Source organism: Varroa destructor, unplaced genomic scaffold (assembly GCF_002443255.2).
Source record: "Varroa destructor unplaced genomic scaffold, Vdes_3.0 BEIS01000002.1, whole genome shotgun sequence".
NCBI lineage: Eukaryota > Metazoa > Arthropoda > Arachnida > Mesostigmata > Varroidae > Varroa > Varroa destructor.
This window is the reverse complement of record NW_019211455.1, coordinates 17,811,290-17,955,468: the sequence shown is the minus strand read 5'-3', so window position 1 is coordinate 17,955,468 and position 144,179 is coordinate 17,811,290. Positions and strand designations below refer to the sequence as shown.

General features: G+C 39.3%; 4 protein-coding genes and 2 long non-coding RNA genes across 25 annotated transcripts in view; 2 read left to right on the top strand and 4 right to left on the bottom strand.

Moving 5' to 3' along the window:
• Nucleotides 1-12,125: 12,125 nt before the first annotated feature.
• LOC147757462 (uncharacterized) lies at nucleotides 12,126-16,112 on the bottom strand. 2 transcript variants are annotated; one of them, XR_015321691.1, is made up of 4 exons: nucleotides 15,993-16,112; nucleotides 15,235-15,288; nucleotides 14,023-14,108; nucleotides 12,126-12,893 (listed from the first exon to the last, which is right to left on the bottom strand). It is a non-coding gene; the product is annotated as an uncharacterized LOC147757462 (long non-coding RNA). The 2 variants fall into 2 exon arrangements; XR_015321692.1 differs by having other exon boundaries at nucleotides 12,127-12,880.
• A 23,164-nt stretch (nucleotides 16,113-39,276) lies between these two features.
• Nucleotides 39,277-88,171, bottom strand: LOC111244804 (uncharacterized). 14 transcript variants are annotated; one of them, XM_086979207.1, is made up of 11 exons: nucleotides 84,382-86,783; nucleotides 69,928-70,151; nucleotides 59,830-59,927; nucleotides 59,277-59,409; nucleotides 52,451-52,580; nucleotides 48,344-48,462; nucleotides 43,339-43,386; nucleotides 42,899-43,142; nucleotides 42,352-42,478; nucleotides 41,021-41,130; nucleotides 39,277-40,942 (listed from the first exon to the last, which is right to left on the bottom strand). In XM_086979207.1, the coding sequence occupies exons 5-11, from the start codon at nucleotides 52,465-52,467 to the stop codon at nucleotides 40,936-40,938; spliced, it is 672 nt and encodes a 223-aa protein (XP_086835333.1). In that variant the 5' UTR covers nucleotides 52,468-52,580; nucleotides 59,277-59,409; nucleotides 59,830-59,927; nucleotides 69,928-70,151; nucleotides 84,382-86,783; the 3' UTR covers nucleotides 39,277-40,935. The 14 variants fall into 14 exon arrangements, with proteins under 14 accessions (XP_086835333.1, XP_086835325.1, XP_086835332.1 ...); XM_086979199.1 differs by lacking the exons at nucleotides 59,277-59,409; nucleotides 59,830-59,927 and adding an exon at nucleotides 75,621-75,877; XM_086979206.1 differs by lacking the exon at nucleotides 59,830-59,927.
• A 10,231-nt stretch (nucleotides 88,172-98,402) lies between these two features.
• Nucleotides 98,403-113,166, bottom strand: LOC111245000 (ankyrin repeat domain-containing protein 13C-B). 4 transcript variants are annotated; one of them, XM_022792678.2, is made up of 9 exons: nucleotides 113,033-113,166; nucleotides 112,207-112,348; nucleotides 104,172-104,254; nucleotides 103,739-103,934; nucleotides 103,304-103,515; nucleotides 102,823-102,960; nucleotides 102,410-102,533; nucleotides 101,792-102,045; nucleotides 98,403-101,487 (listed from the first exon to the last, which is right to left on the bottom strand). In XM_022792678.2, exons 2-9 carry the CDS (start codon nucleotides 112,316-112,318, stop codon nucleotides 101,290-101,292), a joined length of 1,317 nt encoding a protein of 438 aa, XP_022648413.1. In that variant the 5' UTR covers nucleotides 112,319-112,348; nucleotides 113,033-113,166; the 3' UTR covers nucleotides 98,403-101,289. The 4 variants fall into 4 exon arrangements, with proteins under 4 accessions (XP_022648413.1, XP_022648412.1, XP_022648414.1 ...); XM_022792677.2 differs by having other exon boundaries at nucleotides 112,654-113,116; XM_022792679.2 differs by lacking the exons at nucleotides 112,207-112,348; nucleotides 113,033-113,166 and adding an exon at nucleotides 111,987-112,199.
• A 5,927-nt stretch (nucleotides 113,167-119,093) lies between these two features.
• On the top strand, nucleotides 119,094-137,819 carry LOC111244865 (aromatic-L-amino-acid decarboxylase-like). 2 transcript variants are annotated; one of them, XM_022792358.2, is made up of 14 exons: nucleotides 119,094-119,409; nucleotides 125,477-125,887; nucleotides 126,696-126,851; nucleotides 127,190-127,272; nucleotides 127,472-127,585; nucleotides 131,087-131,138; nucleotides 132,361-132,431; nucleotides 132,696-132,830; nucleotides 133,035-133,178; nucleotides 133,425-133,654; nucleotides 134,169-134,259; nucleotides 134,662-134,862; nucleotides 135,156-135,341; nucleotides 135,673-137,819. In XM_022792358.2, exons 2-14 carry the CDS (start codon nucleotides 125,737-125,739, stop codon nucleotides 135,925-135,927), a joined length of 1,869 nt encoding a protein of 622 aa, XP_022648093.1. In that variant the 5' UTR covers nucleotides 119,094-119,409; nucleotides 125,477-125,736; the 3' UTR covers nucleotides 135,928-137,819. The 2 variants fall into 2 exon arrangements, with proteins under 2 accessions (XP_022648093.1, XP_022648094.1); XM_022792359.2 differs by having other exon boundaries at nucleotides 119,094-119,715.
• On the bottom strand, nucleotides 132,317-134,793 carry LOC147757461 (uncharacterized). Its single transcript, XR_015321459.1, has 2 exons — nucleotides 134,656-134,793; nucleotides 132,317-133,605 (listed from the first exon to the last, which is right to left on the bottom strand). It is a non-coding gene; the product is annotated as an uncharacterized LOC147757461 (long non-coding RNA).
• A 4,454-nt stretch (nucleotides 137,820-142,273) lies between the features above and the next one.
• The window catches only part of LOC111245980 (uncharacterized), a 4,892-nt gene continuing 2,986 nt past the window's right edge, over nucleotides 142,274-144,179 (top strand). Inside the window, exon 1 of one of the 2 annotated variants that reach the window (XM_086980934.1) lies at nucleotides 142,274-142,497. The gene's annotated coding sequence lies outside the window, so the exon portion shown is untranslated. Of the gene's footprint in view, nucleotides 142,498-143,046; nucleotides 143,187-144,179 lie in introns of those variants that run through there. The other variant, XM_086980933.1, reaches the window with a different exon arrangement.

Sequence of the window (144,179 nt, the reverse complement as noted above, 5' to 3'; positions counted from 1 at the left end):
TGTCTCTAGCTAAAAGCGAATTAAAGGCGGGAGAATCCTGTTTACATTTTAATATATTGGTTTGTTATTCTGTTTTTGTTCTATAGCCTTCTAAAAATGCTTAAAATAAAGCTTTCTTTGAAAACATTATAGGACATCCGCTCAAGAAATCGATAAAAAGCGTTAAATATCGTTTAGCGTATCGCTATGACTGAACTGAATAGATTCGCTGAACGTTAACTGCAAGCCAACTCTGAAGAACTTGTAAATTTTTAAAAATCATTTACTGATTGTACTATCGATAGATATAACATTTTGCATTCCATATATTAACATTTCTTAAAGTTCCATTTCATTATCTGCATACAACGCATTCATTGTAAAAAAAATATTTGGAATCCTGAGTGAAGAAGGCTTGATGAGACTGTAAACGTTAAATACCAATGTGTACAATAAGAAATTAATCATGGTTGCCCCCACGAGAACAAGCGTTTCCCGTGTAGACAGTCGTAGAGCTTAAGATACAGGTGTTACCCGAATGGTGTCCTTTTATCTAGTTCCGTAAACGAATTACTTTTATCGACAAGGAAACGCATGTATTAGCATGTCTTCGTAACATAAAGTGGAGAAAGTTTCCATGAGTTTCCGTAATTCATGTTACCTTTGATTCAACGCTTTTTTGAAAGAGAATAGCTAGCCTATTGTATTCGAACCGTAGTCATTTTCGTACTAAGCAGCATGGCCCCCTTCCTAGCGAAGTTTCTTCTTTTTGACACTCGACTTAATGATGCTCAGTCCCCCCGAGGGGGACCGTTGGGCGTATTCTGGTCCTTTTCCTGCCAACTCTTCTATCACTAATTTACATTCATCCTCCATTTCTCTCTTTTCTAGATTCTAGTGCTGCTGGACAAAGCACCACCATATTTTCAGCGCCATCGCCCCTGCAGAGGCCGCACATCGATAAATAAACATTTATTCGTATCCAGGAAGCTAGCGGGCCTTCTCCTTTCGTCCTTGAACCAGCGTAAGTATTCAGACTTCCTGGTATCGTATAGCTACACCCTAGATGGCCAGATGCCACCTCCTGGCATATAAGGAAGCAGCTGTTCGGCTATAGCTACAATTACTTTCCATACCCTTTATGTTCCTCCGATTTTTACGTCGGGCATCGCCGTTAGGCACTCCAACATACGGCTGGCTCTCATCACCAAACGATGACTATACGCGCGGGTTCGGATCTAGCTCACAACGTGTCCTTAAGCATGCAGACACGCTACCCACTAGGCTATCATGCCTTTCGCACCGCATGCTACATATAACCGTCCCTTCTCTACTTAACCGCCTAAATTTTGTAAACGACATACACTTCCACGAATATGTAACGTCTGAACGGGAGTTGCGCGGCAGTGAGAAATGGTCGCTGTTTGCTCGTTGCCCATTATCGCGCTTTTGGGGAGTGCCCATCTCTCGGTCTGCTTCTAGCGCTGTTCAACGGAATTCTACACACGTACCTACTCGTTGGGGTACATGAGTGATGATCGAATTATTATATTGGTTATTGTACTACGATACTATAATAATAATATAACATAGCGATCTGTATGGAAGCAGAGCGAGTGGGAATTTGGCCGGTCATTGCCGTTACTGGTAATTTCCATACATTTCTAGCTTTCCTACTAGGTGATGCTGGGTCCTCAACGATTTCCTCTGTTTCCTAAAACATGACTGGTCGTCAGTCATTCGGTTAAGTGAACGCAATAGCACAAAGGACACGCAGTATCAAGCAGACTATTGTCCTACTGCTAATATGGGTGATGAGATCATTTTAGTTGCACGAATAAGCGACTAACCTTGGTAGATATTTGGAACGGAATTTTTGATCCTACCAGACACGTTAGTCTCATACGTTAGGGAGCTGCCATATAATGGTGCGATATGTTGCGACATTTTTTTCTTTTTGAGATAGACTCCTGCATTTTGGAGTCTGATGGCCTTCCCTCAGGCTGTCGGTAGACGAATTGCTCCAAGTTATCAAAAATCGCAGCGGCAGAAGCGCAGAAGTCACAATTAGAACTCTCTGTTATCCATTATAGTCCTCCTACATATGAATATTTTTTTCCTTGCTATTTCAGCGGTTACCTAGGAGAATTGTTCAAACCTCAACATGCTGTCGGTATTGCCTTTCAATACTTTATAAACTTCAGAGATTTTTGCAGCAACGGAAAAGAAGAACACTTATCGTTTTCTTTTGAATTGATAGTTAAATTCTACGATATCAGAATTTGACATAAACATTGTTCAATTGAAGAGTTAAAACTTGATAACCTTGAATGTCTAAAGTTTTTGTAATTACAGAACATTCGCCTGAAAATTCAGCCGTTCCCATCTTTAAAGTAGCACCTTCCAAGTATAACCCTTACAATCCTGCCTTGCTGCTATTGCACATGCGACAACAATTTGGATTTGCAACTGATCATCTGTAGCAATAGTACAGTTCACGAAAAAAAAAAAAAAAGAAGTATCAATCGTTCTTAAGTCAAAATTGAAGCTAATATTCTTTATAATTAAGAATATCATTACTGAATTAAATGTGCACCACTTCAATCGATGATTTTTCTGGTATTTCGGTAGTTTAGAAATGAAAAATTCTAACAAATGATCTTTGCTTCGCCCTACAAAATTGAATTCTGCAGAGACTAGAACGTAGTCTCCGTAGAACTCCGTGAACGTAGAAGATGTAAGATCCGAGCCAAACGACGGATACATTAAAATTTTCTGTTTATGTTCTGTTAATTTGTTTTGATTAACTAACAATGTATATAGCCTGACATAGCTGTTGACACTGGAAGTGTGAACCACTCGCTTCGCTGGGCGGCAGCAACTCATAATCCGATCGAACACATTGCATAAGTAAATCTGGGCTTTACCACAAACTATGGACAACATGGCGCGATCTCGTTACGTTTCGCTGCTGGAAGCACCATCGAGTATATTCTTTTTTTTTTTCAGTTTTCTGTCACTGCAACATGTAAACATTTGGCTTTTTGTCCCAGTTTCTCTTGAATGGTTTAAAGCATGCATGTTTCATTTCTGAGCGACGTCATGGTTACTCACTCATGCAAACATTTTATCAGGTTTTTTCCGTAGTTGATTGACCACTACGACGAGCATCTTCGGTAGAAAAACTTTCAAAACGAAAGTGACGGAACAACTTTTGGATCGTTACTGGGATACCGCCTCCTGACCAAAGACAGCAGTCCTTTTTACCGGTCTCAGCAGCCCTTGTACCTTTACTTTTTCAAAAATTCCACTTATTTTCAAGGTGCTTTATTTGAGATTTGAATAAAAACATTTTGACTATTTCAGCAACTACTGCCAATACGAGTTTCCATTGATAGCAACGCCATTCTGGGTCGACCTGTATTATCTGAGATATGAGCCTTTGAAGTCGTCTGGCGCAGTTCACTATGTTATAGATAGATGCATGCTAGCGACAGGCGGTTGTTGATGCGAACACATGTCCATATTAAGTTTAAATCGTCGAAGTCCTAATCAATTTTGACCGGAAGGCAATATGTTGAAATCTGGTTGAAATATGTAAGAAGGCTCTGCCATGAGTCCTGTACGTTACACATAGCTAGAGTAACTAAAGAAAAAATATTAATAATAAGAAATAAAATAAGTTATTTATATCGCGCGTTCTTAGAAGTGACGCGGATTACAATTTACAAGAGGGTATCTCAGATGACCTCTCTCTTCTTCCTTTGACCCGCAGTTACAAAGAACGTGTACTAGACTTGCAAACTTGCAACAGCGGCAGGATCTGAAGATCTAAAATGTTCTACTGTTTGTTCTACATTGAAAAACTGTGGAAAGCGATCTAGATTGCGCACAACTACGTCTAGCCTTACCCAAAAGCCCATAAAATTATAGACATGAGAAATGACAGACTCAAAGGAGGCTTGGTCGGCCTGACAAGTCGTCTTCAGATTGCAACTGGTCCTGCAAGAGGTACGCGGCTATGGCAAGTATAGACATACGGGACACCTTTGCGCCCACGTACATTTTGTCATAGTCATAATGATCCAAAAATTCATGTTCGTCACCTCTAGGGTTTGAGAAAGCAGTCCATGAAGGGTCTGGAGACAGATGCACATATCAAGCACTGAGCTATCCATATAAATGTTATTCCCTAATTCAAAATGTCGTTCAGTGGTTTACCTCTGGAGAAATAGGTTAAAGATAGAAAGCAGGTTTCTAAGCAATGTCCTGAGTCAACAATGTATAGAAGTATATCAGTTTAATGTAGTTGCACTTGGCAATGTTATGCTGGTAATTTGCAACATATTAGTTATTATATTTCTTATGCAGTCCCCTGGGGGCAAGTGTATTCGGGAGACATTTTTCATACCATGAAGTACGAATTCCCAGTCGAAAATCCCTCTTAAGCGCGAATGCAATTTTTGCATTAAAGTTCTTATGGGAACTTTTGCTTAAAATAAAGCAATACTGCGTAATGTACAAAATGAAACCCTTGGGCTAGAATGCCCCCAAGTACCGTTTCATGTCATCTTACCTTCGGGGAAGCGATAATACGATTTTTTGCGAACTGCATTGCTGCTCTTACTATCAACAGAACGATTATTCGTAAATTTAACAAAAGTGCAACTTTAGTTAAGGACGGAATCAACGAAGCGCAACGTAGCGTACCACATTGCTATCTGAGCGTATCAGGACCGGTTTTATGGCTGCACTCGTTAGCAAACAGTATGCTAGAACGGGCATAACTGAGAGGGCATTATTACTTTTGATTAAAAACGGCAATTTTAGTAAAGGCAACAAAGGTTTGATAGAGACAGGAAGCTGATATGTCTGAACGAACTACGTATTTTCATTTCTACCATCGCGTTACAACGGCGCGCTAGAATGAGATCTCACTGTACGTAGCTCATATATATATATCAGTTACGTCTATGCCATCTAGCCAGCCACGCAAGGTGGGGTTATATGGGTCACTAATTATTTTGTGTGACGAAGTCATTCATTTAACAGTCAAAGGAGAAATGTTTTTTTTTCTTTTTTTTTTTTCTAGAATATGCTATTATTAGGTTCACAATAGATGTGTTATAATAATTTTCTGCCAAGTTAGACAAGTCCAAGATTAGCATTCATAGGTCCACATGAAGTTCTAAAACGGGTTTTTCATCGGTTTATGTACAGGAACGTCCACGACTTACGCTTTGCCCAAGAAGCTAGAAGGAACAGCCAAAAAGGTGCGTATGAGGCTTCTGCTAAAACAACCTTACGACATTGGGGTCTGTGTTACTATCATGGTTATGCATGATTCAATTTATCATTCATGAGGAATGTTGAATTATAATTGTGCTTATTCGAAATGCGGCACATATCACCGCTAATTTATATCAATAAAGAAGCCAAGGTTTCTTTTAAAAATAACAGGTGGTAAAGCAATTGTAGGTGTACCTAAACTTTGCTTAATTCAACAGAGACGCATTTCTACTAAGGTAAGTTATACTCGGAGTTCAATGTAAGGTCGACGGTAGTTTGTTTGTTGTGTGCCCCAGATGCGGTAGCTTAGATGGTCGACATTTTATGATTGGCACCTAAAGACTACCCGGGTTTGATGTTCGCCTAAATCAACATTCCCCTGCGAAACGTGAACGGAATATTATGATTATTTGACAGGGTTTGAAGATGATTTTTCTACAAGGGTGCGGTGGCCATACATAAAAAGTCTGAACTATCTTGAGGGTCTACTAAGATGTTCCCTGACCTAGCCCACGATCCATTCTAGATCTTCTAATATAATTGATTATCATCTAGCAACGTCGCCTCTGATGGTAGCCATATTCGGCTGGCACGTTTGGCCAGTAAAGGCCTCGATCAATAATATACATATCGTAAATTATGCATGTAAAATATATTATTGTAAAGAGGAAAACAACTTGTTAGTTAAAAACGAGTTAAGACCTATCTCACCTTTAATATCAAGAGCTGATGACAACGCCATCTGACGTCATGTTAGATAATAGTTCACGTGTTTAAATATGATTTTAAGAGTATTAGAGTTTCAGGGGGGCAGTTGCACGATTAGCGGGCAGGTCTAAAAAAATTATCTGATCACGTTAGCCACTTCGACCCGCATTTGAAGCGAAGTATGATATTTTTATTCTTGAGGCGTGAAAACTTGCCGTACTTCACTAGTAATACGTGTCGAACGATGGTTAACGTTACTGGGCCGTTAAGCTGCATGGTACAGATATGTCAGCATGACTTCTCTGCACACGTGAAAGCAGACAGCATCCAGCGAGCAATTTTCGAGGTACCGACAGCCTGTCTTTCGCTTTTCGCTAGTTACAGCGGCCTCTTTCGACAATGAAAATATTCTATTAGAATAAGGAAGTCGTATAATAGAAAAACGTCGTTCGTCGCTGTACTATAACGGAATAATATACCACACCCAACGTTAACCTTGGCATCATTTGGCTAGCAGAAGGGAGAAGTTTCACGTATGGTCGTTTATAGTCTATCGGTATTTCTATATCTACTTGAGCAGGCTAGTAAATAGCTCTGGAAAAATCTTTGGATTATCTCAGGTTGAAGTACTGGCGTAGAGATATGCAGCAATAGTTTCTCTAGAGTTATGCAACTAAAATACCGATGACGATCATAGTGCTGTTGATGACTGGCAAACGTTTATTGGGGGTCCTGTGGACTGCTTTTGTCTAACGAAGGTGTCGCGATATTTTCAGAGTCTTGATATGACACTTGGTATTGCGCCTGTATAGGCATATGGATCGAAGTAGTACTTGTCCGTGGCGATCGACGTCGCCCTCGTCCTTTCATGGCTATTCTGCCAACCGAAGTCGACCGCGAATCGTTTATGGGCCTCACCACGTCTTCAACCAATCAACGCCTGGCTGAAAATTTCTAGTTCAAGAAAAACAGATTCAAATTTCGGGAAGTTGTTTCGTGTATATTTGAGCGTGCGTAGGGGCCACGTTTCTCACGGCGATCGCCCAATCAATTTTCAGTCTTCTATATTAACGAAGTACATAGGGGTCGACGGAGCGAGTACGTTAGCAGTCGAGTAGCTTGGTCATTGGTGTCTGTTTTAAACACAAGGCATCCTGGTTTTTTAGTTGACTATTATCTATTCAACTATCTTGAGAGTTAGCCAAAGGCAGCTAAATAGAGAAACAGACAATTAATGTCTCGAATATAATAGATTCTATGAGAGGAAGATCAATGTACAGAGAGTTGACATAAATATGGAATTCAGTGCAGCTTTTTCTCCTGATTTTCTATCTATTTACTTGGTGACTTATCCACGACCTTGGTGAGCGAACGCCTTAAAACTTCCTTATTTACCTACATAGGCAAGAGAAGAAGTGGCTAAACTCTCTGAATGCTCGCAATATTTTACCATCATATCGTGAATAGCGTATGCCAGAGTTTCACTATCCGCTCTCCACCCTGTCAAATAAACTAGGTATGTGTTGCATCGATTTGTAAATTACACAAAGCATGTTTAAACATAGATAACAACAATCGTTTGTTGTTAGGTTTTCACGAGACTCCTCGTACGGCTTCAGGCGCTTGATCACCAATGGCAAGGTTGATTTCAAAAGCAGATCGTCCGTCGATAGCGATTAGCAGTGTTCTGAGTTTGTCCTAATCACGCTGGTCGACGAAAAAACGCTCGAATATATTGCACCTTTAAGCATCTTTTGACACCTCGAAGTGTCAAAAGAGACACACTCCAATGGTATAATGCGGAAACCTTCATAACTACTAATTGGTACTGTAATACTGACTAGTACGCTAATTCGGTAAGTTAGAATTTTCTTCAATTCAGATTTATTTTAAGAGATAGTGGTGACTATGATTGTAAATAGAACAGATTTTTAAAGAGGTACCCAAAGATAACGCGGCGTATCGAGTGTGCTTTAGTAATCCGTTGAATGAAATAATTTTTTTTCTTTTTTTTTGCCGCTATTATACTTTGTAGCCTTTTAATTAAAGCGATTCATCCATGATAAACATTCTTGTATAGTACTAATCTACTATACCATACGATATCTTGATTGATATGCAAAGTAACTATGAAATGGTATTTTTATGCGCTTTATCTTACGCAGGCGTCGATCAATTGGGCGTCGTCGTGGATCGTAAGCTTTGATCCAAGCTACATTGCACCGAAGATCACTCTCGATCCGAGTTCCAATCAATTCGATACGTTCAAAATATCCGTCTTTGTAGTAATGCATACTGATTGCGGGTCTAATAACACTTTGTGATTAAAATCAGAATTTCTGTTTTTCGATAGGTTACTTGCGAACTACTTACTGGGTCATTATGCCACCCTTACGGCCAAAAACTAAAAGCAGGCCAACTCCTTCAGTCGGGAGCACGTGGCCTTTACTGACGAGTATCGCAGAGATCTATTTATTCTCCAATAATTTCAAACCTTCCGCTCTAGTTACTAATGAATTATAAATTTAATTATAAATACAATATACTGCGAATCATTGCTCACTGCTATCTAATGCGGCAATGCGAAGATTATTAATATCTCTAGGACCATCTCGAACGATTTTCGATTACTCCATAAATCTGTATAGTTTGTGCTCTTACTCTAAAGGCAAGGTAAACGGTAGCTAGACTACTCTGCAACTAAAACGAAACAATCCTGCGAACAACGAGTCGCCGGTTAATGCTGTCTCAAACTGCAGGAGAAAGATCCAAGTGAGTCTCTAGGGCACTTTCCATGGCTTCGTTATGACTCAAGGGACGATTACAAATATTCTAAGCGCCCCAACAAACCTCGTTCATCTACCTTAGGCTGGAAAAAGATTAAGGGCTTCTTGTAGAAGGGTCCACGAGGTCTTACAGCGTACTGCCCATAACAATACACCGTCACGTTTTTCGGCATTAATAAGACATCAAATCGACGAATGAACGAATGAAGCCTTTGATTCGATACCCGCAATGATCTGCGGCGTCGATGTTTTCAAAGTATGATAATTTATCTATTCCACAGATTTCAATCCTTGCCTCTAAGGCGTATATTAAGCGTGCTGAACGAAAAAGTGTTAAGCGTATTCAGATTTCTTTGGCAGTCCATTATGATGCTGTTTATTTCTTGAAGCAAACAGATAATATGGTGGGCGTTTTTCAGTGATAAGTTGAAATGCCCCTACGGAGGGCCGCTCTTGACCAATCATATACCGATCGTCTACACTACATCATCACTGAAACCTACTCATTCGGAACCAAAGAAAACAACTTCGGGTAGGGGGCTAGTGTTATCAGAAAGTTAGTAATCTGTTTCCTACGAAGGGTAGCGCGCCTTGTTCCCCGTCAGTGCCAAGAACAAAGGCGAAACTTTTCTCATCGAGTGCATTTCCGTCTCGTTTATCCACCGCTTCTATCTTACTCTCCACTGGCAAATGTACGAACTCCAATTTACGTAATGGTTTGGCTCTCGAACATGTCAAGATAGGCAGGTACCTATTCGTGCTAATGCATGTTTATATTTTTTGACGTCCTTCCTCAGTGTGTAGCTATCTGCGGAGGTTCAATCTAGAAGGTACCACACGCCAACCTTAGCATAACTAACGTACAGTCGCGAAGGTCTCTAAAGGAACGAGGGAATAATTTAGACCAAATCGAGACTTACTTATAAAGACAGCGTTCATGCTTAATAGGGACGGTTGTTGCATTGCGGAACGCCAACTAATTGTTTGTCGAAACATAAGGTATGAACGCTGGATAGATAATAACTTATCAGTATTGCGATGAAGTAGATCATTATATTTTGTTATTGACTCGCCAGCAATTACGTGACGGAAGTGGTCCAACACGTAGTAATTTAATCTCGATCGATGAATAAGACCAGGTGTTTACCTGTATCTTGCTATTATGGTAAACGAAGGTCTTCAGATTCAGTATCTGGCAAGCACCATACTAGATGTAAGTACTTCACGAGTTAAGAGTATCGTGCTCAGTTTACCATAACTCCTTAAAATATAGCTATTCTACCTGGATTTTATTTAGGGGCCCAAACACTTTAATCCGTGTACATTCGCGGGTGCGGGGTGCAATACATGCTTCATTGAACTGTAACTAAAGGAATAGGTACCTGGACGTCTGTATTTATATTTAGGACACTTCAAGCACCTTATGCCATTATATATCGATTAAAGATCATGAACGATACAACCCAAGCGCAGTGTCTAAGTGTAACAGCAGTTATTGAGCTTTGAAAAGAAAAGCACATATGTTGTGAATTCTATTATTCCGCATCTTTAACACAGTATAAATTAATAGACACTTGTAGATTTGGAGTCTATGCCATGGGCAATTTTGTCGTGCAGAACAGACTGGTACCATTTTATGGAACTTTTATTAGAACTAAACTGCCACCATTGAATGATGACTGTATGCTTAAAAAGCTGGCAAGAGGCCTTATTTGTCCTGCATACTTAAGATAAGTGAAAACTAATTGCAGTACAAAAATCCGGGTTAGACTAAAGCCTCTTCACAATTATGCCTAGAACTTAGTTTGAGCATTAAGTTTGGAGCATCAAGTTGCTGAAAGAAGGCAACTGAAGGCAGTAAAAAAAAGCAGGTGCTTATTGTGTTCATAAGACAGTAGCAGCGTTTGAAAAATGGTAGATAACTTACTGACATAAAAAGTATTACATTATCTACTTACCAAATGTGCATCCTATTATAAAGGCTATGCTGAGTGTCGATTTTATTATTTTACTCGGGGAATTTTTCCAAGAAACTTAATGGTCTGCGTACGGTGCCTTTTTCTCAACGCATCCGCCGTGCAGTCCTAGAACACACTACTCTCAATACACGAAAGATATTTTTAACTATGAAAAAAGAAAAAGAAAAATCAATTGCGGTCTTCTGAGTGAAAATAAGCTGGCTCACACGCCGCAGTAATAGCAACATGCTTTCTGACCGGCTCACCAGGCTGAACGGAAACAACGTAGATTTAAGCCTTTGAATCTGTTTTCTTTGTATATCTACAATTACATACTACTAACTTAATCAAATTGCTAACAGCTTTTAGAGTGGAACATTGCGATTTTAAACGGAAAAGTCTACGGTAGGGTCGGGTTAGGCATTGTGACTTCGAACCTGCTGGGAGAAATTTCAGTTTCACAGTAAACCGTTGCTTTTCTCAAGATTGCTCTCGCAACACAAGAATGCTAGCAATCTACAGTCTAACCAGTGGCTGAGAAATAGAGTTACTTCAATATAATAATCAATCAATCAATTAATTTGTTCAAAATGTACCTTTCTGTTTAATTGTGTGCAGGCACACCACCAACAGCTAGCGCCTAGCTAACGCTAAATGAGGTTCATTATAATGTGATTCAACCAGCAGTCTTTTAACCGTAATCGACTAGATCAAATAGAGTATTACTAAACTGGTCTTAGACAAAAAGACCATTTAGGCTCCTTTTTCTGGGTCCCAGAGACGTCTCATACCTCTAGATTACAGTAACAAGCACATGGACACATAGAATTCCCCTTGTAATTGGAACTTCCCTGTGTGTAAGGAATATAGACTATTCATCAGTATAGCAGAAATTTAAAAAAATCACCCAGAAGACCTCAAGGTAGCATAACCTTGTATTGGTTGTGGTCTTTCCTATTATCCGTGAAAAGTCCCTAGGCACGCTGCTTGGTTCAAACCAAGCACCTAAACATAATGCTTGAATAGTCTGCATCTTATATATTGATTATGTTACGTCAAGCCTAATCACCGCGTATTACTGTCTTCTAAGCCGAGAGCTCCATCATTGATGAGACGTTTGCGAAATCCTCGTTCTTCGTTACCCTCCAGGCTTGTTAATTATGAGAATACTGAGAAAAAAAAAAGGAAAATAAATAATAATATAACCAAGAGGGTAAGCATTTCGGCGCGTCTGTCGCCTTTGCCAACATCTAAAATGTCACGTTGCCCTATCACTAGTCGCTGCCATTGTCGATATAAATTATGTACAAAGCAGGTCTCGTGTTTGAATATTCTATTATTCCTATTGCACGACTTCGACATTACGTATCAATCAGACAATGCAGTCTTTTAAGGCCGATTCCTATCACATTGTCAAGCCCAATCACCACAGAAAGCTCTGATCCGAGCTAATCTGAGATAGCGTCGCTTCATGACGATTCAAAGTTTTATACACTGGCTATTATCGGTATAGTCTATTACAGCCGAAAAGCAATTGGATAAATTAAAAAAAAAACTACGTTCTTCGACAATTTTCACATATTGATATATTTCGGTGTATTGATAGTTCAGTCAACGAACTTATAAAGTAATACCTGGGTTTTGTCTTGATTCTTTTCTATTCGTTGTTTATTAATCTAAACGCATTGTTCCATTACGTTCTATCTTGAAGAGTTCATCTTAATCTTATCCCTTGCCTGAAGCAACCTTTGTTCATACACATCTCGACATCACGAGGAAGAACTTCTTTCAGCAAACAGGCCTTCTGATCCGGACCAACTCTCCTTTTGAAAGATTGCTACGTTGCTCTTGCGCGGTTCGACGCTAGCCGGCGAGGGCACGCCCCTATTTTCCGCCGTTCACCGTGCTTACAAACGTTCAAGCCTCTATAACTATTACCTTGCACGGGTGTATTAGCGAGTTGTTCCTGACACAACTACAGCTGGTAGTGACGTCCAGGGGAGGGCTATAGAATGCGTTTTTGCCCCGCGGGAACAACTACCCTTGCAAAAACTGCGAATATTTTAGTTGCAGTAGAAGCAACAGCAGGTCTCGCAGATTCGCGGTTGGATACGATGGTATAGCACCTATTTCACTGGGTCGCTTGCAGTAGATTTTCACCTGTGAAGCCGGCCTCATTAACGACATGCAGTTTACATAAATATTATTTTCATCATGTTGCCTTAGTTAGTCTAGATAGTTCTTTGTTGGGAGGAATTATTGGTCAGGGCCTACTTTTGCCTGTTGGACAATATGTGTCTATTCAATGCGATTCATTTATTAATACTGAATCCATGGAACTAAAGCTCGGTGAAAGCTTCTTCATCCGGAAGGATGAAGACCTCCTCCAGAGGACTAGCCAAGTTCTAATATAATAATAACAAACTTTATTCCTTAATACAGGGCTACTATTACTCGCAAAATATTATTAGTAAGGACTATTGAGTAACTAAAGTGATTCTTTGTTTTTGTTTGTAAAATTTACGCTTATTCCTCCTTGTTGTAAGAGTTCTCTAATTTGAAAAATTTCATACGTCAAAATCTACGATGGATAACATTTCTGATCTAGCGCACAGACATAAGAGACAATGCAGTCGTTGATGTGAAGAGTACTTGCGTATTCAGAGCACCAGATCGTTCTCGATGAGAGCAATCCTTAGCATCTTAGCCGATTAGAGATATATACATAATGAAAACAACATTATAATTGCCATATATGTGCGGATTACATTAGACATGTTAAAGAAATATGGATGTGACTCTTGGCCAACATCAGTCCGTTCTAGTAAGTACTCACGCTACACGGGATACACTGGGCTGAAGTTATTAATTAATAATAAATTGTAGCATTCTAACTATTTAAGTTCTTTAGAGACCAAGGTCTCCTTCGTGTCAATATCGGACCGATGTATAGGGAACATCTGATACGGCCTTTATAATTATTAGTAATATTATTATTAATTTTCAATCAGAAATCAACAACGTTTTCGTGGTAGGAGTGCAGAGGTATGGATAATTAAGACTTGCTTATTATCTATTTCTGCGCTGACCTACCCAAGGAAACCACCACGGCTACGGGAAATGCATACTTCTAGACTATCAACATGTGTTATAGTAGATATATCAATATAGAGCTAACGAAAGATTAGCGTTCAGTCCAATGGAGATTAAAAACAAAAAATAGCACTGATATATATATTTATATAGTTGCACAGTATAAGAGCAGAGGCTTATTTATTAAGGTCCCTAGACCATAAATCTACCTTTTCGAACAGGTTATTATTATCCAGGTGTATCAATCAGCATTGTGTGAGAAGGACATTGTTGTGGTTTTCGTACATGGCCATTTCTTTGCGTTCGCCGGCAGAAGGTCCCAACAAAAGAACACAAATAAGGCAAAAAAGATGTCGAATCGAAGAGTGAAATAATATCGATTCCTATATGCGTTACATTGATTTGTATATATTTTCCAAATGCGGCTCAATTATTCTATTTCTAAACCGAATGGGCCGCCTCCTTACTTCTGCTAGCTAACCTAGTTACGTTGACGTCATAATATGGCGATATATATAGATATATAGATGTGTGCATGTGTATATATGTATACATATATATATAGAGTTCGTATACTATTAGGGGAGCCGCACTAGCACTGAAATTGTGGGCGAAACCCTCGTACTAATCTCTCTAGGGAAATATTTCATTCGATATCGTTTCTCTCCTGCCTTAGTAGCCTTTAACTTCGGACTGCTGAATGGAGGGGCTAATACTACTCACCGAATTGAGTATTTAATCATAGAATCCTAACAGAACATTCCTGTGAGTATATCGATGATTAAATCATTTCCAAGGGCGAAAAGTAACTCTACGCATGCACACAGTTCAACACATGTGGCCTACTAAAGGACATTAATGTAACTGATTTAATCGGTTGCATCTGTTTTTCGAAGCCGTTGGCAAAATGTCTAGCTTGTCGTGTATACGGGCGCAGCCATTAACTAAGTTTGATTGTCTGGCTTTATACAATACACCAGAAGCTTTCAAGTAGGTCTAACTAGAGACAGTTAATTGCCGAAATCCATTTCGGAGAAATCTATCCTGAGAGTTGTTATAGCTTGTTTCGTGCCATCAACGTCGCAAGAGCTTTCTGCAAAACATTTTTATTATTATAAAACACTACGTAATTTTCTTCCTCGCCGCAGAACTTCGAGTTACGATATCCGTCGTAGTATACCTCGACATACAAAATACTCAATTCGATGAGCAGCGTACTTGGCCATTTCCAAGTTACTTCGAGTCGGAGGACACGATTAGAAGTCGAAAAATGAATGTAAATGATAGCAAGATGAAATTACTTAGAAAAAAAAATAAAGGGTCTATAAAGCAAACAAAAAGTCCTCATAGTAAGCAACCTTGCCGAGTTTACAAGAGACATGGTTCCTCTGGGAAGAACGATGGGCCGGACCTCTACTTACCTGATAAACATGTGGCGAGTCTTGGAAAATCTTCAAAAGTCCTCTTCTATACCGCTTCGTAATTACAATACAGACACATGTAAACAGAAAGCAACCCTTGATAATATCACCATTCAGCACGGGTATTTTATAGAAGATGCCTTAAAACAGCAGATATCTACGTGTAAAGGACAAACATGAGCTGGCTATTAAGTAAACAACCAGCTATTTGGTCCGGGGAAATTAGCTGTATGTAGGCTGATCCATAGAAAAGTTCTTATAGCCGGAGAAGACTGACAATTATCTAATACATCATTTAGGAATTGCTGAAGGAGCTAATAAGAAGGCAAGCACATTACGAAATGCGCCATGTCGATCCGTTCACTGGGTTCATTGCCTTAAATGTCTGTTTGTAAATACCTTAAAAATGTCACAGTATATTATCTTTACTTTGGGTATGATCGCCAGCTGGGACTCTGAAACTGCTATTTCTATAATTAATAGAATTCTTGTTTGCCGATACGTATATTTTAAATGGGGTAATTTTGAATAGATGAAACAAAAACGGATTCTCGGTTCGATAAGCGTTTACTGGAGACCTGACTTAGCTTTTACTATTAGTGTCGATTCCACAAGGGTCTTGTCTTACGTCGGAAATCGGTACGTGACATTACTTCGCGTGCGTTTAAACAGCTTTATGAAGAAAGAATTGTCTAGTTTGTAAAGATAGAGATCATTTGGTATTAACTCATAGGCCAGTGGAACAACTCAATACTAACAGATGTAAAATATTTCACACAGCATTGTCAAGACGCTGGCGCTTTATCGTGACTTATTCTCAAGTCGTTTGTGACGACGACACGCTACGGGGGCTATTTCAGCCTTAACCGGCGTCGCCTGTCCGAGCGTACGAGCGATGAAAGGAAACTTTCGACGGCGGTGAACTCATAGGTAGTACGAATCTGGACAAATAAAAGTAATGTGTCACAGTATCTCTATAGCACCGGTTGAATGTATTCAGTGGAGACATTAGAAACGCAGGCGGTTGTTTAGGCTGTGACATCGTAATGATAAAGGCATCACTGCGAAGAGTACCATGCATTGTGATTGCGTCTATCGTAAGTACTAAAAGCGGAGTGTTGACCCGTTTGTTGAAAATAGATATGACACATCCGGTCGGCCGCACCAGAACAAAGTGTTACCAATAATTTGTTAACTAACTAGTTGTTATCACATGAGAAGATGTAACGTGAATGATGTTTTATTGTACCGCTATAAAAAGAATTCGTGCAGAGACGCAACGATCACGCGACGTGACTTTTAGCGAATAGATTCCATCTAGACTCAGAAGAGTCTAGATAGAATCTAGAACACTGGCTTCCGGTGAGGCTAACGATTTTCCAAGATAAGCTCCAGCTCCGCGGTGCGTGCGTGCGTGCGTGCGTGCCTGCAATGATATACTTCAGAACCCTGACCTCCTTGTTGCAGCGACGACTCACAACTATAATCTAAGCGTGGCTTTTGACGAACGAAATCGATTCTGGACGTAATTGTTCTCCTGCGGAATAAATCACAACTGAGAGAGAAATCCTATTGCGACAATTATCAGCAGCCAGCTTCTCTCGTAAATAAAAGAAACATGTCGAAAAGGCAAGCGATATGTCCAACATATATGAGATCCATACGTCTGTGTAAATAGAGCTAAACTGATTAAATTTTAGCTCGCTCCAAGTGTTGCTACTATCGATAACAGCGTATGTTTCATTAATGAAAACTCATAACTGTCTACGTATGAACTCGTGAAGTCAAACATGAACCTATTCAAGGTTTATTATCGGCTTTACGTATTCATGCATAGATTATACCAAGATGACATATCGATGTAGATGGTGTTTTTTTTTTTTTTTTTTTTTTATCTGCTGATAAAAAACAAATGCACCTGAGGCCTGGCAGTTAGCGACATCGGTTTTTCCCCACTGGTCGTCACCGTTCGTTACGCGATCAGTAAAAATCAATATCGATCGAGCACGGTACAGGCAGCGGATGTGACTACATTCACGCTAGGTAACCATAGCTAAACGTTGAATATATTTTAGGAAATCAAAAAAGTTTCGGGGATCTTATCCGCTAGTGTACCTGACTGAACGTAAAGGTAGGTGTTGCGCCGAGTCTCGCTATAAAACTAGCCGAGTGGATGATATCCGTATCGTGTCTCAATCGCCGCTGTGAGCAGAGAAAATGATACGCCGATATAGTTTTACTGCGTTCGTACAAATCTCTCCATGAAACTGGATTTAATGATTTTAGGTATCGCAAAGAACTGTCACGTGCTAAAATCATCATGTATTTCCCGTATGTTGAAAGGTCCAAATCATCAGCGGCGGCATCCTAAACGCCAACGAGTCTTGTAAAAGTTCAGCGGCAGTCGGCACTCGCGAAGATATATTGACACCATAAAATTGTTTTTTTTAAAAGAAAAATTGTTTTTTTTTTCTTTTAAATTACATATAAATCATTCTATATCAATACGAACTGTAGCACCCAATACGAACGCCGGTCACAAGCATAAAATGTCCCATTACTCACGATTTTCCCTTATACATATTTCAGAGTTTCTAATAATTTTAAGTTAACTATGAAAAACAGCTACAAGGTGTAATAGTTCAAGGAGATTCATATATCAAACACACGATTGAATGGTGTAAACAGACGGAGAAAGACGGCCTTTAGTCTTATCTACGCGAGCACAGATGCCAGTCTCTAGTTCGGACTATGTCTTATGAGTTATTTTTACGATTTCCTGCCTCGCGCGTATTCAACGGTAACGTTTTCGACACCGTCGCGTGACGCCTGACGTTCCAGCTAAGTGAGCTCAAAACTATTTACGTGCGTACCGTTTGGTTTCAGCCAATTTTGCCGTCATGGCCAATCTCATAATATCTCTACTGGTAAACTTTGCCGCTGAAGTTAGCTTTCTTAAACGACACAAGCTTCAACCACTCTCTTGATGTTTTTCTTCTATCACACAAAACTCATTCTCACTTCTTGTCAAAGTACGTGAGCGTACCCCCCTGTCCGTCACCTGCGGCTACACAGAACGGTCAAAACTAGAGCCTACGCTTGGTTAAGCGGTAAGGAAATCTCTGTCTGTGATATGTCGGAGACCACTAAAACCCCCAAACTAAAAGGGGTATAGACTATTTCGGTAAAATTAGCCCTCATGAGAAATGTAACTTTGATATAGCTATTATAGTACCTCTAACTAACAATACGTCTAGAATGGGGTTTTAACAGGCTAGAACTAATTTGATACATCGTCTAACGAAGCATTGCTTATTTGAGATTTGTTCTTTTTTTTGATAATGTTTTTGTTTTTTAGGGAATAGATCCGTGATGGCAACCTCACACCTCGGCGCACGTTTTGGATTTGATTAGTACTGAGAATCTCATTTAAATCATTTCGAAATGTTCTTTCCTTCAGTTATTTTATATGTATATGTAAATATTTAACTGAATTTAATAGTTTCTTTTCTTAATGGGAGACAGGGGACTTAGTACCAGTTTCAGCTGGGTTCGTATCCTAATATAATAGTATTTAAGGGTCCCATTGATCGCTGTCACAAGTGAAGATCGTTGGAAAGAATCTTCTGCGGGAGAGTCGTATATGCTATCAGAGTCTAGTGCCGAATCTAACCCAGTTGTGACTCCAAAATGGATACCGGAAGCTTGAGAAAATCTAGAAAAGCGAGCAGGCCGCTTGCTCATTAGGTGCCTGTTTTGCAAAGGGACATTTTTAGGCGCAATATATATATATAGTTGGAAAAGTATTCAATTTGTATCTGTTAAGGTAACTGATCATTACAAAAAGATATTGTTTCTATTTCGACTATATTATGTTGTAAGCAGTATCGAGTTCTGGCTATTTTTTGGCGAAATACATTATTAAATAAACACCTGTTTTCTTCTGCGTCGCCTCTAGTTCCGACAGTATGTAGCATGGGACAAAAAAAAATTCTTCATAGTTTGAATAAATAACTATTCTGGTCGCTGACTAGCTTTATCCACTAATGCTAGTATAGAAGTTATCCCAGGGTGCACAGAGTTAAACTCCCATCCTGTAATGATTTGCTACTTTAACATATATAAATTAAAGATTTTCCAACTGTCAGAGGTATATATATTGGCTATAAATATGGTAAAGTTGCCCGCAGCACGCACGTAGCAAATAGACATACGCAGAATTAAAATATTCGATTAGTAGATTTTCTCTTCGTTTAGTCTGTGTATTACATCCTCAAGTTGATCCCCGTTGTGTAGCGGTAAAAAACGTCCATCCTATGTGACAATATATTTGCCAAAAACTTCTTTCAGCTGGCAGGGAAGTTCGCCAAGGTTGACCCTCAGACGGCAGTGGTTTAGACATCCGCGTAGGTGGCCTAAGGGCAGCAGGGCCAAGACAGGCGGACCTGATATCTAAGCTAAGCAAGGCTTCTTTTCTTGTGCACCGAGCATGTTATTAAGGAAGCTCTTGCTCACACACTTACTTTCACACGCCTAGACGCACCTACACTCTGAGAATTGTCAGATACTATTCTTATTGCTAATAGAAGTCGCAATATCGACATGTTAGTAGCCAGAAACAATACAACTGACGACGATCGTCCGAGTTACTTACTACCAGGAGTCTTCGCGGCGTTGCAATCCTAGTAGAGGATGTTTCAGCCAGGGTGTGTCCTAGGCCTGACTAGCACCACGAAGGGAGTAATACTAAATAGCTGAAACCTAATGATGCGAATGTGTTCGTCAGTGTATTTCTTTTTTTTTTTTTGTTTTATTAAAAAGACGTATCTGAGTAGCGTTGTTTACAGTCGATTGACCACCATCAGAGCACAGTATATCTAATGCACATTAATGGATGCTCCGAGTAAACGACACTGTTTGTAAATGACCTAGAAAGCTAATCCAAATCGTTTGGTGGCAAACTATAGCTATGGAGAAAGTCCTAAAATCAGTCGCCGAACTACCTCAAAGAGTTATAGAACAAAAACAGAGTCAACGAGCTGAACATTCGAGCCTATAGCGCCTTTCGTATGGGTAAGTTATCGCTGAAGTCCCGCTATAGACACTCAGCAAAACAATACGAGATTATTATAATAGAACGGACCATTGATTTCAGGTATATTAAATAAATATTTAAAGTTTTATCTTTGCTACTGTCGTTAAGCATTACCTATCGTTGATCGACGAATGATTTAGTTAACAGCTGAAATCAACATGGATGGATAATATGTTGATAGACGATTATTTAGCGAGCTAGTTTTTACAAAACGGGTTCAACTGAGTCTACATAACCATATCTAGCTAGATATATGTTGTACACCCTTGATAAATCTATAAAAGGATTTAGGTTTTAATTTAAGATGAGGGCTGATTACTATTCGGTGAGAAATTACGCAATTAGATTTTCTTCTGCCTAAAATTAACAAGCTGAATCTGCGTCCCTGGATTTCTAGAGGTATCTATCTGTGTCAAGAACAACGTTTTGTTGAGAATAGTCAAACAGTTTTACAAATTAGTCCTCTGTTAGCAAACCTAATTTAGGTTGCACGCTTGTTCCTAGTTCGTAGAAAAAGCCCGTTAGAGGTTTTCCAATAGGTAATACGCGCAAGATTGAAACGGTCAATTGACCTGTTCTTGTGGTATTACCTAGTCACAATTAGGTTATGAGAAATCGTCCTTTTCGCGCATGTGCCATTTTTCCACTCTCTATTATTATTATGAAAAAAGGAGGAGGACTAGGAAAAAAAAAAACGTTGAAACAGAATTTCTGTAAAATGCTTCGTTCAAGTTACTTGAGACGGCACTACGCTATTCCACTTTTTATGTGCGTAGACTATTTCTAATTGTTTTCGAATTAGAGTTGAATGCTGCTTATTATTTTTTAAAGGATGTTAACTTGAGCTTAATAACACTAGAAAATTATGAATAAGACTCGATCGTTTACGTTGCTAGCTCACAGTGAGTGAAGGTAGTTCGTATAGACCAATGCTTGACACCTCCTTATTAAGAGGAAACAGTATATATCAAATAATTAGGTACTCGTAGGATAAAAAATTAGAAAAAAAAAATTCCGGTCAGTTCAAATATACAACGGTAAGAATAATAGTAAGTGAGCACTAATTCATTCATGCATGTACGTAAATGTAAAATCCCATAGTAATATTAAATGAAGTCAAAATTTGATAGCCATCCCTGAGCAGCGCGCTTAATGCAATTAACTTAGAAGTTCGTTTCGACACGTAACTGCAGTTAAACGAACAGTGAAATAATAGCATTTAATAGACATGCGACCAGCCCGCCTTTCGTTTGACTTATGACGTTGGCTTATATTCTTCAAGAGAGTAGGAACTTTTAATATTTAGCGATATTTTTTCTATAAATTTTTCTGATAAACTGCCCATGCTATTATTTATCTAGTAATCCATGAACTGGAGTTAAATCACAGCACGCGGCTCTGCATATCAAGCGCCATCAATGATCGTACCGTCACTGCTTTTAGAAAAGATGTATAAGGCACCTCATACGGGCTGTACATTGTTACTCTTGCGTATAAACAAACATAAAGCCGTTTAAAACGTTGTTTTCTCGATTGTCCATGAAGGTTTGGGTGGCGCGAATACAGTCAAGCGATTCGGAACTCGAGCGAAAGATGAGCGTGTTAGCGCTTCAAACTAACAATACAGTTATGACTGGCACTTATCCTTGTTATGCCTGCGACACCTTTGCAACTGCAAGTTACTTCGCCTCTAGTTATTAACTATGAGCACACTGTACTCCATAGGATTTTGAAATTATGACTAACTTTTGAACTGCGCACTGCTAGCAGACGAATTTCGGCTATATTCTAATCCTCTAAAAACTTCTCAGTAATAATTGGTTGAGTTTACTGCTGGAAAGATAAGTTCACAAAAAAAAATATCTTTTAGCTTCTAAAATCAACACTCAGTGGTAAAGTTTTTATTCTTCGAAGGGTAAAAAAGCGCTGAGAAAATTCATCGAAGGTTGTTGAAGACATTAAGAGAGGAGCGTTTAAACGGAAACACAGTATGTAAACGTTTGAAGCGCAAAAATTAAAGTAGTAAAGGTTAGCAAGGAGGTGACCAGGTATCGAAAACAGAAGAGCTACAACGCATCGCCGCAGTCCAAGGTTGATTTTTCACGAAAGCAGACCTTTCGCCTAAAACCGGCATTCTATATGTAACGCGTTACAAAATTACAACCCAAACACTGAAAATGTGAAAACTGAGTAAAAATGTTCCTGGCCAATTGGAAATGCATACGGTGTGTTTTACGTGTAATTTGCGAAGCTTTAGTCCCGCTTGGGCTAAATGGTCATCATAGACGAGGCGTACTTTAATCTCTACTGCCAGCTGAAGGGGTACTAGGCAAAACAATGCATCGTTTCGAGGAAAAGTCGTGTTCGGTGGCAATATTCACTAAATTTGGACATAAAGTGATGATGCTATTTGCAATAGACATCAGGAACATTTATTAGTACGGGACAGTCGCCGCATATAAGACAGTTCGCTATACGGAGTTCCTCAAAAGATTCATGGACCGCTAGAACGGCAATTGACAACATTATTCTTATCGTCGTGCCCTATTCACTTGTTGGACTAAGTAGAGAAGTGTCCAAGGCGGGCCTCAAGGCTTATTTTCGCGATCTAAGTGTCGACCTTCTTAGCCTGGGAACTGCAACTGGCGGGCAAGCACATACCTCTAACGGTTTACTTTAAAAAGCCATGAATAGAGAAATTACATACGGGAACGCGAACAGCCGGTACATGGCTGTTCGGAAACTGCTAGCGTACTGGAACAGGTACGTAAAAGGATGGTACCTCTAGCACATATTAAAAATAATCATCTCACACTAACTTTTTCAAAAGTCATTCAATTTCAAGCCTTTCGCCTATAACAGCTTAATAATAGTGCATACATTTTAGACTATTTAAAGTTATATTGTTTTACATGATACATATTATGTAGCTGCTTATGTTTTACGTTAAAAATGAATGTTATGTATCTAAGGATTTATTTTATGGACAGAACTTTTCGAGCAGATATAATATTTTTTTCTCTGGACATTTTTTAAGTTTAAGAGGTAGGCAACATCCTACCACCGTAATGTGTTCTGCTATTTTTTTTTCCCCTCCACTTAATTTCTTAGTGATCAAATCAGATATAGCGCGGCAAGAGTTATCCAAAACGAAACGTCTTTAAAAGAGGGCTTACCTATATGTAGCTTTCTTTTAATCTTGAAATCACCACGAAACTCGTCTACCCATAAGACTGGTAGTACTTGTCGACCGAAACAGTGAAACATATCAGTAGGCAAAATTGCCGATTGTCGTGCAAAAAAAGCAAGACCGATTCCTGTTTCGTACTAGACATGGGCTTTTGCTGCAGAACGCAATTTGTCGAGCCCCCTTTGTTCGGCTAGCTCAACATGTTCAATAAATTCAACGGATACTTCGGACCTTCCGCTTTTCAAATTAACGGTCCGTGACGGTTGTACAGCAAGTAGTACGACAAAAGTCAAACAGGCTGAAAGAGAATATACATATTTGCGTAAACATGGGAAAAGTCAACTTGTTCGGTGGCCATGGAACGCTGATAGAAGGATCGTCCAAAAGAAACCAAGAGCAGCTATATTTAAGTTGAGCAAAGCTGATCTGAAAGCTAACAAGCCAACGGGTAAAAGCTGTTGAAGCCGTGACCTTGGCTCTAATAGACCAACTTGATAGACGTTTCAAACTGAAGGTAGTCGAGTGTTTGACGCATGTGCGGGAGAGGTTCTTCATTCCTTCGAAATGGGAACACAACGTTTACAAAAACACAGAGTTGAAATAACAAGTGGGCTAGAGGTAGAAATATGTGTTAAATATTCTTTGGAACAACTCGGCAGATCTAGGAGATGCAATGTTTACGGCGTCAATACGCTTCGACGGCTACTGAAATGTTAACGTCTAAGTGACAAGAGCCTGTTATATTATAATCCGGTATGAAGAGGTATGAAAGAGTGTACAGGTAATTCGTACACTTTTATAGACGTGGAAAATATCCTTTACCTGTATGTACATTGTGTGCCAACAAACAACGAGCACCGTAGTTGAAAACGTATCGTAGTGTCATCAGCCTTGTTGCTAATTCATGAGTTTACAAAGCGTATTTTCATTATCGTGTTTTTGACTGGCCTCCACGAATGCTCCACAGCTAAAAGCCATGGAATAAAGACGTAAAGGTTTAATCAATGTTATTATGTACATCGCTTGAATGGCTCAAAATGAACTCGAGGTTACCTTGCAAGTATCTTTTTCATAGTATAAACTGCCAACATTTATAATATTAGATATATATATATTAAGTAGCGGGTTGCGTCTTGCAATTGGTAAGTACTTCACGAAATAGGCGGGCATCCTCTGTGCCGGCCATAGGTAATTTCATGCAGCAACACAGAGTGCGTTTACCAGGCTGAGGTCAGTTGTGAGCTGTATCAACTTCAGGAGCTAGACATTGAAAAAGCGATTAAACATCGAATTTACGTAAACGTCTAATAACTTGGCTTTAATAACGTTCATAATTTGCGCAGAGTGTTCTTGAAGACTTATTCAAGTTTATTGCTTGCATGTCAAATAAGGCACAAATGGTCCAGTTGAAACTTGAGAACTTAGGACAAACTTTCAGGGATCATTTTCTGCAGTTATTCTTTTCGACGAGGACAGCTCTGTAAGCAACGGATCAATAGTTTCATCAAATCACTATCGGTGCAAAGGCATAGGGTACACGTCTGGATAAGAAAAACGGTTCAAACCCCGGCATATTTGGACATATACAATATAACAGATTTGATTAAAAAGAGTAAAGTGTATATGTATGTATACATATGTGCAAATCTGATGGAAAGATTTCATGAAGCGCCCACCGATCCGTGGCTCTACCGTAGTTCAGAGATGTGTATTGTGAAAATTCCCACGAACTTTATGTAGGATATGCACACGTATTTGTCGTCTATAAGGCTTGGTATTAAAAGTTAAGTCTCATATCAGAAGATTTCATATGTTAAGGCTCCTAATTACAGGCACCTGATAAAGAAATGAACTAAATCAGGCCTCGGTAGGAGTAACGAAAAAGGTTTTTTACTAGCAAGCGTGATTAAGCTATGAATATTGTATTGGCAGCTCGATTTAAAATAATTTTTTATCTAACGAATTTAAGATAACAGTCACTGCCCACTTTTTATGTGAGATGGCATTATTAGAGGAAGTACAAGTTCCTCTTGGCAATTGATTAGTCGCGAGTCTAATCTTCTCGACGCAAACTTCTTTGGCCTCGTTAATGATTACTAAACCTCTGAATGTTCGTGTCGTTATCATAGACTAGTGCTTAATACAATCGATTAGGTATTTTACTTGAACCTAAAATTGAACCAAAAAAAAAAAGGAAAAATTCACAAAATATCCTCTACGTTAATGAGTTTCGTATACTTAGAAACGTTGGCAAGAAAGCTCAATGATGCAATAAAGATCAGGAACTTTGCTAGATGTTTATTACTCTAAAATTGAGCTCAAATTTCCTAGCAGTTACGATAATATTCTGTTCTTTTGATTTGTCTTTCATACTTAATTTGGTCACATTGTGACTTTTAAAAGGGGCTGCCTTATGCCTCATGCCTTACACACATATGTATATATATACTATCAACCTCTAAACTACCCTCATACGAACACATTCTATAATTTTCAAACTTAAATCAATCGTTCATCAAACCTGCCGTGAGTGAAACTCGACAGAGGTAATTTTTAACAGTCCGTTGAAAGCTGTATAGCTCTGTTCTTCATTTAGTTCGTAGGCGTTTTACGTTCCCCGCGACCTGCACAGAGACTAGTGATTTTCTTAGGAAACATAGGGTTTGCCTCTACGCTAGTTCCTTCATCGCCTGAGAGTCCTTCTACTCAGCATATACTCTGCTGTGGCGCCATCAAAATATAGCACCGCTCAACCGCACTGACTTGGAACCGTCTGCTGAGTGTACATTGGCACTTCGAGTGCTTTCCAAATACTTGCTGAACTTATAGACCGGTGAGCCTCCTCTGAACATGAACCGTTTCCGACTCTTTTTTGGTAGCCAAATGTTAATAGGAACTGGGACTAGACGTCTTGTTTGCCTATGCGATATTATGTGTGCAGTGCATGTGCAGGAGGCTCGACGTAGTACGGCAGGGCCCATTGGGCCGTTCGAACATCGTGATGCACGGAGGAAATATTGCTATCAGGGAGACGATGCATTTTTTTTTTTTCTATTCATGCGTCTATTAGTATATAATTAAATCATTGTTGATGTGTGCACATTGGTTTCGATTCATTTAACGGATAAAATGACGGTTTTTGTTAAGCTCAAGTGCTCGTGACCTAGACTTCTCTTAGTGGCCCAATTTATTTTAGATAACCCGTAATACGTTTTGTATCGTTGCGATGAATCTCTCTCTTGAAATCGTTATGTTTAAATGACAACTTTTTTCTACACATATAGACCAGGTTAGTTCATATTTTTTAGGCGATCATTATATTGGAATAAATACTCTCGAAGGCCTAATATTTGCATTGTACCCATGGCTGCCCTCAACCGAGATTATCTTCCAGGCCAGTTTTTTTTTTCCCATATTGCCCACACTCTCTACCCCTTTCTCTCTCAAGTTTTACCTCGAGAGTCCTTGAATGTGGTGTGAGCGATGTTCAGAAACTGCTCCCATTGTTTTTTTCTTCAATGACATCGATGGCATGTAACAGTCACCAGCCCAAGCTGGTTGAATAAAGCGCTTTGGGGCTGTGCTCATACACTGCAGCCAGGAAGCCCACTTTAGTGGACTTGAGAAATAATTTCTTTTAATTAGTCTATCAGGTATCGAATATAGATTTTATCTAGAGACGTTATTAATAGGGTACTATGGATGTTTTCATACTTTCATATAACTGGGTTTGCGATAACATTCGTGATTGTAGCAAATCGTTAAGAGCATAGCGAAATTAGTTACCTGCAAGTTCCACAGCTAAGCCTGTGACTTGATATATCGAATATTCCAAACGTAAAACGTATTCAGAAGGGCATAACGCTAAATGTCTATCGGAAATGTTTGGTCGAGGTTGAAAAATCGATGAAAGACTCTGGAACTTTGACCTCTTAAAAATGCGACGGAAATTTAACACCTATCTAAAATTTGTCACAGTCTACATCTGCGACACTGCCAGTACAAATAACCGGCTATTCTGACAACGGTAATCTTAATTCACTGCCACGTAAACCGTCATAGAATATTGTTATTACTATTCTATGCCCAATGATTTACCACTTGGGCAGGAAGACGGGTGCTGACACTACGTGGGACCAGACTACGAGCTAATAGTGTAGAAACAATGGGTGTGCTGATCTCTGACCAAGATTTCAGGTTCGGACCCCGATCGGGTGGAGAGCTCGGAACACTCTTCGCGAGAAACTGCTCATACGATTCCGCACAGACGCACACCTACTGTTCGTTTCAGATTGACGGAAATGGGATGTATCATTCTGATAACCAAGATGGCGTCCTTAGGCTTCAGTTAGACAATGATTTGATTTGAAACAAACAAAAAGGCAACCGCGTCATTAGACATACGTCGCGTACACGTCAAAGATTAGGACACTTCCACACCAACAAAATTCCAACTTGAACCTGGTTCGACCTTAAATAGAGAAAAAAAAAACTATCATCGCTATAAAATAATGGAGGCTTTCTACGAAAGGCAATAATAGTATTTCAATGTTCCGTTAAATATCTTTGGTCTATTTTGTTCTTTAGATAGATTAGACGAAAATACTTTAAATGGACCTTTTTGCAGGTTTATCTCCATTTTCCGATAGGGATGTCAGATTTCGGAAAGCAAGTTACTTATGTCTTGTATGACAGCTTCGATAGGTGATGCGGCGGCAGACGAATTTTACAAAGTGGTGGCATTTCTATAATTCTTATTGAATTTAGCCTGAGAGTAGCATCTTAGACTGTTAAGCTTCAAAGGGGCAAGTATACATCATCTGACATAAGTTCACTTTATAATGGCAGCAATCAACAATGCTAAGATAAAGATAAAGAGGCCATATCAAATAAAACACGTATGCGCCGGGTCTATATGCTTGTAACTCCTTCGATGAGATTGATTTTGGGTTAATACCATACAGCTTGAATATGCTGCTCTCTTAGATCCTTGATGACTAGGACCATCTCCGTTCCATCCAAGTAGACCTAAAAGCGGTTGTTTATAGCGAGATGTCAGTTGATGTATAGTATATTCGTGAAGCCCGTTATTTCGTCATGGTATCATTGCCTCCGTTTTGGGAATTAATCTAAAGCTGCCGTAAAAAAAATTCAACACCACTAATTGTTGCCGCAGCCATCGCTGCATATAACCCGCAACGATAAGGTGAAAGTTGATATAATTGCAGTTTCTAACTTAGGGATGGCCGTTCAGTTGTTGACCGAAGTACGTTTGGGGGAGAGAGTTCCGTGCTAACCCGGTTTTGTCGGAACCATCGAAATCAATCTCAGCAATACGTACATGACAATTTACGACATGACAAGACGAAACACTAAAGCATCCATACTATTAATATCACGTCTACCTTCGATCTGGTTAGAAAAAAGCGTTACAAAGCGCACTATCTTTACAAAACTGCTCCGCCATACGTGCAAAGCTGATTCCATGCTTTCCAAGATGTCGCTCTGCAATAATGTGCATAGAGGCTGTATTCTTTTTGAACGCATAAGTTAAACTAAATCCAGTGTTTTTAACTAAACAGTCGCGATCTCATAAATGTGCTATATTTCTCGTACCCATGTGACTACGTAAACCAGGCTTCTCTATAACACAACGATTCTATCAATACGCCTGAGATAAAACTTCAAAAATATTGCATTGCACTCCACATTATTATGCAGAGTCCGGGAGAAATAGCTTATACTTTCCGATAGCTATTGCTAAATTCTGCTTCATTGTGTCTACAAATATGGTCAGGACAAGATGCAACATTCTCCCAGAGATGTCTCCTTTTCATTTTACGCTCGCACAGACCCTGCTGTTGCAAAGCAAGGGGGCTTTGGAGGAGTTAAACAGCTAACGCACCATAGAGCCAGCTGAGTTTTATAGTGGAGTTTGACTTTCACCTCCTTGTTTCAAAAGTTCAGCATGTAGTAAGAAAGTCGATATCGGACTCTGTAATTCTCAGCACGTTTACTCCCCCAGCGCATCAACTGCCGCTGCAGACGCTGCCTCACTCGTCGGGATTTTTCTCCGCTCTCATTTATAGAATTTACTGTCAGACTGTACTGAAAAAATGAGAAGGGTCGGTATACTTGGATTGCACAAAAGGTACTTTGCCGTAAGGTAGACGCCTTTAAAATGTCCTCTGGCGTATCCTGTGCCTGCATACCTATAGCAGCTCTGTGATCGCCTGGAGGGTTTGCTGTTTTATGATATGGAAACGTACGTGTTTGTTGCCGTGAACGCACAGAAATGACGCAAAGTTTCCTGGAACTAATAAGTGTCTCTACTCGAGTATATATTGTGGTTTATTGGTCGCCATGTCTGGATAAATACGTATTTACGTGGTGCTTTTTTACGCTAGAGAGAAACATCAATAAAAACTTTAAAATATTTCATTTTTGCGCTTCGATTCAGTCTGGTTTTAGTTGTAACCGCCGCACTTGCTCGAATGCGACCCGTTTTTCATCCTTACACTTCTACTGATTATTGTAGTTCAATCTCAAATGGATGGGGTAGAGTGGCGCAAAGCCTTAGTACAGTATCTTGACGGAAGTAGGCATGTACGGTTTTCTTTTCAAGGGATCGGCATGTTCGATGTCACACATAATTGATGATATAGATGTCCTTTTTCATTAAATAGAATATATATGGTGATCAAAATGATAATTGCAAGTGTAACGTAGTTTCATAAGGTAATAATAATAATAATAATAGTTAAATAGAAATATACTTATTATCTAGTCGCCGAAACATTACATTGAGTACTGCCGTGTAAAAAATGTTATTGAAAAATCACTGCGAAGAACACGTAACCTAATGCAGAATATAATTTTTTTTTTAATTTCTACAACAAAACATAAATTGAGCTTGGAAAAATTGGCTTAAGAAACCCGTCCCTATTGCAAAGGCAGTCGTGCAGCCGGAGAGAAAATCGCCTTGCGTTTGATGCTACTATTATTGGGGGACGCGGCATGCATCATTGTAGGATACAAAGTACACAACTTTGATCATTTGAAACAGTGGTCAGCTTTGTTCCTCGATAGTGATAAAAAGCTCTGACATCTGATCGATTGACACTAATAAGGTACTGCAACAGGCTTTGGGCCTTTTTCTTGGACGCAGTCATTATTATTAGCTGTCATAATTTGGAGATTATTTAACTGCAGAGAGATAATGCACGCAATATCGTTGAAATAGCCGAGTTTAGCATAGCTTAATTGAGTTGCGTTACACAAGAGCTCTAACCCATCTTCGCGTAGACATTCTGCCTTAGTAAACAACTATGACCTATCTTTCTCCATATAGCCTTTTCTCTTTTTAGTACCCTGTATAGCTGAAGCTCCTGACACCTCGTAATTAAGTTTTTGGTTTCTATGAACAGCTAGGACTTTTTTTTGTCTATACATATTACCCTCAAAAGGCACTACTCAGGTAGTGCCGCAAAAGAGTCACCGATATTTGTTAAGGAGTTCAAACCTGAAAATCATGTCTAGACGTGGGTTCGGTCAGACGGTATTTTTTCTCAGTACGGAATTACCACTCCCATGGGCTCTTTCCGGCAGTCAAAAGCTGCAGGTAATACAAAGATTTCTTTTACCATTAGACAAACATTTTTAAAACGACATTTACAGCTGCAAAGCTTTTCAGTCCTATTTAATTGTCCTTCTCCTGCTAAAACTCCTGCCTTTTTTTTGTGCAAAACACATTTGTGTATTGCGGTAAGCAGGAGTGAGAGAACAACCAGTTTATGGCATCAATGAATTAAACCTTCAAGGTTGACCAACTATCCTGTACTCCCTGTGAATTTTAATAATTCAATCTAACGATCAGGTAAATAGATACTAACGTTTTTTTTAAATTTTATATAGACTAAGAATGAGTATGTACAGTACATGTACGTATGATTTACTAGAGAAAAAGGAGAACGTATCGGTGAACGATACAAAGGTTTAAATGTGATCAAAGTGAGCCTTTTTGGATGATTTTTAGTTATCCTTCTATCTTACAGCTCTTCGCAATCTCCTTATGGCGACTAGTTTATAGCCCGTTGCGAAGACCAACCTCATACAGAGAATAAGTTCACGTCTGAACTAATTTAGTAGAGCTTATAGAGAGAGCTTAAATTTATCTGAAAACCCTAAACTGCACGTTTGAAAATTAAGGGGTTAGCGTTATCCGCCTTGTGAAATTACTATATATGAAACAATTTAAGGTGTTTTATATCATAATTAAATTGGATTCTTGATTAAATTAAATAATAGATAGATTTTTTGGAACTGATTGCTACCTAAATTTTAGTAGGCTGGTACTCTCAGAATGGCCTATTAATTACTCAGTATGTATAGTCAAGTATCTTATATAACATACGATAGAAAAATATGGTGGAGGCTATCTACATCGCTTAAACGAAAACATCAAAGCTTACACAAAATGGCGTAATCGAATTAAAAAAAGAGAAAACTTTGCCTGGTTACTTATCTAAGCGTGCATTGGTGTGCCTCGCGTAAAGCGACAAGTTTATCATAGCAAAGAAACAGAGCGTCTTTTTCGAAATTTCAGCGAAGATCAGCTATTACCCGAACTTACCGCGCATTAAGGCCAAAAGCTTCTTTTTTGCAAGAAATTTACGGTTTTTATTATTGCCATTTTTTAAGGAATTCAAGAACGAGGCAAACCGGACAACTCTCAATAGAGTTTGGAATCAAAGGGTCTAGAGAAAATTCATCAAGATGATTTCATTAGTAAGTAATTTATTAAATACATACATTTCTGATATAGAGTTTAACGGCCTTTCCAAATAGATGACTATCAATTTTTTATTAGGTCCTTTAGATAAACTACAACTGTTAATCTTTTCGCGAATAATTTGCGTCCTCTTACACTTTTTGGCCATTTAGGCCCTTGCATTTTTGGTCTTTTTTTGGCTACTAACTAAATTCTATTGGATTCTTTGTATTGAGCGACACTTTAACAAGTTTACGGCTACCAATATCGCTTGATCATTAAAGAAGTTTTTGCGGACTAAGGAAGTCTTGCATGTTTGAAAATAGCTAGTTAGTGGTTAAAGTCTCGTATAGAAGCAGTACATAATGGTTGTATCAAAAAGAAATGAGTATCAGAAATGACACTTTTAGCACATGCAAAATATGTTGTTGAAATACCTGATTCTATTCAAATACTTATTACGTCATCGGGAGAAAAACACTGACCAGTCCAAAGTGAAATTATAGAAAGTATGTTTTATATTTTAAAAAGAAGATTACCATTTTCTGTCCTTCTATGGCTAAGGAACTTCCGTGGCCTCTGGGCAAAAGACTAGGACAAGTGACCTTTGCATACCTTTATTGAAACTAAATGAACACTATTAAGAAAATCCTACATAGACCAGAACTAATGATAATCTATTGCTGATGCAAAATCCGTTCTATGTGACAAATGCATGAAAGCTCAATTTTTGCTAAGCAGCTATCGAAAAGTGGCTATATGGTCTGGCGCTGCCATGGCAGAAGATAACGTTTTTTTTTTTCTATCCATTAGTTTTGGTCGATCTTTTTAATGGTTTGTTGTAGTCTTGTTGGCAGTAAGTTGATGGTAGTAAGTTGAGTCATTCGACCAAATACATGAAGTCGCCTGTCAGTCTGTTCCGCTACAGATTATATTGTATTGTTGCGTGCTATCTATTTCTCATCAGCCGTGATGAATCGCTTTAGCAACGGTTTGATATTGTTCCCTGTACAGTTGCACAAACGGCAGTACGATAGAATAACTTTTTCTTGCATCGAACGTACCGCCTCTTTTTGTAGTTAGCTTCTTTCAAATGGTTTAAAAAAAAGAGCGTTTGATGGTAGATGTTGTATTTTTTTTTTGCAATGCTATTGTTACTCAGATGTTCATTGCTTAACTTTTCTCCATAATTAGTCGACCAGCAGAGCGAGCATCTTTTATATTGGAATTTTCAGAGCGAACATAACAAAACCATTTTCAAGCCATTTCGCATGTTGACTATAAACAGCGCAATATTTTTATGGGCATGGGCAGCATTTTTACTTTGACTGTAGTAAAATTGTAGAATATAGTGGGTTTTTGTGTAAGTTCCACTGACTTATAAAACCGAGGTAAAGCATTGTCACAAGGTTAGCATACTTGCTACCTTACCTATCAACGCCACCAACGCGAACCGCAAGCGATTCACGCTGCCTGAGGTACGGGACCGTGGAGCTGCTAATTACACAAACGATTTTGACAGCCTTAATGTGTTATACGTTTTGCTTCAACTGCTGCCTAAATCGGCGAGTTCAGTTAATTATCTGTTGTTCTAAGAGCACATGAGGCGTAGGCTTTGCTATTCTGCTCAATAAAGACGTTCCCTAATGGGGTAGAACAAAATCTACCATTCTACTAACCCCTGTCACATGCATCGACGAAAGAGAGGAAAATAATTTATTCAGCTCCTTTTATCACAGGTTCAAAATCGCCTCTCTGGTAAGTGAAACACAGCTCTCCGCACAGCGCGAAATGATGCTGAGATTAGGGCGGGCTGAAAGATAAAAACCGCATATCAGCGTAATTAGTACTCGGAAAAATTCGATTCGGATGTGGCCTGTTCTTGAAGGACAAGTTAGGTGCAAATGAATGAGAAAGATTTTGTCCTTTTCGCCCCGCCTATGCTAACAGGCCGATCCAAGGCAGCGAATAATCGAAACAGCGATGTTTATTCAGTCTAGAACATGTTCGATCAGGGATGGGTAGAGCTCGCGTGAAGGCGCCATCGTTTAAAAGTGGATCGATTTGGCAGAAACCCAAATCCGCTGAGAACAAATAAGGAATCTGGAGGAAATTGGCTCCATATCGTTTAAACGCATTTATAAAATTGTATTTTTTTCTGCTGCGCTATACTTGTTTCAGTGCCAACATAGGAACAACTCCATATTCTGTCATAATAGGTTGTCCGATTAAACTTTCAAAATGTTGTTACGCTTAAGAAGGTACGTAATGAACAACTGTAGGTTCAAATATGGATAAGGTAAAAACCTATTCCTGTGCTAGTGGGGTACGTAGTGGGTAACGTATTTTCCTGCTAAACGTGGACACATGTTATGACCTAGCTTGGCGTCCGGGAATAGACACACTGTTTCGTACTGATTTAGCCGTTATTTACCTATAAACTCTGTTAGTCATATGCGACTATATTAGGATTCATTCCCAGACTATCAAGAGATAGCGTATCGTCTGTGAATAGGTAGCGCCTTTATGCCGTCGATTTCCGTGAATGCAGCCTAAGTAAACGCATCTTCATGCCTAAGCTAGTTAAATCGTCGATCGTGTGCCTAGTGGTTGGTTGACAATTACTCTCTAAAGTAATGTCACGCTAAAATACTTCTTCAACACGTAAACGTGCTAGATGTGCTGGTAGCGAGGTGTGCTATTAAGGTACACAACTTTTTGCATCGTACTTCTGATTTGTATATTAACAGCGCTCATCAAAGAACTACCATTAATCAGGCCTCCCGCAATAGATTTAGATGCTTCGCAATAAAGCACCTCTACTAACTTAACTGAAGCACTAGTTGAGCGTGTATCAAACTTTTAGAATCGATTGAAAAAGGCTAGAATATAACCTCAATATGCCGGCCTGTAAGGTGACATCCGGACAGTTTCGGCTAAACGAATTGCTTAGATCGAGCGATGGTTTCCACGGAATATGCCTTTCACATATCTTGTTTTGGATATGACTAGATACCTCGATCACGGAAAATAACAACGATACGGAAGGGACAGTCGTTCGTTTTCGTTACCGTTGTCAAGAGCTCGTCGCATCTTGTGACATGCGACAGATATAATATGCCTATTTGCATGTACGAGCCATAAACGTGCACATACAACGTCGGTCATACTTTGCTTATTATTGCGTTAAATTGGACCGCACGCATCAGATATAAACGAATTTCGTTAATATTGCGATTCGCAATGGTTTAAATAAGACGCTCGTTCAATTCGAAGGAAGACTTATGGGCAGATTAGTAATACTGCAGGAGCGTCATGATACATGTAGCAATCAGCGTGAAGAAACCGAAATAGCTTCAAGCTAAGAACCCCGCAACCTTGAAAAACAACCAGCCCAGGCACCGATGGTAGCATAAACCTTTGAAGCGCTCGGCGGATTCTGCCAAGTTTAGGATCGTCTAACATCTGAAGAAAACGCTGGGGATTTGGATTGGATTTCGATGGACGAAATTTGTAAGATTTCTTGTTGTTTTTTAGTATTATGCAAATGTGCCTCGAATAAAGAAATGTTTGTAATGGCCAATAGTGAAGACGCGACCTGTAGAATAGGCTTCAAAGAGAGCTACGTTTAGCTATGGTCACGTTTGACGGTGAGCCTAAAAAAGGTTTTACTGTTCCAAGCTCTCACCGGCAAAAATCCAGCTGCCGTTGGCAAATTAAAAGGACAAGCAACTCTAAAAGCCTTGATGTATTATTGAATAAAAAAGTGTTTTTTATTCGTAGACCCTAGCGACTATCGGTAGGTAGAATACTGGTGGGGTTTACAAATTGAGCACAGAGCTAGGTCAAACCACTGCTAGCGGATGCGTGACCATGTGTAGATCTCATAGTAAATATAAGTTGATCCGGTAAGTATTAGATAAATGTCTTCCAATGCGCTGCTTTCTTTCCTAGATGTCGTATATATGAAAATCATAGATGAGATACGAAAATCTTGCAAAGTAAGCATATATCGATTACCAAGCATGTTCCTTTCATGAGACACCCTCAATCGGTTTTTTACTTTGACTTTAGTAACCGCACATAATTATTCGTTCTTCATGTTCAACGCATCCCGCCTGTCAACGCCTCTACTTACCTTTCCAAAATAATTAGACCGTGCTCGATACTTACCGTTGCATCTAACTTTCTGCAATGATATCTGCTAGTTACTCGCTGTTTACTGCTCTTCCGTTCTTGAAACCTATGCCTGATATTCAGAAACTGTTTCCTGTAACAACAATTGCATAACAAAATGTCGGCCACGTGGTCAGTGATCTGGAGATGATATCGTTTGAAGATCCTTTAACACTCCAGTCAGGTAGTTTGTACTGAAAGCAGACACCTGGACGAAAGGTTCTTTATCCGTCCCATTTCGTCCGATTGTCAGATCTGTCTGATTGTTCTGACCGTTTAAGAACTGATGCTGTAACAACTGCATATTTACAGAAGTTTTCGCTCTGTTGCACGCAGACTTATGCACACAAAATTATGGAGATGCACAATACATTGGTAAAGATGGTATAAATTAAAACCTATTTCTCGAAACTTAATTTATACTATACTCCGAGTTACGATAAAAATAAAAATTATCACTTCACTAAAAGGTATTTTCAAGGCTTAAAGGCTTCCTTGAGACTAGTCCTTAAGCACATTTAACGATAGCTAAAACTGAAATAACGTACTTGAAAAACAGTAAGGTCTATGTTCTTTGTGTAGAAAAGATGATGAGATACGTCCCGAAAATATTTCCAAGTTAATTTCCCTCCAGCATGAATCCTCTCCAGCGTATGCATCTCCAGTTACAATGAATAGTATGTTTTATCTCTTATAATTAGTTCCTAAGCTACATAGAGTAAAGGTTCTGCGTTGCTTACTAGAACACTGAGTACCCAGGTACGTTCTTTTTTAATCCTAATCTAACACACGAAGGCCCTTCAGGCGAAGTCATACATTTTTGCTAAACATGGACAACATGTCATTAATTTTATACGTCCAATCCTCAACTAAAAAAAAAATAGCGTTCATATTGTGCATATTTTTTTTTTAAAGAATACCAACAATAAGAGCGGACCTCTTCAATATGTAATGCAACAGTTGAAGCACAACGTCTTGCTAAAGGTAGATAAAAACAAACATTGACCTGCTAGACATTAAGTAGTATGTACATGCGAGAAATAACAGTGATTGATCATACCCTTAGAAAATGGCCAAGTAAGTTTCAAAAGTTCAAGTTGACGATCGCGAAACTGTTGTTCCTATCGCGCTCCGATCTCTATTATTTTGTCATAGCTGAGGAAACAGCTCATCGAAGTTCTTGTGTTTCGTGGTTTATACTGCGAGCCAAAGGAATGCGCTTTGATCAAGATTTGCCACAACAAAATGGAATCGGTGGAGCAATCACTCTAATGAAAGAGCTGACCCATAATAGTAAACGTACCCTTGGTGAATAACCCGCTTCACAGGACTTTTCTGGGTCTTATATCATATCGTATACGGATCAAATGAATCACGTTTTAGGACCGACTCTTAGCTGATATAGGATGCAACTTCCGCCCTGATGCATTAGCAACAACGCAGTCGTTACGCCAAGGTCGATTTGCGACGTCAGAGTGGCGACCTGAAATGAAGGAACTTGCATTTACCTTTATTCATTTATTTTACTCTCAGCATTGCCAAGGGCCATGTTATGCGTAGTATAATTCGTTGTTGCAGACAAAGAAACCTTCTTCGTTTGTAATCAGAATTTCTTAAAGCAACAATATCCAATATACGCGAACTTTAGGAAGTTCCAAAGCGAAGCCAAAAAAACGTCATTTCAGCTTCAAAGCCTGGCGTACACCTGTCCCAAATTTCAAATATACTTAATTTACATAGGCGATAACACGTTTCACTGCGATGATAACTTCGATAATTTATACGGGTGTCGGTAGTGAAAATGCGGCTATACTCCGGGTCGTAAGAACTCGTTGGTATCACTGCATTTGTGAGCTGGAGTAAATACCTTTATCCTATTTAATGGATGGACGAACGCGTCTTTGCGTATGTGAACATGCCTCCGTTGAGTGTACGATGATACGCATACGCGCGGGAATGACGGCACTCTGAACCATAATAGTTTGCTTAAAACGTTTGAAATCCGTTGCAGCGATCCAATTTTCGGTGGTCCCGTTCACACCGGAGTGATCGGACGAACAGTTCGAAATAGCCCGCCATACAAACGTCGTGCTATTATAATCGTAACACCCTTTAGAAGGCGTTAGGCTTTTTCGTTGAGTATTTGACATTGGATTATTGTTTCACTTCTTTTTTAATGTCTTTTATCGTTTTGCCATGAGGAAAGCATCTGCGGTGCTTTCAAGCAAAAGGAATATGGAATCTCCGTAGAGTTTTTTTTTTTAACAGGAATCCTTAAAATTTTACCACAGCCTGCAAAACAGCTTGTTGTTGTAGCGAGCGTAGATCAACCATGTCGATCTTGGTAACTAAACATAAATTAATCATAGTTTCTCTGTGGTGCCGCCTTTGTTGCTAACCCGTGTGAAGATTATTGCCGTCAATACAAATCTTGCCTTAAGTTGAAAATATGGTTTTGTTCGGAAAAAAAGTTGATCGTTTCCGTTAATGCTGCATCGCAAATCTTTGGTAATGTTGATCCTTTTATATCACTCCTGTTATCTGGATGGTTAGATTTCTGTTTTGCTCGCCCGACTCAGTCTCCAATAAACGGAATACATACACGTTCACCGCCGCTCACTGGAAGAATTCGAAACGGATGTCCTTGCAGACATTTACTATTCACTAGCTCGGCCTCTCCGTTTGAGCGGTACACATAACAACCTGGGCAAATTTTGCTTTCAAAAGCGTGTTGTTGCCGAAGTTGTATATTATCTAAATGTACAACCTTGCCCCAAGTCCTCTTACACTAGTCAAATTAGAAATCCGCCGACATTTGAAACACACTATATAACATATATTTATTTCACCTATTTTAATTACAACTATTACAATATAAGTTAATCTAGCTGAACTTTAAACTCAGAATCATGTAGCTGAACAGGACTTCTTCCAGATGTTATGGCCTCGTTGTGTTCGGTAACACACGCATTGTTGAATAGGACCGCGCAACGACTGGGGTTATTGTTACTACTGTTGGCATTGTCACAGCTGACACGCATTTCTAGTGAACGGAGTACGCGCAAGGAAGACGCAAAGGCTCTGCATCATTTCATTGATAGAAAAATAACTAAGGAGAAAGAAATTGTTCTTTCTCGTACGTGTCTCAGCGAGAACGCATTATACTTCGATGCATCCTTCACGAGCATGTAGCCAACAAAAGCGTATCAACAAGCGTGTGCTACGCAAAACCGCTACTATACTATACTATACTATATATAATGGTAATTACCACTTAGGATTATGATTATTATCGAGCTCGATTTGGTTTATAATTTGAGTTTGCTTTATGTATATTGCATGTTCTATTTACACGGTTACGTGACTAACTGTTTTTATTTTTGATTTATATATATATATATATATATATAGTACAACTTACGATCAAGCGGCATCATAATGTTCATGGTACACACTTTACTACTGAATCGCATTTAGCATCTAACCTAACATTTGCAGATATATTTTCTTGAAAAAAAAACCAGTAAAACGATTGTAATTTGAAATAATAATGCGGTAATTACAGGTTACCATGGTCAGTCATACGGTACACCTTGTTACTGGCTAACTTTGGGTAGTTCTCTTTAATACACAGCACTGAACTTCGTCCGTTAATACACATCAGTTCCGCGGCGGCTCAAGCGATAATCTATCACATCTTGCTTACTCGGTTACCCTCTTTTAATTTATCTAAGATTAACGTTTTTTCATTTACGTCCCGTACGAGCACAGTTAAGCACTGCTTCGGACGCCGGGCTCCAACCAACACTAACTCATTCCATTTGTGGGTGGGTGATCGATTGATTGATGAGTCAGCCTTCGATGCATAGTATACGTTCACAAAACGTTTAAATGAACCCTTTAACCGTTTAAATGAACGTTTAAATGAAGTTTTTCGGCCGAAAAAAGGACAAAGGCTTCGAGGTATACCGATCACTACAGCGCTTAATTTGGCGTCTAAAGTTCCTGATTTAACATACAGGATCCGATCTAGGTGAACTGTCTTTTCTTCTAGATTAGCAGATATCTAAGATACGGCACTATAACTTCGTATAACAAACAATCACAGCTGTGTTCAGAAAGGGGATTGAGTACATCCTGGGGACACTACTATAGAATCATTGTAGAATGCTACACAAAGAACATTGCAGCATAGCTCTAGTACATGTTAGAAAAATAAGGGGAAAATATAACCTAAGCATATTACGATAATTAGACGCCCACTGGATCTGAAGTTCAAGGGACTGAAAAATAATGACGGCTTTATTTCAACGCTCACCAACCCTTCTGGACTTCGAACAGAAGCTTTTGTCGCTCGAATTCCAACAAAGATTACGTTGCGTCATGTGAATTTAGCACACGAAACTTAGAGCATTATCGACGTTGCAGCTGTGAGCAGGCTTCACTCAGTTCGTTCCATAACGCAGACCGTTACCACCTGAAAAGAGCTCATATTAGCCTTCTAGCAGACCCTTACACCTCTCGATAATTATACGTACATTTCTATTTATCTTACAAAATGGTAGGAAGTTGAGACAGAAGATTGTAGATAGTCTTCAAAATGTTTTGGCCACCCGATCCTGAGGCTGAAGAGCTGACGACATGACCTGCACAATGTCGTTTGACCTGCAATAACAATAGCGACAATAAAAAGAAAAGTCGCTAAATATCATTTGAATTTCCATGATGTTATACGATAAATTGTACAACGTAGAAGCAACGGTCTTAAACGGTCTAATATGCGTTACTCTGCGGATTTAATCTTCTACCAAAATACGGTACCTTTCTCTCCACGCAGTCCTAATTCGATGACTCTCAAGGGCAATATCTGAGATAAGTGTATGTATATGTTCGCTTACTAATGACTTCAGTTTAGATAGATTGTCCTCAGAAATATCTGGTACGATCCTTTTTTTCTTTGAAAAGGAAAAAGTGTCAAAATCGCTCTCTTGTAGATTGATAGTTGAGTTTTTATAGGTCGGTGTGTTATTCAGCCGAGTGGCCAGAAAAGTATTACCGCAGTGATAGAGAAGCGGCAGTAAATCAGCCAAGCATTCAATGAAAACTGAATAGTTCAAGAACTTCGCTCAACGAGGAACGTTCAGCCCGATAAAACGTCGCCCCAGCTACGAGTTATAAATGCAAAATGGTAAACCAATGGATACTCGACGGGACAATTGTTATTGTTATTAATGTTTTATATGGGTGATATTTAATGCTGTTGCATTGTAGTGGAGGTCTTTCCGAAAAATTCAACCCCATCGTTCTGCACAACGGTTCTGAATTTATGATTTTCATTAATATTTGTCCGAAACCTGAAAAAAACGTTCTACCAAGGTTAGCCCTTACGCGAAGCCCATGCTATTGGACATTATTTACAAACAAAATTCGGTTTTCGGCAGGCTCGAGCCAAAAGCTGACCTTCACAAACGATATCTATAAAAATACTGGAAAACATATCCAGAGACGAATTAAGATTTAAATAATATTTGCTGTCGGCCTTAGCATTTTCACGGTTTACACTCGAAGCCATAATAAACTGAGACTCTTTGATCAGGAAAATGCTAGTCACCAAAATAAATCACAATTATTTTCTATATGCATCCGCATGCAGATCAGATTCGTTTGAAGAATGACTTCACACACTTCTCGATACGTTGTATACGTTTTGAAAGCCATAGCAGTAATTGGGTCCTATAATCGAAGAAGGACTCTGTCAAAAGCCCACATTTATTTTATGTTTCAGTCAAAACTAACGACGCAAATTGGCTCAGCGAAAGGTCCACTGTAAAATAAACATCTGATCCATGTTATATACTAAGAAAATATGTTTATGTTCATACGTACCTTAGCGCAGCTATCCTGCATTCCTCCGTTGAGCTTGTTGAGCGACTGTAGAGAGACTTCTAAAGCTTTAGCTCCGCATGCTACCTCGGTATTTGCCATATAACACGCGTGTAGTGCATGATATTCACTTGATCAATCAAAGAGAAGGGCCAAAATCAGTCAAAACGGTCATAGAGAAATAGATCCAGAGTTGTCATGCTCGTGTTGATTTCCCCATTTGTATGGCTGCACGCCATACAAAAGTCGAAGTTGACACCAACTGCTATTACTACAGTTAAAAGTCGACATTTTCCAGTAATTAGCCTTACTGGACATACATAGCCGGTTATTACTTGTAAATTAACAAATATGATCCTCATTTTCGTTCAGCCCAATGTCGATTCAGTTGTGTATAGTATCAATTAAGAATAACTATGTATAGCCGGAAATTCATCCTTGTAAGTTTGCCTTGGACCCACAGAGTCAAGTTATGATCGTCGGCTGATACCTACCTAAAGAAATCCTCCTTTTCATTGCACGTTGTGGTGCACTTATCTATAATACTAACCAACACATGTCAGCGATAATCTGATTAGTAATCAGGTAGTGTTTTTGTCCGACGTTGGCAGGTCCCTGACGTTTAGCAGAATTCTTGCCGTCACTGTACGGCGCCGTTGACTCATCCTGTTGTTGGCGATGTCCAGATGGGGGGTCCAGGGCGACTGTGACAGCTTTTAACCGAGCGTACGGGTCGTGACAGGCTCCACCTTCGAGAAGCATCGCTTTGAAGCACGGCGCATGTTGCAGATACTCTAAATTTCCAGAAGATAAAGAACAGAACGCAAACGAGGGTTGAGAAGATGCTGGGTAATACGTGGCTATGTTAGAGTAGTGCCAAACGAATTGGATAGTTCGGCACAAAATTGATCCAATTCGTTGTCTAAACCAGACTAGATTTTAAACTTATTAATTCCTCTAACAAAAATTACTTCTCATTGTAGGACTTACGACGCGGCAGGCTGTTGTAGTCATCAGAGATATGGATGTACAGATCCTCTATGGCAGACACAGCCGAAACCAACGAGGCACACATGAAAGTAGATTCTATAATACAGAAATACTGCTTTCTTTTTTTAGCAATCGTTTGGCTTTCGCCTCTGAACCATCAAATGATCAGCACCAGGTTTATTTTTCATGTTAAGGTAGCTAGCAACCTTCTTATGGGGATTTGCGAAGCGCTTTCAGCGGCACCTTACATCTGCTATGCTGCTTAGTTTCAAACTGCCTTTTTCTATCTTCTATACTTTGCATAGTAAGAACCAAAGATTGGATCGAATCGAGAAACCAAACGAGAGCGCTGAATCGTTCTGACACCTTTCGGATGGTTGGCGGTAGATCCGACGCCACTTCAGAGGCAGCGACCTCTCACAAGGTTCCCAGGGTAATAAATTACAGCTGGTTGTTTATCTGCTTGTCTTTTTGCTTGTAGGTTGCGAATAACAGACAACCTATGACATCAAATGACAACGACGTCGAAAATGGGTTGTTACCAACACAGCTGATCCCTATTAAAATGTGTTACAGATTCACAGATTTATATAAAATTTCAACGGAAGGTCATACGCCGGTTTCGTGTAACACGACAGCTATTAAGCACACACTGAGTAACCTCTTGCCAGTTTTTCTTTTTTTGACTCAGCAGTTTTACTAACATCATTAACGAAACGGAAAAAAAAAATGCCTGTGATACAAAGGTCTCTCCAAGGTACATACAAAGTTCGACGAACGCTCTAGTCGCCGATACGCATCGTTAGTGAGAGATTCTAGCAAAAACTGATCGGTTCCCGCTATGATTAAGGAGCTGCAAGAGAAACTCTGTCAATTGCACCTGCTCGATCAGTGTCATCGTTTTCAATGTCGGAGTTACCTATCGAACGTCTGCGCCCAACGTCCAACATTAAAAAAAAAAAAGCTAGCCGAGTGCCCGGCATGCAGCGACCCACTCGCGGTGCAGTTGTTTAATACACCTACGGCAATAGCATTTAAAAACTACGAAAGCCCGATCCACAAGTTGTCTGCGGTGGGCATGACAAGCTGTTTAGATAAACGTAGCACATTAAAATTGTATGTATTAGTAAGTGACTTGAAAACAATCATTCTCAGCGCAGGAACTCCGCCTAGTAAGAAAATCAATAGTATATCGGTATCAGCATGAATCGTGCATGGCAGACTGGATGCATCGGTGGGAAGAAATAGAAAACTCGTAAAAATACACTGGTGACTACAAGAATGGTGCAAAGCGAAACCGAACGATGAATGGAGCATATGGCTATTGGCAGTTCGTAGCTCAACAAGGGGTAAAAAAATCTTCGGAAGAAAAGGCCTCGTTCTCGATATCGATCGGAGCAATACACCGATGCATAAACGTCAGCCAGAATTGTTATAATTTTAGAAAAAAAAAAAAAATGCACGTCAGTTCCTATTGGCAGGAGGTAGATTTGCCGCGAGCACAGGAACGAGCGTATTCGTTCACAGCGTATGTAAAAGAAAAACAGATAAATTTATCTAGTCAAGCAGTCAACGATAGAATAAATGTTTTATATTATTTTGTCGATGGTACAGTCATCGTGGCTCTGGGAATCATTTAAATGACGTAGGAATTACACGACGCCACCTCGATGTGTATATCTATTATGCTATCATAGAGCCCGTGAAAGTTGCTAACATCTGGATTATGACAAACTTTTTGGCGTTGCTGTCACGTAAGAATTTTATATTCAACCAGGATTAGTGAGGATACCTTTATGGTTCAGTGTCCATTATACACACTGCAAGAAACTGGTGCGTATGGCCACATACTGCGGCAGACCGTCAACCCTAAAACAGAAGGCGATCAGAGCTGATTTAAATATCTTGTACAGTTGGTTCGAAGCTGGTTTGGTAAACCGGCCTAATTCTTGGCAAGCATATGTTTTCTGCTTCGTGGAGTCCAGACTTTTGAAAGTGGTAAAGAGTTTACTGCTCAGCGAAGACGAATGTCTTACTGGTAGAGATTTTCGGCTAGCAAATGCTTATAAATAAATAACTCGAACTTCCAAGAATCGAGATGCTTCTATGTTTACTAGCAAAGTTAGACTAAAAATTAGAAATTCTTTGAATGTCTACCATATTACGATGCACGACCTACATATATCCTTTACATATAACACACAAATAATACTTCAATTGTTTCTCGTTCGGTTCCCTCTCGTCTGACGTCGGCGTTGACTGATTGACTCAGCTTGGTAGACTTAACCTGCAACGTCTTCATCGGAACGGACTTCATGCGTTAACCTCGACTTTCGAGGTCGTACATTGTATAATTGGCCAGTCATAGGCCAACATTAAGCATGAAGACGAGGTTCACACGAACCCATATGTACCGTAAGTTCGAGTACGTACGATAGAGATAAATGGAAAGGCTTCGTCACATTTGGCCACACAAAGTAAATAAGGTGAACGAATTAGATATCGTTTGCTTTTCATGTTCTATAGAATCGTTTGGAGGAAGCCGCATACGACGTCTGCGAATACCGCTAAGGGTACCGTTGGAATATACCGTTTAGACGATTTACAAGTATACATGGTTCGGTTAGATCGTTGACCCAGCGAAGTCCAAATGAAAGCAGGTGCTTTAATAAGAGGTACTCTACTTTATTCCAGATTAATACAAGATGGATTTTCTTTTAGCTTGAAGAATCAAAAATTAGTAATTGTCCGATTAGACGATAGCCTAATCAATGTTATACTTTATAGTATAAAAGATTCATTCGTTCTTTGTACTATTTGTACTATTCGTATCTTTGTACTATAACCTTTTGGATAATGGTATCGCTGCAGGAACGCAAACGAATGAATAGTTGTGACGCAATTAACGACGGCTCAGTTAGCGTACAATCTTAGTTAACGTTCGTCGTATAATGCGGGGAAAGTAGTTAAACGGAAAGAAGGCCTAGCTTTTCAATATAAATCGAAATCCCTTTGGACAAAGCTTTGTCAGCTGACCTTACCATTGAGGCCTGTTGTCGAGATTTACGCTGAAAATACAGTGTACGAGGTGACCACGCCGTCCGAAATGTCTTATTTTCTTTTAATAGATGCTCACTTTTAAATAAAATACAATTAATTTTTCGTAATACAGTTGAAGAAACGCGACAACTAGGTAGCACAATTTATAATTTTAAGGTTACCACAAGAAAACTTCCGTCGTTTTTATGGCATCCTATGTATGCGCCTTCATAGGCTTGACCTGCTTGGCAGAAATTTCTTGATCTTAAACAGCATACTCCGTTTTAAAAGTTGTTACCGCCCCGAGCGGTTGTTGGACTCAGAAAACTAATACTGTTTCCCTTCCAGGGCAGAGCTAAAGTTGCCCTTTACCGTTAAAATTGTTTCTCCATACCTTTGCATATGTTTGATAGATCCCTGTCGTTGGCAAAAACAACTTGTGCCGACTCCATTGTCAAGGCGTTCGCGGATATTAAGGACAAATAGTATTAGAAGCAAATAAACTTTCTAGCCAAAAAGGGCGAAAGCACAAATACATTCAAACTTTATGGTTTCCTTTTAGATTGCTTTCGGAGGCTTAACACCAGTTGTCGTCGCAATGCACTAGATCATCATAAATCAATGACTGTGGCGCCAAATGAATCGATTGTGTCAACCAATTTCTTCACTCAAGGAGGATATTCATAATACGATAGAGACGTGAAAACAAACGAAATAGTAGGCGTCCAAGCATAAAAAAAAATTGACAGAATCGTACACCTTACCCCTTAGAAACCCTCGACAAACGACAACGCCGTTAGCCTGTACTGTACTATACACGAAGAAGGGCCACCTTTGTCTTGTACTGGGTAAGTGCTTACCAAAAAAATGCTACCTAATAACAATTGGTCAGAACGCGCTAACTATAAGATTGATTGTTCCGCCTTTTTTAGTTCCAATGTTTAAAGGGACACGTTTTGGCGTGTACACTATAGTAATGCACTCGCGATGATTGGATCGATTAACTTAATTTAAACTTATCGTTATTTATGATTTATATAGAACACATAATGTTCTATGTGCAACCAGTTATGCAGCTGTAACTGATTCAATTGGACGTAGCTACCATAATTAGAATGCTTTCCGGATGATCTGCGCAAGAGTCACTTTTTCTAATAAGTTGACATACTAATTGTATCTAACTTACCTGTCGGATAAAGGTAAAATACTGGAGATGACTAGAGCATTTTTTTGGTAACATTACCGCGTAACGTAATCCGTATTTTAGCTGCATCGTGCACGCGGCATTGATTTATCTGACAGTGATAGGTTGGTTGGTTGGTTGGCTTCTAACGATCAATGCCTTCAGAATGATGGCTACCGACAAAAATGGCTATTCTGTAGGAGAAAAAATAGTTATTTTCGTATTGCGTAGGAGAATTGGACAGCATTGGTATGGGAGTGGTCAGATGAGAAAGACGGCCCGCTCAACAGATAATTAATCGTCAGCTATAGGATCTCATTGTAAAATAACGTTTAGAGTCGCCGAAGTACACTACGAGCTTCATGAGATCATTGCAAAGAAAATCGTTGTCATTTTACGTGGATTGTTTATTCAGCCACACGTTCGATATAGCTGAAGCCAAAGCTCAATTTAGACCCGCTAAAACAACTATTGCGCTATCTTAAATCATTGAGCAGGATAATTTGCACTGTGAAAAGGAGATAAAACTTGAATAACTCGGTGTTATGAAATTACTGATTTTTCTATTTGGCATTACAATTGCGTTGTGTGCTCCTGTACGCTCGAGAGTTGATCGCATAAAATATTCTACCCTTTAAAACTATGATTTAGTTTCTGTTCTTTTCCTCGAAACGATTAGCCGAACAGAATTCTGACCATCTAGTACAAACAGCTAAGATACAAATGTCTGACCACACTTTGGACAATTCACACAACATAGCATCTACTAAAATGTCTGCTTACCATCTTGCGCCTCCCCTGGAGTGCAAACTTCTTCTATAACAGTAGTTTCAGCCTTTATGGCCTTGCGGTAATTATCTTGTACCTGTTGCGAGCACTTGCTGATCTCCTCTTCGATGCAACTGAAACACAGGCCAGATACGTGCAAGGGCATGAGTTACAAACTTTTACCGCCAAACTTAACTACGAGATCATTACTTCTGTGCACTCAGCCAGATGAAATGTCCGCTATGAAAAGGCGTCTCTTACGAGCTCATTATATTACTGAACTGTACCAATACATAAATGACACTGAAACACGAATAAAGTAGTCCACTTCAACGTTTTGCGATGGTTTTTCTCTTTTCAGTCTTCGTTAAATAATACATGCGTTCAACTAATAAAATAGCTTATCTGATATGATCAGACAGAAGAAACCCCGAAAGGGGTTGACACCGTCTGCAGGTAGGTAAGACATCCTACACGAGCGAACACTGCTCTTACCGTTCCAGTCATTTGAATTTACAATTCTGGCTTAATCGACTGTCGACCTGCTCCTTCGTGGGTTTATTATACTGCTTAATAGGTAGTTTTAATATACAGATGTGACTATGTGGATAAAAGTTTTTGACACATAATATATATATATATATAAAATGTTGCCGTTTTAGCTAAGGCTCAGGACTGCTGGCGTCGCAAAGTCTTGCAGGACCGCTGATGATGACAGAATCGTTGTACCATCGTTGCTAGCTATGAATTAAAGCGTACTGAGTAGCGTAACTATTCTGTGGAGTAATATAACGAGCGTCCTAGACAATCACTAAAGGCTATCTCATCGCCTATGGCTGCTTAAACACCGTCCTTATAATGTGATACATCGTTAATGATTCAATATTATGCAAATAAAATTAGGCCACTCAGGATTCTTGCCGACCTTGTCCAGCTTTATTAAAGGCCCAGGGTTTAGGATTAGATTTCCTAACGTTCTCACGGAATTTATTGCAGTTTCATTAATTAATCTCGTGGCAAACTGTAAGATACCATTAAAACTCCGAGGAAGGGCTTACGCATCTTTGACTAAGACTATATTTTATCTATATAATGTATATGCACAAAGTTGCTCAGATAATTATGATAAACCATATCGCATAGAATACAATAGTAGATGTAAACGTTTAGCTGATTTATGAAGAGCCTATTTCGGTGGGTTCACTGTGTTAGTCCTTCAAACTTGTATTAAATGCACACCTTCTAGGTTAGACAAACTATCATCCCATAAAGATTTAGCACTGTCTCGCACGGAAGAGGCCTGTAGACTACGACAAGCAGGTATAACAAATAGAAGACGTTCTGACGTCGTGTAGTATGCTATTCTTCGATACTCCTTTAACAGTAGCTATATTCATCTTCTATGAGTTTGGATAATGGTTCCTTTATGGGGCAGCGATTGGCGACAAGTGCTTTTTGTTTTTTTTTGTTTAAAAAAGGCCATAAATGAAGAGAAAAAACAAGAAATAGCGCTCACGCTGTACATTACACATGAGGTGTAATTGATATTGATGCCATCGTATCTCGAAACCTACTCTACTATCCACATAGTTTTCCTAGCGACTGAAACCGAGAGCACTTTTATTTCTAGGCCGTTACCTACGAAATTTGATAGGGTTGACCTGCGACATCGTTTGTCAAAAAACGTCGTTTACTCCGCTTCACGGTTCCGTATCCATCTTCGAAGTAAGAAAACTTGTTCCGCCTACCGATTTTCATTTGAATAGTACTCAACTTTCTCTCTAGACAATCTATGGGCCCCTGAGCTTTTGACAGAGCTTCGTTTCAACATGGAAAATCCATGACGGCCAACTATATATATATATAAACTGGTGTCGGTTGTAAGAAAAGCAAAACGTTTCCACCACATACAGATGCATAGATAAAAAAAAAAAAGCTAAAACCCTACCTTGTGACTGTAATAGTGACTTGACGGCAATTTAAACCTTTATCGCCTTTATTTGTCGGGTCATCTTATTATGAATCGGAAACGTGCAAAAAAGTCACGTGCACACTGTTTGTTTGAAATGAAACTACGCTTCTTTATAATTATAGTTGTCGTTTTCGTCCAGTTTTTTAGAGTAGCCTTCGAGTAATCACTGTATGCGCATATATAATAACGCGCCACGAAATTAAACGTAGCCACAAGTTTCTTCTAATAGATATAAGGAAAATATTTTTTTGCAACGCTATAATAGTTGTCCCTGTCAGGACAAATAGAGTTTTAATTTGCCGCGACATAAGACCATCATGGTACGATGGAGCATTGAGAAGTTGTGACTGCTATCCTAACTGGACAAACAGAGGGCCGCAATTGAACGCATGTTTCGATTCCTGACGAAGAATCGGAGACTTCAGAATAGCTTCCGTTTTATCAGGTCGCCAAGTTGATCTGGATTGGCATTAATATCATGAAGTCTGTTGCCTGTGCTATTTGAAATCGCTACATATCATTCCACGAGCGATCCAGGTTGTGCTGAAAGGTTTGCCAACAAAAACTATTTCTACATACATTTAGGTTATAAAACTAGGATATCCTCGTTTTGATGCTTAACGATCGATATGCCTGTCTATGTGATGCTTGTGTTTGCTTTTCGATATGACTATTGGCCGAAATTTCAAGATCGAGCTCAAGGATTGAACACGCGACTCCCAGTTGATTGTTAATTCAGTTTCATTCATAGAGAACCTGCACGTTTCATCTAGTCTTCTACGCCAAAGTACATACTGAGGGTACTTATCGCTAGTCTTTGTTCAAGCGTCGCAAGTATAAAAGTTTAAAAAAGTTGACATAAAACTGTCATCTGTTGGTATAGTTTAAGAAAAGCTGCTAGGTATCTGTCTTTTTTTTATCGTTGTTTTATACTGATCTGTCGCGTGTGTATACGCGTGTGTACGACAAAGCTATTTTTGTTGTTATTGTTGATGTCGCTACAGTCGTTCACGCGGTAGTGGCTTAACCGAATTTCGAAAAATAGGTACTGGTTTCCAGATAAGTCTTCGTGAAACCTGAGTGATATCCCGGGAACTGCCTGTTTGTCCTAAATCCTAGAAGTTAATGAAGCGCTCGTTCCAGACAAAGTGCGAAATAAATATTACTGGCTGCCACGTTATTAAACATATATACGGTACACGTAGCCGTATAGTTTATTCTTAGCGTAAACACTCATTGAATAAGAGATGAGACATGCAAGTGATTCATGACATAATGCGTTGAGATGGCTTCATATTTCTATGCGGGCGTACGTATATTCGGTCTGCCGCCTTACCGACCTAAATCCATACGGTAGTAAGGCTAAGTAAGGTAAACAGTACAAGGTCAGCTCTATCACTGTTACAATAACAATGTGTGTCCAACTCTTTCTTCGATACGTTCCCCGATTACTTACGCCACATGAACCTAAAAAAACGGCATAAATAAACGGTAAAATATACGACACGAGCCCACGAAGCAAATGGTTTGAAGAGAAGTCTCTTTTTTCCCTAGAGTGCAACACAAACACGTCAAGAACGAACTCTGTTAACATTGACATTATCAATAAGATCGTAGGATCCATATAAAACACTTGTGGGTTCTTCAGGGCGCTGCGTAGAGCTATTGTCTACCTTGAGCGCAGAAAGCATTAACTGGTGGAAGTCGGCGTTTTGGATACGCGCTTCAGCTGGGATGACCCAGCTATAAAGCGACAAAGGCTTTAGGGCATTATACCTGATAGGGCTGATGCAATAATAGCGTGGAATCGTATCGATATACGAGCTGACGGACTGCATCATTCCATTCCTACCATTTCGTTCCCAATCACCAACGAAGAAACAGCGAACTATCTCAAAAACGAGCTTTCGAATATTCGACTGCCGTAGCGTTCGTTCACATCGACGGCTCGTAGCGAAGAAACATCACACCACATTTAATCTAACGCAGTAATCATAGAAAACTCCTATGCGTTTCTATTACTTGCTTAGACTGTCTGACTCGTTCGAATCATATAACATCCATCTTCAGCGCAGCTGTATATTAATTCCATTAACAGTAACTATTTCGTTATAATATGATGGGTCTATACCTGTTTCTGTAAGGCTTACCTGTGCGCTGTAGCCATGCGGCTGCAATAGAGCCGAAGATCCTGCAGAGTAGATGCGAGACTCAACCGGTCACTGCCCAGTTCCTTCTGAACGGGCTCTGTGCAACGGGCAATTTGCTGGTAGGAACAGCCTGCAGCAAAGCAGCGAAGGACATGCCAAAATGGGACAAACAAAATGACACATCGTTAGTAACTCTGAGAGTTCCATCATCTTCAGTACGAAACAGTCCGGCCAATTTTGGATAGAAAACGGACTAATCGTGGTTGTCGTTAAACTAAACTGAAGGCAATTTTATTACGAAAAAAGAAACTGTGTGGCACGCAAAATCACGATGGCGTGCCATATATTTAACAATGAAGGCAGGCGCAGCACGTTCATGAAGCGAGCTGTACATTCTCTATGAACAGTTAGTGGTCCTAGGGACTGTGGTACATTTTTTACGGAGGATATTGGTGATTTTGAACTCAAAATGGTAATCCGCTGGGTCTGCTTTATGCGGCTAGGAATGGGTTTAAATATTTCGTTTCTGGTCACAGTGACACAGAAGGCAGAGCAAGTTTGTAGCACCCCAATAAACATCTTCAGTATGATCATTATTATTCGCGAGTCATAAACGTGACATTGATCCATGTCCTATACGTTCAAAGGTAAGTAACGGGGGCCTGTGCATCCAGAGATCCGCTTCAAGAAGATGTCAGTTGAAAATATAGAGAACAGATGTGTCTCACAAAATTAAGGCGCCGCTAGCACTGAATTACGGAGAACTTACCGTAGAAAAAAGACCACAGTTCCGCAATCATGTTCTCAAATAACATTAATCATCTATAAATATACATATATTTTACATAATTCTGCCATATTTAGCATCCACAGGTAATGTTTCGTGAATAATTTGTATCAATCTTCTTTTCAAAGGTTCTCCTCGATAATTACATCAATCAAAACAAGCACTTTTTGATGCGGGTGGAAATTAGTGAACTATGTAGAAACTGACAGAGCTGAGGTGTCATGGATCGTATTAATAGTCCCGTCGTTGAAGTTACTTTGACAACCTGGCCTGGGCTCAACAAATGGCCCTGCTAGCGGGTGCGCTCATTGTTTTTGATGCTTTACTCAATCTTTGATCGACCAACGGTTAAAGTGGTCAATGATCGGTGACTGCTGTCGGAATCCGATTGCACCGTACTCAACATCGTGTCACCTATACTTTCATTAAAATTGCGTCTAAATCGAAAGTTTAACATAGATAAATGTTATTTTTGTCGGTTTTAGCTATAACCAGCCCTCTAAATGCACCTCGTCGTAATTTGATGAAATAAAAAGCTTTTAGTGCCAGCAGAACACACAGTATCTCTGCGGTACTATCTAATAGGACAGCATCAGTCGTACTTGTCATCTCGTAATTCGACTGTACCTTTTTCCAACTTTCCGTAAATAGGAAGCAATTTTTCTAAATATCTATTTTACGCATCTCGTAAGCTAATTCACATTGCTAACTGCCAAATCGATTAGTTACAGACCACGATAAAAATATGATAGAGACAATACAAGCTAAGTAAGCTTAACCGGAAGAAAGGATCGACGTGTGATACCCGCGCGAAAACATAAAGTTCTAATTAGAATCCTTTACACTAACCCCTTTGTCTAGCGATAGCAAAGTAGGGATAGGGCGAGGAATCTATAATTGCTAGCATTGGATTAAGAAAAGTTCGTCAGAATGTAGAGCAATGAAGGCGTTGATTTTAGTGTCCAGAGATTAGCCTAATGTTTCATCATGGGTAACCTAATGGGTCAGGTTTTCGTTAGGCATTGTGTGCCACACTAGGTAGAACTGGCGAGATTCATTAAAATCCATTTGAAAGTGCCGATCTATGTTTGACTCGACTTTTTAATGGTTCCGAGAGCATCGTAAAGGAATAACTTAGTAGGTAAGTAAGTTCTCGACGGTAAGTTGTTGTATAGTAAGCTAGCTAATTGAAAAATAGACGAATATACAGGGCAGGGCACAAGAAAAGATGGATGTGAAATTAAAAGTTAGCACGTACGATCAAACAAATCGATCTGATATGTTAACGTGATACAATTGACTCCCCGCCGTTGGACGGCTACGCTAGAAAAATAACGGAACTTAATACAGTCATAAGAAAAATTTGTTGCCAATCGGCTTTTAACTTAATCGAACCGTCTATCGATCATCCCAAACTCGTGTCTATAATAACATATATACTTGTTGTAAATGAACGATGCATTTCGAGCCGGAGTACATGTATAGGGTTGATCACCTGGTCATGTTTAGCGTCACATTAAACGATTTTTTTTTTTTAATCGTACTTAATATATTTGTTATTATACGAAAAAACTTTGGGCAGCAGATACTGGACCTCGATTCGGTAATTTTGCAAGCAAGTTTGATAGAAGAGAATATATATTGATGAACTAGGTAATAATCAAGCCTGAGAACGTTTCATGTATTATGTAATCACGTGACGGAAATATAGAGGCGTTGGGTTTGAGAAGGTCGGGCTTTTTTTCCGGAGATCTAAGCTTTACTAGTCTTTGGGATTAATTTATTTTCGAAGTGCAGCCATATATACATTTCCTTTGTCCCCACAAAGTACATACGTCTAGGTGCGCTGTTTTTCGTATGGCTAAGTAGATGATTATCTCGCGTCGGCCAAATTATTCGATAGGTAATGCTAGTTACGTACGCGTTAGCTTGGAATCAGGACTTGACGCACAGATGCGAATTGAAATTCACTAACAATGTTATTGCCCTACTATGAATTGTGCTTGAATCAACGTTAGGCCATATTGTGTACATGTCGTTTTACACATGAAACTTTATCATACTGAATGAGGCAAAGGTGCTCTGGCTGTTTGAATGGAGAGTTACTGGACAGAAGGTAAGGTAGTAAAAGGGTAAAATAAAGTAGATTAAGAAATTCTTAAACACAAACTCAGGTATATTTCCTATGGAACTTGTTTCAGATACTTTAAAAGGTAAGTGCAACAAAGTAGTCCACTTCTCTGACGTTTATCGACCTCTTCTGAAAGACGTGTTAAACTATATTGACAAGTCTTCTATACTCAGAGAACAATATAAGATACCTTATATTCGCTTGGCTTTCAAAGCAATTATACCTATTCAGTTAGGACTTACTTTGGATTGACTGAGCCATAGGTTACTGGAACAAAAGCAAATCGCTTAAGTTGTTCGAAAATCTCAATTTGGATAGACTAGAATAAAGCAAGTATATTAGAAAGGGAACGATGGAAAAAACCTTATTTTGCCATCTGAACTGGCCCCGACTGGAAAATTTTTCGTCGCGTATTTAGCAGGTTTAAAAACCAGTGGACCAATAGCCGTTAGGCACATATCTATGGCTTCAACGTAGTATTTTTCCAGGGACACAGCAACTTCAAAATCATTGGCCTGTTTACTTCAGCCAAGCCCTTAGCCTCTGATACATCATAGGCCATGAGTAAACGAGTTTAGTTTCCCTATTAATGATATATGAAAAGTGCAAACACACTGTATAGAATCAATGTTACCACGTAATTGTTATCTGAGTATTTACTCCCGGTTTTTCCGTGAAGCCGATGTTTATCACTGTACCTGCAAGCCGCATTAGTGAGCCGCTCAGGCCACACTAGGCGCCGCTTAATGTACGTAGTAAACCAAACCTGATCTTCGTTGTATACAATAGTATCTGTGTAAGTGTTATTCCGGTGAAACAAACATAACTTTTCCGGTCGCTATCTTAATCACTATATTAATATCACGTCTACTCTCACTCATACGTATCCGGATTCACACGTTTTTGATCTAGAAGACATCGTCGGCGGGGTTTGTCAGCATGTGAACGACCGAGGCGAGACGCTCTCTATATCATACTGGCACGTGTCTTGAAGTTTTCCCCGGTCTTTTGCCTTCAATTACACAGTCGGAGTAGTTTTGGAAAGTGGCACATGTGCTACCGTCGTGTTTTGCGTCTCCGCATGGCCTTTTATTCGATTCTGTGGACTCGCATCATTTCCTCTTTCCAGCGTGGCTTTAACACGACCTCAGTATATTTCCGACCCGTCTAACGAAAACAGACATAAGGCAAACTATGAACGCGGTAACAGTTAACACAAATCGGCTCAGAAATACGTACGTGAATTAGACACATAGATACTTTCCTCGTGTTACTTTCATGATAAGCAGAAGACGTTATTGCTGTTCATATAATTGTTTTTGTTTCGATGTCCGGTGCTCTGCCAGTTGTCTCTCAGGAATCATATTTTAACTATTGTTAAATCCCAATCACAATGCCTTCAAATCTGTCTAGCAATGGGACAAATGCTCTCGAGAGAACATTTGTACTAAAGCAGACGTTTTTCATTGAATAAACGGTTTATCACGCAGCCATAACCAATAACAACTCTAATTGATAGCTGATCGTGCGTGAAGGGTGCGTTTTGTATATGTATATGGCTTCGTGCTATTTCGCTGTACGGCTATTACGTATTCGAATTTATTTTGCCCGCTTCAATCGTTTCGAGAGATTTGAAGACATGTTTTAATGGCTAAACGTAACGAATGCATGGCCTGCATTCGCCCTTCTTAAAGGCTTTTCGTAACACGTAGTTGGATGTACGTAGACAAGCACAACCAAACCCGACCAGCAGACACTGTTTGTCACTATAGGCGTCTATGTCTTTGTCTTTGTAAATAAACTGCAAAAATATAATAATTGAAAGGCTACATAAATTAACTAGTTTAAATATCTTATGCATGTGTAGTATATTACATCGCAAATTGTCACTATATCATAGGCGAAATAACCCTCCAGGATTGTTTGCTCAGCAGTACTGTACCAGGGGACTTCACCATCTCGTACATCGCCCGTCAGTCAAAGAAATTCATCCATCCAATTCACTCTCCTTAGTACATTCGCTCCCTTAGAGCAAGGGCCAAGTGAAATTTAATAACAAGTTGGATGTTTTAGGTTACACTCCTTTTCGGCCATGGCCGTAGCGCCATTCATCAACTTACATGGATGAGGTCTAAAAGGTCAGATGTTTATCGGATTAAGTCTACTACAGGCCGCTAATTCGCGTTATGAGGGAATGTCGTCATCGAGTATAGCAAACTTTTCTTAATAACAAATCGTGGGCATTGTGTTACAGCGCGCATTTTAAGAATGACTCTTCTTGTATTGCGGTCCTCGTCCTTGGCTCTTTAGCTTCCGCATCAGGACTAAGCTGAGTTATCCACAAAAGAGTCATTTTCTTTACATAGAATATGGCCACATTTTAAATAATACCAACACCAAACGAGAAATTGAGACTGGAACTAGATATATAGCTTCGTGTATCAGGGATGTGAATGATGTTCCGTTGTATGAAACAGAGAACCGTATGAATTATGTGTGGACAAAAATACGCACCTCGGCCTTCCGATGTTCGAGTGTTTGTTTCATGTCACACAAAATATACAATTAATGATCATCAGGAATTAACATTTAATACTATGACAGTGTTAGAAGACAAATGTACAGGAGCCTCGTGCGACGAATTAAGACAGAGCACTGTTTAAGTGAGCAGAGTGCGTTTGCGGTAATTCCATGTTAAAAATACGACTTTTTCTTCACGGTTTTTGTCTCATCAAAGCGAATCGAATTCGTTGAGCCTATCGGATACCGAAACTTGTGTCTTTTAGCATAGAAACATTGTTTTTGTTTACTAGCTTTTTTTTTTTGCTCATTGCCCGATTACGATGTTAACTAATTGAATTTTTAATGAGCTTAACTCTAAGGCGTTGCCACTTCTTTTAATACTGCTACTTGGCAAAACACGAGCTTAATAACACAATGTATTGTTTCGGAAAAATCACAATTAATCTAATAACATGTTTTACAGTACTTGCTACAGTCACACATGCAGGCGAAATACATTGTTGTTGTAACGACGACAGGTCCTTTCCAAGATCGAGCAGACACGGACTCACTTAAATACTTGCCTAAAGACCAAATACATCTCATAGAAGATGCGTCCCTAAGGTACCGCCGTGTAACCGTATAGTTTTCAGCCAAAGCAGCTTTTCACGGCCTACAAAAGCGTTTTACGCCATTGTGTTCCCGTGGCTTCAATTTAATGAACTGTGAACTGGAGTAACGGGCGTACGTATACGCCATTCCCGTATCCGAAGTAGAGCCCAGCCATTGGTGGCATCTAAAAGTCGTAACAGACGCAACAATCCTGACCCGCTAATCGCACACTTTGTCAAATGGCAATGTGTACCTCAACATTGCCTGAGATATATAGACTTTAAAAGCTAAAGATTGCAAACATTGCTTTCGAGAATTGTGTAGCGACATAAGTGTCCGTACTTTTGGGGAAGCGCCGTTCTTACAGAGGTACGATTCAGCTGTTGTACACTTGATTCGCTTTTTGAAATACGCGGTGTGCCTATGTTGAGTACAACTCACAATGGCTAGATTTATGCAAACTAATAGAAAACAAGGATTTTTCAGTGCTTCATACATGCCACGCTTGTATTTCGTTTGTAGCTAGAATCAAACCTCCTGAGTCGAATACATCGAAACAATGTTACCAAAATTTTGCGTTTCAACACGATCACTTAACGAAGAAGCCTTTAGGGTAAAGCTTAAATGTGATAGGTCGACAAAGAAAAGATAGTTGCTTTTTGTCATCACCCTCGAATAGGCTTTGCTGTGTTCGTCCGGGAATTCTTCTGTTCGAAAAGCTTCTTGTCGACAATCGTCTTATTATTATTATTATCTCGCTCCGAATCACGTTGTTTCAAGGCGGGGCCAGTCACCTTGAAGGAGCAATCATCTCGTTGCGAACAAAAAGTTCAGCCATCCGCTCGCCGATCAAAGCTGAAGTAGTTAGTAGAAACATTTTCAGTTACCAATAGGCGCTGCGGTATTTTACGTGTGATATAAATACACCTGAAAATCATTGAGGTATGTATATGTGTAAGGCGAGTAGAAAATTAATTAATCGGTTTAGCTATATACTAGTTGTTAACAGATTGAAAGCAGAAGGTTTTCTCAAAGACTACAATCTTACCTATCAAATATAAAACGTAGAAAAAATCAACTTTCTTAAGGTGCCAGTTTTAGATTAATTCTCTAAAAGTATAAAACTTGAAAACGAATTAATAGAAACCCTTTTCAAAGTCTAACTGTCAACTTTCTTCTGCTCTTCAGTCCCTTTCAAAATACCCTTGCAGACAGCGAGGATCTAAAGGGTAAGTTTCGAATAATCAATGGCTGTTCCAAGGCTCGAGTACAGCTTATTCGATTATCCTCAAACGTCATCTTCTAAAAATCGACACTGTGTGAAGCTTATCAACTTTCATTACGCACCTAAGACCCCTTGTTATCGTAGATACGTGCAGAGTTCGTCGAGGATTGAGACTCAATTCAATTTAGGTGTATTCGCGCGCTGCCACTGTAACGCAGTGCTGGTCCGAACAAAACAGAATGATTGATCCCCAGTTATTTTTCATGAATTAAATTTGAATTTGTACGTGAACAAAATGAATAGCTGCGCTCGCATCAGTACGAACAGCATCCTATATATTTACTGATTTACGCGAACAAAACAAATCATTAGCGTAACGTTGGCTGTGCCCTCTGGAAAAATAACGAGAGACAATTTCTGTTTTTTCAAAAAAAAAAAAAAAAAAACTGGTGCCCTCTTTATCAGATCTGCGATACAGTGCCTTTTAATAAGTTACGGCATTGAGCTATGTGGCGATACTTCGTTCGTTGCACTGAACAGTCGGACGAACAAAAAGTGTTGGGACATAAATCAAGCTTATGTAAAAGTACAAATTCGTGCTGATCTTATTAGAAACATACATGTAACCACGCTTCAGAGCAAGACATTTATATGTCGTATAGCAGTACCTGCATTGCTTTAGACAATATAAATATTTCGAGTTTTTTATGGCAGGTATTGCTATTACTATTTTGGCTTCATTTCGAATAGTTATGAAATATAATAGTACTTATTAGTATAAGCTCAATGCCGTTAAGAATTGAATGCCTATTCTCGTCCTGGTAACAACACATCATTGCTACACAATTTGTATGAGTAAAAATGTTATATTGATTCCTGACGCGCTACACTATGAGCTCGCTTCCTTTGACCCTAATAATATCAACAATTTCCTCGACAAACTCTCGAAAAGGTTCTGTGCGATCGAATCATATATCGTCGTCAATTACTATTACATACTCAGACCAGCGACAAGGCATAATCGAGATTAGGCTACGCAATGATAGTCACACGGTAAGTTTTCTCGTGGATTAGGCATAAGCGAGTCGACCTTTTATTCCTTCGAGCAAAATTAGGTTGTCCTTAGAGTCAGATAGGAGGTAAGACGATGGTGCAAGGTCGTGGACACGTCAAAGGAAATACGCTAGCAACAATTGCTTAAATGAGTCAGATGTTTCTATGAACGATATACATGACAAGTACGACTCCTATGCTTATAAAAATAGTAATAGCGGTTCAAAAAGGCAGCTGCGTCCGCCAGGGAGACCTGTACGAAAGATGGATGGCTTTCCACGGTGGATTATATGGGGCCTTATAGCGAAAAGTTGAATGCTTTAAAAACTTTTTCGTGCCGTGCCGTCAACTTAATAATAACTAAATAAAATACAAGACGAGCATGTCTCATGAGGTAAAGATGGTATGTATATGGCTTGGTATAGTTTGCTCGAAAGTTTTATTTCCTCTGTGTCGCCTGTACTGATGATTCCGTGAGCAGGGCAAGGAACACATGTCACGTACCCTAATAATCCAGTTTGTGCAGAGGGATTTCATTTGCTTGAGTTACATGTTTATATGAAGCGACAGTCTGTAATCTAAATACACAAAGCACGTTTTTCATACACACAGAGACCTCCGTAAGCGTTTCGTTGTTATTTTTATTCCGTATATATTCACTAGTTGAGGCTCTTCACAGTTCAAGATCTACCATATGAAGTTAGTTTTGATTAAAAACAAAGCTTCTACATTGAGCGGGCATTTGTCAATGGGTATATTGGCCAGGACGACGTACGGTTATATGGGCTAGTGTGTTTCAAGCTTATATGAAGCCGAACGCCATCGATGCTGATATTTTTACAAATAAATTGAAAAAATTAAGTAACCTCAGTGTATGTTATATATTAGTAGTGTATATTATGTACCAATCAGACAAAGTCGGCTGCAGGAGACGATGCGCACATTGTTGCTGTTACTAAAAAAAATTGCAAGTCTTGGATTTGCCATTACCTGGGTTATTTAAGAACCAACCTTTTACTATGCAGCAAAAATTCATGGAGAGCTGTGGACAGCTAATATGAATCATAATCTTTCTCTGTTTACCTTGGCACCCAGTGATTATAAAGCATCAGCTTCTCCGGTTCCACTTAGTCTCCTTTAGGAGAAAGGCATTTTTCCCTGAATTTTGTTGAATGACTGACTTTTTACATGAAGTCATAGGGGACCTATCTTTTGTCCATATAACATTATCCTATGGGTCAATAGTATCAATTTTTTGAATTTATTTTTTCTCTAAAATTAATAAATTGTGGTGAGCCAACTGCAGAAGTTTTTAACGTACACACGAATGTTTCTTTTTCCTTCTCAATCGTTAGTTAAACAAATTTTGACCCATATAGCTTCACTTTATGTTTAGATCCTACATATGACTGGATATGTGTATGTACCCTTTGATACGCAGCTTTTCCCCAAGTTTGCTTTTGTTCGATATCCATCCAGCTATAAGTTAACGTAAGTCTGTTGTAGATACAAAAAAAAAAAAACATTGTTTTAGGCGTCTGTGTGTTGCGTCCCATTATCAACCGCCGCTAAAACTGTTTGTCTAGAGAGCTTCGTTCACTAAAAGCACAAACTCTATCAACTATGGCGCCCATAGTCCTCTGACCCGCGCTTTTTAGTTGACCCAGAGTGTGTTAGGGATACAACGTTAATTTAGTTTTTGAAAAAGTACTATATTATAATCGCAAAAGAACAGACGAATCGAAAATCTGAGCAACCCTAAGCTGGGTTGGCCGTATTGGAGTATAACTATAATTCAGTAAAGCAGAGCGCACGACCAATAAATGTTTCGTCGATAATTTTAGAACGTAAAAACTCTCCAACGCATCTTTAATAGGTATTCTCTTTGTCAAAGGACGCACACCGGAGTATAAATCGATGGTGGATATTTCGATCACAGCTGCCTTTATAATAGTTTCGTTTGGCTGGAAGTCTGCAATAGCATACGGAGTACGCGCAAACGACGATAGCATAATACATTTGAGAGATAGTTGATATCTTTTTCATGTCATGAGATGAACTCAATGCTCCACAGCAGGAGATATACGTTAATACGTGAATACGAGATAGATAGCAAAATCGACGATCTATTGATCGCTTGTTAATGATCCTTTCCTGCCTTGCATGCAGTTTCCTCACGTACTCAGGCTCTCACCTCCTATCTCTCTGTAGCTCTGAGCTATGCACCCTGCCAACTGTCTGTCTCATCTGCGGTGATTGCATAATTTTTTGTCAGAGCATCTGCTGTGGGCCTAAGACCTCATCGAAGCAGCTTCAATAGCATGGAAAAAGATAAATGATCACGAAGGCTCGCTGTTTACTTAGCACTTCAGTTGCTTCCAACTAGCATCATAGTTTTGTGGTTAGTAAAAACGCGTAAGAAAAGATTTACATGCTTTAACGTCATATAGTGATTCTTGTCTGCAACAGTATCACGAGTACTAGTACCATATTTCGTGTTACTTCTTTTTCTTAGCAAAGAAAAAGGAACCGTAACCACTTAAAACGACTATAGCAGGAAATTTTCAAATTCGAAAGTCATTTTTTGTATTTGCTCCTGGATAACCTTGATCGCTTTAGCCTTACCCTGTTTTCGTTTCCAAGAGTGTTTGGTTCATTGTAAGTGCAAGAAGCCCGAATTCCTAGGAAGCGCCATATGAGACCTGGAGCAAGGCGCAAAAATAAGATGGAGCCATCAAACACGACGCTGAACTGTTTATGTAGCTGCTGAAGCAGTGTGAACCTTCAGGGTAACGGGCCCTTGCGAGAGTAAATATGGCAGACGCTTGCGCGCTTTTAATACTCTAAGTAAATGCTAGGCATTAATAAGGGATGAGCGGATTGCCTAAGTGCCTTTTTCTTGGCCTTGGTCCTAATCACATTGTGAATATACAGTGTTGAATACAAACTCCGCCTGACTTTCGATCGGCGGGCTATTGTAAGCGAAATAAGTTTTAGATTTTTTTGCGGTTCATTTCACCTGGGCTTTATTATTCGAACTCAATCTGTTTTTCAATTAATACGAAGCCAGCACTATAGCAAAGATGGTGTTACCTTTTCGAAAGCGTTTAAATAAGCCACAAGGTCGCTGCAGCAAATGTCAATGACTAGAACAAAAACTTATTTATACAGTCAGCAGTATATTTCATGTATATACTACAGGGTAGAAAAAACATCCAATGTGCTTTACAACAATAGTGCGAACTGCTCATAAAGCCGTATGTCAAAGATCTGCTGCCGTACTGACCAGTCGCATTGGATGCAAAAAACCACACCAAATTAAAAAATACCAATTATTCATCCTGTCTATGTAGCACATTCGCCAACATGTTACAATAAATCAATCCTTATATATATTGCGCACGGTTTTTATTATTTATGCAAGTATTTTTGTCCGATTTCGACTTTCTCCCACTACTGGCTGAAATTACTCCCACGAAATGGCAGATTGCCACCACACATATACCCTGTTACACAACTGAATATGCCCACTATATATGATGGCAATTGTTAGCAATTGCAGTTGACCCTAGTCACACGTTTTGCCCGTTCATTGTCATGACGTTCGTCCTTAATATGTGTAGCAGTACTACATATACACATGCAGCACCGAGTTCGAGGAGCAAAAGCAATATATAGCCCCAACGTAATATATAGCTATACATTGTCTACCTCACACAACGAGGGTATAATGGGCCTGCACGAGATATAAGCATAGGCCGAAGGCATGTAGGCACGAAGAAGCGTCGACGCTCACTTATCGTAGACAGCCAGCGGTTCAGTAGCTACTGTAACAGCTCACAAAGTGTGCTGCGCTAAGAAGCATACGTATTCTATTGTATATCTAGATCGTAACAAGCTGATATACCGCTCAGGTGACCAATGCTCCAGTATATTGTATTTGATATCATCGCATGATAGCCAGACGCCATGTGCAGAAAAAATACACATATTGCATCGGTTACTATTGTTAGCGCCATGTTTCGTAGTTGTTGGCCATTACTTGTAACTATGAACCGGTGGGATTGGCCAGATTGCCAAGGGAGGCAAGCGAGAACTGTGCGCAGCGGCTCAAGTGGCCAGCTTTGGTCTCCGTCTCGCTAGGTCACTTCTGCTAAGCCGACCTTCCATTCGCCATCTGCTTGTTGCACGACAGAAAGACAGCCACATTCGATGACGGTACGTGGCCACAGCAGCAGCAATAACCTTAGCAATATCAATGATAAAAATGATTGTAATAATAGTACGAGGTAAGTTGAAGTTAAGGGAACTAACAGCGGCTGTATGCTTACGTTGTAAGATGCACAGATGTTACGACAATGGCAGCTGTATTGACTGATATCTACGGGATGTCTGCGGGATTCGGTACACAGACCGCAGCAAATTGGCGTCAGAAATGGCAAACAACTGAGAGAGAGAGAGAAAGTAAAAATCTTTATTTATTTAGGAGCATAACTCTGGCTTAAGTGACCTTGGGGCCGTGGCCTCATCACGTACGTAGCATCCTTCAACCGATAATAACCGACGCGATGGCGAATGTGGTGGCCGTTCGCATGTGAAGGTCAAAATAAATATAACAGATAAAAATTTAAGAGGCACCAAATTATGTAAAATCATTGACCCTCATTTGAGAATTTATATCATAACACAGGTGGTTCATGCGATTCCTGGCGACCGCTGTTGCCATTAAAAACATAGTTTCCTCTAAAACCTTTTTGTTTGTTGATATGGTATTGTTATTAACACTACCAACGAAAAGATAGGACTAAACAAATACGGGTAATTGAATCGTCAGCCAGCGGACTGTGGCCATTGAAATGCCAATGTTGGCACAAAAGCAGATGGAGGTAAGCAATAGGTCTAATTTCATAGAGCTTTTGGTTGATACTCCAGTCAATTAATATCGACCTCTTTCTGAGGTAATGTTTCGTTTTTTTAAAATTTCAAAATAAAATACAGTATTCCTTCTATGTCGATGAAAGTCACTTCAACAAGAGTATATAATATATATTTCTTCCACGCTAGTGAAAGGTAGAACATACTCCTATGTATCGATGTGCAGGTCTCAGAAGGAATTCTTCGGCGATAACCTGAAAAATATTGAATTGAACCTTAAACGGAAATGGGACGGTTAGTGCGGTTAGAAGTCGAGGAGTGGGCCATTCGATCCATCATTGGAAGCTACCGCAAGCATTTCTCAAACCTTTTGGGCGAGGTTCATCATTGACTACGAGGCAAGGAAACATTGAGTAGACCTAGCCTTTTTCTTGCGATACCCCAAAGAGGATTCGGAAATTTACCAACCATGAAAGAAACTGCTAAATTATCCATTCCGCCTTTGCTGAACGGCCAAATCGTAAGCCGAATAGTGCTACTGACCGATACTGAGGCCAATGGCAGAACATGCCTTCTCTATCGATAATCAACGCTTTCATTGGTCCCAACCGCAGACAGCCATTTCATGGTAGCAAATACGACAGCTTACACAGGACTGCCTTGAGGATTACTTCTAAGAATACGTAAATGTTAACTACGTCAAATATATTTTGCCTGGTAACCATTAGCAAACTCTTATTGCACAATCTAACAAATACCCAGTCGGATATAGATAAACGCGGACACAATCGCGATATCTAGAGTCAGTCATACTATAATAGGATTACTTACGTCGAATCGGCGTTGGTTCCACTTCAAATATGAGATCTGGAAGTAGTAGATACGCTAAAATTGTTGAAGTGTCTTTATAATATAAGGCGCCTTGAAAATCAGCACAGTTCCTAGAAAAACTTCATTCATAGAGTGCATGCTCGTGGCTGCCCCCTAAACGTGTGCTGTCTATGGTCAAGGTGGGTTATCGGAAGAAGCTGCTCTATGGCTTTTGTTTTAGAAATTCCGATATAAAAGCTGCTCCTCGTAGCGGTCGGTCATCGCCGCCAAAGAACTAAATATCTAGTACTAAACGGTTTTAAATTTTCCGAAAAAGGCTGAGTGTTTAAGTGCCACGCTGATGCGCGAACGAATTTATTCGATCATAGTTCCATCAGCGTAACTTTGCGACAACGCAGCGGAATAGACCCATTTCTGAAACCGCTTGATCACAGATGGTCAAAGGTAAATTACATATGATAACTATGTACGAAAAAGATCATCGTCATAGCAACAAAAAATTTGCGGTATACCCCGGACTGACGCCAAAGAAGCTATTTTTATGTTATGTGTTTGCAGGATCCAAAAGGACTGCCTAATCGAACCATTGATTCAAACCTTTAACTATCTATGGTTAACACGATTGTAACAACTTATTGAATCGATTAAAACAAGCGAGTAAAATAGGCGTCGTCTTTCACCATGCCGATGCCGGACCACACACGTTTTTAACTAGCTGAAAAAAATTAAGAGAACCTGGATGGGTAATTTTTATGCATTCGCCGTATTACCTCTATTTGTTCCCACCTATTTCACTTTTTACATAACTCCAATAATGGTGCCATTCAGTACACAATGGAAGGATAGGAAAATAACTTGTTACCGATCTTTATCTGCAAATGCGCAACATTCTAAAGTAATACCAGAAAAATGGTAGACGATCGTCGATTAAAAAAAGTCACATATTTAATTTAGTAATGTTATTTTAAAATATAGGAATTTAAATTATCAATTTCAACAGCTCAAGATATGCGTTCTGATGTCGTATTTGGAATGTCAGATCGTGTACTAATAGCGCGTTCATGGGTCTTTTCGAGGAAGAAGCGTAATAATATTATTATTTTTGATAATTACTTTACGTACGGATGTGCAGCCACTGCTTACGAACCCCTGCTCGCCTCCAGGTACACACTGGACCCAGTGAGCTTGCCAGTAGTCCTGTTAGTGATATAGAAGAAACTTAAGTGCTTTGGTAGTCTGCTATACTATAGGATTATAATCATAGGAACTCGGTAAACCATTGCGCGTTAACACTGCAAGTTTATTTTATTCATCTGTTGCCCGTATTTTATACCAGAAAGTTAAATTACTATAACGATTATTTTTAAAAATAACAACAGTAAGGCAGTATAGAATATATAAAAAAAAAAACAGCTGCACAACTCGATTTGTGGAGTTCCACTGGGGCAAACAACTCTCCTGCAGGTCTGGCCTTGCCTTGCTATTTCCTGACCCCACCGCTGCCCCCTTCTGAGACTCTTCCGTATGCCTCACCAGAACATACAGGTGACATTTTTGGAAATTCCAACCCAGAATCCCTTTCAGAAATGTTCCACTCCGTCAGCCCCCGCCGCTGCCATCTATCGTCAAGTTGACAACACGGTTGGATTCATTGGTAACCGTCTGCCTTTTTCTCCCAACCGTCCCATACGCACTTATTCTATGCAGCCCTATCTCGTGCGTGAATGTTCCCCCTATACGCATTTTTCTTTCGTTGAATAGGCGCAATAGACGACACTCTTGAGGCGTCACTTTTTTTACGTCTTCGTTCGCACAAACCGCTATCACTCAAACGAAAAGTGTGCCTTTACAATCCGCCATTGTCGCGGTGGCTTCAGCCTCTACGTAGTCGAAGAATGGTATTGCATCGCAGGATACTTGGCAGTGAGCGTTGTGCTGAGTTAGACTAGCCCAAAATGTTACTTCGTCCGTAGGCCTGCTTGTGCAGGAACTAGCCAGTGCACGAGTGGTAATGCTACGGGTTGCCATTGATCATGAAACGTGGCTCGTAACAGTAGAAGACCCGTGTTATTAAACCTTCATCTTCTAAGGTGGCTGTTCTGTCTGCAACAGCGTCGACTTTTGGCCTGGTACGACATATAGTAGGTAGACACTGATGCTACCTTTTATACTGCTGGCTTTTGTCCGACGTGCCCCGCAGACTAGGTACGTTAGCGGGCTAACGGGATGACTGGTTACCAAACTATTAGATATATACTCTGCGATACTTACCGTGACCAAACGGATGTATCGAGCAATGAAAGGCAACAGAATAAATGATCGGTGAGAATGAATACTTCATTTCATGGTCATATAAAAGATGAAACCAAACCAAGTGAGGCTGGAGCAAGCTGTAGCAGTGAACTTTGGTCGACTGGTCCAATTCGAATGATTCACTTATTCGATTCTTCTTAGGAGAATTCTCTTCTTCCTATAGAAGATAATGTCAAATAGCCTGTTCATTGTATTACGTTTGTTGAGAGAGCTCTAGTTTTTTGATCTAGATAATCTAGTGTCTTGCTAGACCTACACAACGGTACGCTTAACGGCTGGCAGTAATGGTGTTAACAAATTTGCTTAACATGTTCTCTTACAGTTATTTATAATAACAGAATAGACATGTACTTCCCGAGCAGTTATACATATTGAAAGTTAAATAGTTGCCTCTCGTAAACAGAAGGTCTCAGATTTGAAACCCCTTTCCTAACAAAGGTTTTTCAAATAAACACAGCAGGGCATAGAGCAAACCTAGATACAGCAAGTACCGCAAAAGTACGCCATTAACAATGATTATTAAAAAGATGCATTGTGTATTCGTATGATTCAATATTCGCCCTATAGATAGCTCCAAACAAGATATAAAACGATAATCTTAAGGGCATTCACAACCGTGAATAAGCACATTTATTAGACGCCAAATGGTACAAATTTATATAATAAACAAAAAAAAATACATATAATAAAAAAAAAATTATTGAACGAAAAGGAGACGTCCTGAATCGATTGCTGCGAGCTTATGAATCCAGCAGTTACCTTGATAGAAGATAGTAAATAATACGTATTGAACTTGTAATTATTTTATAGCTCAGCTTATTTCACTCATTTTGAATAGACAGAAGAATACATTTACAAATGCGCTCAACTTATCATCATTGTCCCTTTTGTCTAACCATATCATTAGCTAGCTATTTATTAACTGAAGCCTTTTTCTCAATGAGTCCCAATTAGAATGAGTTCTAAATAGCACTATGTTCGTTAAGGATGAATTGGTGATATCTAGTGACGTCGATTTTTGCCCCCTTCTCCGATGTAGGGTAGGCATTCTAAGTTTATGCACAGCGTTATATAGCACCTAAACACATTGCAGCTTATATTTCACTATGGTGTACGATGAGATTGGTTAGCGTCTTTCAAGTACGTACATGGTATTACGCACGTCAGTTTTTCTCCAGTTCCGTCGGTCATCATCATAACAGCACGTGACGATCGAAGCAATGCCGTTTCGAACCGATGTCTTGCCTAATCCCTTCCGTTGCAGTTATCGTATCTTAGTATTAGGGCGCTACGATTTGGCTCCTAAGTGACAACCTAGGTACCGTTAGCGCAGGCACTCAAACACGGCGGTATGATGTTGCGTTAAGGTATCCTGATAACGGTTTTCAGGGAAGTTGACAAGAAACAGAGTAACTGAGAAGTCGAGCACAAATCGCTTTTGGGAAAAATTAAAAGTACTTAAGAAGCAAATTGAAAATAGATATTTTTAATTAAGAACATTAAAAGAAACAAAGCTACTCATCTTGTTGGCCTCGATATAGTACAACATCTAATTCATGTCTAATTCGATGAATACCGCGCCTCTGTCATTTTACTACATAATTACTTGTACATATATAGCAATGGCTTTTTATTGTATTTGGTGTATGATGAGGACAACTGCACATTGATTTCATATCTATGACCTATGATATTTATTTATATCACAAAGGCAGTTCAAACGGCGCTATTAAGGATCCGCTATCTTCACTAATGAATGTCTAGGGACAGAAATAAACTGTAGCCCAGTTAGTTGCTAAACCTTAACGGTAAGCAGGTGAAGGGGAAGAAGATCCAATTTACATATTCCGTTTAGTTAGATAAACTCAACTTCCATAATTCACAAATTCGTTCCAGAATACCAGCAATAAGTATGCGGACAGCGTGAATTCTAATTATGTTAATTTCTGCCCGTTTGATTGTAAACTCCGGCCATATGTAAGGTAGACAAACCTAGAAAAAAATCCCTAGAACCCCTAGAGAAACGCGGATCTATTTCACCGCCGTGTTTTGATTCGGGCGGCGCTGCAATACATGATATATAGACGTGAAATGGTGAATTCTAATTTTCTAAATCTTTTCATACGCCCAGCTCTTGTTTTCAGTAGACAGTGCTTCATTGTTAGCCATAATATTTTGCTATTCAGACGGTAACTTAGTATTTCCTCTACTATAGAGGGCCGGAGTTGTAAGTCTCGAAAGGAAATCTCAACATCATGCTAAAATTTGACTATTTTCCCTGTTAAAAAATCTTTGAAAAAAATATGTAATCTATGCCTGGCGAGTATAGGGATCGTAAAGAGTCCACAACTTGCTACTGTATTTTTGTCATCATGATTCTTACGGTGTGAAGACGCACGCTGCCGCAAGTTCGATTGCATTTACCCTCTGATCCTACCGTACGCGATTATCGTGGTAGTAGACCCATTTTTCACTCCCTAAACCATGATTGGATCCAGAAATGGGTCGCTGCTGTAACGTGAGGGCAAAGAGAGGTAACGTTCCTGCTTCCTTGCTAAAATCATGCATCATGCATTGGTCCAGTCACCGAAGTGAACGAGTATGATACTTTTACGTACACCAAAGCGTGCACTTCGAGATCAGTCGGCTTTAGTCACAGCTCTCAACTCGTCGTTATTTACCTTTGCAGTAGTCTTCGATGCGATTTGAAAATTTATTTCTCGGAATTTGCTGGACTAACGGCTTAAGAGTCGAACTTCCGTCAAACACAGGTTCATCCGGCGTTATAATTCTAGATCGAAACTTATATTCGAAAATCACTCGGATTCTCTGTTGTTGCATAGCTGATCACAAATCGCCTACTAAGGGCTCGATATATCGAAGCGAACAATTTCGAAGTACAAATACAACCCAGTTTTGCTAAATTCTCATATCCCCCATACAACGGTCCCGAAAGGTCAACTTGTAAGATTTACATCAACCATGTATATATATATATATATATATATATATATATATATATATATAAACGTCTTTGGGTATCTGTAACATAGATTTCGCGTAGACTAAAATCGTCAAAAGGTACGCTAGTCGCTTCCATCTATGCACATGTAAAGATGACGAGATGCGAAAAAGCTCATGATTCAAGCACCGAACGACTAAATCACCCTTTTTTGTTTACTTATGGCTAGTATTTTATGCATCCCGAGTGCATCGGGTTAAAACCACTAGACTTGCTCACCTGCAGCTCGAAACATATATAATAATAATAATACATAGATGCGCCTGCATGTCAGCTACGGCACGCCCGAAAAATAAAAATGATTATGGTCTACCGTCGTACCCGTGTGACCTAGTGAATTTCCTTCTGTAACTGACATAAAAGTAAATGATGATTGAGAGCTAGTTTTGACAATGTTATCCTTGTCTCGCTTGCAGCTCAGTCGTAATGGATAAAATGCCTATGAAAGAGGCCAAGGCCCACTTGCCGAGACCAAATATTTGTGTTTCCCTTTAAAAGGTAGAAGTTTAACAAGAGCTGAAAACCATTCCTTTGCGCTTTTTGGGACTAATATAGTTCGTTAGAGATCAAAAGCCATATTGATGCCTCGCTAGAATGACAGCCCCAACATGATGAGGTTCTCGCGTTTTTATCTTCGCCGCGTCTACAAAAACAACTTCGTGCAAAACATTCAGGAGCGTTGTTGAAGTACGGGCAAAAGTCGGTGTAAAAGTGGCCAAGCGAAATGTTGCGCGAAGCATCTCTCTGCGGTGGAACATTATGAAAATTGCGTGACAGGAAGTAGCATGCCAGTTCGAAAATCAATGAACTTGAAAAAATAGGTGGAACAATAACAGCGCTGGCTGGACCAATTGTACCTATTAAAATACCCAGTGTCGAAAAGTACTGTCGATTTTAGAACCTGTACAGACGGTCATAACGATAGCAGCGGTATGGCTCTATGTCAAATTTGTATTGTAATTATCAATTAAAGAGCAGTTACTCGACTGAAAATGCCGAGTTTATAGTACAGTGACTTTTTTTACTGGTACATAATGAAATCTACTGTCGCAGCGTATACTTTGACTCGGTTTCTGACCGCTTATTTTCGGCTTTTGACCACCGTTTCATAAGAAAATACTAATCGGACACGTACACCTTGAGTACGAACATTAGCATGACTATTGGAAAGCCATTGTGTTCGCATTAATAGTGAATTAACGTTGTATCGCCTCGTGTGGTGGAGTTACGACCAGTTCCAATTTTCGTTTTGTTACCGTACAAAAACAGGGCCAAATATGGTTATGATCGCCAAAGGTGAAGACGATTTTAGGGTGGCTATGACATTTTTCCTTTTGCCAGTACTCCACGGGCAAATACGTAACACTTACCCGCCCAGTGGTTGTTTCGCGGAGTGTGGCCTATCGCGACGTAATAATTTACCACTTTTATAGAAGATAGTGCACACAAAGAGCCAATACAGTTCACAGAAAAACGCGCATTTAAGGTGTGTATATATATATGGAATATATCAGATAGACAGTATGGCGTGCTTCTTCGCCCTTTTCTTTTACGGAATATCGGTAAGTTACCAATGGAGACCCTTCTCCGTATCGATTTATAGGCTCAAATAATCATATGATCGGCTACGCTCCCTGCTACCTGTACATTACTGTAGTAAGTGTCTACTGCAAAAGTGTTTGGCTCGAAGCGGGGTGTACTCAAAAGTCGCTCAGTTCCTACGATTTGTTACTTTGCGGTAAAGAAATATGGCAGTAGTCTTCCATACCAACCCATGTCACTTGTGCGTAGCAGTGCTGATTTTAGCTAGTGAGGGTAGTGTAATGAAGACGCGATTGAACAATGCCGTAGCTATGATTACGTGCGCTCAGTGAGCCCGTTTTATCGACCAGCCGTGAACGTCATAAGCACACCTCAACAAACCTCAGGAAGTGGTGAACGAGCTACAATCAGCCTTTCGATTTCCCAGTTTCCAATTACGCAAAACTCCATGTTAACCTGTTCCACTGCACAACAATCAGCTGGAAACTAACTTACTTTCGAAAATACGCCATAATTGTCAAGGCTTATTGCATAAATAATTCGGCCGGCCGGAAAAATTAGCGAATTTTAGTTGGCCTAATTGGCCTAATTATTTATGCAGGAATTTAAAGTAAACTGTGCGTCGACCGGGATCAGCGAACCAATTAAAGTAACGACTTAGTATTTAACTAGAAGGAACAGGAAATTGCACTAAAACTGTTTCATCATTCAGAATATTAGTTTGTTATCTTGGAGCTAGCCCAGGAAGCATAGCCACGAGCACAGCTGTTCCATTACTAAGGTTCGAAAAGTGCATATGGGCAGGTTTGTACAGCCAGATATCGTTGAGTCAATATCCATATTTCGATCGAGCGAAAAAAAATTGCTTTTATTAGCATCGTAGCGTCGGAAGCTGCTATGCTGACAACCGAAACGTAACTCACATCCACACTTTGAGATTAAGAATGAAACGGTGAAGGCTAAGGGTACGTCCTTTAAAACTGCCCCTGTCCATATCAAGACGCAGTGACAGTTCGGACTATGTACGGTACACTGTGTACAATGCATTATACATTTAATTAGTACTTAGATTTGTTTAGGTACATAATGATTTTTGGAGCACAATCCTAAAGTTTGAGGTGTGATAATGGTCGATGATGAAACTGTAGAGTCTATCTATTGAAATAGTTTTGTAGAATCCATGTAAATACATGGCGGGATATTTGAAAAAATGGGTATGCCGCTTCGTCGCTTTGTATTTTTATCGAAATCAGGTACCTAACTTGAATTTGTGAAAAATCTATGGAAGGTTGTTTTGGAAGCAGTACAATGGTCTTCCTGCGTCCAAGAGGTCTCTTACAGATTACCTACCTTTATCTGCTACATACGAGTGTACACCATCGTATACAGATGATAACTTTGGTGCTTAATATAATGCAGCCGATTTTCGACTTGTGGTTCGCATATTTTTGTTTACACGGCAAGTTCTGTCAGGCGACACGTGTAAAATCGAGTTCGTGGGATCAGCATTCGTTTATATGTTAAGAGAACGGGCCAATTAAGATACACCGAAATAAACAAAACAACAGGGCTTAGTTTCGCGTTTGATCGAGCATTCTACTATTGCTTATGTGTTCATTCCAAAGGTGGAAAAGTTAAATTCTTAATTGTATAGCCCGCCACTCGATTGCCTAGTACCAACCTCTTATTCAGAGAAGCTATTATTCACCGTTTGCCTCTACAGTACCATACATACTATTCAACTAAATATGTAAGTTAGTTTCGAATATCCTAACCCGACCTCAAAGCGTAACACGGAAGACTCTATTTAGTATCAATGGTTTCAAAAATAAAACGGAATACTTACAATACTGAAGAGTACACCTTAATAATGTAATTTAGGCCGAACGCAAAACTTACATGTAGATTGTCGAATTTAAAAGAAATTTACGCTTTTAATAATTTTGCTTTTCTTATCGAATACACATCAAAAAAGAGACAGATTTTTCTTCAATTCTATACGGCCCATTGAGCAAAATTTGTTGTAGTATACTTATCTGAATTAACGATACTCCTGTTCCAGCTATAATTTTACTTCTAGCTTAAAGGTAATTTACGTCAATTTTGAAACAATCTCCTTTTGGGCGACATAGTTTCACAAGTTGTCTAAAAAGGGGGTGCCACTTACAGGTATGTATAAAGGAGCCTGAAAGACTCTGGCTATAGAGAGGCCCAGTGGGTAGGCACCTAGACGTAGACAACTATGCTTAACAGTGAAATTGCTGCACCGCTACTTACTTCTGTCGAAAAAAGCCGCCAAAGGGCAGGTGGATGTGCCGCTCATATGATTATTTCTTCTCAGCAGAGAACGAATTTTTATATTACCAAATCAGGCCAATCGTGACGGACACGGGTGGTATTAGTAATGCAGTAAAGAGAGAAAGGTACAGATCCTTAAAAAGGTCAGGTTCAGAATCGCATAGTAGAACTCACTGATTTACAGGCAAAGGGAAAAATGCCCGTATTAGAGGAACACCACAGAAATCGGCGATTACCTAAAAGATAAACGTGACGAATCAGGCAATGCTACACTCGAATATTGCAAAATGCGTTCAGCCTAGAGATTCATAGGAAAATTTAGCCTTGACAAAAAGAAGAATCTTAATTACCCTTATTGGTAGTTTGCTTTTTTGCCATTGTAGATGGCTTGTGAGAAATTGGCTAGCTATTTCCGTGGTTCTTCTAATCCATAGATTCTGACAGATCGGGCAAGAGCTACAGTTAAATTGAACTGTACAGCCAGCCAGCCAGCCATATGGAGTTTACGGTTATATTTACGGCCTGCTTACGTTTCATATAACTAGTTCTTCGCTAGAGGTATACCCCAAACAACTGCTAACAATAATATAATTTCCAAACGTTGTCAAGGTAAATGAGTGCAAGAAACTCGGTTCCTAGATTAGACTGTAGCGTACGTTGTACATCAGCAGACATCGTCTTTTTTACTAAACTACCGCACATTGTAGTCTGCTTATTCAAAGTTAGAATGCTTGTTGTTTCAGCCAACGCATAATTTACGCAAGATTATTCTTTATAAGTCACTTTCTCTATATCCGCAAGTTGTGTAATTGCCGGACTTTCTAGCCATCTTCAACCCGAGGCCTAGCTATGCAAACTATAACAACAAAAGCATTAAAGGCAGACGTAGGCCATGCTAAACATTGAAGCCTAATGTTAGCCTCAACTGCCCTGCGCAAAGGTCTCCTTACTAAAAACTCTTCCAAGAATTGCGATATTCTAAAGTGTATTGTTTTTAAGTTCGCCTAAAACACCCGTAAGGATCAACAAAAGCAACACGCTTCGCAACAACAGGCTAAAAAGACAAATCGATCGCATACACGATTTATCTGAAAGTGTCGTATACGTAATTTTCCACATGCAGAAGTTACTTTCTTATCATAAAGTTTGATTCACCCTATTTTGTTAATGTGGACTTAATCACTGGATCAGGCGCGGGCGTGTGTTACTAGTAAAAGAGTACATTCCAAAGATACCTCCATTACTTAATCAGATGGCGATGTTGGATATATTTAGCTGCATCCTACCAACAATACGGTTTAGCACGAAGTTAATGAAATGATCACTGGGCGATAAATGGCACTCAATTAAAGACTGTCCACGGTGTTTCGATTCGTATGCTCAAAATACTAAGCCTAGAACTAGCAGCGACACAATTATCTTGGGCCGACAAGAGCCCGTCTGATGGAGTGCCTAACGGCGATACTGGATGTAAAACTCCAGAGATAGGGAACCGACAAGGGTAAACGTTCTAAAATAACAGAATTCGTCCGCTCCGGCAACTTTAATAGGCAACGGAATCATTTCCCGCCAGTCCAGCTTCAGCAGCTGTGATATTAGCTACGATGCTGGTACACAAATAATTGAAGCGGTAGTATTAGCAAGAACAGAGTGCAAATAACCAACAAGCCTTTTCTGTCTCAGCCACCTCCTTAACCGTGCATACCACCATAACTGTTAGCGCATCGGTGGCACTAAATACTCGACACGCTTCGCCGTGTCAAACTTGGTTAGACAATATACTATCCGAGCACTGAATGTGGTTAGTACATATTCTTCTGTTTATTTGGACGATTTCACCTTTCGACGACATCAAGACCGCAGATTGCTCTGTTGGGACTGAGATGCGGTGATGCCTGTGGAACAGAGGCCGAACTCGACGAGGTCTCCCTCATCCACCGACCTCTGTGTATCGTTTCGGCTGGTAAATGTATTGAAGTGGAAATCGTAGCAGCAGAACACTCATCCCGATAAAGTTATTGCATAGGGTGGATCGGCTGAGTACACGACTGAGCTGTCCTCCTTCCTTCTCCCCTAACTTCTAGATGTGTTCAGTCTGGAACTGCTACGAAACTTGCAGTTACTACTGCTGCTGCAGTGAAACATCAAATTATTGGTAAGCTCAAACAGGTGTTGCTAGTAGTATTGCGTTGTGATGGGGTAGGATAGCAATGACAGAGGGTGGCAACGTTGTGGGTCGCGAAGGTGAAACCGAAATTTTGATGTGCAAAATGTAACATCGAAAACGACGGCGTCACAGAAGAGAAAGGTAAAGTAGTATGATCATTAGCATTTGCAGGGAATTGCGAATTAAGAAACTCAAGTAGAACTCATTGTGCGAAATAAAATAGGGCATGGAAGATGCATATGAATTAAGTATATAAACACGAATATGATATCAGTCAGTGATAGCTTCGCGCGGTCGCAAAAATACATGTGTTTCGGGTTCTAATTGTTTTTAGTAAGCGAATCGGGACCACATTTCAAGCTCTGCTTTTGTGACCTTTGAAACCTGCTTAAATCGACTGACAGAGTAGATGACAGTGCAACCCTAGGGTACAATATTCTGTGGACATTTCACGCCCGCTTTTAGCAGTCCATTTGCATGTACGGATGTATTGGTCGCCTCGCACCTAAAATTTGTCGTACCACAAAACTCAAGTTCAATCTCTTAAAACCGCAGGACTTCCTCTCGCAAATAACTTTCAAGCCTGTCCATGCTTCAACAAGTCCTTCCCAGTTATTGTGTAGGGACGAACAATACATGTCGGACCCGTGTGGTACGGTAATGCAGAATTCTTCCGCCGATGGATCTTGCTGCGAAAAATCAAAAAAGGGCATTGACGCTTAGCAGCACTTGTCGCGCTCATCACTCAACATTCATAATGGTCGTCGTATGATATTATAATTTAATTAAACCATGGTAAGAAAAGGAACTATTGGTAGCCATCGATAATAAATTTGGAAGTAAAACATTAATCGTGGCCGCTACTACACAAGGCAAGGTTCACTGTAGGATGCGAACTGGATTTACATATTTAATACGCGTAAAAAATACTAGGCTTAGTCTTAGGTTGTACTATACCTACCATACTATTTAATGACTTATATAATCTTGCCTTAAAAGATTGACAGGATCGCTCATACTGCCCCTAAATGGGAACTCTGGTATTCGTATAATTTCAGAATAATCATAACGATAATCGATTAGATAACAAAACGCAACATTGTATTCTCGGACATGCAAATATTTCTCTTCAAAACGGGTAAATAGGGGCAAACTTAGCGGCGTAAATGATCTTTAAGATCCGTGTGTTTATAGAGCAACGTAATCTGTTTTCGGCCGCTGAGGTGTGTTTTCCATCATTAAAGCTCGATTTCAGAAAATATCTATGCGTATCCACGCAGCGTCACATGATGTTATGCAAGGGGTTTTATCTGCTAAAATATATGCATGTTTGGATAATCTGATTAGTAATGGTCCTTTTAATTAACGCGTCAGTCATACCTTTGAAAAGCGCCATCAAACGCATACGCAGGGTTACAGTATCCGTTTGTATTCAATGTGTGTACGCCCACACACTCCATTAACACCTACAATCATATGATATTTTGTTTTACAGCTAGTTGTTGCCTTTAGCTACGATTCGTAGGGTGCTTAGAGGCGGACAGACTTTGAAGGCTAAAAAGCCGCAAGAGCTACCCATAGTCGCAAGAGGTCACTGCCTTAAGGTCTGAGTGGTGAGGGAAATGACTGCAGACGCGTCGCTGCACGTTTGAGCAACTTCTACTTCCATCATACGTCCTTTGCGTATTTTTGCAGAAGGACCATGAATATTTCCGCCATGGTTTACATGCACTAACACGTCCGATGCGACCAGCAGTATTCGAATCTAGTAAGTTTTTTTGGGATTAACGTACAAGCATCGACTAGGACCGCTTGGGAGCGCAACGCTAGCTTATTACAGCACAGGGTACTGTAGTTTATTTATCTAAACGCAAATTATATAAGTGTAAATTTGAACAAGTGACTCATTCATCAGAACAGAGATGCCCATAGTTACTACCTAGACGATTTAGATTCCCTCTGTTTTCTCAGCAGTGACAGACTACTTTTGGGCCACGCAAATCAGATAGTTATTTACTTCATTTTTCATCTGCTATTTATAGCACACCCTCAAACGTTGACCCTTAAGTTCTAGCCAAAGCCGAATTCATTTCTCCTATCCGTGCTTCTCCGCAATGTGTAATTTGCCCCTTTGCTTTACCCCGGGCGTCTAGTCATGTGCATATAGTAAAGTGCGCGTAAACTGCAGAGCGGTCTGAGAAGATGATGGGTCACACGTCCTCGCTCAACAAAGGTAAAAAGCCGTCGAGCCCAGCTCGCTAAGCAAACGCTTAGCAGCAGTATTGTGACACTGGCGTCGAAAAGTAGCGCTCCGAACACTCTAAACTTTCGTCGTATCTCTCCCTCGTGCTGTGAGACAACTATTTCGAGATGTTAAACGACCCATTTGCTCTTCTCGATGCACCGGATGCAATGCACCAGCTGACATACATCCGATGCATATATAAAGCCCTCATGAGTTCATAGGTAAAGGCTGGGGGTGGAAAATGCGCTCACATTGGTTTTAGAACCACGGGATGGACTGATAAGGTTCATTTCGCGACCCCCTGAAATGCGGTTAGAAAATTACTACCGGTCATCATCCTCATTCAATGTAAATATTGTCACAGCAACCTCGAACCGCAGTTCATGTCTGAACTGTGACTACGCGCTGTATACAGGATTTGCAGGATGCGGCGCCTGTTAACAGGCCCAGTCCATATTTACTCTATCCATCGAGAGTAAACTAGGTAGATGGATAGCACATATATTACCTTATACGGATCACCATTGTGCGCTTAGGACATAAATGGGACCTTTTGCTTTTGTTTTTTCAGGAAGCTGAAAACTAACTCATTATGCAAATTAGGCTTAATAGGTGAAGTATTCATCTGGTACTGTGGAATCTTCATCAACTAAATGCTGCACCACGTATCGTTGCGCCTCGATCTGGAATTAAATCTAGACCACTGTCGGACCTGGACAGAGGCCGCCACTGTGCTTAAAACTCTTAGGCTAAGGAATAGTACAATGAGGAAGAGAGATACACAGTAGGTAACTAAAGGCATCAAAGGATTTATAACGTTTTCCTATGCTATTGAACATATTATTTTTAGTGGAAAAGAAAGGTGCACGTCATCTAAGCTGGAATCGAAAATCTGCTGTTTTACGTTTGTGAAATATGTTTATTTGTTGATAATGGTAGACTGGCGAATACAATACTGTGTGCATGTTGCACTCAAAACGATGCCTTATCAAACTAACAAATTAACATTATTCAAACGTAATCTTTCCTGATGAACCGCCGATAAAAGAAGATAAGCGGCGGTGGTGGTGAAAAATGAGACAAATTTAAGAACACAAAACTTGACATTGTTCTTTAAACGTTTGTTTTACTGTTATCCGAGGCGCTTCAGCTTGTCTCAATAAAAGTGTTTATGAGATTTGTTCGCGCGCGAATGTCTGATTTGAAAATGACCGATAATACATATCCTACTTCCTATGACAGCAGCGAATTCGACCTGTCCCTTTTCACAACAGAACAAGCTATGAATTCAGCTATATGCAGCAGGCCTGTGTGTAGCGCATGCTTTGATATCCGGCTGGCTTGCCTCGTCGATAATAACGCACTCCATTAACAATGAATGCCTACAAAAGCTTATTGAAGATTAGTGGGGGCGCTACAGCTGGCAGGCCGCGCAAGACTTGTTTGCTCGTTTTGCTTGTAGTATACTTTGCTTAAGCCCTTTTATCGTCCTGGATATTCGTTTGAACCCTGCAAAATAAATGCTCTGCTTTTTCTTGCTAAGTGCATTAGTTTAAGCATAAGACCCCAATAGTTGAAATATATTGCCATATTCTATGTGCGTTCTAATACTACAACAATAAGATACTGGTCATACGGATTGGCTTTACATTTTCCCGTTGAAAACGGAAATACGCTCTAACAATAAGGACCAATGATATGTCCTGCCTGCACAAATTATGCTTGCCTAGTGCCGTCACGCTTTTAAATTTCTTAGAACATCTCGCTCGTGTTTTGAGAGAATCAAAACTGCAAAACAAACTTTATCAACAAATAAACAATTGGGATAAGCAGATTCAGAGGTGCTCAAGTGCTACGTCCACTCTTAGAACAGCTTGTAAACTGTCACTCAGCAGTTGGCTGTTGAACGTTCTCAAGCGCACCGTACGGCGATACCACTGAATCTCCAATTCTGCAATCAGCTTAGTTATCGTTCCTCCATAATCGTATCGAAGTGATACAGTTAAACACAGACAGGTGCTTACAGCTGTGGGCCGCTGATCGGTGGAACCCAGGAGTTAAAGATGGACACGGTTCGCCTAAACCCATCACAGCATCTCAACGCCAGTCAACTTGATGACAACAGAGAAGCAGTTGTGCAGATGTGCTGAAGTTAGCGCTGAGGCTAACGAAATGTGCATTGACTCGGTCGAAGGCCGATGGTCGGCCAGTCGTAGAGGCACGACCGGAACATGTGCTCAGTGTTATAACGAAGATGCTTGGCTCTTTTGCGGGCTAAATACTGTTTTGCCATGCATATTGTGTCTACATACTGCAAAGTAAAAGCGACCAGATAGTTACACTTGATTATAATTATGAGTTACCTAAGCTGTGGTAGTGTACGTAATAGTCACTAACAGATCAAAATGAAAACGCCATTAATTTAGATCCCTACAATGCTCGTTGCCTTCTTAGTATCGATTGGAGTAGAATCGCTGCTGAAAAATCGAAGCGATCGCATACTAATAAACAAAACTATCTTTCTATACTCAATAGTGAAATCTAGTTATAGTATAAATTAAACCGATAGATTTACTTTGTAGAAATGTCGTATGAGGAAAATTGCATAGCTCCATCTGAACCATATGCAGTATACAAACACTTTTATTTCGGGCTTTTGGCTGTCTTAACGCGACACCTCTAGCTAGATTAGAAGTTGTCACCGATCGTCTCAGAATGGCCCGTGTGGATTCCCGCTTCAATAAACCCAGTGAGCTCTAATCAAAAAGTGTCTATAATTAGATGAGTCATAATGCTACACTTAATTGTAACTTATGAATAGAATTCCGACGAGTTTTTGCTCCCACCCTAGGCGAATGTTTAAAATCCGAAGCCTTCAAGTGCAGTTAGACCTACTGAAAAAAAAATAATTTGCTACTTGAGATGAAAAGCGATAGAGTCTACGGGTTAATGTCTTTTGTTGTAATCCCAAGGTAAAGGTAGGTGCAGAAGGGTTCTAGATTACAATCTAGTACGTCTAGTTAGACGCTAACCGTCTTCCCAATTAGTTAGTCAAGCCAAACTACTCGTAAAGCAATCCGTCGCCAAAGACGTGCATGTAAGTAACAGGGTAAATACCATGGGGGAGTTCTTAATTGACAAACGTAAATCTTCGAGAACCCCTATAAATACATTGCTTTACAGCTTCGACTAGAATTCCTCACGTGACTTTTTTATAACAACGTAGTTACAAGAGTATAGATAACCTTTAAAACGGCTATATTAGGTATTTTATATGTAAACAGGCCAATAAGTTATTTCGTTTAATATAGAGGAAAGGCCAAAGCCTGTATGATAACACAACCGATGATGCCTCAGGCATAATAGATGAACATAAGTCAGATGCTCTCGCTCTTATTCGGTCTTACGACCGCCAAAAAACTATGATACGAAGTTATCATTTAAGCGACACGCTATATCGCTGAGTAAAACCTTCGTCGAAGTTTTTGTTTGCAAATGCACAGACAGGATCTTTTGCAAACGAGGTAAAACAAATAATGTTTCTGTAGCAAATATTAACTCTGCCTAGACAATAGGTATAAATACAACCCATTGAACATACCACATGAAAAATTGGCTATATATATTTTTTTTTCTATTAGATTGTTTCCTATTATCGTGTGTGTAACTAACAGAACTAACTTTTCACTTGTGAGATATGGACAAGTAGCTTCTTCTGGAAAACTACGTGAACAGCAAGAAAAGCGGACAAATGTTTACTATGACGAGCACATCCGTTAAGTTCCAATCAAATTACCTATTCCTTCGCAGAATGTAGAGGAAATGCCTGCAACATTGTCTCAGGCCGGTGCATGATGATCCAGTTTGTCGATACATATAGATTTATGCTTCTCTACGCATTTCCGCTGTGATGCGAGTCTTTCAAATATGCACATAAATGTGAGCAAGAAGATGCACAGGCTGCCGTCATTTTAGGCCATCTTCGGCGTTAAGGATCTAGCTCGTACGCAGATGATGTTTCTTGTTGTATACAGATATTGCTATAATTTTTCTAAAATGCTTCTCTAGAAACTGGTGCTCTAGCGATGTTTATCTTACCTAGCTTACTAAAAGGCAACATTAAGTAAATGTTTAATGTTTAAACAAATTTCGTTGCTTTGTCGTGTTTTAAAATAAATATTAGCTGTTATATTTAATAGTGGCGACGAGGAATTCTCTTTGTCTGTTTTTGTCTTTGAATAAATGACCAAGTATAGCGTAGGGCAAGGATTATCCATCGATTTACGGCCTATGCTCTCTCAGCTACCGTTTATTAGCTGGCGACCTACCTGTAGAATTGCAGATTAGCGTTGCAGCTATCCCAATACAAAATAATTGCAATTGAAGGCTTCCTCCGTCCCGTCCTGTTCTCAGTTGCCGTTTACTATCCATAAAGACCTTTGATGTTATAACGGCAGAGTTTTCGCACGGGCGCTCAATAGGCCGAGCTCTACGATACGAGTGTCGTAGGCGCTCGATTAAAGACCTTCTCGTCTTTCCGCGCTCCCGTGTCGGTGTTAGTTTCAACCTCAATTCGTAAGCTTTCGTTTCTGGTGGATTTCAAACGTTAAGGTGCTGAACTGCTTTCCCTATGCCTGTAGACACTGAATCCCATCCTCCTGTCATGACGCTGACGTTGCTGCGGACCCGGTAAAAGAGGGAGAGTTCCGCTTGTTTTCACAAACTAGCTACCAAGGTTCTTCTTTCCTCCGTTACCTCTTTATGCTGGATAGTACCCCTCTTCTGTGTCTGCGCACGCCGGGCGTGTCACTGTGCGTCCGTCTCAATTATCACGTTGACAGCCGCAGCCAGTACTCGGTTTTTTCGCTCGCACAACGTGCCAGAAAGACACGACTGATCAAGCAACCACAATAGCTATATGAACTCTTTTTCTGGCAGACACAAGTTGCCTGAACGATCAAACGCGGCACATGCAGAGCCTATTATGGTTGAAGTTACACACAAACGAAATGCAATGATAGCAGCAACACAGACTATCGTTGCAGCTGTAATAAATACAGTTTTGTTTCCATATAGTCCAATCAGTCGATCTACGAGACAGCACAAAAAAGTCAGTAGTCAACCCGTAGAGGCAATGTTTTACGACAATAACGTTCTTTTAGCTAACAAATGTTACTGAAACAAACCGACAGCGTGATGGCCCGTATCACGTATTTCCCAGATACGAGTAACGCACTGGTGCGAAACGATGTCCCGAACTTTGCGGAAGGATACACCTTCGAGGTTGAGTAGAATGCGAGTTTAATAGGACAGATTGGCTGACCGACAACTCACGGATGCTGTTGAAAATATTCGCCTGAATCAAATCGATCAGCAGGTTCTCGAGATGTCGCCCTAGGAATATAAACATAGAGTAATCTATGAGAAGTATTTTTCCTTCTGTACAGGTTACTAAGTACAGTGGCAGTTCTTTCTAATAACACGCCTTAAGAACTGTGTCGAGTAAAAGCTATTAGAGTGTGCTTGCTTTTTGCCCCTCTGATATTACTGAGCCCCTAGACTGCTCAACTAGTCCAATAAATATTTTGCCTTTTGTGATGTACAGCCTTCTTTTTTTTTTTTCACTACAACTTAATCTTCAGATGGCGACATTCCCGCCGAAATTGGAGTTCGTAATGAGGTTGATTTCATTCAGGTTCATACGCTTGCTTTAACGGTACGGTCTATACCAAGTAGACTGTGGCGCCACCTTGGTCGTATGGGGACTTCTCATCCCTGTCACACGCAAGGCCAGTCACGTCGTTCCCACGCTGCACATCATATCAAACAGAGCATTACGGGAAAAGCGGTTCAATGAACCGGTCAGTGTTGGACTTTTAGCCTTCAATTTGAACACCGCAGTAGTTCTTTACATACTATATAATATACAGATTTATACTATACAGAGATTTTATACAGTTCTATAGCGCCTTGCTTAGCGTCATTCCTCGAGCTCGGTACAGTTTGTTGCCGTTTGTTTTGTTGTTACTACTATTGACAGCCACACTTGCTTCGAAAGTTTTCTATTTTCTGTCTCAACGGAGAAAACTGACTAGTTATCAAACTCGACGCTTATCCTTCGTTGAAATCTTTTTTTTTTTATCCTAGATCGAACTCATCTGATTGTTACCACAAAGTCTTGGACCGTGAAATTCAACCACTATAAACGCCTACTGCATTGATCGCACGACACACCAATACAACATGTTGGACGCCCGGCTACTGACCAAACGGGATGTCGCAATCTCTATCCTTTACGACAGTCGGTCTTTTTTCACCGTTGCTCAGCCAGCGTGTCCGCATGTGTCACACTCATCTTCCGTTATCCTCATCATTTTCGCATGCTTCTGTTTACAAGACGCGTCTGAGTCAATTGAAAGCGCCGAATCCGTGGCCAAATCGCCGGTCAAGTCGACTCGCTGAGGTAGATCTACTCAGCCTCAGTTACTTCTTCAGTTAGTTGTTGTTGCTGGTTCGACCGTGTTGTTCAGGTAACTGCGTGTCGATCTGAACGGATAGCCGAAACCTACATTGCCTTGGTCCTCTCGAACGTTCGTATTCCTCTCCTTTTTTTGGAGCCTTCGCTGGTTCGCTGCCTCGGTCTCCGTTAGCCTAAGGGTTGTGGCGGGCTTTTGCTTGATGCCTGCGGCTGTCTTGTTGAAGGTCTGCTTGAGTGTCTGTATGTTTGTCTCTGGGCATGTGAGCCTGTGTGGGTGAGCGAATCTAGGGGAAAGGAGGTTTGAATAAGCCAAACGAGAGAAAGGGAAACGCGCTAACAGTACGAACGAAGCAGTGAGAGCGGTGCACCCCGCCGACTACGCTTATGAGCATTCTAGCCGGCCTTGGGCCACCGTCTACTACTTATCCACGAACGACTGCAGACGTCTACAATTCTATGAAAACGGCAACGTGCTATGTAGATAACAAACTTTCCAGCCAGAATTAAACTCCCTATATCTTTCCTACTTTGGTGCTAGCCACGGCAACCCCAAATAGAGTTCGCCAACAGTAAACGTAGTACAGAAATGGGAGCGAATATATCTAATAGCGTATACAACACTTACTATTATAACGTAATTAAACAGTACTAAAACACGGAAATTATGGGAGATAAACGTATCTTTGTATAGCCCCGGGGCTCAATAGAAGAAGGTGAGGATGGAGTTCTTCGTTTTCTCAGAGACACTAACAGGCGTAACAGGATACATACGGACATGCAAAAATACATAAAAATGGTCTATAGGGCCATGTCGATGGCTCAATCGAGGACTAGATGCGGTTCGTAGAGTCTGTTTTTTTATATAGACCTTTTGCTAGCAGTCCAGGGTAAATGGAGATATTCTGACAAGTTCATGCTGTCTAGAACAAGGTATTAATATGAATATGTCGTTCGTAAGCTTTTGAAACTCTGGCGCCACGTGCTGGTGATTGTATAATGTAGGAAGCAAAGATGATCGGAGCAATGACTAATATACTATCTTAGAGAAAGCAACGAATAAAAAATATTACCCGATATAGCTTAGGCGTTTGCATATCCTTTCCAGTTTCAGGAAAATGTCCACCGACATTAATAAGCTATCGTTTACGAAGCAAACCTAGTAGTGCGAGCTCACAAGTACGCGCTTGAAAACTTTGGAAACGATGTATTTTAGTCTGCCTTATAGACATTATGCCTAAAAATGAGTCAAAGCATAAGGACTATTAAGCCACTGTGTATTTAACAACTACGACTTACTAATCATAAGCAAGCAGCATAAGTAAAAGAAATCAACTTTAGTTAAAGCCAACCTTTCATTTTATCAGTTAATTAGGATATATAATCATGAAACGGATGAGTTTACATAATACTCAACGTTTTGAATGATCTTTGACGTTTGAATGACGTTTGAATGATTGACAGGGCTTCATTGACGAGGTGACAAACAACCGGCTCGTCGAGTGCTCTCGAAAGTTCGCGTTTCACAAGAACACCGTTATCACATCTGCCTTAGAATGCTCCCAAAATAATTGCAGATAGCACGCGTATAGAAGCGAGTTCATCACCAGTAGAAGATGGCACAGTGATCCTCACTCCGCAATAGAAGTGAGTGCAAAAAAGATTTTATGGGAATTTAACCTAGAAAGGGTTGTCTCTCCCAGGCGGGAGTGATTTGCGATTAAATGGCTGTTGCATTGTAACCACTTAATAGCCAAATCGCACGTAGCCAACACGATTGCGCATTTGATGTTTATGTTAGAGTTCTCTAACCGACCTTTGTCTTACCGCGCGGTAAGTTAAGGTATTATCATTGTTATAGATAAAGGTTATTTTATAACTTGTTAGTGATTCTGTTTTTGTTTAATATCAACGTTTTTCACTTCAATTTTTAAGTCATACACTAATTGCCAACAATGTATTTTAGCGACGAAACATTACTTGGCTGTATAATGCATTTTTTGGTGTCTTACTTAGATTTAGTAGCAATCTTAGGAAACTGGCTGTTTTAAGACCGTTAAGAGATACAAAACATAAGCAAAAAGTGAAAAACACAAGGCTAAATTGAAATAGAAAGAGAAACTCAAAAGAACCCCATTTTCCAAGTTCTAAACAAAATCCTTCAAAAATAACGTGTGAACTATTTAGATGGCTTGTTCAGACTTACGGAAAGCGTTCTGTTGCAGTTCTCAGAGATCATTCTGGCAGTAAGCAACGGGAGGACGTCCACTCGACACTACTACTAGTTTTAAATGTAAAGTGTCAAAAAGTGGCTCGTTCTTCTATAATCAATAATAAACCGACTCTTTCAAGATAGGTAAATACTTATATCACAATTAGATTTAACCAGCTTGAGACTTACGAACTATTTCAAACGGGAGTAAGTCATTGATACTCTTACTAAGAGAAACGGTTCTCGTTTCTTCCCTGATCTCGTAGTAGCATGTGCTTATGCAATACCGGAAACGCTGCTAAGTTACTTTTTAACGTTTAACGTCATTTGCTGACCAAAAAACTGCCGACAGTAAGAACGTTGCTCGGGCTTGCCATTAGCAAGCCAACATTTCGTCGGTTAAGATGTTGTCTCCTTTGGTAACACAAAGTTGCAACTTATATAAGCGTATTGCCTAGACAGTTACAGGTTCAAGATGCACTCTTAGGAAAAAAGTAGATAGAATAGAATTAGTTCTTTCACAGCAGTCGCACGACGTATAAGTGTCAATGAAGCTTCGTAAAGGCAGGGAACAAAAGACCGCATGATGCTTTAAACGTACAGTACTTTAGACATAATTTTTCATGGGAAATCAGCCTGAAAGACGTAAATGCATGTTTTAATGCATTATCTTTTAAATATGAAACACGTATATATATATATGTGTGTATATTCAGCACTTCGGGTTGAACCACTAAGACTGAACAACTATGGGTCATTACATTTTCTGCCCTTATTTCTGTTACTCCTTAAATATGAAATTTCATAAAGGAAGGCAGCTTTCGTAGGGCAATAAACCCTCATCGACGCCTGTATCTCTACAAGTAGGGAAACGCGAAGTTACTTTCAAACAACTTTTGCTTCGCACGTTTTCTACATCAAAAACCGGGTTTTTTTTTGCCGGAAAAAAGAAGGCTAATCGCATTAGGCTAAAACATTTCCAATAATAATAATAGGAGCCTTTTAACTCTGAAGCCAAATCTGTTCAAATCATTAGCCGTTAATTTGTCCGTCTGCAGGTCTGGCATAGTGGCACTATGAATCGGTTATATTTACGTTTTTGCAATCAAAAATATCCATCAAAAATGGATGTTGAAAACACAAGGTCGTCAACTTTCCGCTCGGATTAGACGATCCTGCTATTTTCCTACGACCAATTGGCAAAAAATATTTTAAGTGAATATACCAAATGGTTCACTATAAAATACAGATGGCGAATATGATTTTGTAATGATGGTGATTCAGAAGCGTTTCCTACTCAGCTGAAACAAATTTAACGTCGTTTTTTAAGATGAAACATATACAGAAACGAAACTTGTGAGCGAAAAAAATGTTGAAAAACACATTCTCATGCTCGGGTCGATTACCACTGCTATTAGGTTCGATCACAACTTCGATCCGAGCTTTAAGGTGCTCACAAGTGTTAAAAAATATTTTTCAAAGTGACGAGGAACTTTTCAATGGTAATTGTAAGTAAAGCAATATCGTCACGTGTAAATGTGTTGAGGCTCCGGTTAAACATGCGAGTTACGAAAAGATCCGCGTATTCAAATTTCTGGTTGATAATGGTCCGAAAAATCCCAAATATATAAGGCCTAACAAGGAATAAAAATACGAAGTGAAGAGTTTGAAAAAGGTTAGCTGTTGAGGCTCAGAAGATATTCTTTCGTCGAAAGGCCACAAATTAGCCAGTGTTCTTCTGATTTATTCGAAGATGACTCTTTGCGCCACTTCATTTTCAGACGCCTTCAATCAAATGCCTATAATGCTTTGTTTCATTGAGAGATTCTGCGGACTCTTCGGTAACTTCATTTAAATGGAAACTCTACACAAATGTATAAAAAATGTAAGCTATACGCATCTCAGTCATTAAAATCTCAGCTTCGCTTCAAAGTGATGTCGCCGGATTGAATGAACGTGCTTCACCGTTTTTCGCAGTGTTTCAGAGAGTTTTCAAAGTCAATCATGTGCTTCTGCATTTATCTATCCTTTTGATTACTTCGATTATAGATTCATATGTTCCCTGAACTTTGACAGGAGGAAAAAGTCACAGGTGAAAGGGTAAATCTAATAAATACGAGGGTTCAAGTAACACAGGCATCAAGTTGTTCTCTAGAAACGACGTGTAAGCCGAGCATTATCGTAGTAAAAAAACTGCTAGCTTTTCGCAGACAGCGTTACTTTAGAAGCTTAGTTTTTAACCAGTATCTTGCAGTCTGGCTTTTTAAAATTATACTCAGACGACATTTTCCACAGCAAACCCATACAGCCAAATCTCATTACCTGTACTAACACGCTTGAGCAAATCTAACTCTCAGATTTTTAACGAGCCCGCACTGTTTTATATTGAGTCTTCGTCAAAAAAAAACTCTGTCACTTTTTTTTTTTTAATATACCTACCTACATCGTGCTTATATATATATAGCTTTTTTTCATGCTAAAGAACGTTGTTAATACAACAATATATATCTTTAAGTATATATGGTAGTTATTTCTCTATTTAAACATGTTTATGTGAACATATCAATAAGCTGCTATTTGAGAAGGCAATTTATTTTGTGTGAATAGAGTGAATCACATATTTCCTTTCGTATATATATATATGTATATGTATGTACTTGTATATATGAATATACAAGTATAAGAACCCCCGAATTTAGGTGGATACACGGTCAAATTATTATGTACAATATTTTTCTCTTTCAAAAAATATTGCTAACTATAATTGGTTGTTTGCAGTATCTTCGGAGTTTATACTGCAGTAATATTTTTTTCTTTGTTTTGAAGTTACTGTATTCCCAAGTATGTTGAGCAGTTATGGGTGAACTTTTTTTTTTTTCTATATTTACAATCTTACACTTTGGTTCACCGATTCTTACTTTTATTAATAAATGGCTGAAACTCGTTTGATTGAATTTGTTGTTTTGTAGGCTTTTGGCGAATTTCCAAGACGTTTTTCACTGCTTAAATTGTCACTGAGTATGTGCGTATACTAAAGACGGGAAATACATTGTTTTGGTGGTTCTTAGGTATCCTGGGCCAAAACGCTTTGTGAACGTTTTTCTTTGAAATGCTAGTATAGGCGTAAATGTTCTTGTTTCATAAAAAAAATAATGCGCTCTTAATTGTCAGAGCGGAGTTGAAACATAAATATATGTTAGTTATGTTACTCATTTTATACAAGGTTTTCGATACATGTGCCATTTCAAGTTGTTCAGAGATACTAGTCCCAACTGTATATAGCTGTTTGTCTTACAAAGTGCAGGCAAGTTGGGTTCATTGGATGTGTTATCGAATAGAAAGGTTAAGCGAATAGAAGAATATCCTGGGATCTAAGTGGCCGTCATCGTCTTTGAGTTATTTTTCTGTTCCATATTATCAGGTGCTATTGGATTGATATATCCGTGACATTTAGCCCTGTGACGATTTGTCGATTCTTTCTTTGGGTGGATTTTTCATACCTCAGTTTTCCCTATGTTCAGCGTAAATCTCTTTATTTTGAGTCAGTAGCTGGTCGTATCTAATGCTTCGGTAAGCCAAGCTCCATCTGTCTAATGACGTTTTACCCAATAGAGACATTGTATATGCCATTGATATAGCGAATAAACAGAATCAGACTTAGTACGAACCCTTATTTATCTAAATCTTTAGCTGTTTTTTTGTATAGGAGAGCTTTTATTAAACTGCGGCTTCGTGGAGGCCAGCAAGGATCAGTTTGCTTGTCAACCTATTTCGATTCACACTATACTAGAAGATTAGTTGATCATTAGGATTAGGTCGGTTGGAATAGCCGTTACTTTCCAATATATTTTTGCCAACATTAGCAAAGAACATCTTGATAGGGTTGATTTTTACTGTTCGACAATATTGCTTATGTTTGCTAGTGCGTCCGGATTGTAGTAATCAACCACTTATCGTTTTAGTGCACGTGGAAGTAGAACTTTTTTCCGGGGTTGTTTCGACCACAGCTTTCAAGTAGTTTTTCTAAGTAAGCTTCGTGAGCGAATCTGATTAGCTTTCTTAGCATGTTTGGCGTTCTATGCTACCTGTATCTAATTAGCTTCTTTTAACTATTCTTTTGAGTAACATTTCAATCCTCCAACGTCTGCCTAATTCGGCTAGCCCTTTTGAATTATGAGCTTTTCTAAATGAAAACATGACTTCCTTCTTTGACTGCCTGTTCATTAGGTCGGCTGTTGAATTTTTATCTAAGCTATCATAGAACTCTGTTTTATATAATTTTATCAGTCGTATCGTTGTTTTAAGTATTTTTTTTGCACGAACAGTGGTCGGGATGAGATAACACTGCCTAGTCATTAGCTTAAACTTATGAAAGATGTGATCTATTCGTATACCACTGGCTAGTATCATACCATTTCTGCACTCAGCGTCATACATACGATGATGACAAACCTCATAATCTTTGGAAAAGGGTTGCACGATCCTAGACAAGAGCCCTGAAAAGAGTTTGTCCTTATGCAATTACGATTCCTATCAATTTCCTTTGATACTCCACGCTGTTTTATTTACCCAAAATTTTGCACAAGCCAAATATGATCGTGGAAGCATGTTTAAATAAAAACGTTTCAAGCCATTCTTGTGAGACTTGTTCCTACTTTTAGGTAAACAATTCTATAAGCCTGAAAGCATTTACTTTTCCATTTTTAATACAAGCCTTTTTTGACCTGCATTATTGTCATGGCTTAAAAGAACTAGCTCATTTGTCGGGGTTTTTATTGCCCTAAATTGCTAAACGATCAAACATGTTTGCCAAAGACGTTTGTTCTACAATAGGCACAGTGATTTACTTTTTTAATACACCTTTCAAGAGACTTCTTGAGCTCCCGTCAGTTTGTTTTATCACTGCGACCTACTTTGCGTATGATACTGAGTAAGAACACAGGTAGGATAACTAGCTGGGCTATATATAAGCTCGCATGCGTGCAGCATGTCTGCGAATGCAATGAATTGCATTATATCATGCTAAATGAATGTTACAGTTGACACGTTTATGGCTCGACCAATACTTTTGGCACGCTTCAAAAAATATTTCCTTTAATTTTCGTCCTGTAACCATTAGTGACGGGTGGGAGCGCAAAAAATTTATAGCTATATGTATGGGGCGCATTTGACGGAAGAATAAACTTTACTAGCACTAATATTAAGGCTACAATGTGCGTTACCTGTTTCGCTAAGTTATAAGGTACTACTTGTACTGGAAAGTCGACTAAAGTGTTAACTTAGTGATATTCCGAAATAGGATCATCAGCATGAAACAAAACACAGATGTCCTACCTAGATGGCATCGATAACCCTATTGTTGATCAGACTATTGCTATATTTCAACATATTCAAGAAATGCCAAACAGACATTTAAAATTTTCCCGTATTGCTGGCTGGAGTAGGCTGTCATAGTGAAGGCGATTGGGTGGCGCATGTGAATAGATGGGTTAAGAGCATACCAAGTCCAAACTCATTAAACATGTTTTCAATGAAAGCCAATTGAAAGTAAATTGGAAAAGTCAGGCATACTATGTAAAAGAAATAAATTCGACTGAAAAAAATTCGAGGCAAAATAGGCACATATTTTATTATAAACTAAAAAAGAAATTATTGAAAGGTGTTCCTTATAGCTTTCCACCTGGTGTTTTTTCTAATGTTAGCTTCGTTTCTACTTCTTTCAAAGTTTGCTTTTGTTTTTTGAAAAACAAGATTTGATTGTGTGTTGAGTCAGAAAGGCGCTAGGTGGAACTTACATTAATATAACGGTAAGTGATAGTTGACAGCCGTAATCAATTAAGTACCATCTTTCACCAGCTTGACAAACATGGTTATCTGCAGACCTCCAAAATCCCAAATTTTAGGCTTGGAGAAGGATAGACCAATACCTCTCTGGACAAACTAATACAAAAAACAATACATACCCATATTACTTGCAAGTTGTCAGTATGTCTGAAAATCGTTCTGGCGCGTTTGCGGGGCCCTATCTAGAGTTTGCGTCGTAAAAGGTAAATCACCGAGACTGGGAAACATGTGGCATGTGGATTGCCTATAAATTTATATTACACTAAAGCATCATGGCCTATTCAGAGACGCGTGTTTTTTGTCGATAACCTGTTCAAAGTATAATCATTTAGCACTCTGTACTACGTTCTCGTCGCCGGTCGTTCCATGCATTTCACTGGCGGCTTTCCGTCTTTGCAGCTAGCTGGACATTTCCGAAACATTGATAACATAACATTTCCTAAAAAAAAATAAACATATTAAACATGGTCGTGATTATAAGCTATACTTTATGATCAGTTCATTGATGACTGTTTCTTCGGATACATGGCAAATAGTATAGCAAAAGAAATAGCCGTTATTCTATCAGCCTCTGTTATAAAGCACAAGTTTTAGCAAGCCACAAACTCGACCCGCAAGAACGACCTAATCTAAGAGAATGGAACATCTTTATTGGCTTCTCAACTAGCGTTGCACGCACTTTTACAAAATAATACAACGCATAGCAAGAAAGAGATAAAATTAATTGCGTAAATCTTAACTTCACGGCTACTCTACAGAGGCAGATTCAAAACAATGACTTTGAGTCGATACGTCCGATCCTTCTGGCATATTCGTAACATGACGAATGGTGCATTTCCGGAGATGTGCACTTATAATAGCAAATAAGAACATATTATCTTTCCTGGTTGACCCCCGGCATGAAGTTTGAAAACTTTCGAGTTTAAAGTCTGGTACTACTAATAAACACCGCTGAACACTACCAATAAAAAACGCTGGTGCCAATTTTCGCGCGGGTTCTGAAAAATCCGGGAAGAATTATCAGGAGGCAGACCGAAAGATTGTCAATATAGTTGAGGTTTAAAAATCCCAGAAATTAATCAAAATAAACCGAAATGTTACTTTTAACACATCTGGATTTTTTACCTTAGGATTAATGGTCATTAATGGTAGAGAGCAGAGTACCAACTTTTAATTGGGCTGTCCGTATAAGCTTCGATTGTAGCTCGTTCTAGGACCTTTTCGCCCTTTTGAACTTTTCATTATATTTATTAACATTTATTTTTAACATTATTTCTTGCATTCTGAGGTACTTTTGGTATACTAATAACAAAAAAATTTAGTTCCGCTTACTTTCTTCCATGTAGCCTACTTAAGCGGCACTACCAAATTTATACCTATCGTTGTTACTATTATAAAGCTATTTGCGAATTAATAAGAAAACATATTGGGAACCGCTAATGAGTAATCTACGGTCTGAATTGAAGATGTAATCGTTATGTTAGATAGTACATCAGAAAGGACAGTTTTAGTATATATCAAAAAGGTTCGTTAAAATAGCTGTTATTGTTTACATACAGTCCTAAAAACTCATAAGAAGAACGCTCATCCTATCTATATACGCGCGTCGCTTAGCCATCCCACCTTCAAAGGTCAAGGACTTCGTGAAACAGATTCTGGCAGCATTGACGACTGGGGAGCCGACCCTGTTCGCGACACGGCGGATCACCGCAACCATTTTCGAGGTCTATCCCAAAGCTTGCAGTGGAGCCCGAGTTCGAAGAAACACTATTACACAGTGGAACTATAAGCCGGCTGCAACTCTACCGCTCCTTCCCCGAAAGACCTAAATTTCCTCGTGCTAACAGAGAATGGGCAACTACCCATTGCCTTGCGTGGCCAGTGACTAAGTCTCGTAGCAGTTGCTGTTCGGCCGGTCAACCTGCGTACCTGTGGAAAAACTAGTCAATAAACTAGAAGCGCTGCCTCTGATCATTGTTGGCGGTTTCAACATACACCTCTACCAGCCGATCTCGAACCGCATTATGGCACTTCTAGACCCGTTCGCGGGCTTTGCTTGCTGAGTAGTAAATCCCATCTCGACACCGACCCTTTAAGGACAGGTAGGAAGTTAGTCATCGATAATAGGGTAAAATCATACAGAGAAAGCCATTGTTAGAGAACGTAAACATTTGCGCTCACGTACCAATAACGATATACCGCATTGTCTAAGTTGTGCCTGCGCGGACTGTCGAAGTCGTTACAACCCCTAGATGTAAACAAGCTCCTAGAACGCACTAACGAATTTCTTCCTGTCCCTGAACTGGTAATTGCCAAAACCTGTGCACTTACTACAGCACAGCCTTTCCGTTCTGCCAGGAGGCATAAGCCATGGTTCATCTATAGTTGGGACTTTAGACTTATGGCCGAGATACACGTAATGCATGACAAAGGCAACAATACCTTGAATGACTGGGGAAACGTTTGATGGTCGATGTGGAACAGCAACCATACAAGTGGTTAACGCGCCATGACCGGGTTAGCTTCACATTCCTCATGAATCACTCCAAGGAATACAATACCGCGTCGGTTTTCGCCGCAGTCTAGGAAAAAAGAATCCACGCGAGACAAGGCGATGTCTCTCAACAATATTTCACAGTGTGGGATCTAATGGAGAATTTTAGGAGCTTATAAAATAAGAAAGCCACCGGTCCAGATAGCATCTGTAATAAGTGTTTCAAATGCACCGTCGTTCTCGTCGTATGTTGTAATAAATGGTTATATACTGGTACATTTCCAGCCTAGTGGAGAAGCGTTACTCTGTTAGTGACTCTTTAAGTAAAAGATGATCCTACCGCGCCACCTTCATGGTGGTAGACAGAGATATATAGAGTTTGTTACAAGCTACTTCCCGGCCTGCTAAGAGACTGGACAGCTACTTAAGAATCGTTTACGTCATCCCATTGGAGCAATATGGGTTCGGGAGAAAAGGTTCTGCGGGTATGGCAACAGGATTCTGATAATTCATGCCAGGAGGACATTGGCCACGCCGCGTAATCCGCTATTTCCGCGGTTTTCTTCGACACCAAGACAAGCTTCGACTCGGTACTCGGGGACAAAGTCATGCTTACTCTAGCCGAAATGGTGTCCCGATGAGTGTGCTCAACCTTCTCGCTGCGATCCTATCTGAGAATAAAGTAATTATAGATAACGGGCGTTCGAACATCAGCCCTTTACACAAACATTCGGCCTGGCTTAGGGAGACTATATATATATAACTAAAGCCCACTTTTATCTCCGCTGAAAAGTTCTCCTGATCAAATAAGAAAGCCAAAGATTGACTTCAACGATGGAAAATTTTAATTCTAAAAGCAAGACATTTTTAAACGACTGATTAAATAGACTCAACAATTTAACCTGTGACTTGTTGTCTAAACTCATACATTCTTAGTTTTTTGATGTACATTTTTGAATTTTTTTTTCCATCTACTATTTACAACCATAGCTATGATTTTCGCTAAAACTGAAGCACCTAACATTAAAATAGAGCCGCCGTTTACCTTGTTGCCTGCACCAAGCTTGGCCATAAAACAAACTCTTGGATGAAATATCTAATTAAATTATTTAATAATATGAACTCGTCGGAAATGCGTGCACCTGTTGTGTATTTTCAATTGATTAGACTAAAGAGGGCGTATAGTACAAGTGATTTTGCCTACGATAAAGGTGTTAGGTGCCCACTAAATGAATAGGGGCTGATTTGACAAATATCTAAACTTGTTCCTTAGCAATCCGGTAGTAAGAAACGACAATATGTCGAAATGAGAATATCGGAAAAATTATCTCAACTTTAATCTTCAACTTTATTTACGTTGTTAAGCTTAACGTATAATGAATTCGATAGAATAAATTTGTCACCCTAAAAACTTTAGGATCATTTAAGCGCCAGATTTTTTCACTACAGTCACACTGCTCAAGTATGAAGGGGAAAACATTCGATTATGTGTCAAAGCGTTTATCGAGCAGCTCAACATATCGCACATTATAATTAGGTTCCCCTTTGTCCCCTTGTTCGTTTTCTTTAGTCACTTAAGTGCACCATGCAAAGAATATAAAATTATAATGTAAAATTAAAACGGGTGGTAGCAGATTGTATCGGTCATTCTTGTAGTATCAATTTGATTTCATTTTGCCTTCACGACTTTATTCGTTATTGTCTTGTTGTGTCACAACACATCTGCTATCTATAGAAGATGCGCCCATGCTACAACCCGGTATGCTGCTGTCGTTAGGTGATAAAATGCGGGGGTGGAAAAGGGGGGAGGCGCTCTAGTTTAGTGAATCGGGTGACATGTCCTTGATGTTCTATAACGTTAAGTAGCAAGTATGACATACTTATTACTAACTGCGAAAGGGGGCTTCTCTCGTAATTTACCTGCTTACTATACTGTTCTCCCGTCTCGCGCAGTTTTAGAAGCGACCGTGACATTGAATATATTCGAATTTATATACTCACTGGCGGTTAGCTAACGAACAAAATGTTGAAACGTTAAACACAAAATGTTAAATAGGAAAACTCCATTGCGTACATGCTAACTAGACCGGTTTGGTCCACATATAACTTTAAGGGTCGGACAGTGCGTCTTGTAGTATAAAGTCTCTTCTTTGTTTCACTAACGATTAACGTTTGCTTATCAGTATCTCATTCTGTACGGGGACATATTCTGTCTCGCAAATGCGGCGACTCGAAATAATTATAGTGTTAGAACTTCACATTATAATTTTACTCTTATCATAATCCTTGTCAACTAGATCTTCAGAGAAACAGCGCTTTAGCATAGAATGGCTTTTGACTTTCAGTTGCCAGGAGCAATACATGCACATATCTACATACATTTCAACAAAACACTAGGATGTTACAAGTGTAAACATTAACGAAAATTGTCCTTTTGCACTCACTATAAAAATAAGCTTGCTTCTATCCTTGATGCTAGTGCACTAAGACATCCTTACGTCATAGCAACTACGATCTTTACCAAAATAACAAGGTGCTGAAATGCAATGAGGATACACACAGCAACCGAATGCTAAATAGAGTCGCTTTTTATTAAGTATTAAAAAAAAGAAACAAGCCTGATCACTGAATGTTAAATTATTTTTTTATGTTGCTCCTTATTATTTCTACGTTTAAAAAAAAACCCGTAAAAATAAGGCGCCGAGTTACTTCATGTTCCAACAGTATACAGAGTCCAGCTAATAAAGGACACTGAGCTATGCCACTTCCGGTTAACACCGTAGCCTTCCGAGCATCATACTTCTAAATAGGTCAGTGTATATTCGCTGGGCATAGGACTAAAAGAAACTGGACAGATATAATGCATAAGTAATAACCCTTATTGAAATTGTCAAAACGGTCTTTCTGACATTCTATAGGGTCGTCATTATTATTAATAATTATCACCATTATTATTTCCCCAATTTTATTATGATGATTTTTATTATTATCCTCAATATATAGTGTATCTAATTAGTAAAACCGCCTCAGATTGATGTTATTATTAATTATTTTCATATCAGATACGATTATGAGGGACACCGACAAAAAAAGGGCTATATTTGTGGTCTATTATAGCTATCAGGTACTCTGAGGAATGAATGATATGTATGCCGTTGAGAATGATAGAAATATATCTTCCTGTAAATAGTCCGTATTCTGGTGTACGGGATGGCTCAAAAACAAGGTAAGGGATCGTATAAATAAATACTTCAATATTAAAAAAGAAACTCCCTAGTAGCAATATGATAACAAACTGACTAGTTGGTGCATGACCTCTTGACATGCACGCAAACCCAGTGCTATACTGTACAACATTATTTGTAGTAGAACTTCCATTTAGGGCGTCGTCAATTGGCTCGTTTCGTAACTTCGTGCTAATCTAAACTTGATTTAAAAAGCAATATTTGTCAAGCAATTTTTTCTGTTAATACGGAAAACTGAATATGAAATATATGAATTATAATAATATTATGCTGAATATATGAAATATATTCAGCATAATCGTACCGTTAAGCACGTTCTAGTAGAAGTTCAGGACAAATCTACGTTCAAGTTTAAATTGACTGGAAATTCGTCCTTGATTATTTGAGAATTTGTCTTTCTTTGAACACCGCAACTACAATCGAAATAATGCAACTGGAAGTAAGCGAAATCAATTACTGCGTACTGTCTGATGCATTACCCTATATACCCACGTGGCCAGTGCAATGGCACCTAATTGAACGAATGTTGCTTCACATATTTTCGAACGATGGACAATAACTGATGAACGCATGACCATGCGAAGAATGAGTCTTTCAGATACCTACGGAGTGAAAATAACAGTGACCGATTTTGCCGGCCAGTTTCTCAAATCTTGCATCTAAAGCTATGGATTTAGTTATTCACAACGTCAATACGAGCTTTGAGCTCGATTCTCAAACTTGAACTTAGAGTTCGACGACCACTTATTGCTGCGGTAGACTGACCATTTCGCTGGGCTGCCTTAATCCGACGGCCAATATTATTGGCTTAGAGATTATTCTGGATCTTTACGGTCAGGGCTTTCAAGTGTCAACCCTAAGTTATGCAATTCCACTCACTATTCAGTCACTTTTCGTTCTATTTTTTGTTTTCATTTGCCTGTGCGTTCATATGTTTATTCACTCAAATTGTTTCTGTGTCAAATGTTAAAGGCCTGGAAAACGACCTTTGTCTTCTCGGTAACCCTGTGGAATGTGAAACAACTGCGGATGAAGATTGTCACGGAACTCGAACTCCTGGAAGGTCACCCGCGCTGTGACTGTGGGCAGAATCGGCAGCTCAATCTTGACGGGGAATCCCGATGGAAGCTTCATTTCAACAAACTCTCGAAGTTTATTGAAGTGCTAGGAGACAAAAAGCCAAACACAGGCAGTTCAATTATTACTTCGAAAGCCTTCAACTCAGATTCCAAGTCGATTCAAATCGTAAAGTTTTCATGAATAGATACGGAGGTCTCTACTATATTCTATGATAATCAAATAACGCAATTAAACGTCGCACCAACTTAGCTAGGTTAATTTTTGCCAGGAGACTAGGATATTTAATAAAATAATCAATAATCATTGGTAAGTTACATTCGATACAATTGCAGTTACAATTTCGATGAATATCTGTGACGAGCGTAAAGAACGAAAATTCTTCACTTACCTTAAACGGCGTTATAAACTCAAGGATGTTGAGCAAATGCTCAACCGACATAGGGAAGTCGTTGCTCATGGCAACGACGGCCTTAAAACTTTTTCGTGTGTACTTGCATACAGGCGTCCTGCCAAGTATGGGAGCGTCTTCGTTATTATTATTGTTTATATAATCATCCCATGTCAGCGTACAAGGCGGTGGAGGTGGCAGCGATTCACGACGAGTTGGATGTTCGATTTCGGCAAGCGCTGACGTTTTGCCACCTGAACGTGAGTAATGAAAAATGCAATCTTGGAGAAAGGTTTTCCAAAAAAAGCGCCAAGCCAACTGGGGGCGTTTGCAATAATTAGCGCGATGTCGTTTTAATTAGCTTGAACGATAAGACCTGTTTTTGTGGTACAATAATATTTGCAAATTTGAATCAAATACTGTTCGGCCTTGTTCAGTATACCCTGTCGAAAAATAGTTTCTTCTTCGTATAGAAATCCAACAAATGCGGCTTGCGTATTATGCTACGGTTGAAATTCACTTATTGACTCGACTTAATGAAAATCGAAATGCTATATAAATAAGTATTATTTTTGAGGTAAAAAGTATTTTATTTTTAGTGTTTTTCCGTTATAGTACCTTTGATACTATCCACCATGGCCTTCTGGTTAATGAGATCCTGTTCAGACAGATGTTCTCGTCTTTTTCGCCATTCAAACTCTAATCCGTGTACGTGATAAAAGTCTGCTAAGAAGCGCGATACCTGGCAAAAATTAACTTAATTAGCCACATTATTTTACGTATACTGTGTATCTAATAGGTTTATATTCCACTAGCTAATCGCAACTAAAGTAAGCTATATTAGACAAGGCGATAGTCATATTGTACTTGCTAATAACTTTTTACGGTTATTCGAATTGAGTAGTTTATGAGGCAAATGAAATTGATAAATTTATAGAAAATAAAGAAGTCTGAAATATCCAAGCTGAAGTCGCTTGAAATTTAGCACCCTTTAGCAACGATTAAGGTTAATTAATAAAGCACGTTCGAACCTTTTCCGTACGACTTTCCCGTAACAGCCACCCAGTCTGCACGCGTGAAAAGGTGACATTCTTTGTCGAGAAGTGGGCAGACAAAATATCTGTGCTCATTAACATATCGATTTCATCCTCCAGTTCAGCCTCACTTTCCTTTTAATAGAAAAAACACTTATTATGGGATTAAATTTGACTAGATTATGCACAGTATTAGTAAAGTTATTTACGTGAACTTTATATGCTAAAAAATACCTCAGCGTATCTTAATATGTGTGCCTGCTTTCTAAAATCGTTACATCGATAAACCGAATTTTCAACCATCGGCGATTATTTAAAATGTACCTATTCACTTTAAAAAATGTATTTAAACCCAGAAACTCGGTTCATTGCTATTTGTATATCGCCAACTTGGTAAACTTAATTATAATTGACTATGTAACATGTAAATATGAATCCATGAAAAAAAAATTTACAACTAACTAAAAAGGCCACTCACCGGGTAGCGCACCATTTGAAAAACCTTTTGCGTATTATCCAAAACAACGACCATTTTTCCAGGCTGGCAGTTGCCTTGCAAAAGAAAAGTGATATCGCCACGTTCCCATTTCATGTCTTGAAAGTCAATGAGAGTTGTGTCCATCCGGATCGAGTTGCCCCGTTTTTGAATTCGGCAGGTGTCCGATGGAAGGATCCTTGATACTAATGGAACTGAAAATACAGAAACAAAAAACAGAGGAACAAGTGATATTTAACTGGTATGGACGAACAATTTAGTTTAACAGAGCAGTGGTTGTAGTGTTATGCGTCAGATATTTAGGACGTATTCGAGCAACCAAAAAAGTATGGCAAATCGTTTTAAGCAAATATGATTGACGTAGCGCTTACTCCATTTGTATCGCTAACCAGTAAAATAACTGCCTATGAAACGTACTCCAGCTCTGGAAATCCCATTTTAATTCCATATAAAAGTCTCCTATAGCAGATAGCATGTTCAATAGATCAGGTCTCCGCCCTTGCATCGTATCCCGTGATTGCTGCTTCAACTTTCGAAGAAGCCCGCCTATCAACTGACGATCTCCACGGCTTACTGCTTCCCGGAGAGGTGTCCATCCTTGAGCATTTCGAACCTACGACACACAGTAACCAAATGGCAAATCTTACAAAAAAGAACTTGGGAAGCTTGTTCAACAAAGATTTAATTCATTGGTCCAGGCCATATTGAATAGGACGAACGAGGTCAAGTTCAGAACTTAGAGTTTCTTTAGTTTTTTTTCTTTATCTTTTTATATACTGTTCAGTATGAAAGCTCGAGCAACGAGTCGATAGATAATGTATTAACTGATGAGGTCGTTAGGACCACGCACCTGTACAGTAGCTCCATTTGCTAGTAGTAAATTCACGATTTCATTATATCCTAGCATCACAGCAAGATGCAGCGGCGTATTTCCTGAAATATTTTACATTCACCTAAGTTAAACACTATGCTTAGTCACTCTACCAAAATGACTGAACGTATGTTATGAAACGAAGGATTTGCAGTAATCTATAGACCTTAGCATGAGATATTCTTCGAGCCACTATCCAATATTCGCTCTAAAGGTTCCCCTATTGAAAGCTTATAGGGAGCATATATTTCTTTACAAATGTTTTACTACCCAAGCATAATTAAAAAATTCAAATATATACGTACCTACGTTCCCGTATATATGCAACCATCTTTTAAGAAATGTATATAGTACCTGATCTTTAAGTAGAGTTTATTGAGAATTTGAAAAATTCGTATAATAATTTTTGACTGCACAGTTAATACATGTTTGCTGTAATTGCGCACCTAAAATATACATCATTAAAAGCACTTGACATATACAGTCTAGTTGAATGATATTTTAGAAATTTTATAGAAGAGCTCACAGTCATCTATGACATTTGTTTCAAGTCTCGCGCTAGATCGTACATGATTCATATAATATTCAAAAAAGAAAACTTTGATACTTCTCCCTGAACGTGAAATGCTATTAATTTCGTGTTTGCTTCTGAATAGCCAGCCCTATTCCAAAGTTCGCCGTAAGCATATTAACAAAGAAAAAATAACAAATATTCTGCTTCTGGTCTTTGCCATCATCTACCGGGGAGCTACAACGCGAACTTGTATAACAATAGAACGCAGAAAATCGACCGTCGCCCTCATGTGAAAGGTCAACAATATGAGGTGTCTAGTTCAAATGATCGCTTAATCCAGTATCTGCTATCACAAGTGGCAACAATAGCAAATATCCAATCGTAATAGATGTTTACATAGTAAGAACAATGTATGGATCGTTCCATTATTTCAATCAAGTTCACGTATTAATTAAAGCAATTTCTTTTTACTGTGAGCTTGCGACCTTGTGTTGGCGGATTCTATATCCTCTTGAATTATCCGTCGGAACTAAGTAAAACGTAAATCAAAGAACTCAGCGTAAAAGAAGTCAAATAGCAGGTAACAGGTGTTAGCTGACCCAGCTCGTTGCGGAGGTCTGGGGCGTAAGGCAGAAGTAGCTGTCGATATAAAGGGTAAAGCGTTTTCTTTCATTGCAATTATTCTCTTTGCATAGATACATAGACAGCACACGAAAACGACTAGACATGACGAAACAGCTGCCGGAAGCCAAGCCTTGGATGACTAATTCACGATTCAGCTCTTGCGGAGGATTTCTTTTGCAGTCGAATTCACAACCATAGAAGGTTAATGTATGAGAGAAATTCATCGATTTTGTCAACATCAGCTTGTGGGGTTAGTTGAGTGAGCTATAGTAGTCAGTAGATTGACATTTTGCGTCTTCATGGATATGTAGTTTTGTATTTTGACTGCCATTCATGAGCTGTGTGTTTTAGCTTGAAACCGACTTGGAAAAAAATGTATACGTTGATAGGAAAAATGGATCACAATGTCCCTAATTGTAAAACATACACCCTCTTCTACTTCAGTAAATAGTATTATATACAGAACGCAAGTTCAGTGGAAGCTAGAAACTGTTAAAACTGGTCGACCTGGTATAAAGCCATGGCTTAAGCTAACTTAACGGAAAGCTATGTTTGGTAACGTCATTAGTTTAATGTAAAGTACTCTTCTTTGTAAAGGAGTAAAGTAATAGATAGGTCATTTGTGCTTGCCTTAAAAGCAGTTTTGATTAACCAGAGTGAACAATTTTTTATCTCTCTATTATATGGGTATGTGTAGACAGGATATTTCCATCATCAAACGTTATTGGAAAATATAATATGCATCCTAAAGCTCACAAAAACTCATTTGATATATTAAACTCTTTAAATATTTAATTTATAGTTGAGCACGTCATGAACAAATATAAATCAGAATCGATGCCACTAATCCCAACAGCCTTTGGTGTAAATTACTCTAATGACAATATGAAGACACTACATTTAAATGTACAATATCATAATGTTCATTTTCACATTCATGATACAATTAGAAAATAACAGTTTAAATAAACCATACATTTAAATCATAGGAAAATATATTTACAATATCAATAATAGAAATAAAAATACAAGCAAGGTAAATACGAGCATGGGCTTATATATATAAATCCTCTTAACAATGAATCTTTATCTCACATCTGATAAAGGGCAGACCTGTTAACATTTTTGGCCACAGGAAAGCAGGTTAGGTATTAACGGTTGTATCGTCAAATGTTGCACTTCCAACTTACAGTACCGGAGTATTATACCCCGTAATATACTTCTTACATAGTACTAGGCTGCTACAAGTAAATCACGAAGACTTTTTTTTGACAAAGAACTTTAGAATTACGCACCGCTATTAGACGAAACTTGGCGAGCTGACACTTCAGTCTTCTAAAACACTGAGTGGAAACTTATTGGGTTTACTTTAAAGGAAATTAGTTCAGAAGTAAAAATATTTAATAAAATCAACACTCGGATTTTAAGTTCTTGTTTGTCGAAGGTCACAGCGCCGCGGAAATTTATCGAAGATTGGTAAAGACCTTAGGTAAGAAAGCCTCAAGGAGAAGCATACTACGTGAGTAGTGCAAACTTTTCAAGAACCGAGATGGGAATATTGCCAACCAGTGTGGAGGAAACCAAATACCGGGACCCGAAACACAAGAACGTATTACCCAATCAACGAGTCTTTTCACGACAGCACAGCCTGCAGTTGTGGTTTAAAAGGCTTTGTTAGCCCGAATTGACATTTCACGTACCTCTTACAGATTTACCAATATTGAAAAAAAAAAGCTGAAAATGGGAAAACCTACTCAAAATGGTTCTCCCAAGGAAATACGTGTAGTGTAATTCACGCACAATTTGTGGATTCCTATCCAACAAAAAAATCCGTTTGGGGCATACGGTCGCCGTAGTTGAAGAGAACTTTAGTTCTCCCGGAGAGAGACCAGGGTAGGGATTGGCGTCGCTCTGGAGAGATATCGAGTTAGGTGGCAGCGTCGAGTAGATTCGGACGTAAGGTAACGGTTGTATTTACAACGAACATCAAGGGCATCTGCTACTATGGGATACTCGCCGAAAATAAAACAATGAATGCAACATCCTATCAAATTTTAATGGCAATCGAAAGTATGCATCTGATTATTAATGGCAACGCTAGACCTCATCGCCACCTTTCAATTACTTTGTGGCTTTTTACTCGCTTATTTTTCTGATCTACGTTCGTGCGATTACGGGGCTTGCATATCCTAAAAAGGCAATTGGTAAGCAAGCGTATCATACTATAGATTTACCAAAGTAAATCTATAGTATGATAATAAAAAGAAGAGGTAAATTAATAAGTATAATCGAATGGTAGGTATAAGTTGTGCAGAAATTGCCAAAGCGCTGGCATCTTTTAAAAAAATAAAAAATAAAAGAGTACGTCTAATATATATGCCTCACCCCACATAAAAAGATATATATGTATATATGTATTCTGGAGTGATTGTATTAAAGTTGCTGCACAAAATGGTTGTCTCGCAAAAAAATGAATTTACAATGTGTGATTTAAATTAGGCATACTTATGTTTTCTTTTTTTATTTTATAAGCAACTAGGAAGATTCGTAATTTCGCTATATTGTTCCGCTATTATATGGATACCATACATATCTACGGTTTTTCGAACAAGCTTTGGCTATGGGATTACATAACAGTCGTTTGTTGCTCTTGAAGATGCAAAATATCTAAACTGGTTGATAGATCGAATCGAATCGCAGACCCACGCGCAATCTATCACTGAATTAACTGATGTTGCCTAAATTATTATTAAGGTTTATAATACTGACTAAAGCTAAACGACACTAGCATACTGCGTAATCTACTCTAGTGGTAATGAGGGACCTCGAAATTGTCATAATTTTATGTACTGCCAAACAGCAGCCTCCTTAATTGCAAACATCGTTATGAACAGACACAACATAATTTAAAATAGCACTAGAAATAAGAACACTGAGAAGTGCGACTTTTGTTAATCATGTATCGTTACCTAGTACAAAATTTCAATTTAAGTAAGCTCAATTCGCAAACAACGATGATCAACAAAAATAAAGTATTTAAGGTCACTCGGTACTACTTCACCAATGAAATGTTGTTTCGGCTGCCACCTAAGTAAGCTCTAGACGAAATTGCCGAATTTTTTAGACTTATTTTTTATTATTTTAAAAGCAAATCTAGTCTAAACGTTAATCATGGGGTTGCATTACATTCTACGAACTCTGTACACGACACTGACGCATTGTCGCGCCTAGTGCTTTTTTAATAATTGTGCTATACAAATAGACCGCTACGTGGTATTAAACTTTGTCGAACTATCTTCGAGTCATACGTATACGGTGGCCGGCTGGTGGGTATTTAGATAAGAGAATGTGTTGTTTTTGTTTATGGTCTATCAGATTTAAACTGTAAAGCACGTGTTTACTCACCACAAATACAATTTCCATTTAAGCCTGTCATGATACTCACACTTTAAAACCTAACCTAATAATACATAGATGATACATGAACCTATTATGATGTCTAGTGGCGTGCCAAGTTCTAGACGTGTACATTTTTCGTGTACTAGACGTGTACATTTACAGAGATTTTAAATTGCATCTCTGTCTTTCGTACACAAGGTCATGTGTTCTTTTAATGATTGCTGATGTGGGAGCACTTGCTGAACTAAGGTGTCGAGAAGCACAGCTCAAAATGAACAAGCGGGGTTACAAAAAAATAAAAAAATTTGACGCGATCAAGACGGTATTTAAAATGATTCATAAAAAATCATGTAACGCAAATAAATAGACAGATGACCGATTGCGACTAAACGAAAGGAACTGCCGAGATACATTATCGAGTACCCTTGCCATAGCTGAAAGAAATAGATATCATACGGCCTTGTCCGCAAAATCCACAGGCGTTGAGGCATACGTCGGCACAATCGAAGAGTAATTCCCCACTGGCGTACTAAACACGTACTGGACACGTACTAAACAGGAGAGGCGAAAATCGTGTCGACAGTATTCAAGAAATAGGTCATATTGCTTCATCGTTGATAAAGGGTGCTTATGCGGCGCGAAGAAAAGTAGTAATCATGGCGAAAAAATTGCAATCATAGTTTTGTCCTAGTTAAAAGGTAATCAATAAAAAAAAGACGTAGATTTAGTAACGTTGTCAAAAGCAAAATATGAAGATACAGCCATTGGTTGGCTCTTATTAGGATTAGATTAGGAAGATATGTAACATACCGTATTAGAATAGGAATTGATTTCGCTATGCAACTTGACTAGAAAATAATGCGGGGCGTTGAACCGTTAACTGAACAATATATCGTTTATTTTTTTAAGAAAACCAATGCGGAGATTCATATTAAAGTAACTCATGTCATTTTCCTAGGCCATCCTTTCTTTTTAGCACTGTTTAATCCAGATGATCATTTTTGTATCCGTAGCTACCCCAATGGTAACGTGTTTGTTTACTGAACTTTGGGAGCACGTGGTAGTCCAGACTCGAATCCATACGATACACTTTATTTCGTGCTGGCAGCAGCTAGCCGTCTAAAGCAATGCTTAACAGCGTAAATACCGGATCTATAACTCGAAACATTCATATCAGGTAATCACTATTAATGTGGCTGTAAACACAAGGTGCTCGCATTATCCACTTTAAAAATCGATTAATGCACTAGAAATATTCTTAAGAACCTTCCTTAATTATTCATACTTCATATATGAGGAGCTCTCTTTTGGCCAACCAAAACTGCGTATCAAATTTTGCGTGTTAGTTAGGGTCTGCTTTATGAATTGGCCAGTAGTTTTAGGCCCTGTATAATTATTGCAGTGACTTATTGGGGATTATTATGCCCCTCAGAGGAGAGCTACCAAAAAAGAAAGCGGAGTCTTAGGTACAATTGGATGCGTATAAGCTACGTTTCACACGCTACGTTTATTCCAAATGTTCGCCTCAACCTCAGCAAATGGATGTGGGCAGCGTGAAGACCATTCCAAAACAGGCGTATCAGCTTTAATCCCGTATCTAGTACTATTATCGTGCCAAAGCAAGCCCCTTGAAGTTTAATAACCCAGTCGTTAACTAACCGCCTGATTTGCACTCAAGCTTACTAAAGGGCTCGTCGTGATGTTGTTGTCAACTGCAAGTCTCTACCAACGTATTGTAAAACAAATTATATCCAAACTTATCATTAAGTTTCAATTCGATTTTGACAATGCTCTCAATCTTTTCAACATAGTTACCTTTTCAAAAACTGTGCCCTGCCTGAGACAGTTTTTAAACTATATCCAAAATGTCCAAATAAACAGGACCATATATTTTCTAAATAAATTCTTATCTATGAGTCTTGGCAGGTGGTTAAATTTAGCACAAAGAAATAAAAGTTGCATTTATTACAGAGTCGTACGGATCAAGCAGATCAGATCTACTGTTATATAGATGGCTGAGAAAAGGTTAAAACACGAAAAAGCGCAGCTATTGCTTTTCATACGGTGGGTATGAGCCAGATCTGACAACCCAGACACGAGCTAAGGGGAGTAGGACCTAAATAGAAGTGTATCATGGTTGTTCAGATTCAGAATATTCACCCGACTCAACAACGTACAAGTACACGAGCATAACGCAGAGATCAGTGCGTTCGAAAATTGGTTAACGTATTATTTTTTCCTGCCGCTTAGATCTGAACATTTAAAAATAACCTTTATTTATAGAGGAAACAGTGTTTAAATATTTATAGTGTGGATATTATGCATCTAAAAGTTATTTTGATATTCGAGATCGCGTTATCATTTTACCACTATCATATCAGACTAAAAAAACGAAGAGAAATAATACATGAAACACATTAGTATATAACGATACCAATCTTATGACCTGACGTGGCATATATGATTCGATAGACACTTTTACCATTCAAATAAGGTAACATCAAATAGCGACTATAACCTAATAGTTCGTTTCATGATACTTTATATACAGTTTTTCATTCAATACAAGTTGAAGACACTTCTCCGCTACACATTTTTTATGGCAATATTTGATCATATATTAACATGGACAGTGCTGGTGGCTCCGTTCCTGTTTCTAAACGGTAGTGCAACGTTGTCTCTAGACGTGTAAGTTAAGAATTATTTTCCACGTTTGAAAGCGGTCAGTTTACGAACAAGCAAATTGTTGTTATGCTCTATGAAAAAAATAAACTTGCCTCTTGGGGCAAAAGTATTCACTCAATCGACTCCATCTCCCGCGCGCAATTTTCTCAGGCGGGACCTCTAATGAGCCACAAAAAACTAGCCAAATCCATAGTCTTTTCACAAAGTCGCTTTGAATCAAACAAACATGCGGATTGACATCTTAAACAGTATACTTAGGTAGGTAATAAAGTTATATACGTATGTAAATATATATGTGCATATAAATTTTCTAACTCATGCACTTGCCATGGCATTTGCTAACATCTTTCTTAAAAATGTATAGTTTTTAAAATTAGGAGAGGCAACTATGATATAAACCTTAACGTTATTCGTGGTGACAAGATAGCTAGCTCAGCACGTATCGCTCGCCCACCACTATCGGTAACGGCTTAACGTCGGTCTGTATACATGAACACATTGAGTTTCTGAACTGTATGAGAGTAAACACTGACATTTATCATAACATACTCAAAGTATTCAAACGAGCATACCTGTATACAGAAGATTTGACTTGTATTCGTTCTCTGAATAAGCTTTTTGTGACAAGTCCTCATGTGGTGATTGTAGTGACTGGTGCCGTTTAATAACGAGCAGCTTTACGACACTCTTGCGTTTCCATCTAACTCACCCGTTGATATTACAATGTTTGTTCATTAACAAATAACTTGGCATTTTGTATGTAATGTTGCCGACATCGAATAAAGCACTCACCATATTTGTCCTTAAGCGAGAGATCAGTCGTCCGTACAAGCTCTGCCACCTTTTGGACATCGTGTTTAAAGACCGCTTGGTGCAGCTCAAAGCCTGTGCCTTCGGCGGCCATGCCATACAAACTGACAGCTGTTGAGTTACACTACAAATACTCAGCACACATACATAACAAGACCGTCTGAACATATGGTATACGGTTTTGCCCTTATTGTTTTTTTAAGTGTTCCTATTGTTGTTTTCCTTAACGCTTATCTTGCTTCTTAATCGAATATTTCAAAATGCTCGACTTCTGTTTGTCAGCTGGACTGAGCAAGGAATCCTCAACACAAGCAGTTCTGTGTGAGCCGGTGTCACTTGGGTTCAGCTAAGTGGGTTCAGCTAAGTGCATTAGAAGAACATCTACGCCTAAAGTAAATCAGCAGCAAAGAGTACGGAAAGATGCTCAACCTGATCTGTCGTTTTCTTAGTAGTCTTTAATCAGTTTCTATTATGTCATCGCGTGCTAAATATCTCGCACATTGTTCCGTCAAGGGTTCACTGATTTTTACACATTCAAGAACACTCGTTTCGACCCAGCAGCATCAGCATTAACACAACCAACCAACAGTATCACTAACAAAACTAGTATACCCTATTTTTGTACTACGACTCTGTCGTTATTATGATACAATTCCACATATATTTGCTATTATACGTATGAAGTCACCGCTAATCAGTCATTAGAATGGCGAGTCACGAAATAACGTTCGTTTGCTATGGTTGAGGTTCGGGCACACCAACGCTATCTTCGCCTTTTATCTGTCCACTATCATTAGGTCAGACTCACAGGTTAGCTGCCTTTTTGATTCGATTACTCATCTGCAAAAATAAATAAGTGGTAAAGAGAAGAATGGCGGCGGATTCCAATTTCAGCTGAATGTATGAGACGAATAAAAGACTGTAAGTAGACATCAAATTCGTCTGCAACAACAAACAATTTTCACAGTCGAAATTGTGAGGGGAGGGCACCGCAGCGACAAATGGCCTCCTAGCGGTGATTCTGTATTTTGTCGTCTGCCAATGTTTGTAGATCCATTGGTTTACGGCGGGCTGTGACCACGAACGGTTCGGTCTCTTGGTTACGGCGATAGGGTAAGCGGAAAGGTTTTTGCATGTAGAAGAAAATCGTGGAGGTTCGAATTGTGCTGCGGGAGTATGATAAGAAGAACTCTATCCGAGTTGACAAGTTATTATGGAATCGTTGCAGCAGTTGTTATAGTAATATTTTTGATATTCTATATGTACCGATAGATTGATTATGTGTAATGATTGACGATAAATAAGCGAAATGCAGCAGTTTCTTCTGATGAAATTCTTTGATAAATTGCTAAAGTATGCAAGTGTGAGTGTATAAAAATTACAAATATTCCTAACTAATAAGTCGACTCAAAGTTTAAATAATTTTTTAACAATAAATAAGAACCTTTTAATTATTAACGGGTATGGTGATGAGGTTGAAACAACGAACAATCATTACAATAAGCAGCATCCAGTTTATGAATCATCAACTCTTAACACACTAGCGAAATACGTTCAAGTTATTGTGATTAAAAAAAAATGTAAATCAAGCGTGTTAAATACTTTCAGCAAACAAGAAAAACAGAAAATGTTAATTAAGCCCGACGACAATTTTAATAGGAACCTTTGAACGCGTGAAATGCACGAGTATTCAGTCAAGTACTTTGGCAAAGGCACACTGGAGCAATATGGGAAATTTTGTTAAATACCTTTAACGGATACAAATGATATAGCTTGCAAACATATACTCCATAAAAATACAGCATACAACGGTATGAAACTGTTGTGTAAGAAAAATACCCACAGGCAATGCCAGCCTTCTGAGGGTCCTGGTGCCGTATCTTTTGTCGGCCTTGTCTACAGATCTGAAAATAAAATACTATTTTGCTGAAAAAGAACCTGGATACGGTCTGGTACACGTTACAACTGAAAGCTTAATCTTTTTTAAAGCACGAGGCTCAGTACCATACTTTGTTTTGTTCTTTTGCTTATGAGCTACATACATTAAAACGAATAGGCTGCCAGGGTGAGATTTGATGTGAATTAAATAAAATGATTATTTAAAGAGGTTTTTTGATCTACCACGAAACATAATTGTGATGTTTTTTTAAAGCAGCGTTTCTATACAGAAGAAAAGCCACGTAACTGGGAAACTTGCGTACTTGCGCTTCCAACGAAAAGTTGGAAACGAGTCCTTATGGAGAGACATCGGGGCGAACCATTTGTCTAAGCTGCCCTCATTGTTCGTAACCAGTCGATGTAAGCGTTATTTGAAAACACTGGGCCTGCCACCAGCCAAATCACGTAGCTTTGAACCGGGAAAATGACCAATCCTCAATTTAGCCCAGCAATATAAATTGCTCTAAGATACTGCCTATGCCTCAATTTATCTTCATGATAGTTCGGAACTTAGTAAAAGCGACACAAGCAAAGTATTTCTTTGTTAAAATCATAAAATAGACGGATGACATTGTCATACACCCAAAGAACTATTTTCAATTGATCAAATGATGAGATCCAAATTAATACTGACAGGATTAAAGTATTTAAATTCAATGTAGGTGGCCGTCTCGCTACTTTCAGCGAACTCAGGCAACAGAATATCCACTATAAAATTTACCAGTTGTTTCTTTCGTATTAACTAATTAAAAAAAATTTAGTTTCCAGTCATGCAATAGAAAAAAACTCTTCAAAAATTCACATTTGCCATAGCCCTTTGACACTCTAATCAAAAGATAGCATTTATGGTTAGTCATGCTGCTTAATTGAATTTTTTAAATCAAACTAATTTACAGGTTCATCATTCTTTAATTAGGAATTTTTACGGTCAATGGTATTTCTATAAAACACCTGGTAACTCAAGCTTTTACTAGTTCACGTTAAATGGGTAAATTGCTTAGGTTTGCTTTTATTCCATAGCGATGATTTCAAATAAGTTGAAGTCTATCATCTAAGTTGTAGTATATTTGTGAATGCGTATACGATATATACGATAAGGTAAATATAAACGTTATTTAAGACCGCCAGCTAAGATTACTTTCAATCAGCCATAACGAAGACTTAAACGAAGGGTTTTGTGGAAGGGACATACTATCTAATTAGGAATAGCGGTTTTTGCCTGATAAAAGGTATTTTTAATTATATGCACTCGTCCTTAAAGCTTAGGTAACTCTTAGTTCTAAAAAATCGAATTTAGTATTTGTTTACGTTAGGTTCCACGCACCTCCAATAAGAGCAAGTTGTAAGGGTACAAGTCTCAAAGTGGGCGAAGGTTACTGTTTGGTTGGTGTTACGCAAACAAGCAAAGTCAGACCGAAAAAAATGAAACTGAACGAGAAGAATGGCATGAAACGTTCCGGATGATTCGCGCTCACTCAGCCAATAAGCATCTTTGGCCTGAATTTATATAACAGCAATTTGACATCATAGTCTAATGGCGGGGCAGCAGGTTTTTTATATGTAGATCTTTGGCTAATGTACCATATTTCCACGACGCAGGTTTTTAAATGAGTGAACAAAAAAATATATTTATGCTTGTAATCCTTTTGTCATTTTGTAAGTGGCTTATACATACTGTTGGTTTGCAGCACGGTTTCATATTCATAGAAAATAGATGTATTCCTTGCAAGCTGTTAACGTAGTTTCTTTAATAAAGCTAGAAAAAAAATAAATTTGTGAAAAAGATAGAATAACTTTAAAAATATTACGTTTATACACTTGTTACTAAATAAAAGTTAATGTCTAAAGACTAAGAATACTTCTTTGTTTAGAAGGCATCTGGCCGACCTGATTTTAAGGTGTTTCGCTGTACACGACAAGTAGTTAATTTGCGCCCATCTATTTGGTTATTGGAGCTGTAGAAACTCAAGACAGCCAGTTCGTGCCTAAATTAAAGTGGGACAATAATATTGACGTATGTCATTGCCATTTTTTCCAAAAAGAAAAAGCATAACATGCTTTTTACCTATATTATACGGACATTATTTGTCTCAACCTTTTTCCACGAGCCAAACGGGAAATTCGTATACAGTTGTTACCATTCGCATCTAAATAACGAGGGGTCTATTAGGAGGGTCCTACCATTTTCGAAGAACTGTGTCGTGTGAGCTATCTGGATAACTATTAAGCTCAGATAAAATACTACCCGCGAATATCTGTAAAGGATTTCAAATAATATATTTTTGTGTACATTTCAGTGACGCACGCAGTTCACACACACCGAATTCTTCTACTAATCGGCATATTTTTAGGCAAATCCTCCTAGTACGATCACACAGACAGATAAGCAGACAAGCAAAAAACGATCGTTGTCAGTGAGCCCTTACCCCAAATCTCCAAACATTATTTTTTTTTCTATTTACTAAGCAAATCACGCCCCCGAAAAGTGGCTCTCCTTTCATACGAACAGCATCCAATTGTCACGCGTACCGCCTCAAGTCTATTCTTCTAGACAAGAGTGTTGTAGGTCGCCGATTGAGATCTCCGAGCTTACCCGATGAGCCACTGTCCTGTCCAGGGTAATTGGGTAAAATACACAGACTCTGTCTACTCTGATGTCCTCAGCAATTGTGATCGCCCCACTTTGCCCACTTGCCTTTATCGAGACGCTAATCAGATCGTGCCAGTGAAGTGGATAGCCACTCAACATTCGAAATGCTAAACTGATATGTCCATCAGATCCGAAACCCGTTTAGCTGCATCAACATCCAACTTCTAAACGACGACGCCTCTCAGTACCATTTCTGCGTTGTCATCATCGCTTTGATAGCGACAGCAGCGACCTCCATGAAGCGCATGGGCGAGGCTGAACGCACATCCAATTACATTTCTTTGTGTAGGCTAATTGATTTTATTAATAGAGTAGTAGATAAAAAGGACGACAGGAAACCGGTTAAAGTTCAGAGGCCTGTTGTTCGCTGAACTAGCCAAGGAGATCAATTCTTATGGATTTTTTTGCGTACGTGCTGGGTCAGGGCCATTTTGGTAAGATGTCCTTAACAGCATTTAGAATTCCGGGTCAATAATTCAAGTCGTAAGGAAAACAATGACGACCCATAAGTAGTAATGACAGTCAATTTTCGGTGTTGTTCAATAGTATATGATATAAATTAGCAATCTGTACATGAACAAACTTTGTTATGAAATAAAAAAGAATATAGGTTGCATTGAAAATAAAGCGACCATCAAATATAATTGATTTGATACTGTTTCCTTATATTGTTTCTTTATATATTATATATTTTATATATAACAATAGTACTTGTATGTCATAAGTAAATTCATCTCTCTTGCCAATTTAATTGGCTCGTTTTATCCAGTAGGTCATTCACCTAAAATAACAAATATCAGTCGAAAAAGGTAATATTATATTTAGCCGAAAAGGTAACCTTTTGCAACCATTTTTTTTGTGTAATCCTGCGAGTTCTTTGCTTTTCCTCAAAGCAGTCCTCTTATACATAACTTTAATTTTTCGACATTTAAAACTTCTCGTAGAGGCAATATTGTATATTTCAGTTGAATAAAGGTTGGAAAACACAGAAAACAACATAACAGATTTTTAGGTCAAAAAAAAGTTGTCAGATAACAGACAACTGTCTCAATTTTCCATTTCCCAGCGATAATTGTATCTCATTCTATAAAAGCAAGCCTTGTTTTTAAGCCTTGTTTTTTCATCTACTTTCGCCTTCGCAGTATATCAGTGTACGGGTACTGCAGTAGTGTATACATATCAGCGACCTAAAACAGCCGATGTTCAGCAATACTGACCTGTCTCCCAGGCCGCTATCTGAACAGCGGCCTTGGCACGCGGCTCGTCCGGTCTTTCAAGGTGACGGTAGGTGCCGTGGCACGCGAATCCCCTGAATTCTCTTCGTTGGACTCTCCTTCGTTGGGAAGCCTTGGAGGCCTTGTGTGACCTGACTTCCTTCGTTAGGTGTGAGCAATAGGTACAGAGGTAAGATCTGTTGCCCTAGCAGCTCGCCTTGCCTCAATTAGTTTTTGCCATCACTGGTTCTCATGCAAACACAGCTCAAGCACCTCAAACGGCCGAATACCCGTTTCGCGCCGACCGCGGCAGCTCTTCTGCAGTTGTCTCTGTTTGCGAGGCAGGTTAGGTTGCTGCAGGTGCTATCTTTGCCACTGCCAACGCCGGCATGAACGACTGTCTGAACTGTCTACGTCCAACTCGCTGCATAAAGCTGCATCCCCTTCTAGGATATACCCTTCACGTGCCACACCGCCACCCGGCCTAGAAGGCTCCCCACTGACCGAACAATGGTAGTCTGCGCTTCTGCTGTTCCCGACAGCCAAGTTGTCAAAGGAAGTTCATATTAAAGACGATATGTCATATCCCAACAGGTAGGCCAAGGGTCTTTGGTCTCAGAGCTATGTGTGTTGCTGCGGTACGGCTATGGAAGTACGATTGCTAAAGCACACGAGGATTCGGTAGCCCATGAGAAAGAAAAGTTGAGAAATAAAGATAAAGAACGAACATGGGAAAGAGTGTAAAAACGCCGTATGGTGCTAGCCTCTATCGAGAATCTAGTAGCGGTATGCGGCGTTCCGCAAAGCTAGTGGGAACACGGGGATAATGGGAAGTGGGGGAAGAGGGATCTAAGTTTGGCGCCTTTTCATCTCCTACTAACTACTACTATGTCTGTGTGTCCCTGCCTCCTTTGCTCCGTGAGGGAGGGCAGAGCGCGTATACGTACTGCCACAGAAGAAGGCGGCCGCAGCGGTCGTACAGCCGTGAACGACGCCTGTGCTGTCTTGTTCTGCCGCGTGCCGGCCGTAGTCGCTCTAGTCAGGCTCCTTTGACGGCGGGACAGACAGCTACCCCATCCTTCATCCCTCCTCCGCTGCCACCCGCCGCTTAGGCCTCTCCGACAGTTCCCTACCCCCATAATTCAGCCAGCAGGACAGTGCTGCTACGGAACTTCATCGCCTTCATGTCCTTCAGTCTATCTGCTTTCTGCTGCTCTTCGAACCGACCTCTCAAACGAAGTCGACGACACGGAGATCTATTACTACTACTACTACTAACATTGCGACTCGTTGTCGCAGTCGACGAAGACGCGAGAGGCCTCAGATACAGCAGACGAGCACGTGAAAATTAAACAAAGAAACGAGACTAGTGAAGAACAACAAGTTAGTTCTTTTTTTTATTCAACGTCATCATCACATTCTTTGTTCGAAGTTTGCTTTGTCGTTCTCCAAATTGAGGAAAAATTTAACCTTCTGTTCGGTAAAATCGTAAAGTTACGCTTCATAAAACGTACGTACGGTAGGTGGACCTAACAGAAAAAGTGCACGAGCATACATGAAGGCAAATACATGGATGAGAGAGGCAAAGTGTGCTTGACAAGAATCGGACTACTGAAAGCCTTAAGCGAAGAACTACATAAGAAGATCATTTTGGCATAAAATTTTGTGACAAAGGCCACAAGGTTTCGAGTGAGTTGCTAGGTAGCTTCATTTGGTGTAAAATTTTATTAAGGGATTTTAACTACTGACATTTAGTGGCGGTTTGGTCCAGAATCGTAATAAAAGTTGTCTTCGGAAAGAGGATTTTGAGATTTGACCACTTTGGTAGCACCGTAAATCGGACGTGAGCTTATCTTCAGCATTGACAATGACCTTTTTGGCGGAAATAGGCCACAGTTGCGTACCCCACAGACCGTCAAGCCTAGAAAGGTGTCGAGGAGGAACTGAATGTTTAGACAGACATCCAGAGCAGTAGTCAGTCCTTTGTAGTTCATTTGTAACGTTGATGCGGTTAGCTTAAGATAGTCCATTCCACATCCTGGGTCATAGCAACCTATAGATTAATGTGCTGACAGTCATGGGTGAGTTCCTTGTACCGCCACAATAACACGCTTTTGACGACGTTTCTTGTTGTTGTACGGCTCTACATTGCAATTAAAAAGACCATCTACAGCATTTAAGTCAACAATTCTTGACCAGCTAACGAAGGTCCGCACAGGCCTTCTAGAGTTTAGTTCAGAGCATCTCATGTATATACATATATATCTTCGAATTGTAGTTCTAAGGTATATCAAAGGCAACTGTGACCCAACCGCAACCTGAAAGTCAGCGCTAACAGGTCTCTTTAATGCTGAAAAATGTTAGGCGTTGATAGTTGTATGCAAAGTTTGAGGACAGTCAGTTTAATTTTCTAATACACAGCAGTCTTCAATCAACGGTGGACGAAAGTGCTTGAACGAAAGTTTGTCGCGCAACAACCCATTGGTCTAGTTTGGACTTGCCGGACCGATAGCTCAGTCGAGATAATATAGGTTGAGACCCGCGTGTGTTAGAGCCTGACTATAGCATGCAGGTTCAGAGTAAGTGAGGGGTGTTCAGAGTGGAGATAGTCTGGGGTTATTGTCGAGGCCTTGCCGGGGCCTGTGTCGGCAAGGGCTATACGAGATGAGTGGAGGATGCAGGGGTAAATCATTCGCTGAAAATGGTCTCCCATTTTGGGCAACGAGATGGGTGACGGCAACTGCCGGGATATGCCATTATTAATATGGAAGGAATGTCTTTCATTACTGCTGCTTTTATCTATGGCTATGCGCTCTTTGAGTTATTCTAGCCGGATAGGAGTAGGCTAGTCGCCGAGAGCGGGTGATGAAATGGCTGCGGCTCTTGAACGCGGTCCAAACCCAACCATATTCCAGCCGGCAACGGCATCATGAGTTCTGTTCGGATCGCCTTTCGATGTCTGATATGTTGTTAAGTATTCATAGACAGTGTGAAAATTGAAAAAGCAGACGGGATAAAACGATTCTGCCGCGGAAGCTCAGACATGCCAAAACAGAATACCCTGTTTCCCGTGCGGTAAACGGGGCATATAGACGTTAAATCACTGCAGTATTATTGCTTCGTGTCTGGCGGATGGAAGATACTGGCAAAAGCATGCAGCATCTATCAGTTTTGAAAATAGCAGCAGCAGCAGCAGTGGAATCAGGCTTTCTTGTGAAAGAAAAGTCGTTTTTCTGTGGGAACCGAGAGTAAACTGAATCATCAAAATTGCAGTGTGCACATGACTTAACTTAAATTGAAAACAAATGGGAGATAGGCCTGCTAAAAGCAGTTAGATAGATAGATTTAGTAACCGTATGGGATACGTAAGGCCAAATTACGAGTATAATGCAACGGACGTTTCAGTAACCTACATACTTGAATTACGTAACGTTCTGTTTGACGTTTAGATTTTATTCTGTGAATTGTAATAGTGGACTAGCAAATCAGATTTTTATTCTAAGTAGTGAATGTAAGAGCTGGTTAAATGATTCCATTTGTTGTTCGAGGCGCCTTTGCGTCACGTTCTACTGCACTGTTGTATACAACACGACAGTTGCGAGTCGTCCTAACGCATTGCGAAAGCAGGTCTGTGCTGGCAGATTCTGTGCTAAACTTAGCCGATAGTTGTCTCCTGCCTGGAGAATATTATATGTATTCCGATTTTGACCGAATTCAACTCCTGCATTTAGAATAGCCTAGAAATAAAGTTGTTTTCTCGTGTATGATTTGTTGACAGTTAACAAGTTCGGCGTGTCTTCCACTCGTCGTCCTGTAGCTGCTTTTCGGAAGGGGCGCCGGGGTGCAATGGCTAAGAAGATACGATTGTTTTTACTACTAGTTGCTGCACTGAACGTTTACCCGAGATGTGGAAACAGGTTTTTACGTTACCTCATGCTGCATTGATAACTGGTCAATTCTTTCGGGTTTGCAAAGGATGCCTACCACATAAAAAAGTAGTTTAATCACTTCCACTATTCTAAGCGCATAAATTAGACTGAGGTTGCAAGGCATACTTGAAAAACCTTCTACTTACATTTCGATTTTGTCGTTATCAGCCTTAGGCGGTTAAACCCTAAAGTCCCCTTAGTGTGAGCTGTTAATTTACTTGAACAGATTAATCAGGCCTGCTGGTCACCAGGCTGCATGGCAATAAAACATTGCAATAACAATGAAAAAAAGACGCATTTCGCTTCAACACGATTTATGATAAACCAGTGATTTTTCACTTCATAGCAAACAGTACAGCCGTATTGCAAACAAAAGAAGACCTTCTGTCTATATGTTGTTGTTATTATTATTATTATTACGTTACGTTTGACGCAAGACTTTAGCATTGTTTGATCGGACTGCCAGCAGTTTTTCTGCTTTGTATTATAACTCAGCCGAACAGTGTTAGAGTTTTTGAGGTAGAAATAGGCGCGTGGTTTTATCTGGTAAATCTGACCTACCTGTAAATATAAACAACGAAGGGAAGCACTAACTGTGCAGGTTACATTTGCTGCTCAGTCTAACGGACGGCAAATAAGCGCAGATCGACGCAACCAGCGCGTCTATAACATTTAAGTCGGATTGGTTGTACAGACTTATGCGGTAGGAAAGCTGCCCTTAGAGGCATGCTGAGCCCCATCAGTGCTTTTGATCATGAAGCTTCCTAGCGACCTAAATCTATATAACTGACATGCGGCAAGCCGAAATATGCTAGTCACTCGATGCACTGTCGGTAAAAAACATTTGCTTGATTGTCTAGTTGAAGTACAAGCATATATTACCTTTAAAATGTTTTCGAGTCAATTTCTTTAAAGGTTGTTCAAGCGAAAAAATAGCCTTTCATTATTCTGGCGTTTTAGTGCTCTGATTCTCCACATTTTACCACAGTTGCGTAGTCACAGCACGATGTCAACCAGTGCCGACAAGTGCTCCCTATTCGAACGTTATTGCGGAATGCCACATGGGCGTGAAAGGAGGCACTCACCTTTGTTCTCCCCGCACTAAATTAAGGGAAGGATATTTATAGAAGCGATGTAAAACTTGCCCCACGTGCCTACCATGCAAATTAGTGGGTTCCTAATGCAATAAAGAACACGGTGGTCAATGGAATACGATTAGCATAAATATATCGCAATGATCATGTTCGTAATGAAGCGCAGAATAAACGCAGGTCTCATATGGAGCCCAGCTCAGAGCCCACCTGACCTAAGAACGATCTGAGACGATAGAAAATTCGATTTCTTCTTTACGTATTTTTGGGCGGATGTCCTGTTCCAGCTCCCCTATCTTTATCCTGTGAAATTACCTTCTTTACACTTCGCTTACAAATGAAACTTCCTCACAAAGGATGAGCCGTAATTTTTTGTCAAGGTTCACCTTTGATGCGGCAGGCAACGCTTTGAACAGAATGATTATGATATTCATGAGCTATAGGGCTATGTTCATTGATACAGGAATGTGGCAGTATACCTTGGGAGCTTTCAGCTACAGTAGCTAAATAGAACCTTGCAATAGTACGTATATACAGGGTCTCTTTGGGGAAATATTTCGTATAACAATTGCTTCACAGCTATCTACAGCTGCATAGGATAATATTCTGTAGTCACAGGAATCATTGCTTACATCACAGATTTACATATCTGTTGAGTACGTACAATGGAGATAGATATTTTATTCTCTGTCCTTGTTGGAATATGTTGGCGTACGACAACAACGGTATGTCGTTTCGCCTTTTTATTAATCTGTATTCTATCTAAGTATTTGTTTGTCGGGCCCAAACTCCAAAGAGTCAGATTGGGCTGATTGTTATAGGTCGTTAGAATTTCATCCTGATGGCATCTAGATAGATAGATAGAGCCGATCTGCCAAATATGCTCCCCCTAGAGGGAAAGGTTTGTTATCTCCCACAAAGCATAATGTTAATTTGGTTGGCCGTAAACCGATGGCAGCAACATGTTCTGATTTTCGTATGCTTAAAAACAACGCCAAACCATCGCTGACAAACTCCGAGGCACGACGCCTGCGTCGTTTGTTTCTGTTGAGTGAACATGTGTATTTAACCTGCGCAGCATCAATAAGTCAGCTCAACGCGTTTGCATAATATTGTGCAAATACAATAGATTGCTGCTATTCGACGCTTTCTTTAGTTCATACACAATTAGCGTTTGAGCTATGCGTTTTGAAATCCATTTCTAATAAGTGTTAATTGAGTTAAAGTTGAGGCGGTTGCCGTAAAATCGGTTTTCGTGAAAAAAAAAAACTCCTGAACCATTTTCAGCGCAAAATAACAAACTACTAGGAAATATATGTAAATATTAAGAAGATATAAATATATGTTGTATGTAAATACTTAGGAAAAAAAAGTAGAAAAAAGAAATATAATAAATTTTTTAAACTCTGGTGACGTCTACAAACACAATCAGTATGCCAATTAGGACATGATAAAATATTTGAACCCTTATTCAATATAATATGCATAACTATCTAATGGAAAAATTACTAGAAGAAACTAAAAAGTTTGGTGACGTCGCAGGACAGAATGAATTGGTTCGTTGACTGAGCTAATCGCAGCCTGTGTTGAAAATCAGCTAAGGACTGCTCGATTCGCGAACGTCTTTGAGAGATCAGTTGGCTCTATTTATGTGCGTCTCGAAAATCGAGTCGACATGCCAACATAAAAAAGGCCCCCTAACCACATTGTACGAAAAATATGGCCAGGCCAGTATGGAACGAGCGAGACAAATATACAGTTGGCTTAGCCTTCCGACGAACATATTAAGATAGCCTGGTGAAATAATCGCTAAAGATTAACAAGTTAAATCAGACAGGGTAAATGTTAGTTGATCTTACGCATTACGTTAGATGTAAACTTTTCTTCTTATGGATAAACAAAATATGTAACTTTGCCCTACAGATGCTCTTATGACAAGCAAGCAGAAAGCGTATACTCCCTCTGTTCGCTCATCATATGATGCCACATCTCTGATCATTGGGGAGCTGTTTTAAGATTGATTGAATCTTGCTTGTACACCTCTTTTTGTTTTGTCCGTTGACCAATCGTCCTCATACATGCCCCAAGTATTCAGCTATATAATACACTGTTTTCCGTGTTTACGCTAGGTGCACAAGATTGAACATAATAACGACAAAACACCACAGACATGACTTCGTATATAACAATCATACCTTCTTTTGTAAAATTTGCCACTTTTGATCGCTCGAATGAATTAAGCCTTGGAGGACCACATACGTGCTAACGTATGCATACATGCGTAGCACCTGAAAAAAGCTCCTGAACAACTGGCGTTTTCGTTTGTACTGGTTTTAGGTAGATTCATATAGAAATGGCTATATCCTAGACGGGAAACGGCATAAGCTGGGATGCTCAATGCAGGTGTATATTTAAACTGCTCTCTTGTAGAAACCAAAGTCAAGCGTCGTGACAACGTCCATCGTGATTCACCAGTAGCGGCGGATCTTATTTACTATACGCCGTCGGTCGCTGCATCGCCGGTAACTACTAGGAGGCGTACGTAGGAAATTAGAAGCACCCAACGGAAGTTACTACGTAGCAGCGATATTCGTGAGCGCAGCCTTGGAGATCAGGTCGAAGACGACGAGGAGCAAGAATCCCAGCATCAAGAGGAGCTCGGTCTTTACCCTGCACGTGGCAGGGACGTCATGAACCTTTCATGGATGCAGAAACTGCTTCCACGTTCGTCGGATAACAACTCGACTCCTCAGGCATCACCTCAACACAAGTGTAACGCTAATCTATGTCCAAATACGCCAAGAAAACTCAACCAGTCACCTCATCATCGGCCTGTGCTTCGTAAGTGCTTACTTACCAATGTAATAGGCTTAGGTGACTACAGAATTAAAGATTCTGTAGTTAGTAGAAAATATGAATAGACTAATAGCTAATTTTATATTTGTATTACATATTAAATCGTTTATGAAGAGAGTAATAGAAACTGATTAATAGTAGTACGTCATTAAGAGTGATGCACTGAGAGAAATTATTTATAAGCATCTCCTCATATTTTACATAAAATGTTTGACTAAAATAGTGCATTTTGGCAGGACAATTAATGTGGTTTTCATTTTAATTTTTTGTGTTAGGACATAACAGTTAGACGTATGCCGTAAAAGTGATAATTTTCTTTTATAAGGGATGCATTGGACAATATATTTTGTGCCGCCTTAATGCAATTTGGTTAACCTGAGGTGTTCTATGGTTGATTTAGGTAAGTATAGAGAACGCCACTAAGCTTTGTGCTTAATCGGCATGATTTGATCATAGATAACTCGTCGATATTTTTGGAAAAAAGTATATCCATTGAAACGTCTTGACTTGGCTAATATTGAGACTTCCTGTAAGATGGACAATCCTATTCATATAGCTAACGTAGTTCCAGGACGCAAAAACCATATCAATGTCAGGTCACAACTGAGTGAGAAAGGAAACCTATTAAAACCTTCATGTTTCGCACTGCTGCTATCTGTCCTACGATCCTTAAGAAAACCTGAATACCGTAAAGTGGAAATTAAGAAAATGTATTCTTTAAGTAAAATTAAGCACGTTTTTTGTATTGATCAGATGAACGGTTGTTTTGCATTAACGAACCAATCTATTGCAGCGGATGGAAATGGTTGTGGCGAGAGTGTATCATGGGGTATGAGTACAGAAGAATTTCGAATAAAGGGCCGAGAAATGGTCGATTATATCGCCGAATATCTCGAGAACATTGGCCAAAGACGAGTGACTCCCAAGTGCGAACCTGGATACCTCAAAGGTAACGGACTGTTAGATTTATCTTCACGTTACTTATCTTTAGAAACACTGGCTCTTGAATTTAGGAAATCCAGCTTGTTTAGAGTACGTTGGATGCATTCGTTGATAATTCGTGACTATTATTATGTATCCAGTTTTTTAGAAAATTTTTATTGTCAGTCATATTCAAAATCAAAATGAAGCGGGTCCTTGTAATTCTTCACACTGTTTTGAAAATAAAAGAGGTCTCCAAAGAAAACACTATGTCTATAATTTCGTATTGCCATAATGACAGCTTGGATGAGGCACCGGACACAATATCACTAGTTAATTATTGACTCTGACAAAAACGTGTTACAGATTTGCTTCCGCGGAAGGCACCTTATAAACCGGAAAATTGGGATATAATCATGGCGGACTTCGAAAAGTACATCATGCCAGGAGTAAGTATGTGAGGCCGCGTACATGGTTGTTGCAAGAACTTTCACCTGATCTATAAACACGCATTTACAAGAACGTTAAAACTAGTGCTATATTCGGGTCACAGCAATTGATGCGATATTAATAAAGAACAATTATAAGGTTTTTAAAAAGGTACGGAAGTTTAAAATGCCGATTCTGTTGTATGTAACTGTCGAATAGGTGACGCACTGGCAGCATCCCCGATTCCATGCTTATTTTCCGGCAGGAAACAGTTATCCATCAATTCTTGCTGACATGGTCTCCGACGCTATCGGATGTGTTGGTTTCAGCTGGGTAAGTGCAGGATGTAAAAAGATCTTGAAAGTTCTTCCATTAGCTTTTTAGTGATAACATACACAGATAGATTTCTTTATTTTTTTTTCAATTTGCCTTTGCTAACGATGTTCATATATATATATATATATATATGTTTTTATATATATATATATGTATATATATATATATATATAAGTTAACAGCAAAGGATCCAAAAAAGCAAGAAAATGAGTTATTGAAACTAATCTAAGAGATTTGCTAGATGTTCTAAAGATGATACAAGGGGGATAAGGAGTTGCATGATCTCTATCAATTTCTCGCACATCTGGAGCACCTATGTGTATCGTTAGGCTCGTAGAAACCGGCTTTCCTGCAGAGTCTACGGTAGAACTCATGCACACTAATGCGAGTCATTATATGTTTGTTTAGTGTATTCGCCCCTTTCCACTCCTGGCTTTTCATCATAGATGAAGCTAAGAAGTCCCTATCAACTCCCGTGAATTTTTCTTCTACTTTAAAAAGTTCTTTTTGAAGGCTTCCGTTGCTAGGGGCTTTGAGCGATGGCGCGGGCTATTCGAAAAATAGTGGTGAGTCGGCTAGAAGATACGCTAGGCGAGACCGAGTCACTATGTTTAGTCCAATGCAGTCGCCGACTCACTTGCGGACGTTGTTTACTTTTCTGGCTATGCTGCATTAACCGAAACAAATAATAATAATAATATGGTGGAGAGACGTACGGGCTGTATGCCAAGTGAAGCAGTTTCCCCTCGGAAGGCCGTTAATGCTCGTTAGGTCTTCAAAGTAATATTCAGTACAGTGTTGTCAAGATACCAATTTCATAGTTCAGACGGATGAGTTAGTTTGAGCAACTGCCTCTTGTAGTTATTTTTTTTTGGGGTCTCAGAAGCTCAGTAGTATAACACCCCCTTCCCATCCTACCATATGCCGAGGCGCAGCCTCAAACCATGAATATTTCTTCGTGGTGTTAAGTTATAAGGATCTAGTAGTTTAGCTTCGCGCCTAGAAGGGTGGCCAAGATCAACTTCTCATCGTCAGTAACGACCAGTATGGAAATTACTTTATTTTTTCTTGCAAGAAACTAAAACTAAAAAACATTGTTGAACTTTTTTTTCCATTTTCACTAAGTTTTTGGGGGTTCACTTCCCCTCCTTTTCCCATCTTTTCGAGTGCATGCAAACGACTGATAACAGTCATTCGGGTTTCCCCCAGCTGCATAGAGAGCTCTCGGGTCAACTGTGCCGCATCCTGTTTAAGGGGTTCTTGCAGTTTATCGTCGTTTCGGTCCTATGATCGTCCGGAGTGTATCAAATTGAAATTTCCAGTTCCGAAGTGATTAAACCGAAGTTGGGAAGTGATAACATTTTCCGAACGTCTTGTTTCAACTTCGCAAACAATTATTTTTGTCTCCACTTTTCCAGCATGAGAATAGTGAAGAACAGAATGGCGGATATGCAGCACCTTTTCGAACTCTTCTTTTTTCGCTTTTCGAATTGAAGCACTGCTTACAAAGAGCTCAATGAAGATAGCAAAACAGTCAAAATAATTATCTTGAGAAGTTTAAGCTAGATACGATCGGCTCTAATGAGAACTTTATACTCGATCTTACAACTCTTATACAAAGTCGTATAAGGAAGTCTGATTTTTTTGCTTTGAGCTGTGATTAGACAGTTAAAGCATTGACTTAATTTAGATAATTTATTACTTTTTAAAACATTGTGAAGTATTTTGGGATAACTAGTGATTTGAAGAAAGTAGAAATTTAAATCAAGGTTAGCCATCTTAATAGTAAATTAATTCTGAAATTAAAACTATTAAAATCTTATTAGAGGAATTTGTGAAGAAAAAGATGAACAGCTATTCTACCTCAATTGGAAAATCAATTTGTATATTGATTTCTGAACTTTATTTATAAGTGTCATATAAAATAGGCTAAACCAAGAATTTCAAATAGTTTTATAAAAAGGATTTAAGGGTTAAATATTTAAATTACAAATAAGTAGTTCTGAAATGTGCACATATTGTCCGTCGCTTTTATCAAAATGAAAAGAGTCGTTACAAAGTAAAAATACTGGAAAGCGTTTTTGAATAAAGTGCTTATTTGAAATGATTATACACGTAGGATAAAAAATATATGATTTTTACCATTTTGATTATTTAAAGTAAGCTAAGTCTAAGCTATCAGGCCTATACGTCGAAAACGATTATTCCTTTAAAAGATTTATTTTATGCATAAAATCACCTAGAAGTACTGCATTTATTTCTTCTTCTTCTTCTATTGCTGGGTCATCTGAAAGTTGATTTTGATTGCTATATATATAATTTAATATACAAGTGAAAGTCCGGATGGAATTTTGGCAATTCTTATGTTTATTTCACCTCACTGTACAAAACAGATCTTATATTTCTTTAAAATATAATTATCAAGTCGATTGGGACTTGGCGCTTTCTGTCCTTATCGAAAATCCTATGCGGTTTTCCTGGGAAATTTCCTTCACGTTCCTTTTTTGCCTAATATCTGCCTCTCTAGATCAGGTGGATTCACTCAAAAACGAGATAGTCTCCATTTCTATTTTTCCTACACTGAATATCAAGTACTTTTCAAAAGCCTATCACCTTTTTCTTACCTTTCTAGTATAATGACATTTTATACAGGGACATACCACAGTTACCTCAACACGCCTTCTTTCAGTTGATCGGAGAAAGCATAAGTACCGGGCAGAACGCTTATCGTCCTCTTTCCCAACTTCAGGCTATCGAATACCAGCAGATGTAAACGTTCTGTTTAGCATGCATATTAATCTGCTCGCTGTCTAAATGTGATATCCAAATTCGTTTTCAGAGTAGATGGCACAGACTCATCCATGTGTCTCCGACCGCAATGGTATTCGTCGAGGATCGTTTGTTGGTCGAAACTTCTAGCATTATAGACAATATAGGGTTCTTATAAAGTCAGAAGCTTTTAGGTGCTAATGTCCTCGTTTGAGAGCTTAAGGGTTGCTCAAGAGCGGAGTCTAAGAAAAAGTGAAACGAAGAACTTTAGGCCCCACAGTTCTCGATCGGGTTTGTTCGGCGGTAAATGAACCGAAGGCGAGTGTCCGGTAGATTTGTGGAACGATATCTCTAAATATGAAGATAAATTTTTGTGTACGTTTCCTGAGTTACTAACTGTATGGGTTGGTCTAACTGTTCCATCATAAAATGACTTTAAAAATCCTGTTCTTTGTCGAATTAATGGACTATCGTTCTATGCGGACTTACTCGTAGACGCTGCTCCATCGTTCCCTGCCTGTAGTTGTATTGCTTCATACTGGCTTCATAGAGACCCTCCATTATTTTAGATGACCTGTATATAGTATGGATTTCTTGATTCGTTCCGCGTGTATTTGCTAGAAGAGGCGCTTGTTTGTTGTCGTGACTATCGACCTTCTTTAGGTAATTTAGCATGCTTTGATTGTGCTACATTTTTAACAGCTGGCAATTTTAATTGACTTCCTTTAGGCCGCCAGTCCGGCATGCACCGAGCTAGAGATTATCATGCTCGACTGGTTGGGTGAGTACTCCGCAGTCGATTACATGTTCAACTGTACTGGCTTATAGGTAAGGGTAGGCTTTCCTGTTATATATATATATATATATATAACAGGAAAAAGCCCAGAAAATTAATTTGAAAAAAAGAGAGCATGTACAGTACGTTTGCTTTCGCTTGGAAGCAAAAGAAAAAAATGTCATCATAAACGATATCATTTCCGATGTTTATGAATTGTCACTTGTTTGGTACGTGTGTGAAACACCACGCCAAACGCTGGTTGACTAACTTTGTATTTCACTAATAAAACCATTGTTGAGAAACAAATTTACGGCTCGTAAAATTCATTTAAGTGATCCTAATTTTGTTGGACATTTTTCTATACAATCAAGCGCGCCGTTATTAGGCGAAGAGACGCATTAAGATTTGAGCTGCAGAAGAATACCAGCCGCGCATTACATCTTCGTCTCGTTATTACTATATTATTAGAATTCACTGATTGATTATAAATCTCAGATTAGTGTTATATGTCAGCAACTGTTAGAATCAGACCACTGAAGTGCAGAAAACAAATGTAGCTATTGGTATTATAGTCACTTTGCTAAGCACACTTTGTACTTTACTGATTAACTTACGGTAGATACTGATAGTTTACTTCAAAGTTTATTCACTCGAATAGCAAAATCTTTTACGCATCCCTTCAGCACTTCAGATATCTTGCAGAATTGCCTCAAGCTTGTGTCATCGCGAAAGGATTAGCGATGCTGCTTTCACAAAACGATGGCTTTTATGTGCTTTTAAAATTACAATAGCCAGGTTTCACGGTAGTAACTATGTTTTAGACTGATTAGAACCTTATCTCCGCAATAATCACGCTAATCATAATTTTCAATTGGGTTTGGTTCACTGTCAAAAAGACACATCTACAAGATCACAATTCCCTTTAAAGCAGCTTCTTTCGACCCCTTTTCAGTGAACTAGTGACCGGTCATATAGCTTTAACTCGTCTGCGTATAGATTATGACTAAACGCCGTTGAAGCTTCCATCTACCCCTTCTCTCTCTCTCTCTCTCTCTCTCTCTCTCTCTATATATATATATATATATATATATATATATATATATATATATATATTTACACAAAATAGCATTATGTTTAGAAATTATTCTGGGTAATATTCGAGATACAATTCGTAGAACTAATTTCTTTTTTAAAACAGTAACCATGGGTTTATTGTTAATTATAGGAAAAATGATTGGTCTTCCAGAAGACTTTCTCTGTCTACATGGTGACAGCAAAGGTGGCGGCGTTATACAGGTATGTAGAAACATGTCCATCTTTTCATTTTCCACCCTATGCCAAGTAAATACCATCCGTAACTAAATAAGCAAACATTTTTACTGTTGATCAGCATTCACAGCGGAGGAGGGCACACAAGTCCAATACTCGTTACTGTATTGTATTCAGGTCAATATGTGACGGTTTGTGTGCAGGAAAAAATAAAAGTCAGAATCTGCACGTTCTACAGGGCTTTACAATTACGTATACATATCGTTTTAATTTTGATTAAATAATTTTCAGACGTCTGCGTCGGAATGCGTCCTGGTATCGTTGTTAGCGGCACGTTACGACTCAATTAAAAAAGCGAAACTTAAATATCCCACTCTGGATGATTACGCGATTTTGCCTAAATTAATGGCCTACTGTTCGACCGAGGTTAGTGTTCATTTTGACTGCTTATTCGTTCATGGTTAATCTAGCAGATTGGCTATCGTTCTTCCTATAGTAAATATTGGCTGAGCGGGGTTAAGTTAGGTTAGGTAAGTTCATTTGCGTGAGGACTGCCAATTGGGCCATATTAAGTTTTGTCAAGACACATAAGTCACTCATTAGAAATGGGTTCTGTCGTATGTTGTACAGTCCCATTCATGCGTCGAGAAAGCTGCCCGGATCGGCTTCGTAAAGCTCCGCATTTTAGATACAGACCTGAGCAATCGGCTGCGCGGGAACGTTCTTGCAAGAGCCATCAAAGAGGACAAAGCGGCAGGATTAATACCCTTTTTCGTAAGTTATTATATTCAATTGAAGATTCGAGTGTGTTACTAGAGTCGCATGCATTAGTTCCACAGATCTGCTAGTGAAAATAAATCCTTTTTTTAATTAAGTAAACATTTGTCGAACTATTAATCATATGTAGGGCAGCGTCGGAATAATTTGATAGACATTTTTTTCGCATATATAGATATATATCGCACGTTATAACTGAACATATAGAGGTTTAGTATAACGGGTATGGATGTTACCAATCAGGTATCGGCAACGCTCGGTTCAACATCATGTTGTGCGTTTGATCCTCTTGATGAGATTGGGCCAATTTGTAAGCAGGAGGATATATGGTTGCACGTCGATGCGGCTTTCGCTGGTTCAGCTTTCATATGCCCCGAGTTCCAGCACCTCACCGATGGTCTTGAGCACGCGATGTCCTTCAATACTAATCCGAACAAGTGGATGCTGGTCAACTTCGATTGTTCAACTATGTGGTATGTATAATGTAGGGATGGATATATTATCAACTCGGTGTAGGTCGTATTGTCTACTTCCAATAAAGCTTTCTTAAACTACCTTAAAAGCAAAAGAAAATTGACGATACTAAGCTCGTATGCTTGAGTCAGTCAAAAACAAAATTCAAATCTGGGTTACGACTCAGGGAAGCAACGTATTGCGTCCGGAGTAAAGGGGCGTGTTGGGATTGTCATTATTTTCGAAATATCTGCTTTGCTATAGACAGGCCAAAACCCGTAGGTTAATGCAGCTATGGTGCAGGCTACAAAAAGCTAGATCTAGACTAATTACAAATATGTTAGCGTTTTATCTATGCATTTCGATGGCCGACTCCCAGAATAAACCGTAGTATGTTTACGCCAGACAGCCAGGTATCTTCACGTTCAGTAGGCCACGGGTACGCTTGCCTCATAACAAACAAATTTTGTTATTGATGCAGTTAAGAAATGTCGCTAACTCTGCCAATACATTTAATGATTATTCGCTTTTCAGGGTGAAGGATCGATTTAAACTAACGGAAGCATTGGTTGTGGACCCTCTATACCTTCAGCATAGCTATTCCGACAAAGCCATCGACTACAGAGTAATATACCTTGCTTACCTATAGTTAAAAAAAAATATATAGCTATAGTAGCCCGTCTGGATATGTGGATCTCGCGGTTGATTCTAGCAAATATAGATCGTTCTGTGTAGTAAGCTTTGTATTTGAGATTAGGCTGTGTCGTAACTGGGCGCATTACTTCAAAAACATCTCTGTTTTTATGGACTCCAAAAACGTACACTTCAATATTTCACATAGGAATGATATGACATTTTGTTCATGGACAAGTACAGCATCCAGGTAGCAATAGATCATATAATGGCACGATTGTTGTGCATTTATTTGTTTGTATGTATGTTGGCATTGAATCGAGGGCTGATGTGACGTTTTTTTTACACCTTAAAAAAGAGTCATAGTAACTATGACAGACTTTTTTACCGTCAGCATTGGGGCATTCCTCTGAGTCGTCGATTTCGCTCGCTGAAGCTATGGTTTGTCATCCGTCGCTACGGTGTCGAGGGACTACAGCGCTACATCCGTGACCACGTACGGCTTGCAAAAAAATTTGAGTGCCTCGTTAGGCACGACGAGCGTTTCGAAGTCGTCAACGAGGTTATCTTATCGCTCGTATGCTTTAGACTCAAGGTAAAAGGTCTCCGTACTTTTTAGAATCAGGCGTAAGCTTTAACGTAACGTCGCAACGTAATTTGAGTCCGCTTTTAGTGTCCTCCTAAGCTCCAAGCCACGTAATTGGATAGCACAACAATTCACCATTTACTAGCAAAAGCCTGTGATCTGATTTGATTCAGCAACAAGTTGGTATCAGCGCTTCCCTTCTAGATGTTTGTCTTCTCAAAAATATATATGCACTTGTATAGTTTTTTTAAATTATACAACTAGTATCAACGTAGGCTACTAATACCCTGTTGGAATTTCAGGGCAGTAATGCGCTGAACAAGAAGCTTCTAACAATGATCAATGCCAGCGGCCGCCTGCACATGGTGCCCGCGTCACTGCATAACCGCTTCGTGATTCGGTTTTGCGTATGTGCCCAGAATGCAACTGATGAGGACGTGGCGCACGCCTGGGACGTCATCTCGCAAACGACCACCGAACTACTCGAGGTAGATCACTTTCAAGGTGGTGGCCTGTGTGAGGCTTCAACGGTTATTGTTTCCAAAAAGTTGGCTATATCAACGTATTGCAACAACAGCGTACCCGACCGATTTTTCGTGTTTAGATCAATCGTCGCGAGTAACGAACGAACTTCGCTGTCATCTTCTTCTTCAGTTAGGGTTTAACGCAGTGGCGATATCTCTATGTCGGCTTGAAATACGTATTCTGCAGCTATACACTACTTGTCAATGTAACTGTTTGGGTATTTGGTGATGTGAGCCGTTTGTGTATTTTGTTTGTGTATTATTTGTGAATTTCTTGGCGGCCGGCTTCTTTCAGGAAACGGAGTATGAGACTGCCGAACCGGACGAAGTCTTCATTCTCGACAAGAAACGCCATTCGTTGCGGTACAAAAGATCATTCTTTGTGCGAATGGTTTCTGATCCGAAGCTATACAACCCAAAAATCGTACGCGCGCTCTCCGATAACGAGAGCGTTAACAAGGGTGATGCCGTCGACGGAGCTGCCAAGAAAATGTCGTGTTCAGCTGAGAAGCTGCAAAATATTTCCTGCACTCAACAAAACGTCGGCTAGACAATGCTTTATGCCAATGCCACCAAATGACACTTGCAACATTAATGAAAACAAATAAATGTATCTTGTTCTGGCGACGACGGTTCGATGAAGCCAAGCCTGTATAGTAAACACTTCGTTTGTCTCGTGAACCTATCCGGCAAAGTGGAGGGTCAAAGTTAAAGGTCCAAAGCACACTGTTGGCGCTACGCTTCGTTGGTCATTATTTGGGGCTATCGATGTCCGCCCCATGCAGTACCGTTGTAAAATGGGTCTTTGGATTTAGTTTCTAGAGCCCATATAATACTGAGGTGAATGTGGGACAGAGCGCAGAGCTTGCAGTGTGTGTTACTTTGGTTCAATACACGATTGGGCTAAAGTTCGGCCCATTAACGTAGTCCATATCTTGGACCGGGCTCAATTGAGTTAACCAAAAATCCTATTTGCTGTGTGATAAATAACACAAACATCGACTATGACAAATAATATCAACATTTATTTCTCGCTCGCGATTGATATAATAACGTTCAAGGTGGGTTTAAAATGACACACAAACTAACCAGCCGTATCTATCGATAGTTTATTTGAACGAGCTGTATAATACTACGAAGACTTCCCAATTCCATACTTACTGGATAAGGAACACGAATTGCAAACTTCGATAGGACAAGGTGAAGTCTCAGGAAATGAGCGGTCCTCTAGCGATTACGTTGCATGCAACGACCTTCTTGCCTAGTGAATAGATGTTTTTGTTATGACTTGTGGAAACAGTCAGCCAGCCAGCCCACGATTGACGATGCTTACAATTTTACCAGTAAAGTAGCTATGGCGATCGTTTTTGACGAGGTAAACCTTCGCAAAATCCCGCTAGCAAAAGTCGTAACGCGTAATATAATAGACGTTAAATGCTAAGCACTGAGTAAATTCTCTCCCGTATGGATGACGCACGCCAACATACAGCGCACCCATAAAAACCTAAAATAATGCACATTATTCAGCTATGCTAATTAAAGTGACGGAAAACAGAGTTTGCGACTATTTACTCCCAAAATGACAATAGCTACGAGGAAAATAAAGTAAAATTGGGAAACTAGATATAAGAAACAGCTGTGATATGCCTGGACTGGAAACTGTAGTGGAAAAACTCAATAATATCAACTAATTTATAATAGTTCCAGTACAAAAAAGCGTTTCGGCGAAAGTATCCTTGTCTTTCATTATTGCGGACGCCATATACCAGGTGGATCAAAAGTCTCCGAAGTGTCTCGTCCGTGTATCGTATACTTGAATTCGCCTTTCGCTGCAGCAATCTCCCTATTTTCTGCTTCTTTCAAATAGATAAAGTATTATAGAGTTCGCAACTGCTCAGAAACTTCTTGGGCCACCCAGTATATTAGCTACATGTGGGTTTCACAAAAAGTGACGAAATCGCTTCATGGAACGAACGGAACTTCGCTTTTTTTTTTCGACGCCCATATAGGCTATGATGTACGCTTCTTTATCGAGAGGGTTCAAGTAATCAGCTTAGAAATCGATCCTATTTGCGTGACTGTTTTACATTTCTACTAAATTTCTGACTTTCTTCTTCGGTTTTGGGTGCTCCTTACTAACCCAGCAAAAAATTAGCGAAACAAATATAAAGCCAGATATTTTTCCAAAGATTTTCTTGGTTTGATCGAAAGCTTGTGTCATTTTTTAGTTCTGCATTAAAGTTATGCGCATAGGATTACAGTTTTAACTGCTAACTGAAAGCAGTAAACACAAGGAAGTCAGAAGTTACTGCTTACTTAGCAATGAACAAGCTTCTCATCTAAATAATAAACGACATATGACTAAATAAAACATATTAAAAATTGGCTGTTGTTTGAATGTTATGTGAAACGTTACGGAAATAAGAAGACATCTCTATGAAATACTGACTTTTCATTCCTCTGAATTGCAAGGTATGATCTGCAAGATTAATAAACCTCAAATCCCCAACAGAGGCAAAAAAATCACATAAAAAGAGGACACTACAGTCAGACAAAGTGCAGACACCCGGTCTTACCGGAGCAGTAGCTTGAATTTCTGATAGCTTATAGCTTGGTAGGTCGCCGAGCTCCCACGCATTGCCCAGGCTCGTATTTCCTTTTGATGCGTCGGCGAGAAGCTGTCACAGGGGGAAAAATGGAATCAACATATAGCAAAATCACACTGAGAAGATTGTCTTGGCTAGTACGCGTTTCTGTGGGCTTTAAATAAACTTTGATGGGGTCACCATGATGAACACCTAAATAAGGTTGTTAATGTCAAACTTCAAACTAACAGTTTAATATATAAATCTCTCTCTCTCTCTCTCTCTCTCTCTCTCTCTCTCTCTATGCAGCCCTCACTATTGAATCTACTTGAAAACATAACACCTTGTGGACTGTATAACAGTAACTCCCATATACTCTCTGGATAAACCATTTTATATAGCGGAATTATTATCTTTAAATGATTTTCTCCGGCTTCGTATGTTGGATCGCTGTCAACTGCTACTGAAAGCATTTATTCTCTAGTAGGTAACCATTACGAAATCCAAACAATTCGTATAGCAAAAATAGCTGACATGCAACTTATAAGTAAGTTTAGTTTAATGTTTGAGCTTCGTTACCAGGCCGAGGTTGGATCACCTCTGAATTTTACTCACTATCGGCGAAAGAGCCTGTTGGCATTGTTTGGTTCGAATTATAGATCTTTAAATTGAAATATAACGTCAAACGCAAGTACGGATAGGATTCGTCCGACTTTGTTCGTCAAAAAATCTCAGAAAACCCCACAATTTTAATAAGGTAATTTTTATCTATATGATTGCGAAATAAAGGAGAAGTGTTTACCTATACATAATGAATATAACCATTCTACTAGTGGTCATAGAAGGTTGACACAAAGGTTCTCACAGACATAGCTTTCTAAGAAACAGGGTGGAAATCAGGGAAAATGGAAAGGAACGTGGCAAGCTTAACAGCCACAAGTCGAAAAACAAGGCTGTTATACAAACACATATATATACACATAGATTATTGAAGGCCATACAGATCGATAAAAAACTAGCACAGGAAAATTGTCCAATAAGTAATAACTTAGAAAATCTACTCTCCAGAAAACTGGGTTAGTTTTGTCGCCATTTTCGGCTAATGTTTCCGTCTGGACAGCCCATTGAAATTATGTTGTTCGTATAGCATTAACGACCATAAGGAAAAATTTGTTGTCAGCCATTTGTGGCCGAATTTTCCAGAGTCACCACCGGCAAATTTAGACCTTACAGGATTGCTACAATGTGTTCGAATGGCGTTGTTGAAAGTGACTGAGACTAGCAGATTTGTCTGTCAAGTGAACCTGTTTTCTAATAATGCTTATAAACATATAATGCCTAGATGGGTAAAGATCTGTCTCAGCACAAGGCGATCCGTGTTTTTGATAGATGCCTTCTAAAGCAAAACATAAAATAAAGACAGAGTGTTACACACTCGAGCCGACCAGGAGACCTTAAAAAGAATCCGAGAACCAAACCGTCTTGACGGAGAACAATTCGAACAACTATCGAAAAGCTCACAATACAGATAAAACATTAAATAGGAGAACGTTTTCCGCTTCTATTACGAATACACTGAGTAAGTAGGCGCTTGTATTGTTCAGTAATTTTTTGCTTTTACATTATGCTAAATAACTGGACAAGTAAAAAAATATACTTTAGCTTGATAGAAAGCGATGTATTGAAGAGGAAACTGACTTTAGGATACTGTAAATTGGATATTGGTTGCTATAAAGGTCAGTGCGGCAGCTGCAAATAAACGTTTGATTCTGGTTCAACACGTGCATAGACCATTCGTTTAATTACACATGTGATTTTTAACATCTGAAACGATTGGTCAGAAGCTATTTAATCTAGTTTATGGCTGTGTATTGTAAGAAGTTTGAAAAAATTTGAAGACTAAATCAAATCTCTTCTTTCGTTATTCCAAAGTTTAATCGTTTATTCCAATGATCAGTCCTAATCATTGTACTACTGGTAAGTTTTTAGGGTACTTGATAGAACGATACAACCAGAATTGGAAAAGACCAAGAGCTTACTGTTTATCATAGATTCATAACATTTTTATTATAGGTTAATAATAAAATGAATTGGGTAACGTTTTTATTCACACGAAAAGGCCATCTGGCAAAGGAAAATTACATTACGGAGAATATCAGGGTTGCTGGAAATCGCACGGATTCACGCTTAGCATTTCTGGCCAGCCAACGTCGAGTGATCGTTAGTGAAATGGGCATTTCTGGGAATTACGGCAAACCGTCTGGAAGAACAAGACCACGCCTGACTTTATCTTAAATGGAATTACGAGACAGACGGCGAACCAGAGCTAATTTTTACTTCATACTGTCTCGCTGTGCCTTTCTCACTCTCTCTCTCTCTCTCTCTCCCTCTTACGTTGGTTTCGTTGTTTATTATAAATTGTCAAAAATAAAAAATATTTTTTTTTTTAATTATATATTGTGTCTTTAAATTTTCATATCCCTTAAATTCGACCGAAAATCAATCGATCGATCAGTCTTCGTCGATTACAAAAGCAAATTTCGTTATTTTAGAGGTTTATGTGATTTTTTACGTTATTATCCATATTCTTCAAGGTATATAAACACTGAATAGCTCATCATGATCATTTGTTGATTTTCACACCGGTGACATTGTTGTGAGACAAGCTTTGCTCCTGCAGAAAACAGCTGAAAAGTTAATTTCGAAAAGCACATTATGTTCAGAGTGATTAAAATTCCCTAACTTTGAAGTTTTCCAGTTTCGACTTCGGTGCGTCTAGATTCGAAGTATTGCTGTGAAAAAAAAGTCTCGTCCCAGATGACGCTTGCATTCGCAGTACAGTTATTAAGTATCCTATAGGAAAGCGAGGAATGCTCTTTTCAATCGAGTTTTTCCTCGTTGGATGAAATCTATTGATATAACCAAGTAAAAGTTCTGCTTGTATCATTCGAGTCTCTATTTTTTTCACCATTCGATCAAACCAGTTTTACCCAATCGGATCCTGCTTGTGCAAAAGTAGGCACTGCTTAATCCATTTTTGTAGACCAATTGCTCTACTTGTACAATTTAGAGGATCGCATAAACGGCGAGTTCTGGGAAGGCCATTGGGTATTTGCTTTCGTGTTTACAGCGCTATCTGACAGCTATGTGATGCTCGATTCCTTACTTCACGGCGGTAAACGCTGTCGATTCTTACAAGCTTCATGTCTTACTTTTCAAAACGGCCGGTTTCAGTTGAGCTGGGCAAGTGCACAGCGGAGGAGCACAAGGACTAATTCTTTAGAATGAATTATTTATTTGAAATAATAGACTAAGTGAATGAATCACTCTGTGTTATCCGTATACTGTTTTTACGTTACGTTATGTAAATACGTTTTTAGTATTACGAGGCCAGTTTTCGAGTTCTTGGAATCAAAGAGATCAAGTACAGGGTGCGCTTGACCAGTCATGTTATCAGATCTTTTCTGTTTGCTAGCGTTGTGCAATCGACTTGACTGGGTCATACTTAGGTATACTTTAAGTGCACTCTCGTCGCTCTCGACAGCAGCCCAGTGAGATCATAATGTAGTTAAGACGTATGATATTACTAGCCTAAAAAATAATTTTCACTGCGTCAGTTTTTTTGTCATGAGAAAAACAATTAAAACTGTCCACTCTGTGGAGTTTTTACTATTCATATTTTTCAAGAATAATAAAAACCATGTTCTCAAAGACTCATTTTGGCACCAGCCTATATGCACATTAAAGGATATAAGTAATATAGCTAAAGGTACCGAGCCAAGATCTTCGTATTATTTATTTTGAGATACTAAATTTATCTCGAACTGCCTTTTTGTCAATTGAGAAAGCTGATCTTCAAAATGCACTTTTCAAAAACAGCGGTGCCCTTCATAACCTTTGATCCCTTCGAAATTTTCGATACTCTTCTCCACGAATAGCACAGGCATTTAAATGTACCTCTATCATAGTTAGTGTCGTGTTTTTGTATGGTCTGTAATTACCAATGTTCTAATTCGCTCAATTTGACACACACCCGATATAGACAAAGCATCAACCGTTTAATATTTACCTATCAATCAATGCTAAAATGTACGCATTTGCGGCGTTTGTATCTGATGATTTATATCGATAGCTTTACCTGTCTATATCAGTGATTTATTGAGAAGTTGACAATTATACCTGCTTCGAAATAATGGCCTGGGCTGCCCCTTTTGCCAGCTCGTATTCTCTAAACGAGCGTTCGTATCTTTGTTTTTAGTTTCTTTTTTGTACTATTATCGTGAACTGCGTGCTACACGGCCATTTCGTTGGGGCCGACAATTTCAGGGCACAAATGCCGTCGGCATTGGACAACAGTGAACTAGAGTAAATGATACGTAAAGAGAAATAGAATTTTCTCATCACTAGATAGTGAAATGATCACTCAGACTCTAGACGCTTACGGGGTCTGCAATGATTTTCTATATGTTAAAATAATAAGATTACGTGCGAGTATCTTGTCAAGCTAACCGTGCCCAAAGTGCAGTCATGAATTAGTAAGCTTTGCCTTAATACTGCTGTATTCACAAAGAGAGAACTACTGTAAAAATTGTGATAATCTAATAAAAGTGACGGTTATAATTATCAATGCAGCAAATGCAGTGATATCACTGACACGTCCATGGTTATTCTGATTATTATTATAACAAAAATAAGGTAGAAAAACTCATTGACCGGTCACTTAGTCCTCACGGTATGTAGAGGATTTTCTAGCGATAAGCCATAATTTTCGAACGTCATCGAGCGAACACTTCAGTCGTGCCTCTGTGGGCCCTCACTAACTAGACAGAATTCACGAATCGAGATTACTGGCTGCTCAACACAGGCAACTGGCATATACAGGAAGAGCCATCAAGTTTTACTGGACGTCACGTATCGTTCATATTAACACCTAAAGACGCCACTTGTGTTTCTGTTCTCATCAGGCCTGTCGTTATCTGCGCAATATTTCTATTGCCATTCGACCGTTTTTTTTTTTCAGGATTAGTCATTTATTTGTATCCATATGATGCGCAGAAACAAAATACCAAACGCCAAAGTTCTATGATTCCTATGGCCCTACCGCCGAACAGGCATAGATCATCATCTTTCTGTGCAACTGTGTACAGTTTGAGATATTATTTAGTTAGATATTGATTACTTCTACAAGGATGAGGTGCAATTGTATCTATTATGGTAGATAGATGTAAGTACAGGGTTTGTGGTGACTCGAGTGTAGAATACTGATTGCGCTTTACCTCTTACTTCATATAATAATTTGCTAAAATTAACGTAGAATAATTGTATCAAGGGAAGTTATCGATATGTAATTTTGTATGTATTGTGTGACTAGGACATGTAGTATTCTATTCTGGTCTGCCGATATTTCCCACTAGCTATTGGGTTTCCTGGCTTGGACCTACCTTGATTTTGACAACTGTGTAGCGTCGTAGGACCATCATTATTAGACTTTATCTATCGCGATGCATTTTGTCGGTATAAAACATCTCTTTATAGGGATTTTTTTCTAGACGACCTTTGTCTAGCATTAATATCGTGCTGATTGTTTTCCAAGCTCCTGAATTAAACTTGGATGTGTCGTAAGGAAAAATGCAGTAGAAAAGAGATTTTTCTACTGCATTTTTCCTTTCAACAGAGGGGCTGAGCATCAGTGATGGCTTGGCTGAAGCGATTAGCAATACCTTGTTTAAGCTTAAGAGTGATTCAAGATTGATGAACATTTATTATAGTAGGTAAATGACAACTAGAAAGGAAGCGAAGGGACCATCCTATAATATCGGTAGCAATGACATTTATGGGTTGTAATATGGATAATATACTATCGTTTTTCAACTGCGCTTATTTTCGTATGCCGTACCTTTCTTTCTGTTTGGCTGATACGCTTAGAAATAAACTTTGTAAGCTTTACGTCTGACACCGGCGACGGCTGGCCCTTAGCATCAACAAAAGCGTGCTGCACACGAATTTTTCGATATACCTGCCTGTGTGTTTTCACCGTTAGAATATGTATGCTGCATGATGTGTCTTATACGGCATTTCTATATTTCAACCTTTTCAATTAAAAGGGGAGTGAAGCTTTCAATACCACGAATAGCTAAAAAGAAATAGACCAATGAAGTTCGTCGCTCGCAGTCTCAAACAAATATTTCACGTGACATACCAAAAATGGTTTTTTGAC

Coding starts and splice junctions, on each gene's coding strand:
- LOC111244865 (XM_022792358.2), top strand. CDS start 125,737: ATGAACCTTTCATGGATGCAGAAACTGCTTCCACGTTCGTCGGATAAC. Junction 132,432..132,695: donor AAGGTGGCGGCGTTATACAG/GTATGTAGAAAC, acceptor AATAATTTTCAG/ACGTCTGCGTCGGAATGCGT. Junction 135,342..135,672: donor CGACCACCGAACTACTCGAG/GTAGATCACTTT, acceptor GGCTTCTTTCAG/GAAACGGAGTATGAGACTGC.
- LOC111245000 (XM_022792678.2), bottom strand. CDS start 112,318: ATGGCCGCCGAAGGCACAGGCTTTGAGCTGCACCAAGCGGTCTTTAAA. Junction 102,534..102,822: donor GGGAAAGTCGTACGGAAAAG/GTTCGAACGTGC, acceptor AATTTTTGCCAG/GTATCGCGCTTCTTAGCAGA. Junction 102,046..102,409: donor CATGGTGGATAGTATCAAAG/GTACTATAACGG, acceptor ACTCACGTTCAG/GTGGCAAAACGTCAGCGCTT.
- LOC111244804 (XM_022792233.2), bottom strand. CDS start 84,484: ATGGATAGTAAACGGCAACTGAGAACAGGACGGGACGGAGGAAGCCTT. Junction 48,463..52,450: donor CGCATGGCTACAGCGCACAG/GTAAGCCTTACA, acceptor CCTGTGTTTCAG/TTGCATCGAAGAGGAGATCA. Junction 43,143..43,338: donor CTACAACAGCCTGCCGCGTC/GTAAGTCCTACA, acceptor CTGGAAATTTAG/AGTATCTGCAACATGCGCCG.